At 44.6% G+C, this 117547-nt stretch overlaps 3 protein-coding genes and 1 long non-coding RNA gene across 11 annotated transcripts; 1 reads left to right on the plus strand and 3 right to left on the minus strand.

Moving 5' to 3' along the window:
* Positions 1-7179: 7179 nt before the first annotated feature.
* SETX (senataxin) lies at positions 7180-37731 on the minus strand. 3 transcript variants are annotated; one of them, XM_076355609.1, is made up of 27 exons: positions 37669-37731; positions 36667-36854; positions 35923-36021; positions 35660-35840; positions 34081-34291; positions 33773-33882; positions 31572-31791; positions 31153-31272; positions 29944-30115; positions 28289-28379; positions 22835-27415; positions 21846-21945; positions 21162-21338; positions 20255-20484; positions 19557-19724; positions 18839-18995; positions 17872-17973; positions 17262-17374; positions 16794-16865; positions 15769-15918; positions 15166-15273; positions 14083-14270; positions 13613-13705; positions 12834-12998; positions 12252-12350; positions 9720-9807; positions 7180-8678 (listed from the first exon to the last, which is right to left on the minus strand). In XM_076355609.1, exons 4-27 carry the CDS (start codon positions 35837-35839, stop codon positions 7914-7916), a joined length of 8460 nt encoding a protein of 2819 aa, XP_076211724.1. In that variant the 5' UTR covers position 35840; positions 35923-36021; positions 36667-36854; positions 37669-37731; the 3' UTR covers positions 7180-7913. The 3 variants fall into 3 exon arrangements, with proteins under 3 accessions (XP_076211724.1, XP_076211721.1, XP_076211722.1); XM_076355606.1 differs by having other exon boundaries at positions 12252-12353; XM_076355607.1 differs by lacking the exon at positions 37669-37731 and adding an exon at positions 37316-37351 and having other exon boundaries at positions 12252-12353.
* A 1812-nt stretch (positions 37732-39543) lies between these two features.
* On the minus strand, positions 39544-50331 carry TTF1 (transcription termination factor 1). Of its 5 annotated transcripts, none has more exons than XM_076355565.1 (12): positions 50277-50331; positions 49316-49415; positions 48249-49153; positions 47197-47447; positions 46626-46811; positions 43813-43891; positions 43393-43523; positions 42654-42882; positions 42282-42371; positions 42081-42146; positions 41272-41357; positions 39544-40822 (listed from the first exon to the last, which is right to left on the minus strand). In XM_076355565.1, the coding sequence occupies exons 3-12, from the start codon at positions 49139-49141 to the stop codon at positions 40662-40664; spliced, it is 2172 nt and encodes a 723-aa protein (XP_076211680.1). In that variant the 5' UTR covers positions 49142-49153; positions 49316-49415; positions 50277-50331; the 3' UTR covers positions 39544-40661. The 5 variants fall into 5 exon arrangements, with proteins under 5 accessions (XP_076211680.1, XP_076211681.1, XP_076211682.1 ...); XM_076355566.1 differs by lacking the exon at positions 50277-50331 and adding an exon at positions 50118-50179; XM_076355567.1 differs by lacking the exon at positions 50277-50331 and adding an exon at positions 49796-50102.
* Positions 50332-50623: 292 nt separating this feature from the next.
* On the plus strand, positions 50624-112164 carry CFAP77 (cilia and flagella associated protein 77). 2 transcript variants are annotated; one of them, XM_076355570.1, is made up of 7 exons: positions 50691-50749; positions 53200-53283; positions 86911-87010; positions 87578-87806; positions 100568-100670; positions 102270-102365; positions 111919-112164. In XM_076355570.1, exons 2-7 carry the CDS (start codon positions 53218-53220, stop codon positions 111985-111987), a joined length of 663 nt encoding a protein of 220 aa, XP_076211685.1. In that variant the 5' UTR covers positions 50691-50749; positions 53200-53217; the 3' UTR covers positions 111988-112164. The 2 variants fall into 2 exon arrangements, with proteins under 2 accessions (XP_076211684.1, XP_076211685.1); XM_076355569.1 differs by lacking the exon at positions 53200-53283 and having other exon boundaries at positions 50624-50749.
* On the minus strand, positions 52029-57749 carry LOC143168771 (uncharacterized). Its single transcript, XR_012996775.1, has 4 exons — positions 57663-57749; positions 55245-55385; positions 54481-54710; positions 52029-53501 (listed from the first exon to the last, which is right to left on the minus strand). It is a non-coding gene; the product is annotated as an uncharacterized LOC143168771 (long non-coding RNA).
* Positions 112165-117547: the final 5383 nt, after the last annotated feature.

Raw genomic sequence — 117547 nt, forward strand, 5'->3', positions numbered from 1 at the left:
AAAGCTATTTATTTTGAATACCTTCAAGCAGCCGGAGCCTGGGACTTCAGTATAGAGCTCACAGGGAGTAGATCAACTCATTTAAGGCTTATAAACATGCCGCTATCAGAGGAAGTGTTTGCAGTCAAGCACATAAACGAAGGCAGGAGAAACCAGAGACAAGCAATGATGTAACTCAATCAGAACAACGGGAATGTCACGAACACAAGAGCTTTAATTTTGTCATGTCCAAAGATTTGCCAAACCAGGAGCTGATTGAGTGGAGGATAAAAAGGCGGGAGAGACCCGCCACCTCCAGCACATTCAGTTCTGGGCTAGTTCTCTTGACAAGGGAGCAGCCCTCGGTCACCGCCCCAGCTCTACCCAGCCCGCTTGCTCCCTGAGCCAGCCCAGGAGCCCCACATAATCCCGCCTTGAGCCTCCACTGGCATTTCCAGGTCTGGTGTCCTTGCCAGAGTGCTACTCCAAGAGCTTCTCTATCAACGTCTGTTCTGTTTCAGCGCTCGGTCTCCATGCTCCTGTCCCTACAGCCCATCCTGCTCAGCTGGGGCCGGTGCTGGGAGCAGCCCAAGTTTCGAAAGTGCAAGAGCCTGCAGCGTCTTCCAGCCTGACACTGCAGATACTGTGCACGCAGCCAGCGCCCCCGAAATGCAGCCACCTCCACGGAGAGGGGGGACAGTGAACTCGTACTTTGAAAAAGGAGAAGAAAACGGGAGCGAAGGTGCGAGAACGGATATTGCCACATCAAAGAGCGACACAAATCTGGTGCACGTTTTGAGCAGCATTTAACATCACAGAGGCAGGTCACAGGACTTAGTTAATCCACCATAAAATAAATGAGGGTTAAACTCACCCTGCTGAGATCAGATCTTTGAGGGAGCGGGCTGGCACAAGCATTGCCTCCCTTTCCTTAATGCAGTCGGTTGCTGTCTGTTGGTATTGACGCTCGCTCTTTCTTTGTACTTTCTGACTGCAATAGATTTAAAATCCTCATGCGTTACTGTTCGTACAAGTAATAGCATAGAAAAGACTGTAACAAGATCAAGATCTCTAATGGCACTTCTGGAAGGTGAAGCAACATTCTCCTTTCCCTGCACTAGTGTTTTTCTCTAAAATATTAGATTAAGCAACAGAAAATTTACTACTTCATAAAGCCGTATCCCAGACGAACTCTGCACCCAGCAGATTCCCTGCAAACACACACTTTTATTGCGATGCAAGCAGGAGCGTGCCAAGCAGCAGCAATGAATTCCTGTAGAAAATAACCTCAGAAGGGCACAACAAAGCTCAGAACAGCCCAGGAATGAAGACTGCTGAAGGTGATAGACCACTGCACTAGACCTTTTTAGGTTTGGGAGATTTTCTCTTGGTTGATTGGGTGTTGGTTGGTTGGTTTGGGGGGTTTTGTTTGTTTTTAAGATAAAACATCATTGGCTTCCTAACTCAGCTCCAGAGATGGTACCACCTCCCTGTGAACCCAGAGTACCAGTCACGTTCAGTCCTGGACCTTCTTTAACCAAAGCCCAACGAATAGTTCTGTAACTTCAACCAGAAGCAGAAAGTTGTGGTGCTAACCCTCCTGCAGCCATGCCAAAGGACACCTGAAAAATGTTGGGGAACAAAACACAAGTCGGCCCTCCACACGAGGTATACCGTTCTTAGGCTCTTCCTAGTCGTGCAGAAGCAAAGCCCTCTGTGAAATGGTGACTGCGAAGGACAAACACGACATGCTTCATCTCGCAGAAGAAATCAGATGGCCTTTAGGCTGAGAGCAAGAGCAGAGCCAAAAGAGGGAGTTTCAGACTTCCCTCCTGCGGCTCTGCCTGCGGACGGGGCAGTACGGCTCATCTTCAGGCTCAGCCACAAAGCTAGCCCTGCGTGTTGGAGATCAGGATGGCACTTTACCTGTCCAATGGTGCTGGAGAACTTGCAATCACGTAACACAAACCACTGCAAGGCAGAAAAAAACCTCTCACACAAAACTTAAACCTGGTATTTAAGAAAATAATTTAAAGCTTCTGAAAGCTTCGGCACTGAAGATCCATTAACTGCAGACATCTGTCAGCACATAGGTGTCTACACAAAGAGAATAGAGCATTATTGAAATAATACAGAGAGAAACCATCGCAGCAAGTACCCACGGATCCAAAAGTTCATCTTCTTTAAGATAGAAACATTTGTACATCAGTTAATGCTTCCAAACGGGAGACGTTGTCCAATGAGCTTGATACTTTACTTGTGGAAAGGTTAACCAAAAGGTACTTCTCTTTCCGAGAAAGCCACTTGCGCTCTTTCAAGAGGTTTTCATGTGTAATCCTGTCACCGGTACGCAGCCAGCATTTGATTCATTTGAAAAAGTTTTTAAATTACACTTCTGCCTGCAAAAAAGTGACCTCTTCAAACAGTACAAGTAGAGCTTTTGATTTTTCTTGTTTACCTCCAGTTCTACTCTGATTTTAACTATTTAGAGTACTGATAAATCTAAATAACCAAAAGCCCCGAAGCAACAAAGATCTGCCTGATGGGACAGACTGCTGCAGCCAGGCTGAGTCCGCAGCCCCGGCTGCGGAGAAGTCAACAGCGGTCTGGCTTTATGCGTATTTGCTCACTCGCCAGATAAAATGTTAAGCCTACAGTCCCTGGGAGCTGGAGACAGAAGGAGGGGGGAAAAAATTCCATTGGCGCTTACCAGGTATGTTATTTGGTTTTATAAAGATGAGGAAGCAGACACCTCATCTACGAGGGCGATTCGTCAGGAGCCTTGCGGAGGCTGGAGTAGCGAGAGAACCAACGCTTCAGTGGTAATAAAATTAATAGTCTCACCAACCAACTCTGTTCTATAATTGGCTTTCATAAAAAGTCCCAAATGTAAATAAAGTATAAAGGAGCAGCCGAGCGTTCCTGCTCAGAAATAAGAGCACAGCTGGGTTTTGAAGAGCTTTGTATGACCATCTTCTCAGCCCTTCTGGCAGGGAGTTGGAGAGTTTGGCCGCTACCACGCAGAAACCAGCTAAAAATCACACGCTGATTTGAGATGCAGAGAAGAGCTTCAGACTGTCCTAAAGGCTCCTTTATCATTTTGATTCTCTAGGTGTCGTAACAAGTTTCACTGCAGGGTAAAACGTGTGAGGAAAGCCTAAAACCACCCATTTTTACCACGCAACTACTTTCTCTCCTGGCCAGCAGCAATACTGGGCTCCAAAAGCTCCATCCCAACCGCGCTCTGTGCTATTTCAGGGATTAAAATAAAGAGAGGGGAAACTGATGGGATTTCTCTGTACCAAAGGGAATTCTTGCTTGATACAACAGTGAAATCCGTGACAAAATTGGACAGCCACAGCAGTGTAGCCTGCCACGCTGTAAAACAAGGTTTTCTACGTTTTCACAATACCAAGTGTAACACGCGCCCAAACCGCCTTTGTTTTAATTTCTATCACTTTGCCAGGAAGTTGGTGGCAAATTAGAGGCCTTGGCAGACAGGTACATATGGCTGGAAGGTCTCATGTGTCAGCGATATTCGATGTAGACGGCTGCTTAGCTTACATTTATTTGCACTAGAGAATAAGGCATCGGGCTCCTTTCCAAGCATCTTAAAAAGACAAGAAAAGGGACCTTATATACGACTTGGGAATGGACCCGTTGTGGCAAGAGACTGTATCGTATCATTAACATTATAAATTCCATTTACAATACAGCAGTCATTTCATCCATCATTTATTCATGCAGACTAGAGAGAACGTCTTGCATTTTTAGGACCGTGGTTCTGCTTATCCTTGGTGTTGCCACGGTCGATGGGCTGTGAATGAGCAGCCCAGCTCCAGCTTTTGGCTACTCCGGTCTCTCCCTTCTATACGCAAAAGTAAACCCCAGCATCTCACCACTCTTCAGTAACTGGGGGGGTGGGGGAAGTCTCAACTCCAAAATCACTGGGGTTCCACGTTATTTTTTGGATCTCAGCTGGGACTGGGAATGTTGTTTACCCTCAATCAGTATGTTTGGTCACTACAAGTTCTTTCTTGCTCTGGAAGCACGTGCTGCTCAGCGCTTCCCTAGCGTCAGTACAGCAGGGGTGGGGGCTGCTTCCATTTTATGGACTAGCATGAGGAAGGGGCCAAGCGCCTCGTCAGTCTGCACGCCTTGCACAACTCATGTCTCCCAGCTCCTCTGCCTCCACCCATGGGACCCAGCTGCTAATTAGTTACTGCACCCAGCTTATCTAGGAGACAGTACTGTAAAAACTCATTGCCCCGCCAGTACTACCAGCACTGGACGGGTGAGCACAGGCGAGGGACCGGGAGGAGAGGCTGAGGTTTTCATCACCCCCCAGCAGCGTGGCACAGCTCTCGCGGCTACCACTCGCAACCCAGAGGCACCGCCAGCTCTCAGCTGTTCCTCAGGCCCGCCTGCTACCGCCACCACACCGAGGAGTGACAGCCCTCCCTGCTACGCTTCCCCGAGCGGGCTACCGCTCCTGCAAAGGGCTGGTTTTCCTCTGGCTGGTCAGCAGACATCCATAGGTACAACTGATAAAGGCACCATTAGTAAGCCAGCACTCCATAGCATAGCGCACGTACAATGAAACTTAGGTGAGAAAAACATTAGGCAAGTACCTGTTTGGATACCATCATTATACCTCTGGCTCCAGTTTGTTCTCACATCACCGTAATTTGGAGTAGTGACTTGGAAAACAATTACAGTAAACCGTAAAGAAAAAAGGAATAACCAGAATTATACTCCACCTTTACTGGAAAGCCTATTTCATGTACAAAGAATTAATTAAAACCCCCAAACTTTGAACAAAATATAGTCCAACACTTACAAGGCTTTCCCTTCTTAATGATGTCAAAGATTAATAGTGCCACAGAGAGACCTGGTTTTGCACTGAAAATTAAGCTGCCAAGCTTGGAAGCAGCATGGAAGCCTCTGTACAAAAACCTGAACGCTGCTTCTTCCAAAGGTTTTCGGCACAAACTCTGATTAAACTGTTTTACATTGTTGCATTGAAATGTTCTTTACCAATTTTTCTGACTTTAACACTCAGCGGAAGAGAACGATCGCTGAACAACCTCCTCCGACTGCCACTAGTGCTGAGATGATACTGAATGAATAAAGCAAGTCTACACTCAGCTTACCGACACCCACTGTCCATCGCTGCTCAGTATTTTATAACACACAATGGAAACAGCAGAGAAGTTATGAAAATTCTACTGTTTGTTGCCCCATGCAGATTTTATTTGAACCGGTGAGAAGTGTTCTCTGCATTGGAGTTTGCTTGGGCTTCCACGTTATGGGTATAAAAGAGGGGGGGAAGTTAAAACTACAAACCTACTCCGAGTGATATGTGAAGAGGGAAAAAGTATTTTAAGTGCAACAACCCAAACATTTTTTTATTCAAGAATACACCATTAATGATACAGACTGATATGGTAGCAGTAAGCTACCACTGAGAGATTGACAACTTAAGTCAGATAAATCTAGTCTTAAATAAGCAAAACAGTCTGAGCCACTGACCATGCCTCAAAGCTGATTTATGGAAAAATACAGGCGTTGTAGAGTACATGACCTACGTGCTGTGTACATAATACAAGAAAAATGAAATGTTAAAACAAACCTCCTTCCAGCATGCGGTTAAGTACAGCGCTCAGAAGAACACATTTGGAAATGCAGATTGTTTAAGGAGAAAGCGAGCCAGAAGAAAAGTTTCAGAGAAGCATTCTTTTGACAAAATTGTATTTAATGGCCAGAAAGGCATTTCCTCAGTCACACTGTTGCCAGCTTCACTTTATTTACATTGAGACAGTCTAAATGGCTTCCACAGCTATAGGAACATCCTACAGCTGTTTGCAGAATAGCAGCCTTTTTAATGTGCTAAGTAGAAACAGCAGGCAGGTCAGCACAGCCCTGCCAAGAGGTTTGAAAGATGACAGTATTTTTAAATATTCCTGTTAACATAAAGGGAGAGAACACACAGGGCACGGAGTATGTGATGCGGGAGCAACCGAAACGTCCAATTTGTGACAGCCACGGATTCATTCAAGCAGCCTTCCTTCTCACACAAGGTACACAACATCAAGGAAGAGTCACAGCCGTTTTATAAGTGCATATACTGCTGACAAGACGCGGTCAGGGTTCACTGAAGCGATTAAGATTGCAACATAACAAATAACTAAAGCTAAACAATGCACATATTCTGATTTCACTTCATAGGCATCTCAAAGATTCTCCCCTATTACCTTAAAATGTTCTGTACTATGCAGCACAGTGAGCTGGACAGTCACAGACGGCAACTAAAAGCCTCCCAGTGCAGCAAGTACCAGCAAAGCAAATTCGGGGCTTGGATGCATCAAGGATGTAAGTTTTACCAGCAATTACAGTTTGAACCACTACCTGATGTTTTGTACGGTAAGGCACCTGTATTTCCCTGCACTGGATCGCACATACCTCTTCGGCAGTGGGTTCAAAGGACAAAGCTAACACTACTCATTGCAATGAACGCGTCGGGACAGAAACAACTAAAGATTATGGCTAAATTCTGGCCAGAGAAGTCTGGCAGCTCATTTGCTTAGGGAAAGCCACCACCCTTATATTGGTTAAACATAAGTCAGTTAGCAAGGGACAGCAGGATACTGCCTGCTTCCTAGCAGGCAGTATTTTAACACCGATGCACGGAGATAGCAACCCGGCCCGCTCACAATACACCCCACTTGTATTAACGTAGCGAGGTGCTGCATTCTCAGGCAGAAGCGTGCTAGGCTATCTCCATGCAAAACTCTGCGCACCTGAACACGCGCCTCACCTCCTTGAGACAGACACGTACTCCAGAAAAAGAAAGCGATACTTCAGGGACCCAAAGGCATTCTTAGTACAAATAATTCCACTTTTATTGTGAAATGTTACGACGAGAGGAAGCTTTCTTAAAAATTGTTTGTTTTTTCACCCCATTTTACTGGTTATACATTCTTCAACGTAGTGGAAAGAATCCAGTAATAACACCGAGAATGAACTGTGGATCTCTGTGGATCTCCAAAAGCTCTATACAAAGAAACTCAAGTGTCATTACCAATAAGTGTTAACTAGATCTTTGACTAAGATTCCAGAGTGCTGTTGATTATTCGTCACATGGACTCACTGGGACCAAACAGACCTCCTAGGCTTTAATCTGCAGTTTCTGTTGCCACTGCAACAAGAAACGGATCCAACTGATGAAGCAGCAGCAAGAGCAAAACTCAAGGCACATTTGTATAAACGAAAGCTCTTCTGTTCCTATAAAAACAGGCAATAAAATATACAAAATAAGTAGAATTCTCTCCATTCAACCAACGTACGTCTGCCTTCAGTCTTTCCTGGGGCATGAGGAAGAATCCCTGCTACCACATTTTCAACATTCACTCTTTGCTATCAAATAAATTAGACTTACTAGTGCAAAGGGAAAGAGAAGTCTGGCTGGTTTTTGGATTGGGGGGGGTGGTTGTTTGGTTTTTTTCTTTGGGGGTTGTTTTTATTTTTCGCTTTGCTCTGGTTCTTCATAAAAAAATTACATCACTAAGAAATTAGCATTTGCACAAGGAAACAAGAAGCTATATATTTGCCAAATTAAATCTTAAAATAATCTTGTATACTGTACAAATATGCATTACATGTTAAACATTTACAACCTTAACTTTCTAGGTGACAAAATTCACTGCTCTTCCAAGCAATGCAGCTACCCAACTTTTCTTTTCAAGAGCTCAAAGCTATCAACTGTCAGGTATGAAGTCCCCTTCACAGTTAGGGACAGGATGAGAAAAAGATGGATCTACTGATAGTAGTGGTATCAATGTAAGGGAGTTGCAGGTGTACTAAATAATTTGAAATACAGTCCTTGCTAGACAGAAATCTGGGAATACATTTTCAGTAATGAGCCGATACTGCAGTCAGTGAGAGGTCTTTCTTCGCTTGGCACTGTTTGATTCTGTGTCCTCTGATGTTCTCCTCGTTGAAACACGATAGTCTTTGTTCCACTTACTGCTACTACTTTGACCTCCTTCACTGTGGGCTTTTGAACTGCTTTTCGATACAGAAGCTCTCCAGTCACCCTTGTGCCGAGCTGCGTAAGGCGACGTGGAAGGCATGTCGCATTGTCTTTGCTGGGGTTTCCTAAAAGTTTCTGTTCTGGAAATCTGATTCCTGGCAGCTGAGGACACATCGAGGCCTTGCTGCGACGTTGATCCTGGATTGCTCTGGGCTGACCGACTGCTGTCTTTTGAGGCCTGCTCCTTCCCTTTTGTTTCAGTTCTACTAGCCATACTTGCCAGCCTTGGATCGCGCGGTTTCTCTTGATCAGGAAGCGCTGCAGCCTCCATGGGTGCGGAGGCACTGCCTCTCCTGGAGTCTGCAGCCTGAGCCCTCTGTGGCTGCTGGGGCCCTCTGCTTCCTTGTGGCACTGCATGGCCAGCACCAGCAGCGAGTTCCCGTGGGCTGCTGGCCTCCCTTGGATTTGCAAGCTCACCCCTCTCGCTACTGGAGGAACAAGCCTGCAACAGAGGAGATGTCTTTGTCCCTGCTTTGGGTAGGAGCTGTAGTGTTGGCTTGAGCTTCAAAATCTTAACAGCATCTTCCCTGTAGCTTTTTTCTGATGTCTTGATAATGGCACCTCTTTTCTGAGCATCCTGAATCAACTCATTCCAGTCTTTATTTTCCTTTAAAAAAAGAAAAAAGACACCACCCCCCCCAAAAGGAAACAGTTTTCAGAAAGAAATCAACACAAATGGACAGAGGTGTCAGAGGATGCACAACCTCTTTAATCAAGGTACCTGACACAACTGTCATGGAAACCACTGTTATGTTCCTTCTGGAATGGAAGACTCTTATGTTTCACTTGCAAAACAGCAATAGGCACTCTGGCTGCTGTAACACAGGGAAGGTACTTTCAACTATCAGTGAGCTACTACTTAAAATGACAATTTCTGTATTTATGAAGGCCACAAGAGTTCTCTCATACAGAGAGTGAAACAGGAGCATGGCTTTAATGCCCTCTAGTGGTGTAGCTAACACCCCCACCCTTGGAAAAAGAATAAAAATCAAGTACTGTAAGACATTAAGTCTATTCAAGAGGACTCCCTACACTTTCAGCGGGCCTTTATAGTCCCCCAAATACGTAGGTCTGTTTCAGAAACACCTGTTTCAAAGAGTACAAGCGAAGGGTATCCTCAGAAACCGCATGACTACACAAAGTAGTGTCAAAAACAGCAACATGAAGATCAGGGGAATGTTTTGGGGTGGTTTGGGTTTGTGTTTTGGTTTTTTTTTATATCATTTTCCTTCCTCAAGTATCCCGTGACAACTCCAATAGCAGGACCAACAGTAAGGATCAAGCAGGAAAGTATCGCTGCCATCATCCTATCTTACCAGCAGAGACATTTTTTGCAACACCCACACCTGAATTGTAAAGGACTGTGTTACAATTTAGTTACTAAAAATACTGTGAGAGTCATTTCTAGCTTTCCTTCTTGGAAGCAAGGAAAACAGGTTTGTTTGGTTTTTTAAAGCTTGTATGACAGTTACAGCCCAAGCTTTCAAAGAGAACCCTTCAGGGCCTGGATTGTACTAATTTAACAATACACTAGAAAAGGGTCCCCTTTCGTAGACTGGAGCAGTCTGAGGATGGTTTTCACTTCCCCAACCCTAACTTGACCTGAAGGGTGGGTCACAGAAGATCGTTTGATTAACACTGTACTTACCATGAGCGTTTTCAGTCTTCCAAGGATGAAGAGGCTGAATCTGGCTCGGGTAATTGTAACGTTCAGACGCTGACGACTTGCCAGAAACCTAGGTGACAAGACAAAACTAAGGACCTAAACTACTTCTTCCATGAGGTTTAAGTGTTATGAGAAAAAGCGGTAATATTCAATTTCAGTGAAATGAAGGTAACAGAAGCAGTTACAAAGAAGGCGGCAGTTCATGACCCATTCCCAGATCCCACTGCAGCAGCCCTGCCTTACATGAAGGGCTTTGCACGAACTGTGTTTTCTTTCTTTCACCGCTCTGATTCCTTGCAGGGAATTCCAGTTCTTTCCAGCTCTTACCATTGACGTTTCCTTTCTTAGAGAAAATCCCCTCCTAATGCCAACCACTGCTTCCTTAAATGTTCCTCAAAGTACAGAAGACATCAACCTCACTTCACCTATCAAGACTTTAAGCTTCTTTTTGAGTTGAACTGAAATAGATTAATAATAGTTGGCATGATTAATGGGAAAGTTTTCTACTGAAATACTGAATGCTGGACATAAATATTTTATTTTAAAGGTGACCTGCACTGGAAGCACATGAAGGAAGACTTTTGCTTTGTCATGCTTCAAGAGTGAAAAGTATATTCTTGCAGAAGAAAATTTTCATAGTGCAAGTATCAGACTGCCTAGTCTGGTTTTGTGGGATCACAAACCAAGGTACTGAAACCTAAACAAACAAATGCTTAGTGTATTCTTAACAGTTGATTTCTGTTAGGGCTTATTTACCAAAACTCAAAAAAAGGTTTATGAAACTAGTATCAACTATTTTTTCTCTAATGAAAAAGCTCCCAAAATTCACAGCTTATTCTATACTAACAAAGTTTGCAAGACAACATCAGGCCTTTGTACAACTTCCTTTGAACAGGTCCAACATCAATGCCTGGTACTGCGGTCATGGCACCGAGACCTGCTCTTCAGCAAATTCACAACCCCTGCAGTAAAGACTGCAAAAGCCCCAGAGCCACCCCAGAAAATTTGAGCAGTGCAGGAAAAAAGATAAGAGAGGCAGGAAGCAGACCAGGGGAGCGGATCCAGCAGCACAGATATCATAGTTTGCTAGGTCTTGGGAGGGGGGGCAGGGAGGAGAGATATCTTGAAAGACTACTAAATATTCCTAACAGCTTTTAAAACTGAAAGACGACAAAACTATTTTCTCAGGAAAGGAAAGAAAAAAAAAATCCATTGTTATTTCTTGGCGAGTTTTCTCCTCCCTTTGCAAGTTACTTTCAGAGTAAATTTAATGCTGGACTAGCAACCTTGGAGACCAAAATACTTTGCTCAGCTACAAGATCATAGGTAAGGGTGATGCAAACTTTCCCATCACACCTTGCCAACGACACCTGACCCTGAAACAGAGATGTCCAAGTCATCAGTATGTACAGCTTCCAAGGCATTACACTGCCAAAGCTTTAATATATAAACCTTCAACACGGTAAGCTGGAAAGTTTTCTTCCAAAAGAACAGATAGAGGTTAAGTCCTGTGTCAGCCAAAAGAACTGGCAGGTTCTAGCTGCCTTCAGTTTCCAAACTCAAATCAACTAGGTGAAGAAATCTCCAAAAAGCATCATTGTTGTTTACTATAGGATTTGGATTGTTTCCCTTGCCAAAGTAGCATGGATCAGCACAATTAAAAGCCCTTCATCTAGCAATCAGAAAATTAGTATCAGAGAAACATAAGTAGCTTAGCGAAACCTGGTATGTGGAAACAAAAGATTTTTGTTTATGCGAACAGACTTCCCATAGTTTAACTTAAAAGCCAATGAACTTATAACAAGGCATATTTCCACTACCATTTTTTAAACTAAAATAATCAGTAAGTTACAGAAATAAATCAACAACTGCTGTAGTGGCCTGGGGGTAAACAGCACACCCAGTATCTAGTTCCTTCTGTTTCAGCTAGGAAAAACCCATATGAAATTATCAAATCTGCAATCTTCAATCAAGACTTCCTGCAAATCTCCTCCTAACTCAAAAGACAAGCACATTCATCTACAAATCAAAGATCCATCTCATCTGCATCACACTCCTAGCGACATACGTAACTCATTAACAATACTTTAACAGACAGAATGCTATGTTAATAGGATAGCGACAGTCACAGAAAATGGATTTCATTTTAAGAGAGCAGCATTCAGAAAGTTACAATATATTTCAAAAGCTACAAGAAAAACAACTGCTGCAGTACTAATGCAAAGAGCCAAGTTCCCAAGACCAATCCTGCCAAACTGAAACAGTGACAGGCTAAGGCAGCCATGCAAATTCATCAGCACGCAACGCAGAACGCAATACTTCGCATTTCCATGTCCCTTTTGTTCAGAGATCTCAAACCAGTAACATTAATTCATACATTAAGATACCCTTTAATTTGCTGGCTGTAGCGACTTGTTCTCTAACAACTTTCTTACTGGTCATATTAAAAATATGACGATTACAGCTAGAGTGTCATTGGAAATGGGATTTGCAAATCACTGGAGAGAAACATACCCAATTGACCCTTTAGTGCTGTTTGCCCGGACACACGTCACTATGATGCAGTCTTTCTCTCGTCCCTGGAATGCATCCACTGTGTCCACTTCACCTGGGCTGCTGAAGAAAGAATTAGCAAGCCGTTAAGTTACGTTAGTTGAATTTTTAAGCAACACACTGATGCAAATAGCCTGAACGCTATCCTTAACGATCAGCTGTCAAAATAACCCAGGGTAAATTTCTGCTTCAGTGTATGAAAAGGTTCAGCGTATGAACCTAAAGCTAAATTTGCTTTCCTGAGGCCAGCATCATTGTTGAAAAGCTGCTCAGGTCCGTCTAGCTTGGAATTTTAGGTTTTATTTTAAGTCAGCTTTATTCAGAACAGCAATATAATCAAAGCATGTATACAAGTAATACCTAAGAAATGGTACAAAGAGGCCATCCCTGTTTTAAGCAAAAGGCTTGCATGTCCCCCCTCAGGCATGACTGAGTACAGATTTTAGCAGTACAAAGTTTGAGGTTTTGCCCTTATTTTAAGAGGATAAACAAAGGACTAATGTGCAAGAGCCAAGTCCCATTTGAAACTCATGGTTTCTTTACCTGTTATTCTTAAACACTCTGTCCAGTTGTTCTTGAATTTTCTTTTTCTGTGCGCTGTAAGGGGTAATTATTCCAATGCGACGAAGACCCAGATCCTTCCTTTTTTCTTTAATTGTTCTAATTAATTCCATCACCAGCTTCACTTCCTGAGGATTACTAAAAGAGCTGAACAAGACAAAATGGAAACATTACAGAAATACATTTGACAGCTCTTTCAAATTCAACACTTCAGCCCAATTTGTAGGGGGATTGCGAGTCAAAGCCCCCCGTCTTGAACTTCTGCAGCCTCCTTCACAAAGAGGCTCAAAGAACTTTGCAAGCAGGCCCCGACGAGGGGCTAGCAACAATAAGAAGTGTTAGCAGTGAAAGGCTGCACTTCACGTTCCCTTAAACTACATAGCTTTGCTTTCTTTACAGAATAGGCAAAAGGGAGGACTGAGCCTGCCACCTTCTGGCATTACCTCAGCATGCAGCTGTGAAAGGAAAGTCCCTGATAAAAAAAATAAATTGGGAATCAGAAACTGTTACTAGAGCTAGCAGGGACTGTAGGCATTCACTGGCATCCAGCAGATAGTCAAACCAGGATTAAAACCAGTTTCAGATTAAAAAAAAACCACAAACAATTAACACCTGCTTTTTTGTACAATTAAATCAAGTTGAAAATGCAGTTCTGGCTACTTAATGCATATTGGGAACAACAGAGGAGAGAAGACAACTCTTCTGCAGGTAATTAATTCTCAGCAAATCTAAAATTTGGCAGAGTAGAATGCAGGACTTACTCCTTGTCTCGCTCCTCACGACCGTCTCCGACATCAAAAATAAGGTAGGGCTGGAATGGCCATTCTGAAGAACATCTGTTCTCTTCTGTTGCTCTGTAAATAACATTTTTATCACCAGGTAACCATATAGAAATTCTAAGAACTGGCACTTCATTTATTTACACCATGGTTATCAAATACAAGCAGCTTTCAGCTCCCCCCCACCCCCGAGTCCTCAATTTTCACTGGTACCTGCATATACTGAGGCCTGAAAATAAACTCTAAGCAGTAAGTACGCTCAACTGTAAGTGGTCTAGTTAACTTACATATCACAGTCAGCACTAGCAAGAGATGGAATGCAAGTTTTCTCCCATTAAGCATCTTCCCCTCCCCACAACCCCAAAAATTTTTAGACTCCAAAGAGTATCCTGATATGAAAAGGCTTCTTTGAAATAGCGCCTGCTCAGAAAGGAGAACAGAGAGCTACTCACTTGTCAGTCTTTAGAGTCCTGCCATAAACATAATTGGATGGGAAGAGGCAGATGTCAGGGTGCATCCTGTACTGCACAGTCAGCTGCACAACCGGCAAGCTTCGTAAAATGTTCATCTGCACTTGCTCCTCCAGGTGTCTCTGCAGGCGTGCCATCAAGGACTGATCGTAGCCACGTTGCTGAGCTTCCTGCCACAGGGAAAACATGAGACTGACTTCTGGAGAATTAGGTCCCAAATAAGCAGCAGGAATTTGCTTTTTGGACCTAGAACTATTTGGTATTTTCTTTTAAACTTGTAACTCGCTGACAAAATGACAACTACTTGCACTTCAATTTTCTATTTGTGTTAGTCTTACTATTTCAGTAAAGATCACCTCCATAAATGTGAATTTTTGTCAGCGTAGTCTTCAGCAAGACAACTTTCCTTTGTGAGTCACAACATAGTAAAATTTTAAAAACATCAACAATAACGAAAAGCAAGATCTTCCAGGTGGGAATCTTGTTAAACAAGCACACAGCCTTCAGACAATTCACCCTTCTAGAGAAGCCAGTCTGCTTTTCCGCCTTTCTTTATCAGATGTTTAAAACAGTCCTCCTTACTGCTGGATACAAGAAAGTCCTCCTATATGTTCATCCTTAGAACACATCTGTAGGGTGAGGAAGTCCCCTTACAATCAGGTAGTCTTCATCCTCCATTCCTTAAGGAATGTGACACTGACTGAAGCTGACATGATGAAATAACAGAGCCTGCCGCAACAAAACATCCATCATAAACCACGTGCTGAGTTGCACTGAAGTTTGAGTGGCCATAGCTAGTCTTAATGGTGCACGAAATCAGTTTCAGGCTACACCAGGAAAGCCTACAGAGGTTGTACTCACACATCTGTATTGGCTTTATTCACACATCTGAAGGCAGCATTGATATGGTCTCCACATAACAGAGACTTAACTTGGCAGGGCAGAAGTTATTATCCGATACACATCATGATCTGACATTGAAGCGTCTTTTTTCTTTTATACATATTTTCTATAGATACTGCTCTTATACTATATAGCATGAAAAAATACAGTTTGAACACTTACTACTGATTTTACAGTAGGAGGGAGCTGCTTGGGATCTCCAACAAGGACAAGTTTATTACAGCGATGGATCAGTGGAATCAGTGTTTCAACCTCACAGGACTGCCCTGCCTTTTGTATATGCAAACAGGAAAAAAAGCAGAAGTTGTAAGCAAAGGAGTGGAGGGAAGTATGTTAAATTTCCTGTAACAGAGCCAGAATAACTCAGAAATGCTTTTTAAGGCGCTGAAAGAGAGTTTTTCCCTAATAAAAAACTCCAAACAGATAGGATTGAATACACAGAGCTCTCTCCAAACAGATACAAATATAACCCAGCCATCTGGAAACCTCTATAGCAAGAACCATATTTTAGCCATGATTTTTTAAGCAAAAGCCGTCTGCCATTAAAGCACCAAACAAGTCAGAAAAAGAAGCAATTAGAAGTTATTCTTTCTTCTTACGGCTCTACATGGCAGGACAGGCTGGTTATCAGTTAAAAGGTGGGGATGGGGCAGTCAACCCACAATATATTACGTCAGCAGCCAAATAATCACAAGTAGCCTAAGCAGAGAACGAGGCAGACCTTTAGAGGTGGAACACGCTCTAGTTCTAAATAGCTTTACCAACCTCATCCACAATGACACAGCTGAAAGGATCAAGTCCTTGCCGACAAAAAGCGGATTCCAGCAGACTTCCTCCACTTGTGCTCAGTGTGCAGCAGATGATGTCGGACTCCAAGATGATACCTGCCTGTACGTTCTGAGAGTGCCTCCGAACCTTCAAGTACAACAGGACACCATGTCTCCTCTTTTAGCCTTCCTGAACCACCTTAGAGCAATTTCTAACTGCCTGGACAATTCTAACTGCCAAACAGATCTAGCATAATACATCATCCCAACGAAACTACCTCCATTGTTACAAACGAAAGTCACAAGTTCGCTTAACTGAAGTGTTACTCTCACTTTAAATTACAGCACCTTTGAGATGGCAAACTGGAAAGAAGTATTCCTTTATCTCTACAGCTATGCAATCTAGACACAGTAACTGTGAGCAAAGTTTAGTTTGCCATCACATTTGTGACTCCAAGCCTCCATGACCATTAAAAGTCAGCATATATTTGTTAAAGATGAACCTTCATCCATCTCATGGTTCGTGCTACTCAGCCTTAATTACTGGTTTTGCTATCAGTGCTATTTCCACTTTCAAACCTCTCCTTACACACACATAAAAAAATTCTTCCAGCTGTTGCTTTACTTAGAAACATTTAAAAGTATCTCAGTCCCAGCAGGATTGTAAGGGGCATGAAAGTGGTGATGAAGATACATCCTAGAACATGAGCATGTGCACGTTTCTATTACCTTCCTTGCAAAATACACATTTCGTTTAGAATTAACTGTATGAGTGAATATTCCCATCCGTTTTTGGTTGGGTTTTTTTTTTTTTCCCCTCCAATATGCAGCCAGAGTACACCTGGATTTCACACCAGGCTGTCCATAACTTACTCAGCTTATGATCTTTATCTATTTACCTACTACTTTATAAATACTCCCAGACACATCAAAACCAGATCTCCACCACAATTAAAGGATACCAAGTATATAAATAGATTAGCTGAGGTTTATTAAAGAGCTGCCCTAAAGATAAACTCCTACCTCCTTTAGTTGAGAAGCAAGCTGTTGTCTCTCCTTTGAAAGTCTGCCAATTTCATCATTTAACATTTGACTCTGCATGGCGAGGTGGGGGGCAGGGGGAAGAGAAACCACGTAAGTATCAGGAATAATTAACACACATTTCCCATACACCTTTTTTCCTCCCACACCCCAATTCATTTCCTAAACATTTAGACTTGTTCGGACTGTCTTTTAATATCAAACATGTCTGAAAAAGCTGATCAGTTTCTTAGAAAATGGTCAACATATTTAGACTTTTCATACAGAATACTACACGTTTCTGTGCAACTGAGAAAGCGGTTTACCATCAGAAATCTGTAATTTGAGCACAAATGCCAAATTTTTAGACTGCTCAGAGATAGCACTAAAAGGAAGAGTTCTTCACTCTTTGGATTCAGTTATGAATACAAAAAAACACAAACAGGATTAAAAATACTATTATCTTACTACCTCCCTCTTCTCACATCTGTGCATGGCACGCTGACGAGACAGCATGTCCAGCTGTTGATCCAGAGCTTCTTTTTTCTTCTGAATATCCTGGTCACAGTCAGCTGGCTTTCGTTCTATAATAAGACAAAGGAAAACATACAAGAGTAATAGAAAAACTATGTTACAATAACACTTGCTCTCAGTCATGCATCTTAAGTTATTAAGAACAAATGGACAAACTCATTTTTTGTTGCATTTTCCCTTTTTCTGCTGAGGTCTTATCTTTTAAAACGAAGATAATGAGACTTGGTTCCAACTGTAGCTTGCAAATGCTGCACAGCCGCATTGCCTAAAAATGATGGCTTTAACATGCATTTATTATAATTTCTTTGGGGGGAAAAAAAAAACCCAAGAAGTCATCTTGCTTATTTCTTTGGTTTTGCTCAGATTTTAGGCCATACGTAAGCTGACACTTTCCCACTAAGACTGAGAAAAACAATGCTTATGAAGCACCGTTGCAGAAAAATCTTTTACCAGATCTTCCTTCTTAAAGGACACATAGTCCCAAGTGTACAGCATCATCGAGCTCTTAAAGAAGACTGAAGAAAAGTCTGATTTACATGTTACTTACTCATTCTGTGTTCAACTTGCTTATCCAGGCTAAATCCCCGGACTTCACTGTTGATTGCTTTTTCAGCACCGAGTCGCACTAATTTGATATCACCACAGTTTCCTGTTTACAAAATCAGAGTCAAAATACTTTTAGTTGCTCCAATCATCTCTGCATTTTGGTATGAGAGAAAAAAAAATAAATTTAAACATCACTGATGTCAAACAAGGCTTTTCCTTTTCTGCTTTTCAGGGGTTTGTAACAATTTACTTGTACTTATCTAAATGCAGCTACAAAAAAATTCAGTAATTCCAAACTCAAAAAAAAAAAGTATGTTGCCTATGTTTTAGTGGTGGCTAACAGTTAAGAATGTTATTTTGCATTAACAGAACCACCTCTTATTCTCAGGCTTCTTTATCTAAAACTTACAGAATTCCTAAGTTAGAAAATTACTGAGTACCATCAGTAACACGGCTGGTAAGTCAATACCAAATTAACATTTAGTTACAATGCAGATTTTTTTTTTCCCCCCACCGCAGACTAGGTGCCTTGTTCAGAATTCATCTACTTTGTATTAGTCACAAACTAGGAGGAGAAAAGAAAAAGTGAGAGGCTCTGACACGCCATATTTTCATCAGTCTGTTAAGCATGATCAGCAAAGTCCAATTTTATTCAAAATCAAGGTAATAGTCTTGTGTTCAAATCTTTAAGGAGTACTTAAAAACTGGTGAACTGAAACTAACACTGTGAAGAAAGGGTCAATGTCTACATAAAGACAAAGTGCAATTTATTTATAAAAACCATAATACACCTTTTAGAAAAGCACATTAAAATTCATAACAGTATGAGGATGTACCAGTCATGTTCTGCAAGGGAAAAGAGCTGCTTAGAGTAGCATTTAAGTATTATATGTAATCAACCGTTCCAGTTTCTCTTTCAGGTTTTGTCTCTATTTAACATATAAACAGAATTTTAAAATAAACCATACCCAAAGGCTCCTGTCTGTTTTGGCATTTTCCCTTAAATGCAATGATGATCTTTTTCATGAGTTCATCAACAGCAGCATTTGATGGTGCACAAACTAGAACACGGTTTGGCTTCATCTTGGCATTTGATTTTTGAGTTGCTTTCTCATTCCTAGTGTTCTGCAGATTAATTAACATTAAACCAAAACAGGCTCTTTAGATTGTTTTCATTTGTGATTTAAAAGGCAGACTGTATGCTCATCTTAATCAGCATGCAGAGTATGGGAACTATTGCACTTGAATAGCTCTTAAGGTATGCCTTACATTTGACTCGTTGTTACTCAATGTATTAATACTATTCACGTAAATTCCCTTCAACAATGATGTACTTGATGAATCTACTGGATGCTAATACAAAAACCATTAAATGGGACAGGCCAAATAACATTCCTTAATACATCAAAATATTAAGGGTTTTTTTTATCTAACAAGTGTTTATACTGATTGTGCATGTTTTCTTGATTTTACTTTTTAAGTTCTGTAAAATAAGTGTTTTCCAAGATGCCCAAAATGTATTATTTCCACCTTTACACCCTATACAGTACAAATTTAATTAAGTCAGCTTAACGAATTACACCCCCAGTAATTACCAATACTACACTTCCATTTAGTTTAGGCTATCCTTGACTTCCATTGAGAAACCAAATACCAGCACATGACAATCACATCATGTTCACTTACTTCTCCCAAAACACGAGACAGAAATCCAACAATAGTTTTTGATTTCCCTGTTCCAGGTGGTCCGTGGATGAGGCAGATCTTGGGAAGCCCTGGATGTTGCTTTACCATGGCATAAGCTGTCTCAATAGCTCTCTTTTGATTTTCATTGTATTCGTTCATATCTGACACCTGAAGGAACAGACAGGGGAAAAAATAATGAATTAATTAACGTTGATGAACCCTTCCATGTTCATTTAGGTACTTTCAGAATGTCCCCCACCCCTCTAGCTACGGCTCAAAAACCTGAAAGGCATGGAAGCTTTTGATTCTATGTTTGCTCTAGATGCACATCCAATCCTGACTCGAAAGCTGTAATGTTTCGTTTACTCTACACACCTTTATTTTGCATTACCTTTTCCATACTACGCCTTATTTCCTGAACAGACACTTCTCCAGTAAGGAAGAAAACCTGAAAGCTGCTTAAAGTGCACTACTAGTATCTATGTCAACACAGCAGAAACACCTGAGCAAATTCAGACTCCCCTCTGTCCACCCAATCAACCAACTCTGAAGAGCACAGCGCCTCCGTGCTTTTGCAACTTGTCTGTTTGCACTTGGTCATCTCAAAAAACAGCATGCAAAACCAGTTTCGCAAAACTCATGAGATCCAAATGCCCACTTTGTCATCCGTAACTATCACTTCTAGATGCAGGACTTACAGCACTTTCTGAAGCTACGGGCAAATCTCTGGGACAGAAGTCATTGTAACTTGGATTAATGATGGGTTTAGCCAGGGGACTCCTGCTCAATAGTAGTAGGCCTTTGAATGTTCGGTGTGTGGTCACCAGGGAGCCAACCACCACACACTTCACTTGCTTATTTATGAAGAATGACAAATTGCCTCGAGTTTGCACAGAAAGATGACAGACTGTATGCTGCTCCTTTTGTCCTATTAAAAGGGGGGGGAGGAAAAAGAAAAAACAAAACCACAAGTTGTTAATTCAAAGAATATCCAAATTGTTAACTGGAAGATATTTAAACGGGTCACTCAAAGAACTCACCAGAACCAGGTGCTGCCTTCTATTAGGGAGCCAACAACTAATTCTTGCAAAAAACCCAAACACCGCCACCCCCTAAAAAAAATCAACCCAAAACCAAAAAAAAAAACCACCCCACTGCTCTGTAAAACAACTCAGACCACTGTTTTAATCAGACAGCATTAATTGTGATACTTGGTAATCCTGGTAATTCACAACTTCAGTTCCAGAAGATAGTGAAAATTTTAGTCAGTGAGACCACTGACGTTCACGGCATTTTGTATCTCACAGCAATGCACTCCTAAAGATGTATGCAGAGCACTTACTCATCATCAGTTTCTGTTCTTACACAAAGCATTAACATCTGTCTTGAAGGAAGTCCTTAGAAAAATGCATGGAAAGCAGGTCTGCAGCTTCAGTTCCTGGCTTTTTACGAAGCTTCTAGCATGGAACAGACATGCTACAGTGGAAAAAGAATCCCATTTCCTCTGAGGTAAGTGGTATATTACAACTATCAACAGCCAGCTATGAAGAAGCATTTCACGGTACCAAGAAGAATCCCATTTTTATTTCAACCCCATTTACTTACTAGTTAAACAGCCAGGCGCACGACAAAATTTTTTCACAAGACCAACGTGATTCACTGTATGGTTCTCCATCTCACTTTCTTCCCTAAAGGTGTCTTTTTTCTTTTGGACCACCAAAAAAATTAAGTCATCCTCCTTTGGATGACGCTGCGTTGCCAAGTCACTTTCTTGAAAATGAGCTACCCAAAATACATTTTAAAGTTAGAAAATTAAAAGGAAAATAGTTACAATTACTTTCTGACTATAGAAGTACTACAATTAACATATTGCATATACTTCAGTAATACCCATCCGTTAACTTTTAAAGCTATTAAAAGCTATAGCTAAAGACTATGAAGAGTTTTAACTCCATTCTGCATTCTTAAGACTGAACATAGCACTGTATAAAAATAGAGCAAGTCAAGGACTATTTTATTTACCAAAAGAAGCTGAAACAAAATCCCAAATGAGTGAGATGGTAAGTATTCCAACAGCAATCAAATAACTTTTTGTACTGAACACTTAAGGCACAAATTCCCTGCAAAATGTATTTCTGTAACGTGCATTCTGTAAAATAGCAAATTCAAGATCCTTTCTGTATTTAAAGCAAACAAAAAAATTTTCTACCTGTAAGTGCTACCTCCTTATAAGGCATTGTCTTCAAAATTAGATGATGTTTTTATAAAAAAAAACACCCAAACTCTTACCTGTAAAATCTGCTGTATTCAATTCAGCACAGAAATTCTGTAAGCAGAAGTAGTAACTCTTCTCCCTCGCTCCCTGGTTTTCTGTCCACTCTTGTGCCAGCTACATGTTGGAAAGTAAAAGCTAAATAGAAATACTTTGAAGGGTTTAGTGTATCAGAAAAATAGCTTATCGTGACTCCAAGGGCAAACATACTAAGCACAAATAAAAGAAAGCTAACAAGACTGTCAGGTACAAGACAAAGAGTCTTACCTGTTTCTTTTTTTAATATATGCATGCACATTACGTATAAACACACACACGGCAAACGAAAGCGCTTCCTCCCCACCCACCCCCCATTTAATGTACTTTCTTATAAAGCTCTTCAAAACAAACGTGGGTTCCCCCAATTGCATTTTCACCTTAAAATACCAGTATTATCCTGGTATTGACTTCATTTTCTACCTTATTTCTATGGGAGAAGCGATGCAACGACTGAACTTGAAAGCATACAGACTTTAATTGAAGGAACGCTGCATTTTCTCACTATTGAACTATAAACTATTAAAGTTAAGCTGTTTGGAAAAAAAAACTTCTCAGATTAACCTACATCTCACGTAAGTTCTCAACATAAATCAAAACACTACGTTCTTATCCTCTTTTTACAGACACTGTCATTGAAAGACCTCAGTTTCTTAAAGATTTCCGTTTTAAGCTTTATATGCTATAAAGAAAGAGGAACCACCTCCTTTTTCCCTCCTTTTGAATGCTGTTGTGGATGCAAGCCCCCCCCCAAAAAAGCTTCACTGAGGTGAATAACACTGACAGTCCCCAATCTTAAATATAACTGCCTAGATTATTTCCCCCAAATCATTCCTCTATTCAGATCTGTAGCTGAATGTTTTCAGAACATTTTTCAGAAGGTAAATAGAGGACATAAAACAGTTTTTAATCTCTTGGTAAAATTTACTAGGGTTGATGAATACAAACCAAGAGGCAGATAGCTACTTACTGTTTCAAAGGCATTTAGCATCATCAAGGGGAAAAATGTATTAAAATAGTCATTGTATTGCTGAAATTGGACAGGAACAGAAGCTACTACAGACTGCAGGAGATTACTTGGAGATCCAAACTGGCTGGAGTTCACAAACATTTCGTACGTCCACTTTAGGACTTCATTAACAAAAATACTATGATCATGCTGCCGAGCACCAAGAAAGGAAGGAAAATATGCTTCTCGGCCAGGCCTTCTGGAAATATTTGAAGCATTGTCGTTCTGTCTATTTTGTGACTGGAGAACGTTATTAGAAATACGGGGTTCAGGTACATTACTGAAACTTGGAGACCTGCACGTTTGATTTCCTATCGGTACAGCCTTTGCATTTGGTGGCCTGACCACCACCGGTTTCGCTGCATTCACTTTGCTTTTTGAAGCTGGCGGTAGCTTTTTAACATCTTCGAGATCCTTGCTGAAGGCTGCATTCCGTGAAGAACTTGCCGAGCTGAAAATTTTGGCAGTGGAAGGCTTTCTTGTTTTAGAAGGTGGTAGGAGAGAAGGTTTGGCAAACGAGTGATCCGCTTCTGAGCTGGTGGCTGAATGCTTACTACAGTACTCTCCTGGTTTTTCCACTTTTTCCATACAGTCTTTGTACTTACATTTCACAATAGTCGAGGATTCGTCCTGCTGAAGGCTTTCAGCAGTACCCATTTCCTCTGGTTTTTTACTGGCTGTAGTAGTATCTTGAACACTTTCCTCCTCAGAACATAATTTCATATCCACAGGATCTAACTGAGTTAAAAACAGATCATCATCATCTTCACTGTTTTCATTTGGTTTACACCCATTTTCTTTTGAAGTTGCCTTCTCACACTCAGGCTGGACAATGCAACCTTCTCCTGAAGGTTCATCTTTATCATGTCCAACAAGTGCAGCGGGAGAGAGACTTGAATCCATAGGTACAGGAGGAACCATCATACTGTTATCCTCCGATTTTCTGTTCGAGTCTGAAGAACTAGGCATTTTGGAGACGCATGTCACCTCCACAGAGAGGCTTTCAAATTTTCTCTCACTGGAAGAGGGACAAACAGTCTCCTCCCTTTTTTTCTCTCTTTGGTTTTCAACAGATCTTTCAACAGATGCCAGCTCAAAACTTTCAGGCTTTTGTTTCATAGGTTTTGCATCCACTTTGCTAACTTTTTCATTTCTACTCTCAGAACTTCCTGCAACTTTTTTCACTCTGACACTTTTTTTGGGCCTCGTCTGCCTTAAAAACTGAAGGTCTTGGCAGGCTAGCAATTTTTTATTATGTTTTACAGACATACTCTGAGGAGCAATTAGTTTAATCTTCTGTTTCTGTGTAACTCCAACTCTCCCTGCAGATTTACCATAGCTGCGCAATTGAGCTAGACTGTCTAAAGAGCGCTGGGATAATTCAAACGCTTTGCGGGGTGCCTTCTTCAGACCAAGTTTTTCTACGGTTGATGCTGGTGCAGGACACTGCCGAACTTTCCTTGGAGGAACCACAGCAGGCATTGACCTGCCAGGTTGAGAATTTTTTGATGTACTTTGAAGTAGTTTTTTATTTTGTGCTGTTTTAAGAACAGGAGGTTTTTTAGGACTTCTTTGAATAGTTCTTGCTACCTCAGATTTTGCTGTATTCTTCCGTGGGCTCACACTATTTTTCTTAAGAGCCAACTTTGAAGCTAATGAGATGTTAGATGTAGATGCTCTGGGTTCAGTCAATTTTGAGTCCAGGGTGAAGTCTTTAGCAACAGTACCTTTGTCTGCAAAATTCTCCAGTTGATCTTTTGCATTTCCCTTACTAATAGATTCTTGCAATGTTGAACTAGTTACTTCTTTTGTAGTATCAGCTTCTTTCTGATGAGAAATATTTTCTATCTGTTTTTCTGTCAAGTTTGCTTCTTCTTCCATGGTATCATCACTTATGTAATCCACATCATAACCCCATTCATTTGTGCGATCGTTCAGTAAGCCATCTGAATTACTATCAGCCGATACTGAAACATGATCTTGTTTATACTCTTGAGTTGCTTCCATACCATACGCTTGAGTATCTCGCCAAAACGAAAAGATATCCGCTTCTGTTTCAAATTCAAAGTACTGAGACCCACAGTCTTCCAGTGATGAGGGAGTGCTTGGCATCTTTGTTTCTATTTTGTTATTGCTATCAGAAATGCAGCTGGAAGCTGAAGGCTGCTTTTCAGGAGACATATTTTCATTCACTGTTTTTGTTTCCTCCTTGTCAGCCACATGTTCTTCTTCATCTGAAGAGTCTGAAATTATAATGACTTGATTGTCAAGGCAATCTGCATCACAGGGAGACTTGGTACTTTGGCCATCATCGGAAGCTCTTACAGCACCTTTCACTTTCCTTTTAATATCACATACGTTATGATGTACTGAGCTTTCTTGGCTTGATTCAAAGGGAAAATTGACACCTTTGGCATACGCAGCTAAAGATAATTTACTGAGTTCTCTATCAACCTGGGAGTCTGTTAAAGCATTACCTTCAGAAACCGTCTTCACACAATCCCCCCCTTTCTTCCCCACTGAATTGTTTTCTCTCTTGAAACATTCTGAAAATTGGAACAACCTGTCACTCGATTCACACTTCATTGACAGTGGCCTGATCTGAGAAGCAGGGTTGGATATATCCCTCTGGTTTTCAGAGCTAGATGGAACACGACCATTTGCTGAAGTTTTATCCATACCAAATGTCTCTGAAATTTGACCTTTACAGTCATATTTAACCAAGTCATTTAAATTAGGCTGTTCCCGGTCTGAATTTTGCATGTCAGCGTCTTTCTTAAAGGCAGACTTCAACAATGAACTTGATTTTTCTTCAGTGGATACTTTTCTCAGTAAGGTGTCACTAATCCCTGAAAACAAAATACTGCCATCATCATTTTCCTGCATACCAGGTTCATTTTTAGAGGAGCTAGTGCAATCTAGTGGTGTTTCTTTTGATACCTGTTCAGTGGGGACCAGTCTGGATTGAAAAGCACTGCTGACACTTTTCTCCTGTGTACTTTCACAGCTCCTTGAAGATGCAGCATCAACAGAGATTTCATTTTCACACACAGTATTCACTTCCTGATGTTTATGACAATCTTTGCTTGTACACAGATAGCCAGTGCAAAACCTAGGTTGCTCTACCTCTGCTTTTGAAGCGCTTGTTCCTAAACTGCAGTTTTTCACGTTGCGCAGCTTCACTGGCTGCGATACTTTTGAGGGCCATCCAATTTTCTGTATCTTGTTTTTCAAATCTGTGAGTCTACGAGCATCTACTTTAAGCTTTAAAGAGGAACTAGGAGACATATTGCTTTCCTTTACATCTGAGCTGTAAGCGTGTTCTGGAGAACCAGTACAAGTTTGAGCAGCCAGACACATTGGTGTTATGGGTCCTGCTTCACATTTGTTTTCCAACTCTCCACCTCTTCTGAAATCTGAATGCTGGGAATTTGGATTCAAGCACTGATTATCCATATCGCATTTACCTGCCACAAGATCATTGTTCCTGTTTTCCTGAACTTTCCCATATACTTTTGCTGCCAAAGAGTTCTGTGGCCAGACATATTCCTGAGTTGTCAAGTCATTAAGTTCCTTTTTAATATTCAAGAGGCCTTCTGCGGATGTCCAAGATCTTGAACTTTTAGATGCATCTCTACATTCCTCTTCCCAGGCACTTTTTCTTCTAGGGAAAGGGTTCTCTTGACAATCTTCATCTCCGCCTTCCTTCGATATGCCAGCAAATGGTGAACAAAGGTCATCTCTGCCATGTACACTCACGTTGCATCCATCACCATGTGCACTCTTCTCTTGCTTTATAGAAACGGTAGACAAAGTTGTAGAGTTTGCATTGTTTCCTACAGGCGCAGGGGTACTCAATGCTCTGGCCTTTATATTTCTTATAACTTGCCTTAAACACATTTGTAATTCCTGCGTTTCCTGGATGTTCAGCTGCCAACCTAAAGATAGACTTCCTCGCAGAAGAAGATTGAGTTTGTCTAGGTATTTCTTGCAAAGAGCATGCTGCCCAATTTGATAGCCTTCTCTAAGAAGGCTGCGTATCAACTGCACACAGGCGTGCTGCACGGAGTTAGAAGCTTGTAAAGATACTGCTAATGAACCTCTCACATTGTGTCCAGATGCTTTTTCAGTGCACCGTGTAAATGCTATAGCTGGAAGCTTAGCACATCTCACCACTGCTTCTACCCATTCTTGGGAGCTAATCCATAGCAAATGCAGGCACTTTTTATTTCTGTGTAGTTCAATAACGGACACCAAGATCAGGAGAAAAAATTCAGAGATTTTGTCACACTGCTGGATTCTTTCATTGAAAATGTCTTTGATTTCTGAGCAGAGGTAGTGAATGACCTCTACTATATATGCTACACCCAAGTCCTTGAGATCCATAAGTGACTGAACAAAAGGGATGAACCACAGAAACGTGCTGTGATGGACACGCATATCTCTGCCAATATCAGACTGAAGCACATTAGCCAGTGTTTGCATATCTTCATACATGTTGGGGCAGTAGTCTGGACAAATGGCAGTCTTCCATCCAGTATCCTGAAAAATAAATTCACCACACAACATCCTCATTATGCATGTCTGCACAGTTCAATCTGCCAGGTTTTTTTTCTAGCCGTAAAGGTTACTTTCTCTCAAATATATGTTGATTAAGTGATAGCATCTCTTATATCCTAATATAAGTCAAAATCTAAATTTAAAAAAATAAAGATCAAACTAACACATGTATAAGGAACTCATTTCCTAGAATGTAACCTATGAAATAAGTGTAAAGTAGTACTTCCTTTAAAAATCATTGGGAAACCCTCCAAACATGTTGTTATGCTGAGATAATTTAACCTCAGATAAGCAAATATACATTTCAAGCCTTTAAAAGATATTTTGTAAATACAATGCAACAACATCAAGAGAACATACACGTTTCTTCTGCTTTCTAACAAGAAAAAAATGGTGCCATTTTGGAGCACGGTCTAACATTTGAAAGTACAGCAATGCATACCTCATTACTCCCTACTCAATATATTAGTTTAGAATACTGAGAAACAAAAAGTAAAATACAAGAACTCAATCAGCAACTTTTCTTTTAAATTGAATTCAGAGTTTTCATTGAGGTACCAGTGTTTGTTTCAATCTTGATACGAATTCTTGGTCTTTAATACCATCTCTACCTAATTCACAAACACGTTCTTCTTTCCTCTTACAGCCTGAAGGTACCAGGTAAATAAGAAGTGACCAGACTGGCTGCTATTTAAGGCACACAACAGTGACATACGTTATTTAGTATTTTTTCTTTACAACATTACTAGCAGAAACAGAGTATCTTCCCCTCCATATTTCATAGATGGTTTAAACTGATGGTGTCATTCAGCGATCAGAGTTCGAAGAACAGGGAAATAAAATATCTTTTAATACCTTTTGAGGCTTTTCTGTGTTACAGGTATACACAATCTGACTGCAAGTAACCACGCCATCATCGTAGACTGACTCCGGTTCAGATTTTGTTCTAAAAAGAAATACAAATCATTATAGACTCCACACAACTAACTTAAACTATAAGAAAGCCAACTGGCCAAGACAGATTTCACTTTTCAGATACTGACCATATGACTATTAGAACTTGTCAGTGATAAAACATACCTATGAAAAGATATCATATTTAAAATTGTAGAGCTTGTTCTATCCTGCTCTAAGAGGCAGGGAAGCGACCGCCTCATGAAAAAGAGCTTTCTACTAAGTCATGGATTTGACTACCAACACCCAGAAGAATTCCATTTTATTTGAATTTTCTATGCATAAATGCAGCTCAATCATGGCTACATACTCCTAAACTTTGTATGCAACTGTTTGAACACAACACTCAAATAGCTTGTTTAACTGAAGAAAATCTCCTTTAATACGACTTCCTCGGCTATCTCTAACATTCCGTATATATGTATCTGTAGCTACCTATAACATTATAGACTGTGCATGTGTAAAAATACTGAACATTTAAGACACTGTCACTCAAAGTTGATTAAAAATATACCACAGGAAAACAGTAAACAACTGGTATGGTTATCCAGGTACTATTTTCCATCAACTTTTTTAAACTAGACAGAGTTTCAGCTTTCAAAAATAGGAGGTCTTCCTAAAGTCTTGGGACCTGGATTCTTATAAAAATCCTTAAAAGGGACAGCATGCCAAAAGATGGAGTTCAAGTTTACGTAACAAAATTCGGTTCCCATAGAAGCTGTTCCTAGACTTCCTAGCAGTGTACCAACCAACCACTTCTGCACTGAACAAGCACTTTACCTAATTAACTTTCTGTTCAATACTGACAACATTGTCACTCAGAAGTGATTCAAAAACTGCATTTTATCTTAGGATATAAGTATACGAAGACAAAACCTTTCAAAAGAGTATCTGATGCCTGCTATGTGTTTTCAAGCATTTCCTTTCAGTAGTTCACTATGTTATCCAAGCTATTAAAGGCCAGTTCCATGATTCTCACTTTATCACCTTCCCTGAAAGGAATACGTTCAGAAAAGGAATAAAACTTTTAAGACCATACGGTACCATTAAGTAAAACTGATATATATATATATGATATATATATAAAATATTTAAGACTTAACACGAGTTGAAAGTAAACTCAAACCAGTTGTCATCTGGAACCACAATAAAATCTAAAACTATGTCATCCACTGAAAATTCTGGAATTCCCACAATTTTACCAAGAGCCTCAGACATGGCAATCTTCACTAAACTTAAGTGCAAGTTGGTTATAGCACTAAGTAAGCACTAAACAGTTAGCAGCCTTCCCGATTCGGGATAAAATCTTGAAGAGTGTAACATACATCATAGCAGTCAAAAAGAAGCGAGCATATATTTTTTGAAAGAACCTCACAATTTCAGGGGACCTACTTCATCTTTTCATTGCCTGAAGTTGGCAACATCTGATTTTTTTACTTGCCATCTCCCTCCCCCAACACAAATTAAGGCAGCACTGACAAGAAAACCGAGACCAAGCTACTACACTACCTGGTATTAAAATCATTAAACTGTTCTTGTCTCTTAATAAAACTGACCTCTTAAAGCTACTGCGTATATTTTTTATTTCATTGTTGTAGCTCACACTGTTGATAATGGTTTGAAAGGCTTGGACAGGATCAATAAGCTGACCCCACACTTTAGATCCGAGCTGATCCAAAATAACCATGAAACAATTCAGCGCTGGCCAGAAGGGGTCAGTAGAATCATCTGAAACATAACAGTAATATTGGGGAGAGTTGAAATGCAAGAGTCCTGTACATTCGTAGACTAAGCTGAATTTGAAAGTAGCTGGTTTTCATTGATTTTTCTCAAATACTAATATAAAGATACGTATTCTAGTAAGTTGCAACTATACTTTTTAACCCGGAAAAAGAAAAAGCATGAAAAAAGTCAACCTCACTTATCTGTACAGACAGACACTGCTCCTTATGCAGTCTTAAATCAACAGGAACCTGGATAACTATTACTAACATTTCCCAACTCTATGAAACTGATTCTTCCACACTGATTTTTGCAGTGCTGTTCTAAGAAGTGGGTACAACTTACATGGCTATGACAATTTATACTTCAAATTTAAGCTAGAAGCAATTGGTTTTCTTTCAAGTGTGTTCTTCCTTCTTCATATGAGACAGTATCATATCCTCAATAAACGTACTAAGCTTATAAAGATCTAGTCATTTAAGAGACAGCCCTGGTCTTGAGCTCATGTGCCATTCCCAGGCTACGCCATGGCGTGTCCTACAAGAACGGCCCAAGGGCTACTACTCTGAATTCTGAAGTCTAAATTCTCGGCTGCAAAAGGAGTTCCTTCAAACAGATGGACGGAAGAGTCAAATTTTAAGCAAGTTGCGGCAATTCAGAAGAAGGTGTTTCTTTATTTTAGGACACAAAATTCAAACTTCATGCCACAGTGAAACGCGCATTCCCACACAACCTGTACATTAAATGAAAACAATATGGAAGAAATTATAGACTTGTCCTCTGAAAACCTCTAAGCCAGCCTTATGCAAAGCACTGCCATCCCTTCTCCACTTAAAGAGTTTGTTTGAATGTCATTTTTCAGTATTTGTCAGTATTGCCCAAATATTGTGCAATGTTCGCCATCTTCCAGAAGATAAATAAGCCTCAGTTAAAAATCACCTCAGCATTACACTACTAAGAATTTACTCAATTTAACAAGGAAGTTTGATAAAGATGAAAAATAGGCTATGAGCTGTCTTAATCTCAGTATCAAAATTAGTTACCAGCTGCTTCTTTCTCCATGGTGTGAAATATAGACTGCATGAAAACATTTTGATTGTCTGGGCCCAGTAACAAGGACTCCATAGCTTGTTCTTCCAGCACTGTTAGCAACATACAAATCCCTACAAAAAAAAAAGCAACCTGTCAGTATATTTGCAAAAATCTGTTGTAATTTTCACCAAATCAAGGATCATTTTCCAAATGCCATTACCAGTGTAACACTTGACCAAAGAGATCAGCAGCAACATGAAACGAATTAAACACTACCTCACTACTGCAGTTGTGCAACGTTCAATTTTCCCATTTGACATGCCCCAAAATAAACAGCACCTATGAAATAGTAGAGCTCTGACTTGAAAGAAGTGCTTACAAGATGAGAGAGACTACACGTACAGATTCATTTCCGATCATGAATACTCACCTAGCCAATAGTTCTTGTAGTTAGCAGTATCATATAAATGAGATGGCAGAAGGATGAGTTTACCCTCTTCAATCATTGAAGAGCTGTAAATATCCGGATTCTCAAAAAGCCCCAACTCGATAACTTTGAACAAGCAAGTCAGCACTTCCTGTAAGTCATAGTAATCATCCCTGTCAACCTTCCCTAAATTCCTTGCTGTTAGGATGGCCCATCGACGAATCTAAGGATTAAAACAAAAAAACCTATATATCAATAAAAAGAATTAATAAAATCACAACGCTGTAAGATTAGGAATCACTGCTACTACAAATGGGACAAAAGTATATTTTTACTAAAGTAAGGTCTCATAATTGCAAGTAGGAGTTAGTCTTTCTCCAGAATAACCTTAGCAACAGGCTTACTATACCTATGAGAAGATGTTGGTAACAAAGAAGTTAAAATTCAGGGTAATATATACAAATAAAACTCCTTGGAATTCACATGACAAAGGGATAGCATTTGGTTTTGTACTTGCTTTATACTGTTTAAACATTACTGATACTATAACAACAGATGCTAAGTTGTGCTGTCAGCACAGGACACTCGTCATTTCTTGCCTTGGTGGAATCATTCTCTGACCTACTGAGAAAACTTCTGAGTTTCAGTAAGTATGAAGTACAGTACTATTAAATCTTTTACTGTTTCTTAAGAAAACTTGAAATTTTGTACTCCGCATTGGTGTTTAAGTAAGCTGGTCTTGGAAACGGTACAGCCACGACCTGCCCACCAGCCACAGCAAACGTAACCTGACTCTCCAAAGCTGCATCAAATGAGGTGGGAAATCGATGGTATGAACTCACACTCACCCGGTGTAACTCAAGTGGGCTATTTGTTTATAATTCAATACTCCTTTGAGAGTTACACATCCAAATTCACTTTACACAGATAAACACGCCACACAGGGACTTTTCTAAGATCGTGCAAAGAAAGCGCTCAATCTCTTGAATTAACTGAAGTTAATACTTCAGTATTAACATGGTGCATGAAATCAGGATTCACTGTTCCAGCAGGCCCTCCCAGTTGTGGCAGGGTGTACGTTCCTAATTCTCTGTATTATCACTGTTTTTCAGTACTCTTCCCCATTATTGATACCAGTTTCACTTCTAGGATGTGTACACATAGTTTGAAGGAACAGCCTTCTCACAGGATAATACATCATCTTCAAAACAATGTAGAAAAGTAAGCACTCAGACAACATCTGTACTGCTTTCGGAACCTCAGGTCTTTTTTGTAATCTCTCAAATCCTTTTAACCAGCAAAAAAAAAATAGAAGCGTTGGTAACAACCGCAATTGCAAAGCCTCTCAACCCTTTCAACCTAGACGCTTCCAGTATTCCAAAATTTCTCTTGTTGTTACCTTCTTAAGAGATTGGATTCAAAAAGAGAGCAAGTCTCTGCTATGTACACTAGCATGAATGTTACTAAGATCAGCTGACACTTCTAAATATCATAAAGAATGGAGCTCTCCTGTTTACACTTTCAAATGAACTTTTGATCTCTGACTGTTCAATATTAAAATATCCCGTATGGACTCAGACACAGGCAAAAAAAAAAGTTTGCAGAGTTTTGAGTTGTCCCAGCACAGAATACACAAATCCCTTAACACACAGTGTTACCTCCTTGCAATGACAAAATTCAGTGACAATTAAAGGGCATTTCAGAGGAAGTATGCTGCTGAGCATCTCTTCTTGCAAGTAACTACACTATGCTCACTTTTTCAAATTTTAAGGTTCTGAATATTACTAAAACGTGAAAGCTTCTAGGGATGGAGAAAGAACAGGGAAGGAGAAGGGGATTAATACACTAAATTACAAACCCTGGCCCACTTGAGAAGAATTCCACCTGGGACTATAGGGCGTAAATTTACAGTTTGGTTGAACGTCTAACTTCTGCTGACTAAATGCAAGCAGTAAAGTGATTCTAGAAGTTACTGCAAAAGAAGAGTCTTCTCTCCTTCAGCAAGAGTAACTATATTCCTACTGAAATCTCATTTATATACTGTTAAAGAAAAATACAGAAAATCAAACGCTTAAAATTCTGAAAGCTACTATTTTCATATTCTTGTCATTAAAAATAAGAATCTGTTCTGATGCTATTTAAAACTAAATTTCAGTGGAAAATTAGTAACTTACCACTACTTATCAGTAGAAAAAGTAACTTACCACTTCATTCGGGTGTGCCAAAAAGAGATAAATTCCTGGATATTTCTCAAAGACCTGAAAGGAGTTGTGACTTTGTTCCATTCTACAGAGCACTTCTACACACAGCTCACCTAGAAGGACAAACGCAGTTATACTAAGGATTAATTTATATGCTCACAAAACAAAAAAAAAGCGCTACTTAGTGTCAAAATAAATATAATATATATACACACACACTGGTACTTCGGTTTAACTACTATTTGTTATTTGCGGCTCCTTCAGTAGAAACAATACTATTCCCTTCCAACTGTATACTATAAGATACATACTGACTTTCTCGTGCAGCAGCAGATATGGATATTTCAGTATTTCTAGAAGGGGCACTCGCAGGTTATTCTCAAAATCCGGGCCCACATAACCAGACAGCTGTGTCTCTCCGTTCTCATCCACTATTAACAACTCATCATCATCTCCAGCTTCTTCTCGCATGGATTTCTCAATGTGGGCAACAAGACGGGAGGTTTCCAACTCCCACAAGACCTATTCGGTGGGGAAAAACAACTAATCAAAGTGCATTTGTGAAGAAAGTGATTAAGAACATGTATTATCATATGCAGAAACCTTAACTAGACTTTCACTTTGAGACTAGACAATTTCACTTTGAGAAGTTTCTTTCCAAGCGTGGTGTGAAACAATAAAATTTTGACATGGCATTCAGATTGTGCACATCACAAAACTCTCACTTCAGAGTTAAGATTATAAAGTAGTTTTTTAAAAAGTGGCATTCAAACCAGAAGCATTGTTATAATTCCGTTAAATATTCATAAACCGTTTCAATAATTATTTCAGGCCATAGGTTAGTCACAAAACTTTGTTCCACTGGCCAATACAAAGAAGCACACAATACAGAAAACGATCATATTTAGGAAGGTGGGAAAAGCAATTTTAAAATCTTGCCTTCTCACATATTTCACAATGTATTAGTGGAAGGGAGCGAATGTAAACAATGCAAACAGACTGATCGACTTGCTGAATATTTGTAGGGGATTCAGCTCACATAACATTACTCATCTAAAGTAACTGCTCCAAACCTCAATTAGAAACCAAGGTTATTTCCTTCAGTTAATAAACACAGAAAGGAACTTTCAGCAGTCCAGTCACTCCACTTATTTCCAACCTATACTCAGACGGGATTGCCCTCCAGAGAAATCTAGCTGACTAATTTAAAGAGCAACCTTTTAGACATCTGTATTACAATCAATTAGCTACAAATATTCATTTTACATACATATACACGTAAGGGAAAATAAGCTTTCCAAAATACAAAATTGGATACTAACAAGGGAGAATTAGAAAAGGCTCATAATAAAATAGTTTTTAAACTTTTTTGATTGTTTTTAATCGCAGTCTCACAGGCTTGCAAGATCAGATCTCTGCAATTCAAGCATAGTAGAAAGCTACGAATGAGAAATGAGAGCAAACACAAAGAGGAACAAACTGAAAGTTGAACAGAAGCCAGAGGAAGGAAGAAAATACGTTAAAGAAATAGAGCTCTTAGTCTGTTTCGCAGGTGTTCTTTTTTTTCAGATGTCAAACCATCACAGCATGAATAAAGTTCAAGCTATAATGTCTAGTCAGCAACTTCCACTACTATTTTAGTTTTCTCTAATTTGAATATATGCCAAACAAGAGGGTCCTCCTGCTTTACCATCGGCTCTTTGCAACTCAATGTAATAAAAGCAGACAGTTAAAAAGCAACATACCCTATTCCAAAAACCAATAAAACACAACCCCTGCACAAAACTCCCCCCTGCACTGAGGCTGGACCACTGAAGCCTCTTCTGAAGTTTTCCTTCAGTTCTGAGTCCTCCCGCTCAGTAACGGGCAGGAACTAAATCTCTTAATTACCTCATGCAACCTTGGCAATTTTTCCCTTGCTTTGTGGTATTCAACCACACACTCCAGGCAGTAACAGAGATCATCGTTGGATCCTTCAAGATCTTCCAGGGACAACCGTTTAGAAGCATAGCTCTTCAGGAACTCAGTGGTATCAGAACCACTAGGTGTACACCATCGACATGTGCTCATTCTTTGAATGGAAAGAAGAAGGAATTAACAGAAATCCAAAGACTGAAAGTGGCAAAATACTTCCTTTCAGCCAAAATAGTTACCTAATTTTCAAGTGTGATGAGTTTCAGGATTTATGTAACTCATTAGCAGCGTACATGCATGTGTTCTTGGATGTTCTTATATCATACAGGCACATGCAACTAAACAAAGAAATACAGATTAAAGCATTAAATGAACATTACAGAAAGATGCCTGCTGAATGGCAAACATTAAAAGTAAAGCACTGAAAAGAAGTCAAATTATATAATCTGCAAACTATGAACCAACATGTGAAAATTCACTTTACATACAAAACAAACGCTCGTCCACACTTAATGCACGCTTTCCAGAACTACAATGCTAAAGTTCATTATATCGTTTTACTGGCATCTGTGGAATCTAGGTTTAATGAGTACAAAGTTTAATTAGCTTTTTTTCTTAATCTCCTGCTGAAATTTATAGGTCAACAAATCCCTGTTATCAAAAGCAAAGGATATTTATGCAGAAGTTCCGTGTCTTCATTATTATTATAGTTAGAAAGCATCATAAAATTCTCACCACAGTTTGCTTCCTCTAAAAACAGAAGTTCTTCACTAAGCAGCAATAGAGTCATCTCAGATCCTACTAGTCTGAAAAACTCAACAGAATACTAGAAAAGCATGAACACTTGAACTAACCACGTAAAAGGAATGACAGTAATTGCTTGCTATCTGGCATAACAAGGAACGTTAAAGGGTAATCTAGATAAAGCAAAACCATATGTTTCCTGATGCATACTGGGGAAAAAACACAATTGTGGTATTTACCTTTAGAAAAGGAAGCTATTCGCTGCGTGGGTGTGCCAAGTCACATAGTGGAAAAGAGAACAGCGCTGCCCTGAACCTAGGGAGGGGACTGACACCTCCAGCCATACGTGACCTCCAGTACAGCACAGCAAAGCGGTACCTTCAGTAATCCATCCGCGGCAACCGAGTCCTGACGGTATTTCAAAGGTCTAGAGCAGAACAGTAATCATCAGAAATCAGTTCACACGTTACCGACTAAGAATTGCTTTGGTATTTAGATTAACATACTTTATATTAAACACACATTTACATAAGCGGTAAGTATGATTTGCAGCTGAATCCCTTCTGTCATTCAAACGCGGGCAACGCAGCATCTACCTCACCTTTTTCTCCAAAGGGTGTAAACGTGCACCCGCGCACACCAGGCGAGGGAACTGCTCCAACAGCCGCAGGCGGACACCCAAGCCTCAGCTGCGAGCAGACCCCTTTACCTGCCCCGCTCCGCCACCGACACGCTCCAACGGCTGCCCGCTGATGAGCATCGACACCTGCTCCCTGAAACGCCTAAGCCCAGACAGAGGCCGAAGGCAGCTTCTGTTTCCCGGTTTAAGCCGCCGCAGCCGCCCCCAGCTACCCGTTCCCCCCCCCCCGGAGACACCCCGGCACCTACCAACAGCTCCTCCGCGAGAGCCCCGGGCGTACCCCGCGCGGCTGCCCGAAACGCCGCCTCCTCAGAGCAACCCTGCCCGGTCCCACCGCCCAGGGAGGCCGCCCGAGCCGGGGAACGCGCCGCTCTCCTCCCGCCAAGCGGCCCCGGCCCAACCCGGCGGCGCCTCCCCTGAGGCGGCGTGAGGGAGCGGGACCGAGACAAAAGGAAACCCGAGAGGAACCCGGCCTCCTCCGCGGAGGCGGCAGGAAAGGCCAGCGCAGTCACAGGAATGAAGGAAGGAGGGAGGGAGGGAAGGAGGGAGGGAGGGAGGGAGCCGAGCCGAGCCGAGCCCCGTCCCGTCCCGCCCCTCGTACCTCGCCCCGCCACCGGCCTCCCGCCCCGGCGACGTCGCCGGCCCAGCCTCAGGCCGCGGCGCTCCCCGCACTTCCAGTCCGCCAGCGGAAGTGGGCCCCTCTCTTTGAGCGACCAAACCCCGCCCCTTCGGGGAGAGCGGCGGCGCCTTAAAGGGCCAGTAACGAGGGAAGAGTAGGGGGAAACTGGGGGACGCAGGGATGTGGGGGAAGGGGGAGTTGCGCAGTATGACAAACGTAAGCGGTGTCAGAGGCCCAAGGAGCACCGCTAAGTGCACTGCCTCAAGGATAGAATTACTTCAGCACTGAAATAATAAAAATCCCACCCCAAATCCAGGATCCAGCCACCCGCGGGGCGTTCCCCGGCAGCCTGAAGTGATAACCCCCCGGGGGGGAAGCTTCCTCACGGCCTCCGACGCACTGGGGACCGCTCCCACACACAGCTCGGCAGCCCCTGCGCCTCTTCCTGCACAGGTGGAAGGTTTTGTCACGGCTGAGGCCTGGCCCCTGCCCGCCGGCCTTGGAGACGAAGCCGCTGCGCTGGAGGCTTCTGTCCCAGCCCCATCATCCACCGACCCTCCAGGTCACAGGGACGACGCCGTCCCCCAGCCCGGGGGGGCTCCGAGGAATCAAACAGCGATTACTTGCCTTTCTTCAACTCCTTGTTTAAGACTTTACGGGAGAAGGGGGTAAAAAAGGCAGGTCCCCGTTTGATCTTCAGCTGCTGCCACCGTAACGCTCCTCAACTTTGAAGTGCTTCTCTGCTGCAAACACAACTCCTGTAACCCAGCTGTCTCCCTCTTTGATAATGCCACACAGCCGAGAATTATTGTTTTTACAACACCATTCAGGCCATTAACGCGCCAGGAAAAATGCTTGAAGCGACACATCTGCTTGAATCACCGAAGTTTTTAGGGGACTCGCAGTGCTTTTTCGACGTGAAGGATCTGTCATGCTCTTATTTATAATGCAGCCCCATACACAAAGCTTTGTCAATGTTATTTCCCTCATCATTCTGTGGAGCCTGTTTGTTTGGCTTTTTTTTTAAACCTCTGCATGGAGTTTGCTCTGTTTTCAATAATATTCAAACACCCACATGAAACAACTGCCTCCCCCACCTGCGCTCCCACGCGCCTTTATAAGATGATGGCAAAGGGAAAAGCTGCTTTCTTATGCCCTCTTAAGTGCCACTGTTCAGCGGATGGGAAATGATCAACAAGTACTCTCCTTCTCCAAGCAACCATTTGTCCGTGTGCAAAGAGATTACAAACACCAAATTACCAAAGGAGATGCAGGTAAGGAATTGTTTCCCTACTCCCTTCCCAGGGCAGGCGGCGGGAAGATGGACAGCGTCTCCCTTTTTTCCTGTGTGGCAGAGGTCAGGTTTATAGTTCCAGCCCTGGCTTACTCACTTATTAAAAGCAGTTTCTCTGCAAAATAACGTATTAGCAAAAAAGTCTTCCTTCAGAAGTTTCCCTTTAACGCAAAGGATAAAATAAACCTTGTTACGGAGGCGGAAGTTTATTTCTGTGAGATCTACTCTACAAAACTCTACAGCCATGCAATCGTTTGTGCTCTAGCCTGCAGAAAATTCAGAGGATCTCCATCTTCCAGGAAAAAAAAAAAAAAACTTGAAAAACACAAACCGCTTAGATTTAAAAATTCAAGTTCTTCAGCTTTTAACCTTCAAACCCGTAAGGCAACAGAAGCAAGTCAAAGACCTAAGTGCAAGGCAGCTGGCACATGTTTCCCCCACCCTGTTTCACCTCTTGGCTGGAAAAACTTAGGGGTGGCTGATCTCATGGGGTATCCTGCCTGTCCCACAAAATCACATTTGTTTTCTATCTTCAGAGAGACTAAAGCCAGACTACAGTTAAATATGGAAAATTCTCATTTAACATCCTTTGCTATAAGTCACAATCCAGAAGAACCTCCAACAAGGCCTTGATTTCAAGCCGTTGAAAGTTCTGCATTTTCAATAACAATTATTAAAATTAAAGAAGGAAATTCTCACTTATGAAAATGACCAAAAAGCAGCATGTCAGAGACCAAGTCGTCTTGCATTACTTTCTAATACAGCAGATAGGAAATATAAACAAGCCATACAAATACTTTACACACACAGTAAGATTTTTTTTTTCCCCAAAAACATTCATTCGGTCAGTTTACAAATAATCACTCTAGGCAGATAGTTAAAAATATCATACAATGACATGAGTACAACCTCCATCTTATCCCTCAACTTTCTTATTAAAATGTAGAAATTCTCCTTGGCACAGTAAAAATACATATATATGTATGTATATATATACACTGTCCATTTTCTCTCTGTATTCCAAATATTAACAAAAACATTTTAAATGCATTGTTCTGGTTAGCATGAAATGACATTACAATTTATGAAGTGAATAGTAATGGACAAATATCCCTTTTCTCTAGAGGGGCTGATAAAAGTATAAATCTACATCAAAAATAAAAATCAGTTGCTTTTAAGAACAAGATATCTGTTAAAAAAAAAACCAAACTCAAAGTTGTGCTGTTTCCATCAACACAGATGTCTTAAGATTTGTTTATTATAGAGATTTAAAAGCAAATTGAAAGCCTTTTCTCAGTTCCATGAATTTATTTTTTTAAAAATGATGTAAAATTCATTAAAGTTCTGAAAATCAAGTTCATGCACAAAGGGTAAACAGCAGCTTTCAACGCCATAGAAAACAAAGCAGTGGAAAAAATACTGTTTTTGAGACATTCAGAAAGCAACTTGGATGCTTAAAAAGACTTCTAAAACCAGAGCTAAATTAAGGTAACAAAAGGTGGCACAAAAACTGTATTTATCTCAGTCTTCAATATGAAACAAGAAAATCAGACATGCGTATCTCTACTTTTTCCATTATTAGATAGCCTGTGTACCTGCAGTTGTTGATCTGCACCCACTTGCAACCAGATCCATTTTGCAGTTAAATATGCAGACTAGGAATTGGTTTTAAGGCAGTCAGTTAATCACTCTCTTCATTGGAGTCAAAAATGTCACTGAGTCGGAAAGCCTTCTTCTGTTGCCTGGCTGTTGAATTGTCAGAACTAAGGTGCTTCCCTTTCCTTTTTTCTAACTTTTCTTCAAGTTCTGGAAGTTTCTCTTCAAAAAGATAATCAATAATTTCTTTGAAAAAAGAAAAAAAAAGTAGTCTTAATTGGATCTGTAGGGGAGCTGGATGCCTAGGGGAAACAGGATCTCACAGACAGAAATTATTTTGTCAGTGTCAAATGTAAGAAAAAAATCTCACTATTCCATAGCAATCGCAGTGGCTGCAGGGTAGATCAGACACATACATACATGCAAAGATAAACTAAAAAGGCACAGTCATTAAACTTTTAAAGCCAAGGTACTAAAGAGAAGAGGTTGACAAGCACTGCATGAAGATGCCATTGAAAGTAAACTGTTATTAAATAAGTAAAAAAAAGGCATTTAGTAAAAGAAGTATAAAGCCTGAGATTTTAGCCGATTTACTTAGGGGAAAGCTAATTAAGGAAGAATTGAACTATAATACATATTGTCTTAGATTCAAGCAAAAACCTTAAGGAGTATATACAAACACCTGGGATACTGACCAGAAAAGGTCTTTTTTTGCCAAAAAGGGACACAGGAGACTTTTAGCTTATAAAATTTTGCTTGAACATAGGCTTTAGGGACATCTCTGAAAAGAGAAGAGTTCAAACAATTAGTGGTGCAAGGAACTATTACAAAGTTTAGCTGTTACTGAGTTATCCGTTCATGAGAGTGACGCCAGTCAAACAGTATCTTAGCTTTAGGTAGAAAGGATGGATTTCAAACCCTAATCAAAACAGTTTTTCAAGACAGAAGTTCCCCTTGAAGGTAAGAACCTAAACCATGCCATTATGCATATGTATTATATGTTTAGTGAAAAGTAGAAAATGAAAGTAAATGAAAAAATGGTAAATGAAACTGAAAGTATGTGGAAAAGGAAAAAAAAGCACTGTAGAGAAAGTATAGCATTCACAGTATTGGTAATTTCATATTCAACACCTAGTTTGTTTGGAAGAAGACTATGATGTTGTATTACACATTCCTATAAATATCCCTTTTTCCTGTGTTAGTTAATACCTGGAAAAGTCTTTTATCAAAGACTTTAGCACAGACTACATAACACAGTTTTAGTACACAGAGTGTGCTGGGAATACAATAAGGTTTGCCTGAGGCAGTTAAAATTAAGTTTCAGAGCTTATAGGCATGGTTTATTGCTCAGTACTACGCAAAGATATACAACTGTACGTTACCAAACTAAATGACATTTTCTATAGTTGCAGAGGCCTAAGAACTTTGATTCTTTTGTGGAATTTTTAAGACTGCCTGCTTCAACTATCCTTTGTATCCATACAAAAAGGGGAAAAAAGTTTACCCAATAGTGTTACTGAGTTCTTCCCAGTTCACTTCATTAGCATCCTCCACTTTCATCTCATACAATCTGTGAACGTAATACAGAAAAGCGGTTGCGAAACCTGTATGAAACTGCAGGCGTGCTGTTCTCACCCTGCAAGCTTTTATAAACACAACTCAGAACAGTAAGAGATACAAAAACATTCCAGTAACTGAACTATACCTTTTAATAAGATTGATCTTGGCCTGTAATCCTTTGGTCCCCCTATATAACTGCTGCCCTTTGGTCATCTTGTTTGTTAAAATTGTAGTCCTTTGAAAACACAAAAAAAGGTTTCTATCATTTCAATAAATTCTAAGCATCAAAAAGAAGTGTCTTCAGGATGCTACTGCTGCCACAGAGAAGCAGAAATCAGGCTTCACTATGACAGCAAGAAGAAAACTTACCACAGCTAGCAGAGTTATTTGCAACACCCCTTCTGTAGCCTACAACCTATTTATTACCTATCAATCATCGTGGTACAAAGTTTTGCAGAATGGAGTTAAATACTCCCCAGAACACATTTTACTATCTCAGTTTAGTATAAAACCTTACCATTTCTGTTTACATTGTCTCCAATATCGAGTTCCCACTTTAGCTTCAATCTCAGTCCATGGTAATTTCTGGTACAGTTTCTCAGAGTCAATCAAGATCTCTCTATGTGACTTTTCCGATGATGAAAGAGAATTTGCATCTTCCGTTTCCATTCTTTTCCTAATCACCTCCTCCACTGCACGCCTTAACTTCTGGGTCTCCTCCTTTGACCAAGGGCCATAATTAATAGCTAAAATAGAAAAATAAGGTTAAGGCATAATTTATCATAAATGATTAGGGAAAAAAAGGCAAAAGAGCAATGCTTCACTTTGCATTATTCTTATTTACAGGACCAGCTTCTTAACACACTTCCCAGAAACTCTTCTGTGTACCAGGTTTGAGAGAAGTTCAGCCTAGTCACTAAAGAATAGCACTGATCCCTAGTTTCTATCTTTTAAAACCCGGTTGCCAAATTCCTCCCGCCCTCCCCCTGAAAGCATCTATTTACATGCCAGTTCCTTTTAATAAAGAGTGGCATTTGTTCCACTTCTTTTCCCTTTTCTATCAGAGGCTGTTCTTATCCCTTCTGTATGAAAATGCAATCAGTGGTCTGGAAAAAAGAACCACCAGCACAAATTAATTTTAAAAAAATCCACTCTAGGGATTTTTTCCTAAAGTTTAGGGCACATACAACATACAGTTAAAATAACTTCTCAAATTGAAATACGCAGAATGAATTGTTTTCCTTAAAATTACATACCCGATTTGATTTCAGAGTATTTCATAGCAACTGAGAGGTTAGAACGGGACATCATCTCAGAAATCTTCTTCCAATCATTGCCATGCAGAGCATGATACTTCTTTAATTTTTCTTTTTCTTCCTTAGTATACCTAGTTGAGGAAACGGGCACAGCTTCAGCTGCAAATTCAAACCATTCCAGTATCTTAAAAGAGCTGTAACCTTTACAGGCGTTTCAATGTTACTCATCGCTACCATTTCAAGTCACATGTTAGAACAGAGGACCTGATAAGGGCTAGTCAGAAAAATGAACCGTCAATTAAATCATAGTAACTGGCACAAATGGGAGAGATTATCTTCATTTATATCCATTTTTAATGTACAAATAAACACCAGAAACTGGTATTAGCATTCAGAAACTCTTTCAAATTACTCGCTTACCTCCCTTTGTAATTATTTGGGTCAAACATCTTCCTTGCTCGATAATAGATCAGCCTCCAGGGTCGTGGTATGCCCTCAGCTAGAAGGTAAATGGTTCATTTTTAAGAAACATTTCTCACGCTGGTGAGGCCACTTTAAAAAAAGCCAAAACAAAACCAAAAACAAGCAACATACATTTTCATGACTGTGTTGAAGATTATCTTAAGTTTTACTGAATCTTTCTATGTTTGGTTGTGAAATAAACAACGATAAGAACATCTTGATTTCAAGAAGTTAGCCTCTACGTTAGCATTATGGATGGGCTGCTGTGCTATTTGTTATCCGAGGCTGTGTTGCTTGAAGTCCCTATTCTCTGGACCATGTTAGCCTCAGTCCTTATTCTCTGGACCGTAACCAGAGCCCCGAGGTTCTATTGTATATAGGATGAGTTATTTGACAACCTGACAAGGTAGATGTACATTTGTCTAACTTGGCAACAAAACTTACTTTTAAGGTATCCTGAAGTGAACTGTCCTCATTATACTACTAAAAAACACACCCACAGCTCAAGACCACCCTTGCCCAGGTGAAGACCCTTCCCCTGCGCAAGCGTAGTAACAGAAGAGAATGACACAACCGATACTACAATTATATGTAAATCACTAACCAATCATTGTAACTGGGAGCGTACTACCCTGTAATTCTTGTGTATAAATGTAACGGTGATCTCGGCATAGGTGTGCTTGATTTGTGGAAATTCCACCTTGCACCCAGCGCCACACTAAAGAATGCCTGCTTTCCAAAACTCCAAATTGAGTCTTAGAGAGTTTTTCATCTGCCGACTTACGGTAACAACTGTGCTGCCAGTGATGGATTCTCTCCATTCAGGAGAACGTACTCTACAACACTTCAGTAACTGCAGAGGAAATGGTCTGAACAGAATCTCCCGAGGAGTTTCAAAGATATCAGTTATGACTGTGGTAAGATTGTGAATGCCGACAGCTGGTAAATAATTGTGTATGTCTGCATTAGGTGTGGGTGAATACCAAAAACTGAACGTTTGAACTCTCAAGCACAAACCTGTTACTACCTACCTACAAATTGTATGGACTGGCTGTAAATTTTGATAACATCTGGATCAAATCTAAGTGACATACTGAATACTCCCATCAACAGAGAGACGAGACAGCCACCAATCAGGAGGCTGATGAGATATTGTGCTTCTGCTTATACACTAGTTCAGTGGGGAAAACCAGGGACTGGGGACGTCCAGCAAAACACAAAGTGAAGATTTTGGCTGAAGGAAAGATCCTTGAGGTGGGGGAAGATCCACAGAGACCAACACCTGGGAACACATAACGGTCTTGGTCAGCAATGCCCAGGACAGGTAACTGCAAGCAACTCACATAACACTGACGTGACTTTCTGCCCAATTTTCCCACACCAGGAGCAATCTCCCAGATGGGAAGGGAAGTCAACACCAAGCAAATGTGACGATGCAGAGGGAATGATCGTGTGTGTGAAATAATCAAGGAGGAACAAATCTGTAGGCTCATTGATCCTTAAATAAATGCTAGTATCCAAATCCATTACAGGTTGTCATTTACTCTGTCTTGCCTATGCTAACGATACAGAACAAACACAGAACGGAAAGCCACTGAGAAAGTGCACTGTGTAGATTCATCAGAGATGTTACAAAATGAGCATGTTTCCCATATAAAGTGTGAATGTTTTCTAACCAAAGGAAGCCTAACAAAATGAGGAAAGAGAAAGAGAAGAGATGCTCCTCCTGCAAACAGAATCTTAGCCATAAGAATTTCATTTGTTTTCCTCGCATCTTGGAAAACTACTATCCTGGTTTTGGCTGGGATAGAGTTGATTTTCTTCCTAGTAGCTGGTATAGTGCTGTGGTTTGGATTTAGGATGAGAATAAAGTTGATAACACACCGATGTTTTAGTTGTTGCTGAGCAGTGCTTACGCTAGTCAAGGACTTTCCAGCTTCCCATGCTCTACTGACTGGGAGGGGGCACAGCCAGGACAGCTGACCCCAACTGGCCAAAGGGACATTCCATACCATGGGACGTCATGCTCCGTACATAAACTGGGGGAGAGCTGGCCGGGGGGGCCGCTGCTCGGGGACTGGCTGGGCATCGGTCGGCAGGTGGTGAGCAACTGCACTGTGCATCACTTGCTTTGTATATTCTTTTATTATTATTGTTACTATTATTACTATTTTTATTTCAATTATTAAACTGTTCTTATCTCAACCCACGAGTTTTCTCACTTTTACTCTTCTGATTCTCTCCCCCATCCCACTGGGGCGGGGGGGAGTGAGCGAGTGGCTGGGTGGTGCTCAGTTGCCAACTGAGGTTAAACCACGACAACTACCTACTTTGGCTAATGACCTAATTTCTTTCAGTTTCTGCCATCACTCAGCCCTAAACCTGCCACCTATTTATGTGCTCTAAGAACAGTTGACAATTTCAGACAGGACTTAATCACACCTCCCATTAATAAATCACTATGCTTAATTAAAGCCTAACAAATAACGCACCTTAAGCCATAAAGCCCAAATGCAAGTTTGAAAGTCTGTAAGTGCTGCTGGTCACGATGATATTTTAATCTCTAAACTCTTCATACCCAAGAAAAGATAATAAGAATAGTATACTGTACAGATTATCAACTACATACTCTCAGCAGCATACTCCTTTTCGGCCAAATTTAGCAACATTAGTGCTTTTCAATAAAAAAATTGTTTTAGAAAATACATCATGATATCACCAGGTTGTGGAACGTAACATTCAGCTATTTGAAAAAGAACTTAAATACTTACAAAGTTTTTCACAAAAAAGATGTTCTGCTTTTAGGCGATTGATAGTGTCCTTATCTTCTGGATACCTCGAGGTAAACAGGAGTTTTTCAGCACTGTCTATTCCAGTAATCAGTAAGAACTCTTCAACATTCTTCCGGATTTGATTATTTTCCTTCTGGGAAAATCTGCCAAACTTGACAGCAATACCTAAAATACACAGAAAGTTTTATTTTAAAAAAAAAAAAAAAAAAAAAGCAGACCTCAAATACCATCTCTTGTGCATTACATTTCAGGTTTTAGCAAAGGTATAATGAAAGATCAACAAATTCAAAAGGTGAAAAGAGAAAACTGAAAAGAGACAAAACAAGAGCTGGGATCAGGTAATTTACACGTATGCTTTGGACTGTAATTTGACAATGAGGAAGTAGATGCTACGAAGCACAGAAACAGAAGATATGTCCATTGGAACGAAGGGAACCAGACTCCATGGATGCGACAGACACGATTACAAAACCAAACTATTTTCTCTCTGTCAAAACATTAGCACAGCTGCACAGTCCTTCCTCTCTGCAACAATATTTTGAGAGCTCACCTTGTTTTTTAAACTGTTTAAACCTCGCTAAGTCTCTTCCAGCCATCTTCCTGATTGAACTGTCCGATATATTCCTCACATGAGGAATAAACTCTTCCAATTCTTGTTTTGCAGTATCCAGATCCACGATTAAACACATGGTAGAGTCCAGGCAGTCTTCATCATCCAGACTAAGCTCATCAGAGGCTGCCATTTCAGTAAAGGAACTATTCTGGTCCTTCTTTCTATTTGATGCCGAGGGTTCCGGTGTCCTGATATAAAAAAAAGGAGTAAAATAAAATACACCACTAGAGCTCCAAAACAGAGATTTTGTTAGTATCTCTACCATTAAAAGAATTAACATGTTCATTAATTAAAGAACAAGTAATACTTCACGCATCCACCCCCTTGTATTTCCAACCTTTTAACACAGACATGATTTATTATCAAATTTCTATACTTACAATATTCAAAGAGCTTGCTGAAGGTTTGAAAATCTGCACCTTTCCCACAAAACTCTCACACGTGGACATACAGAAGAAATAGTGTCTCTTGCTACCACTGACAACACAGAACTTTTCCATCTGTCTCTTACTAGTGCTCTTGTTGTGGGTTCTAGACACTGTAAAAGCACCAAGAGCTACTTACATGAGCATTGTTTGCACAGAACATTAAATTCTGTAGTTGACCTTACTAGTTGCTTGGTAGAAATGCTTATGCTCACTACAAAAACCAAATTTAACAAATGAAATCCCTTTCTTCCCCCTTTTTTTCTTCTTACTAAATATGAATCGCTTACACATAAATCATTTCTATACCTACAGTTTTTAAATAGAAGAAAATAATCTATGTTGAAGGCAATAGTAGTGGCTTCCTACAAATTTTCATTGTATCTTCACAAGATAACTAAGCTCTTAAAGTAGATCTCCAGAACATCTTAACATACTGTAAAGGTTTTTGAAGTTGCTTTTAAAAACACATACAAACAGACCGAAGAAAAATCTGGGACCCAAGTAATGTGATAGAAACATGATGGGGGGAAGAGGAGAAAAACCCACAAAACCTAAACTTACATTACATCAGATTCTGAAGAGCTTTCTTCCATGACAAAAGCGCTGCTTTTTTTTGCCTTTCTAGCACGCACCGGAGTTTTTCGAGGAGATGGATCAGCTGCTTTAGTCGGCTTAGAAAAATTAGCAGGTACCTCCATAGAATCTTCACTCACGGCAGGAGAAGCATCACGGCCACCATCTTCGTGCCATTGCTGGGGCGTTGCCACACCACCCTCTTCTGTAGGTAACGGCAAGACTGTGTCTTCCCTTTGCCTGTTTTGCTTGGGAGATGACAACAGTGACTGGCCAACGGCTACATCTGTGTCTTCCAGCATATCTTGGGTACTACTGCCTCTTTTCTTCTTCCTCTTCTTTTTTGATCTTTTATTGTCATTTTTATCGTATGTTTCTGAGGTAGGCAGCTCGTGTACCTCACCCTCTTCAGGCAATTTATCTTTCCTTTTCTTCTTAACAGATTGTTTTAAATAAACGTAATCAGCATTGATCTCCTGACAACTAGCAGTGCTATGCGGATTTACTGTGACACAAGTTACCTCACTGTGCTCATCTGCACTGTCGTTATGCTTCCGCTTCTTTTTTTTCTTTTTCTTTTGGGAAGCATCCACTCCAGCTTCATTACTAGTTTCATGTTCCAGTCCTACACAAGAATTATCTAACGAAGACTGTTGCTTCTCCCGCTTGTTCTTGTGTTTTTTCTTCTTCTTACAGCCTTCACCACTCTGTGCTGCTCGATCTTCAAACAGCAGTGAAGAGGCACGGCTAAGCTCTGCGTTTTGTATACTTTCTCGTTCATCATTTTCATGTTTCTTATTGCGTTCTTTGTGTTTTTTCTTATTCTTCTTCTTGAAAAAATCCTGAACTTGAAAATCATCTGCACTTGCTTTTTCTGTCATATTTTTTCTTACCTTAAATAAAAAGCATAGATTATAGCACTCGAGTAAAACTTATGTACCATTACACACTGTAACACAGTAAAAAAAAAATTAAAATTTAAAAAAACCCCAAGACATAAAAATACTATGGAACTACTCAATATTTTCTTAGAAACACAGAATAAAGATACTTACTTTTCAATCCAGCTAATCTTGGAAAGTGACTATGAGAAAGGAACACCTTCTTCATCAGATGTGCATCACACAGGCTGTATTCAGCCTTACAACTGCCTTCCTATAACAAAGATACACTTTAATAACTATTAGCTTTAAGTTGATTTTGAATAACTAAGCAATGACAGACTGCTGTATTCAACTCTGCTTTCAGCACTGAAACAGCAACAAGCTAAAAGTAATAAAGAAATATTAAACCAGTCAGCGCTAAAACCGAGTTCTCCGATTAGAAGCTTCTGACTGGCTTTGCCCACGTTCAAACAGGCCCAAGCCCAGCCAAGACCCACCAGCTCCACCGGACTCTGTAACCAGAAAAAATCTATTCCTGAAAACCACAGGTACACAGAGCAGGCAGGAAGTGTTTTTTAAGCACCTTTTCTACGGCCAGCACATAAAAAAACCCCCACAGAACAACATCCCATCACCTCTGAAACACAAGACCTCGAATTTCACATCCCCAACAGAGTTTCCAGCGCTGAGCGGTACCAGACACGACCTCCGAGCCGCCGGGAAGCGGCCGCCCTGCAGCCTCGGGGGACGGTCACCGGACCACGCACCGCCAGGCAGCTCGCCCCAGCACCCTGCTAAGAAAGCTAGGCCGCGGGCCACAAGCCGAGGCCGCCAGCGCGCCTGAGGGTGGGCCGTGGGACAGGGCCCCGTGGCACCCCCTGCGCGAAGCCACGTTCCGCCCACCGGCCGGCCCGCCCTTACCCTCCGCCTCCCTCCGGGATTACCGAGGGAGGCACCCAGAGGAGCCACGGACCTCTACGGTGGCACCGGGGTGGGCCGAGGCGGGGAAACCACAGTCCCCTCAAGGACCCCCGACGCCTTCCCCGCCGGCCTCCCCCCCCTCCCTGGCCGGGACAGCGCGTCCCGCCGCCCCCGCCGGGGTAACGGTCCCGCCCGCGGCCTCCCGCCGCACCTCCGCGCCGCGCGCGCTCCCCCGGCGCCGCTCGCAACACCGCCCCCCTCCCGCACCCTGCTACCGGACTCTCCGTTCCCCCCTCCCCGCCGCCTCCCGGCGGAAGCGGCCCCAGCCGGACCCATCAAAGCGACGGACCGACGGCTTGGGACGGCGGTTGCTAGGAGACGGGGCGCCGCCGCCCGCCCGCCCGCCCGCCCGCCCCTCCGCTGACGGGCGGGAGCTGCAGCTCCACGGCGAGATCCTCCCGGCCCCGTCGGCGGGGCTGCTCGCCCACGGGCGGGGCGACGCCGCCCGCCTCGGCCCCGGCTCCCCTCACCGCGGCGTGCTGCGGCCCGGGTGGCGACATGGCGGGCGGCGGCGCTGCGTCCCCGCGGCGGCCGCTGTCCCTGGCCGAGGTGGAGCCGGGCAGCGAGAACGAGCGGCTGGGGGTGGCCCGGGACAGCATGTTCCGCAACCCGCTCATCCTCAAGGTGAGCCCCGGCGGCCCCCGGTCCCTCCCCTCCATCCCCGCTCCCTGCCCGGGCACGGCCACCCCCCCATCCTAGCGCCGGTAGCGGCGAACGGGACCCCGGGGAGGGACGGGACGGGACGGGACGGGGCGGGGGGGGGGGGGGCACGGTCCCCGCGGGCAGCCCCGGGCCACCGCAGCCGCACAGCGGAAAAGTTTCCCGTTAAAGCACCTGGAGGGTGACAACAGTTGAAAACAGGATTTTTTTCCCCTCACTCATTTATATGACGAGGAAGGAAAAACGCGTTTTCTCGCTGCTCCTTCGCGTGTTATCACCGTTCAACACCCGGTAGCCCCGGGATGGTGACCGGCAGCAGCGTGGGGCGGGTTTTCCCTCTGAGGCTCAGGCGTTTTTTCGAGCGATAGCCCCACGGTTTGAGGAGCCCGAGAGGCCACCGGGGCTGCTCTCTGCCACCCCCCCACCCCCACCGCCCCGCAGCGGAGGGGCCCTGAGGGGGGGGACACAAACTCTAACGGCCTAAATTCGGATCTTAGACCGGCTGCGGAGGTTACGGGCACCTCACAAACTCCTGACCCTTCTCACCTTACCAGTTCCACTTGTATCCCCGTCCTGTGGATAGGCTGAGCTCTGGGTGGGCTTTAGAAAGCTTCGGGCCCCTCGCTTCGGTTGCCTCCTCCTAATCAACATCCACAACGGCAGAAAGTCACGCTTTAACCCCCCCGGCCTTCCCCGAGGTCCCCCCCCCGCCCCGGGCCCCGAGCAGCGGCTGAAGTACAGCTCTCGTCCCCTGGATGGCACTCGCAGAATACCTTCGCGCCCTAACCCGCTCTTTCCGATCCCAGTCCCCATCAGGGACACGCCGCCGGCCCGGTACTGAGTGTGTTGTGTCCCGTCGTCCCCCCCCCCCCAGCGCTCGGGGACCGGGGTCGTTGCTCCGAGGGCGCAGAAGGAGAGGGAGGGCGGCTGCAGCCCCCGCCAGCCCCCCGCGGCGGGCACCGAGCCGTTTGACCAGCTGCACTTCTCCTCTTCTCCTGCTGAGGGCAGCCAGTTCTGCTCAAAAGCGTGATTTTTCCACGGCAGGCAGCGGTGACATTTAAACCGCGGCTGTTCAGCCTCTGCGGCGGTAGTTAAGGTCTTGACTTCCCCTGGTAATCGTACCCCGGCACCGGCAGGCTTGGAAGTCGGCCATAAAATTTTGGAATTTTGAATGTCACAGAAAATTTCAGCCTTGCATCATTGAACATCTTCCCCCCCCCCCCCCCCCATGAAACTCTAAAAATCGATTTGGAAATTATATTAGGAAGGCAAAGAAAAAAAAGTAGGTTTTGCATCATAACTCAAAAGCAGCTTCACTTTTTCAAATCCTAACCCTCTACTTTCTTTCTTTTCTCTGGATCCTGTAAGTTTGATAGGAAGTGGCGGTATCTTTGCTTAGCAGTGGAACTGGGGCGAGATTTCCTCACCTTGCTGCCCCCCAGAAAGAGCCGGTGAGGACAGACGTAGGCAGGGCGTCCGGATCTGTTCTGTGAGTGCAGCGAACCTCCTCGGGATGGAGGCCGCTGCACTGCTGGGGGGGAGAGGAGGCAGCCCCACATATTCCCCATCCCTCCAAACTGCTTCTGCCTTTCTTAGAAAAGTGTGCTAGTAAGTACATTTTTAGGTGATGCATGAATATGAACCAGAAGAATATGTAATTATATGGCATTTAAGGTGTGCTAAGGCATACTTGCAGGGGTTGGGTTGTTGCTACTTATTTTCACGATGCATTTACATTCCTTAAATTGAAATAGGTATAAACCACCCGTCAGCGCCATAAATCCCAGGTCTACGAATATAACACTGGGGTAATCCTACGAATGGCGGCTCCTCTCCTGTAGTGTATATGTTGCGGGTAGATTATATGCAGTCATTAAGATTATGTTGATTTATGTGGGAGTTTTGCCTGTCTGGACGGGAGCATTCGGCCGAACGCCGTCTGTCCTTAGAGCTCAGTTGATGTCTTCTCCCCTTGGGTCCAGCAGCTTGCTCAGCCCCAGCTTTAGGGCTTGAGCTTTTTCTCAGCATAACTGTTGCAGAGCATCCTGGCAGCGGGATTTCTGAGCAGTTATAAACCATGGGATGTTTTAATAAGATTTGATCTGGATTTCTGCTATCTGGCCAGGTGAAACTAAAATTTGAGCAAGTTTTGAGAAAAAGTAGTGTTAAATTTTAGCATTACGGACACCTCTTCTCTCAGGGCTTCCTTGCAGGAGGATTTCCTTCACAGTAAGCCAGCTGGTAGGGATGTAAAGAGATCTGCATCCACCTGGTGCAATTCTTTAGCATGAAGTAACTGGGCTATTAACAAGGATGCTTTTAGTCTTGGAGTCAGTGGTGATTACACCTCAGTAAATTACATCGTAAAGTTTGTGCAGCAAACCGCTGACCCCCTGCCAACTACCTTCCCACAGTGCGTCGTGCCCCACTGAATGCTGCATCTACCAGAGTGTCCTCCGCTGCCAGGAGGTGACAGTGACGGGATGGCAGTTTACTGGGTAAGCATTGGCACTCAGCCAGTCCCCGCTTGCTGGCGCACGCACCCGTAGTGGCATACTCAAAACGTCAGCCCTCTGCCACGTCTCCTCTTTGTGCTTCCAACAGCAGCCTGGGATCTCTTCCCCTCCTGGGGAGAGCCCTGGGTACCAGGCATTTTGGAGAGATCTGCCGAAGGGGATGGCCAGCAGGTCCCAACCCTCATGCTGTGCGGTGCCACCTGAAAACCAAGGACACAAAGATGGTTTAGAAGAAAGGGACAAAAGGTTTTGAGACAACTGCTGCTTGGACAAGTGCTTCTGGCAGCCGTGGGAGGGCACTGAGGAACGCACAGCTCCAAGAGCTGTCATTAAGGTTCACAGGACAGCAAATACAGAAGGACCTCAAGCCCAGTTGTGATGGATGGGACGCTTACTGCCCAATCTTCCTCCAGCTAGCACTCGGTCTCCAAAACCTTAGTGCAACTGTGACCGACCTCCTACTTTGCAGCAGCTAACAACAGGATCTTTCTCTCCCATTTCTGTCGCGTATTTTCCAAATGAGGCATCACGTATTCAAATGGAGACCACTGCACAGATGACTGCCTGTGTTTCTGGCTGACCCTCCTGCCTCAGCTCTGCCCAGCCCCATCCTCCCACCAGGATGTGTCCACACACGCTGGCTATCACAGATTAAAAACATCATCTTTTCACATAAAGATTTCTAGGGATGAATGCTCTATTCTTCTCTGGTAGAATGTATGATGCGTTTTAATTAATCAAGGAATCAATTTAGTTTATCAATATATATTTGCTTGCAGCATGAAACTGAGGAAAGTATTTCATCTACTGATGCCAGTAAAAATTTGAGCAAAGCATTTTAGGTTTGTTTGTTTTTACCAGTAAAAGCCCTAGCCAAGCACTTTTCTCAGTACAAACTTACTGAAAACTACTGTGTTACAAAAATAAGCCAGCTCTGGGCAGGAAACAAGACTTCAGCACACAACCCCCAGCACGCCTGACACGCACTCCAGAAAGAGTGGTCCACACCAGTTTAGTTACATTTATATTAACATCTTTTGGATAATATGCCATAATTAAGTTCAACGTACCGCTGCCAAAGTCATTGTGTCACCAGCCTGGCATTGGACATATCCCTGATGTGCAAAGGTAAATGGGAAATCCCAGCTGCCAGACCCACGTGCCAGAGCATCCTCTTACCCGTTAAAAGCGTGGCCAGGGGACATGCAGAAAGCAGGGAACTGCTCTCCATGAAACACCTTCAGAGCTGGGAGGAATCCAACTCGCCTTCAGAGCCCGAACTGCGTCTCTCAACATTAAAAAGTTGTTTCAGAACCGGCAGTTCTGAGGAAGAGGATGGTGATGGTGCTTTGCAGGCCGGGAAAGGCTGGCGTCAAGCCTCAATCCCAGTCATCCGGGCTGCAGGAGAACTGGATTTAACAAACAGAAGTTTTCAGCGCTACTGGAATGTGAAATATTTGTTTTAAAAGCTTGTTATTTACATGACAAATGATGCCAGGCTCTTTTTATTGGTCTGAATGCCAGGCCATTTAGGGTTCATTTTCCTAAGCTTTTCTTTCCAGCCCTGAGGGCTGGAATTTTTTCTTTTTTCCAAATAGGATTGAACAAAAGCTAGAGGACTCGGGTAATAAAATTTCAGCAGCCACAGTCTCCAGAGGAACGATATATGATCAAAAAAACTTGCAAAACCACAGGATTTGGCACACTGATAGCCTTGGTTTTGGCAATCTCAGCAGAGGAAGGATTAACTAGGCCAGGGAGGCTGAACTGCCCTTTTTAGTGGAGGAAGGGGACACGCGGGAGAGCTAGCCCCACGCTCACCCAGCAGCCTGCTCCATGCCCAGGGAGAAGCAGCTCAGTGCAGGTGATGGCAGGGCACCAGCCGGGTGGCCGTGGGACTCCATTCACTATGTGGGTATCAAGTAAAGGCAGAAATCACTCACCACATTTTTCTTTTTCCTTTCATGCCTATTGAGCCTTATCATGAAGTATTTCTGAGCCGTCTGACTCGTCACAGAGCAAGGCACTGCTGAGAGTTGTGGCAAACTCGTTTTGATTTCTGGAGCGACCCACAGAAAGGACAGCTAAGAAAAGGAAGTAGCAGCATTTTATCAAACTAAGATTGTGTCACCCTGTGAAAAAAAGCTCTAATTATATGAGAGACAAACACAGACAAGTGCATGGTGTGAAAAAGGATATTTGCTTTGAGTTGTAACCTGCATGCATCACAACATCTCTTGCAACAGTAATTACTGAAAGGGCAGGTTTTCCATCAAAAGCTGAAACTTTTATTAATAGACCTGCATTGTGGCTGTAACAGGGCTTTTACACACCTGAATGTTGTGCTCAATCTTTGAGCCTTTAACCCTCACCTTCCTTATTTTTTTAAACCTTCTCTCCAAATCCACTCATCTTCTTTAGCTCTCCCGGCACCGGTATAGCAAGGGGCCAAGGTGAACCTGAAACGATGCTCCCACCTCGCCAAGCCCTTTTCCAGGGCAGAGCCAGGAGGCACCACTCACCTTTGTAATCCTCATCCACCTTTGTGCAAGGACTGCTAACCTGCGCAGGAAGGGAGGGTGATAAATTAAAGCTTCCTTAAAAATACACCTATCGCTGGATGCTCAGGGAGCGGCTGTATGAGCTATCAGAAACCTTGCAGGTGTAGCGTCTGCGTGACGGCTGGGACTGACAGAGCAAAATCACTCCCTCTCCGCAGAGCGCCTATGCGCCAAGTGTGCCGAGGCAGCACAGGTCTCCACAGCACGCCTCTGCTCCCCCCGAATGATCTGGGGGTTCAGCCGCAGCTGAGATCTCACAGCTGCTTCTGTGTTGACTGAGAGCCCCAGGTGTGGCAAACTCTGCTGACAGCATCGCCACCCTGCAAAGCACCTTCCACCAGCATTTGGATAACTTCCCTCAGGTGTTAGCTTTGTTGATTTAAATAACTCTGTTCCCTCTCCTAATACCTGCTCTCAACTGTTTGGGATCAACGCATCTGTTGAAAACTTGGTCAGGGACCAGATTTTAGTTTGTCTGTCTCAGGTGAATAACCCCTGTAACACAGAGCAGAGTAGCCACAAGTACTGTGGGCTGTATTTGGAATAAGGTCATCTTTTACTCGGTGTAATTATACTGTTTACCTCAAATCACTACATGTGCTGAGCATCCTGCCTTCTGTGCTTGCTGCTTGGGGACGCTGAGGATTAATTAGTGTTTATGCAGCATTTTGTGTGCTTATTACTATTATTATTATGTTACTACTACTATTATATTTTTGCAATCTAAGGCCAGTGTTGTGCTTTTCAAAATGTATTCTGAAATGTCTACACAGTACAACTCAACAATTCATTAGAGAAATAAACTAATGAAGGGCTGGTTAGTCAAATAATCATTAGGTTTGGTTCTGAGCTTTGTCTTGCCAATGCTCTGACTTCTAAGGGTTTTCTTCTCAGCATGAACTCGTTTAAGATTTTAAATGGATTATTTGGTACACTAAAAATTAAGCTCCTTCTGAGCTTTAGTGCCCTCCCATATTTTGCACAGACACCACTGAAATAAATAAGGCATTTCCAAGAGGCAAGTAAACATTCTGCATGAATGAAAGTAGTGGGTTTTTCTTCTGGTTATTTGAAGACAGAAGTTAGGCTGCAAACTGCCAGCTGTGATTCAGCAGGCAGAGGGACGGCACCAGCAGCACCGGGCATTCGTAGCTGCTCACCCCCAAGATCGGCACGCAGTATGTAAAAGCAAGCAAAAGGGCATTCTGATCCTTTATGTGAACAAAACAACGCAAATTGGTGAGACTAACAAGCCCAGAAACATTACAAGGTGAATGCCTTTTATGTTCGTGAAAATCTTCTATGTTTATTTGTCTAATACAATGGAAATAAAGCTTCAAAGGCCCTTTGATTTAAAAGTGCATTATTGAAGTCAGCCAGCACAATAATAACCATTAGACCGAATTGTTGCATTATGACCCTAATAGCAGCGTTGTCGTAGCAGAGAACATCTGTACAGCTTCTTGCCTGAGTTGTTGGTGCTGTAAAAGCAGAAATTAAGCCAAAGGAAGAGAGAATGTAGGCAGAAGAGAAAAAAAAATAGAATTAAAAAAGGTCACAAATGGGTCTGTGCACTCACAGTGTATCCAGAGCTGCGGCAGGCTATAAATTTTTATGATGAATCTAAAACTCGGGCTTTATTGTCTGAAAGATTTAAGAAACTTTGGGGGAGAGCCAACACCAGTTTATGGCATTGGCCCCAAACCACGTTAAGCCAAGAGATGACTTTCAGACTAACTCAAACCGAAGACACGGTGCAGAAAGTCAGGGATATTCCAAATCCCGATAACGTGCCCTTACCCGCAAACCCTTCTCCAGAGACGCTGAACCCAACAGGCTGAGAGCAGCACCGGAGACCCAGCTGAAACTTGTAAGACCACAGGAACATCTCTGCCCTATTTCCTCTCCGTCCTCAGCTTCCCGCTCCTCCAACAATAAATATCCCTCCTTCTCTGGAAGCGGCACAAGAAAATGTCCCGAGCATAGAGGAAAAGCTGGCGGAGGCTCAGTAAGGACTGTCCTGGACAGGAGGGCATTGGGCAGACAACCAGTGGGCAGCCGCCCAAAGAAAAGGCACAAAGCTCTTCATTTTTAAACCTTGGCCGCAATCATGTCCCCTCTTTTTGAGTGCTGTCTAGCAGAATATAGAGCAAACGAAGCATGTTCCTGGCGATCACAGGGACCAACGTTTTCAGTTCCACATTTTTGCAAGTTTTTAGTCGCACTTTCCCCAAGGGCAGATTGCTTTCCATGCAAATTCTTAGAGATGCTTTTATGCTTAATTATTGAATTTGAGAAGCCTTTGTCATCTTGCAGGGATTGTTTTGTTCTTGCTTGGCTGCTCACATTGTACGGATTAGACAGAACCTGCATTTCTGAGGATATTTTCTTTTTTAACCATTTGGACTTTATAAAACAAATTACACTGACTTTTCTACTCACATTTATTTGAAGTAGCATAGATAAATGAAAGTGGGACCCTATTACTAGATTTCCTACGACAGCCTTTAAGAAAATTTCGGTATCAGGAAAAATATCTCTAGTTTGATTTTTTAGGCAAACCAATGTGGGGTTTGTGCCTAAAAATCTTACAAGTGAAACCTGATTAAAAATAATAGTGTAATTCCCACGCTGAGGCGGGGGAAATAAATCAGAAAAGCCAACACAGCGAACCTTGTATTGTTTAGTGAAGAGCAAACTAGCCTGAAAAATAAAGATGGTTTTAATCGCGAGCTTCAGGCTGCTCGCCCAGGTAGGAGAGCCCCTTTGCAGCATGCTTTTCAACTTCCCAACGTCCTTTTACATTTGTTCTCTCTGATCACCCTCCTGCTCGCTGCCCGGCCCCTTCGGTGGTTCCCAGGAGATACCAATCAGCTGGTCAGGGGGCGACTGTAACTACACTAATTACCACGTATTACGGTGTGTTAAAGCTCTAATACACGCCGAAACGCAAGTTTCCCCGCACGGACGCGGCTGCATCCATCGCCACGCTCTGCCCCTCTTCTCCCTCTCCACAGTGCCACGGCGAGGGGCTGCCGTGCTGCCTCTGCAGCCGTAATCAGGGAGCTAAAATTGTTATCAGATTAGCCCCAGCAATGAAAAGCACAGTCCCAGATCACACTCGCAGTTAGTTAGCATTTAGATAGGCTGGGACGGGGATCTGTACAATAGGCATCAAAGCTGAACTCTTGGTGCAGCGAGAGGGATTAATTTCTTTAACCAACATGCCTGATCTGGCCTATCTCATTACCCTGCCTTGTCAGTGTCGATATTAGATTTGATTGAAGATTATACCATTTAGGCCTTTCCCCTGTTTTCCACAGGAATCAGGCCTATTGAATTGCACATTCTTCCATGGGCCCCTGTCAATACTCAGTGGCCTGAGCCTCTAATTCTGCTTCATTTAAACTTCATCAACTTTTCCAATCAAGTGGAAGGATCTGAAATAGGCTCCGTAAGCAGAAAGGCCCTTTTTCCTTTTGTCAGATAATTTATTCTGTTTTCTCTTTCTCGCCCCCTCGCTTCCCCACCTCTTTCTCTTTTTCTTCTTTTCGCTCCCTTTCCCTGATGCTGAAAATGAGATTACAGTATTTAAATGACTATGATAATCAATCGGGGGACCTTGAGCCGAGATTGAGGTTAATTTTTCTTAGCAGAACAAAGAAGCGTGATGCCATCGGGGATTTGAAGGTGCAATCTGTGTTTCATGCTTGTATTCCTCCCCCCCCAACCCGAAACTGCAGTTTTAGGAGTCTTTTCTTGTTACTAACTAGGCAGTTGTTGTGATTTTTAACAGAGGCAACCCCTAGGAGAGAAGAAATGTAATTTTGGGCTGATAAATAGCTAACAGCCTTCAATCGACAATTTTAATAGGAAAAAAAATATTCGTTTACATGGTGTGACTGCAGATCTAATGGAAGTGCTATCATTACCTTATTTATTTTTAAATATACTTGGAATAATTTTCAGCAGTGCTATAAGTAGTCCTTCCAGCCTGCACAGCAGAGTTGTGAACTTTTAACTGGATACCCCTTTCATCCAGCCACTTTTTCTGCTTAGCATCTTTCTTGGTTGCCTGGAAAAAAGTCGAGACTTTTGTCATGATTTTGCTAATCAGAAATGGAATCGCTTATGTTTGTCTCAAAACCCGCATTGAAATGGCTTGTTAAGTCTTTAGATGATGTATTTTTGGTTGTAACATGCCAGCATTCGCTCACCTGGATCTTCCCCCTACCCTTCTCAGGAAGAGAGAAAGAGAAAAATATGCATTTCTTTGCTTCCATCCTAGCTGTCTTGTCAGTGCTGTTTTACATGCTGCCACCCAATGTTATCTTTTATTTGTGTCAGGAGAGAGGATTTGACAAGTTCAGTATACAATGTTCATTTGGCAAGGCAAATTTTTCATACCAATTTTGAGTAGAAAATGAAACCATCTTTCAACACAACGAGCAACATCATTTTTGGACAGACTTATTACAAGAAGAAGAATTGCAAAACTTTATTTCCCTGCACGATCCAAAAAAACCCTGGAAATGAGACATTTAAACAAAAAAATAAATACCTGTATGAATGTTTGAGGCCATCAGTTTGTTTTAGAAATAAAAAATAACCACCGGCTGCTGTCAGGTAGCTGTGGCCTCCTTTTTGTTAATCAGATGCTGCTGAAATTGGTTGCATCATAATGTAGCTTTGTTTCAAATCTTTTAAGCTGTCAGAAGATTGGGAAGGGCAGACCGACTTCAGAAGTTTGTCAGCGTTCGCCAAGCAAAACAGTCATTAGTCCACAGCGTAGGCTGGGGTTTGCAAAGATGCCCAGGGCCTGAGCGAGGGAGGGCCCGGGGGCATTTCAAAGGGCTCTGGGTGCTTCACCTCACTCCAGAATCCCAAATGTAACTTCTGGCAGTACTAAATACTCTGAACAATCCAATTAATGGAAAAAATCTCATTATAAGTTCTGCTATCCCATGTGTGTCACGAGTTACATGGGTACAGCAGGCTCCTTGGGGATGAGACTTTTGTTTTTGACAACCCCCCACCGTAATGGGCTTCTGGTTCATGACAAGGACTTGCTGGTGCAACTGCATAGCGAGGACCCAGGACAGTTAAATAAATATTTTCTAAGGAAGACCACGCACTGGAAAAGGGCTGTCAAACCTTCACTGGGCGACAAGTTCATTTTAGCACCCAGGACCCCTGCAAGGTTGGGAGGTGCAGCCTGAGAGCCGTGGAGGGCTGTAGGTCCCCCATGTTCTGCAAGTCCACGGGAAACCTCAGCCTGTGGTGGGAACTGGGATGCCCTTTGATGCCCCAGCTACGACCCTCTCTGAATTTTACCCCCAACAAAAGAAGCAGCAGCCCCAAGATGCCTGTTCAGCCCCACAGACTCAGAAGCAGCTGTGCATGTCTCAGGCAGTGGTTTGCTCTGACAGTCTTCTCTCTTTAAGCAAATGTTGACTCACCATGGGAAAATTAAAACTCCATTAGACATTGCCACATTGTAGAGCAGACCCCATTACAGCGGTCGAGTTGCAATTAATTGGTTTCCTCAGATATTGCTTAATTCTGGGAAGGCACAGATAGATGGGAAGGACAAGGCTGATATAAACAATAATTTCCTAAAATAACATAATCTAAATAAACTAATGAAGTGATTACAAAGTTATTAATCTAAATATAAAGAAGAGTCAAAAGAAAATATTGGGTATATAACAATTTAGAAAAAAGGGTAGAGTTAATGCCATTCTGGTTACGCTCATCATGAGGCAATCGGCATTTGTGCTTAGGGATGGGTGCTGGTTTAGCAGATTAATTATATTTCATGCAAATACCTGCCATTTCAAAGTGTCCCATCTTCTGCTTTTGTTTGGTCTGTTGTTCATGCTACTTAACTTTTCAACTCAGATGGAAGGGGCCACTGCCTACGTGACACTGCAGGTTTGGGGGTTGTTTTTTAACTAAGGTGAATGTTGGATTAGGAAATATAGAGCAAAGTAAGCATAAAAAGAGACTCCCTTGCGTGCAGAGGGAATAATTAGTAATTTGGAAAATTTCTGGCCCAGGGAGGGCCCTCCACAGGCAGTCCCTCTGCAGAGAGGCAGTGGGGAGCTGCACGCTTGGGGCACCTGCTGCATCGTCTCCCCAGCCTGCTACCAGTGCAAGGAGCAGATCCAGCCACCTCCCATGTAGCTCTTCTGTGCAAAGCTCATTCGCTTGCATTATCAGGGTGAGAAAGTGTTTGGCTTCAGGAGAATAAATAACTAGGCCTTATAAGTCATTAAAAATGTATTACAAGAAAAATGCAGCGCGGCTATAAATAGAAAACAAAGCAACTCCTATATAAACTTTTACAATGACTGTTGCTCAGAGTATTCGTCACTGTCTGTTTTTAAGTGAGCTTAGTATCTGTGATCTCCGGAGACTGATATCCCTTGAAGCTGCAGTTCTGCTCAGGCACTGGCAGTGCACTGGCCTCTGCAAGCCTCCCCCAGTTTTGATGATGAGCATTTGGTGACAGTAGCTCAGGACTGTGCCCTGCTCAGTCTGTCTGAGCGGAGATGACCTGAGGTGGGGGCAGAGGGGCTGGTCAGTCCCAGACTGGAACTTTGGTGTTTTGCCCTTCCCCTCTTCTTTTTTTTTTTTTAAGTAAAAATATTTTACTTATTTCTAATTCACTTACAGTCTGACACGTAGCAGTTACTTCCATAAAAGATATCACCTCTCCCCGCAAACCTCCACAGATACAGATCTTGACTTAATATGGAATGAACTCTATGTAGCAATACATTAATCATTCAGTGATACATCATTACTGTCTTCCTTTTTGTTATTACTTAAACAGTAGTTCACGTAGGTAAAGTCAAGTATACCTAGTCATCATTTTTAAACCTTTCTTGAGGAATACGCACATTTTTTGAAGCAGCATATATTATCTCCACATTCTGCTTAGTGCTCCTACTGAAGTCAGGGCGAGCTTGCTTTCAGGGGGAGAGGGAGATCAATTGCACTTTGTGTTTTCAGACTTCAACGTTAAGAATTTGTCCCCTTTGGTCCGATTTTCCTTTTGCCATATCAAGCAATGAAGTGGAAGAATTAGGTGGCTAATATACCTTAATGCAACTTGGCACCCAGCAGCAAAGAAGATACCTCAAACTTTCAGCTAGCTTCAGCTGTGTGATGTTATCACTTTGAAAAATCAAATCTTGACTGTGGTCCCAACATGAAAACTCCGTGGTAGAGTACTCACAGTGCTTAAGGTCCTGCATGTAGCTAATAGGTTGCTCCAAGGGAAAGGCTGGGTTGCCTTAGCTGGATAGTGATGAACAATTAGAGATCACAGCAGCCAGGTGTACTGAAGAGTCCGTAGTTACATGTTCAGGTCAGGAAAAGCAGGCCACGGATCTAAAGGGTGAATCCTAATAGTCTGAGTTACGGTTTCTTGGTAAGGAGGACATTTTGTGCAGCTTGCATCTCAAGAAATGTGATGTTTTCATCACTATTCTCCTGGACGCAAGACAGAAGCTGCTGCAGGATGGTCCAGAAGGAAAATGTTCTGTTTGTTTGCAGGACTACGAAATAGCCAGGGGCTGGAAGGCAATGTTCAGATCTTCCCAAGTGTTGGGGAATTTAAGATTTGGGGTCACGCTGTCCTGTTCGTTTCCATTAACGTGTCCCCGACTCATGACCCTGCAAGAGGGTGCGAGGTCTTGGTTTGTATCTAATTCCTGATCGAAACGTGGCGACTCAAACTACTTTCAAAAGAAGCCTGCGCGCTGCAGTGGGGGTCAGTCACACATTGCATGGGTGCGACGGAGAGCAAATTTGCTCTTCTGCACAGACGTGCGCTCTGGACTGCACTCCCAGGTATGGAAACCGATGGCTGGAAACACTGGCTGAGGGTTTCTTAACAGAACAGACCCATTGGGCTCATTTCTGCAAAAAATGTGAAATTCAGCAAGTGATGACTGGAAAAAGCAATTTCCTTTTCATGAAATGCGGGTGCTCGTTTTGTTTTCATCCTAAACTCACAAGGACCTCTTTCTAAAATGCTCCACAAGCCTCCCCCGGTTGGGGTCTCATTGCTCACCTCCCTCCTGCAAGGCTGTTAGCGTGCAGCAGTCCCTTTAATTTGGGAATTTAACAAGTAATTCTAAATCGGGACATTGGAAAACCTGTGATCCTATCTACCATGTCTATCCTGTCAGATGTGGTTCTGTGCTTTCACTGCCTTGAAAACAAAGGGGAAGAAAGTTGAACACATGGTATCCTCAACTAGAAAGGGCTTTGCTGTAAGAGGATATTGAGTTGTTTTATAAAGCCCAATATTACGCTTGAATTATGCCTGAATGAGGAGAAAGGACATTGTTAAAGAGCCCTAAACATTGACCACAGTGGATCTTCTTTTTTTCTAAACCCTTCAGTGGTGTTGTTTTTGGCTGTTAATGATTTGGTATTGTATTTATAAGCCGGCAGGGTAATCCAGAGAGCAGCAGGAGGGGCAGTTGCCTTAAATAAAGCTTTACAATGCTGCTAATTAAAATGATCCTTCCTCTCCCTGTGATGACTAATGAGACAGAAAGAAGAACCGGGGAGGGTTAATGAAAATGTTGCCATGAGATTCACTATTTTTAATTGGTCTTTTTAATGTTTTAATCTCCTTTACGGTGTGGGGGTGGAGATGGAGAAATTTTCTTTCAACCTTTCTTGTACCGTGCCCAATAGGTTTGTAACACATGGCATTTGAAACATGCATTTCTAGCTATACATTAAGAGTCTGTAACCAAAAGTCTGAGACGGTGTGTAGCCTTGAGATGGAAGAAACAATTTTGGACTTAACTGAGAACAGAAACAAGAAACGTGAAACATGTTTTTAAGCTCAAGCTTCCAAAACTCCAAGGGAGCATTCGTACCCCGAGGACTGAGGCTAAGATCTATTGTGAAGGATTGGCACTGATGCTCAATAGTATTTAGAGCTTTAGGTCATGATGCTCTGTTAAATGCAATATTTATCCCATGAGCGTGTCACAGTTCACCTCAGATGTCAAGAATTCAATTAATATTCTATTTAATAGAACACACCATGGCCTAACCTTTTAATACTCTTAGTGTGTCTGAGCCCTCCTTATTAGTGTCACCCTCTAACTTTCCTTCTCAGCTGATGCATCTGACAACAACTGGGATGGGGAAATTGGGAGCAAGGAGAGAGGGGAAGAAATTTAAATTACTTTTGGACCTCACTGTGAGGATTCAGCAGCTTTATCCCTTGTAAAAAATGGTTCGCAGGGGGTTAGCATACCCCGCTTTTCCCATTTTTATGGGGTTGACATCTTGCAAGTTTCAACTTTCTATTGATTCAAACCCACAAAAGGTACCGCCAAATTTTTCATGGTTTGAGCCGGTCCAGTTTTTCATTGAAACATCATTGCCCCTGCCTCACACTGCATTATCAAACTTAGGGTCAGGGCAAACCATTCATGCGAGTAACACCTGCAGGATGAAGTCTTTGGCTTGAAATTTTGTCTGTGTACTGTGATGGTGGGTTACAAGTGCTCAGAGATTTTGGAATCAGCATTGCAGAAGTTTCCCTGCGTTGCATCTGAAAATTGTCTCTGAAAGTGAGATCCCTTGAATGCATCATGAATTTTCAGATCAGACTAGAAAATCACAGGACTCCTTCTGGCCTGAAGTCTATGAGTAAACAGGGCTGCCTTCTTTCCCCTGTCACTAGCAGCAGTGCCACAGCCGCCCAGCTCCACCAGTTTGTTGCTGAAATCAGAGGTGCAGAACCATGTTTTGCCGTCCTTGTGTCACCTGTAGTGGGCTACTAGGAGAAAGCCATAAACACAGTAAATTGTGTGTTTCAGATCATGTGAAATGGAAGACAGACTTAGTAATCTGGTGGGGTTTATATCTAGCTTTTTTAAAGAATAGAATTAATTTTAAAAACTCCTAATTGGGATCTGCTTCAGCCCAATACCTTTTCTGTGCAAGACCTGCATAACGCATTAGAAATGGAAAGAGACTGAAAGCGAGTAAGTGTTTTAAATTATTCTGTATCATGTAGCCTTTACATTTTGAGAAGTACTAAACAGCAAAGGCTTTTTTTAAGGCAGCATTTCCCTGACTTCAGCCAGGCGGGTAGGATGGGGTTAGCACAGCGGAGAACACCTGCCTGCAGCTGGGAGGGGGCCACACTATTACCACACCTGTGATTTCAGCAAGATTTGTTGGGAAGATCAACCAATAAATACAGAGTCTGTACTGCAGCTCCTTAGAGTGGGAGGAAGAACAGACATTGTGCCAGATATTTTCATGCAACTATATTCATTATTTATGCAGAAGAAGAGATATTTCAGGAAAACAGAGCTGAACCATGAGTGACAAGGTATCTTTCCAGAGCGTAGGGTGCAGGAAAATCACACTGAGGTTGACAGCTTTTTAATGTAGAGTCTCTATTTCACTGAATTACTGCATGTTGGCATTTTGAAAGTACAAGATGACCTATTTATTAGCTGTGAACCAAGCAGAAATTACATGCTAGAAAATAAAAAAAGTTGTATGTTTCTTCCAGCTGGTAAGATGCTTACCCTACAGAAATAATATATACATAAAAGAAAACCTGCAAACAAAGGATCATCAATCACAAGGCACTAAATTTAATGTCGTAGGACCTATATTCATCTTGTAATAGTGCAATCATATGTGCTTGTTCCCTTACATGTGATGTAATATTAAATGTATGTTTATCATAATACTTTAAAATTTCACTACCCTTGCTCTGCTTAGGCTCCTATCATCCTCTTCCCTTTTGAAGAGGAAATACTGGCTTGGAAACTTGGCTTCAACAGTAACGTGTATCCCAGAGCAACACAAAATGGCTCACTGAGATCAAGCTTTCCGTATTCCTAGCCGCCCTCTCCAGGCATGTCCCCTCTCTGTGTACAGACTGGGGTGAGAGGTGTCCCCCATTTGGGGATGCCAGGCTGTCTAGTTCTGCCTCTCAGTACATGCAGCACTTCTTTTAGCTCTCAAAAATCCTAGCCAAGCTTGAACAAGAGCTGCCCGACATCACCTGTAGTGCAGAAAGCAGCATATTAGGAAGTGAGAATATAATTCTGTGACCAGCAGCAACGGACTATTTTATACAGCATGAAGTATCCATCTTGCTATGCTACTGGATCTTCCAAATCCAGTCATCTTGAAAACCCAGCCACAATTCATTTATATAGAGGGGTGCCTACAGCACGTGGAAAAGGCAGGTGAACATCACCCATCTAATGTCTCTCAATCACACATGGGATACGCTTCTATTGTCCATCTAATCGATGCAAAAACCCCTGCAATACTACCGTTCTTATTTTTCATTTGCTAATGATGCTGTATGTCATTAGAGATGGCATCATCCCATGGCTTTCAGGCAATACTTGTGGGTCAGCAATAGCTGGTGAATCTCAGAGCCTCAGTTCTGCAGCAATCTTTCACGGCCCACCATTAGAAAGGCAGCTGTTGCTTAGAGAAAAGCGTGCTGTTTACTGCTGCTTTAAAAATGTTAACAGAGGCACAGCCAGCCCTGGGGCTTCTCTATGATGTTGTAAAAGAGTAGGGATTTACCCACAGTTTCCGATACAGGGAAACCACAGGTTTCTTTTATGACAAAGCTGAACATCAATATACGGTAGAAACTAAGCACTGCATATTAGGCACGTGTCTGAGCCTGGAAGGAGGTGTCCTCTCCTGGTCCCTCTTTGCCTTCCTGCTTGTAAATGGGTAGTGCCAGAACCTCAGGAGGATGGTAACCAGCTACCAAACTAAATGCTAGAAACTGCCGGACCATGCAGACGGAGCATTTCCCTGGAGGAAAGGCAAAAGCAGGAGGAAAAGCTGCCAAAAGAGCCCGAGTAGTAGCTCTGCACTTTGCCAGAGAAGCGAATGCCACATCTGAAGGAAATACCCTTACAAAGCACAGCTTGTCATTTGGAGAGTGGAAATTCAGCTTTCCCTGGGAACTTTGATATTTAGGATCTGAACAAAGGCCCAGAAAGAAAAAGCTAAAATTGTTGGATTCGGCAACTGACATTCAAATGAAGGTGGAACAAGTTCCTGCCTTCTCTTCCTTCATGTTCTTACATAAACTAGTTAAGAGAGAAGTTGCAGGAGCAAATATCCAAGCCCAAACCTGGATCAATGTTAAATATAGCTTTATGAATGTATTTCACATACCTTTTAGCTCAAAGTAAATATTTTTATTTACTTTCCATTTTTCACTCCTAAGTACCACAACCATCAATATGAAAAGTAATCCCCACACAAAAAAAGGCCAACGCGTGGAATATGAAAGGATGCAGGGACTCATTCAAGAGAGGCGTAGAAACACACGCAGTTGCTACAAGTATGCAAGAGTGTAGAAGTAATTATCTGATGTACAGATTGATGCCGGCCACCAGCAGTCTGTAAATACAAAAATCTGCAGTATCACAGCGAGTAGGCGGCCTCATTTCCTTCCTTCGTCAATCCCTCCTGTCTCCCCACCCTCTGTAGCAAGAGCACAAAGTCTTGGTGTCTTACTGCGTGGCCTGGATGTTGGTTTCCCGATCAGAGCAGCAGGCTTTGTAGGGAAGATGAAATGATTGCTGACTCTTTTCTTCTCATTAAGTTTGTTTACACTGTGGACCGTTGAGGTTTCACTGGCTTTGTGTCTCATGTACTCTGCTTTGCGAATCCCCAGCATTCATAAAAGTGAAGCCAGCTAAACCTGCATGACTCTTAGATTACTTCAAAAAGTCCGGTATGAACTTTTATCGCGCATGCATCGTTTTTCTTTTCTTTTTTTTTAAAAACAAAACTGCAAACCACAAATTGGCTGTGTAGAAAGAGGATTGCTGCAAGGTTTATCCTTAGACCTGGCAGTTATCGTGCCCAAACCCATTCTGGATGAGCAGCCTCCAGAATCAGGGCTCCATTATACCCCAGTGACTATGGCCAAGAGCACCAAGCTCATCCTAACTTTGCAGTAACCTAACAGGCATTTGACCCGTGTCCTGAAGAGGGCAATGAGCAATAACCTCCCAATACAATTAACATTTCTGCTAATCCATCCATGTGGCAGGGAAGGGGAGGACAGCATTAAAAACTGCTGGGTCCAGCTGACTACCCCAGAAGGAAATGAAGAGAAGGAAAAATATTATAAAATTCCTGTTGACTTATCCGAAACCCATTAGCAGAGGCATGTGGTGAACTTTATAACTGCACCTTTGGCTCTGCCACTTTGCCCTTCTGGGACTGCAAAGCAATGTCTTTCACCAACCTTAAATTCAAATCAGCTTTGCAGTTAATCAGCACCACTTGGATATATATGGATATACCTATTCTATCAATATAATTTTCAGACTTATAAGTATAGTGTCTACTTCCTCACAATAGCTGGATAAAGTGTATTTTTAAAAACGTGCTGATCCAACTACATTTGCAATAGAAGCAGGGCAGTAATTTCAGCGTTGCACATTCATTCCAAGATAACACATAGGATCTTCGGGAACAAAAAATCTCTACATTAGAAATATTTAATTGACCACTTGATATTATTCCAACCCCTCTGTGTTGAATCCTGAATGGTAAAACTTAACATGACTCTTTTTTGCTTGAATTATCCTCTTGCTCTTGCATATATACAAGCTACGTGCTGTAATGCAAGACTCATACATTCGTCTTAGTAATTTATCTCATTTCCTTTGGAATGGTGTCCCTCAGTGGCTCAGAGAAAGTGGAGCGGTTGTTTTAATAGATTTGAGTTTTATCTGCCTCTCTATTTGCAGCAGGGCATAATAATAATAAATTATGATACTAATAAGTAGGTTGTGCAGAATGGACTACAGTAGTACCACCTCCCTCCCCCTCCAAAAAAGTAATTTATGGGTACATTCTTGTGACTTTAGGGGTGTAATAAATTATCAGGGTTCGTTTTTCCATCCAATTTGAGGCAGTGCAGCTGTGTTTTGCAAGCAATAAACTCTCTTGTTGTATTTCTTAGCTAAGCACTGAAAAACACAGTGTGATTTTTTTTTTCTTTCCCCTCCCTTCCCAATTATTGTTGCAACGCCTGGTAGCTTCTCTGTAGTTAAGGGTTTGCCAGTGCTTCTATTATAAACCTCAATTTTCAGGGGCCTATAACTTTGGTCTTTTAAATCATAGAGGGCTAGAACTTGGTGTACATCTCTGTCAATCTGTATGCTTTTTTAACTGAGAAAAAAGCAAATTTTTTAAGGAGTCCAGAACTCCCAAATTGGACCCGTGTGTGGAAGTCAGAGACACATGGATGTGAGTAGCTGGTAATGCTTGGATACCTCTTCAGCTCCTGAAAAGCCTATGAGTGCCTCTTATTTTGGACACATCTTGGGGCAGTATTTGGACCTTAATTATATTTTTGACATAGTGGACAGGAAAGGAAGCACCATGTGCCACTTCGCTGCTGGAGGTTTGGGGATCAAGTACAAGTCAGCCGTTTGCAGAAGCTCCCTCCTTAAAGGTGATGCCCTGCTGTTGAGTGCTGGCCCAGTGGTTCAGCGTGCTGAAAATACAGAAGGTGTAAAGGCAACTGCGGCAATTCACCCTTCCCAAGCACCAGCTTGCAGTCTTAGCCAACCATATCGACCAAAATACTGTCACAGAGTCTCTGAATTCAAGGAGAGGTTTAGAACCTTTGTGGACCTGCTTCCCATTCCTGATATCTGCCCTCTTTGCATTCAGCCTGACACGAGTAAGGGTCAAAGAAGTAAGGAAGAAAATGAGAAGATACAATAACACCACCAGAATTGCACAATCTCTCTACAGCAACCTTGGAGACCCAGGGCTGGGAAGTACAGTACATGTTCAGCTCTGCCAGGAAACGGTGCATTCCTTCCCCTCTGCAAAAGCTTACCGAATGGGGAAAAAAAACCCACCTGATTTTCTAATACCACTTTGTACAGTTATGTCCTGCTTGTATTGCACAGGCACTGCTCTGCAATAGGGCACCAAAAACCTTTCAGCGCAAGGGAGTGAACCAAGAGTGGAGTAAAAATGGCTCTGGGTTTCCAGGGTGCTCTTAGAGGGAGCATCGCGGCAGGGAAGGAGCAGCTCGCAGCCCCTTTGTGCAGGCTGCTATTCCAGCCGCTCTCATATCAGGCCGTACAGCACTGCCAGACTAATGCTTCTGCTAAAGCAGCCTTCTACGTGATCAGCAATTAAGCTGTGAAGTCAGCCCCTTAATATTATGTTAACATAGTTCAGTATATTAAATGTAAAACAAGTCATAATTTTTAAAGGTACCTCGGCTTACTGAGTTTAAATGAAGGCAGCAGTAGGACTATCACAGCCGTATGCAAATCACCTGCATTTTAAAGCTAACAATAGATTTTGCTTTATTGTTTTGGCATTTAACGAGTGGGAAAATAATAAATTAAGCCACATGGGGAATCCCTGGTGCTTTTACAAACTGAAGCAGTGCCCATTTGGAGAGAGAACATTCCCCATTTTTCTCCCTAGCTGCATTTCTCTTAACCCACCACCTTATTAAAGCTTATAGGGCAAAATTCTCCTCTCATATTCCTCTGGCAGCTCTTAGTCCATGTTCAGCTCTCCCTACCTTCCTAGCTGTCTTTCATCCTACGAGCTCTCTCTGCAGACAGGGAACAGAAGAAGAGTAAAGACTGGCTGGGCCATAGGGAGTCAGAAGAAAGATGTTGTCATAGTTTTAGGAGGGTTACAATAGCTATTAGAGCACGGACAGCTTTTTCTGCCTGTTGTAATAGGGGATGCAGTCGGCAGCTACCAGTGCAAGGTCTACGTAAGAGGCAGCTGCATTAGGCTCTGGTCAGCAGTAAGCGGGATCGATGCAGTGAAAATAATAGGACCTCTGCAGCTGCCTGGTGTGCCACCGTGCCAGGTACCAGCTATGACACCAGCACCAGATTCACAGCTCAGTGGAGCAGTGTTTGCTTGGGGCTGCATAACCAAAAGGAGGAGGGGATGAACATCTTAGCAAGATGACTTCTCTGGTTTAAAGCGTTTTTGAGTAGGGTGTTAGACTGCATCACACAGGGCATGAGCAAAAGAAAAAAAAACCCCACAGTATTTTTGTTTTAACTCACTCAGCTCTTACTGATCAGAGCCATGAGCCAAAAGTCAGGCTCAGCTGTGAGGATGTTGGTCATCTCGGGCTGTTTGAACAGGCAGGTGTTGATCTTGCAAATGGCAATGTTTAGCTCACTTATCAGTAGTCATGAAATGTAGCTGAAAGCAGATCACATCACGGATGTTCACTCCTGAATGCCATCCTAGATGTGTCTTCTCCAGGCCATGTTTTTACAAGTCACCAAAAGGAAAATACATTGCTTCATTGCCCACGCTGCTCCTCTGTGTGAACAAGTGCAGAAATTCCTTGTGCAGAGCAGGCACACGAGCACGTTCAACACGTGCTTGCTTCCTGCGTTACCTGCGAGAAGTATCAATTATACATATCCATGAACATATCCCTGCACCTGCGTTCCCCCAGGAACAGTTTTACCAACAGCAAAGGATGCAACAGAAGTCAGGAACCAAGGTAAACCAGCCAGCCTAAAGTTAACACGATGCTGCAGCATTAACTGGCAACAGAAAATTGCCAGGGAGAGTGAAAATTTAAACAAGACAAACAACAGGAATGTAGACAAAATACTTTGAACGGAAACCTGCAAACCTCAGACAAGTTTGGAACATGCCTAGGGATAATTCATCAGCTTCCATCTCGTGGCTCTGTACAATCTCTTCAAAAAGCCCCTGCAGTCTTGCCACATATGTCTGTTTTCCACCAAATCTGCTGTTTGTCCTATTCGATGCATTTCATCTGTTGTGTGTAACGTTTGCACTTACGTACGCGCCATGTGGGGAAACTGTCGATAGGTTTGTGCAGCCCTCTGAATATATGAAGTGCTGCGCAAGGATTATGGCTATTTTCATAATAATTCTCCACCACTGCCTATGTTTGAAGTCAGGGATGTCTGGTGGCTGAACCAGACAAGCAGAACACAGGCAAAAGCCCAATTAGTTTCTTAACTCCAAAGCTCTTACAAACACTAATGCATTAATCATTGTAAAACTAAGAGATGAGCATCGGTCTGTACTCCTGGCTCAGTTCAGTCGGGATGTAACTTGACTGATGCTGAGAATTCCATGACAAATCTTGTCCATTCATCCCCACTGTGCAGGAGAGGAAACAAACAGAGACAGAGCACCTCACTGGCCACCCCGGTCTCAGCCCACGATGTCCCTTTGTAAAACCTGACCAAGTCTCAGCTCAGGAACAAGCACATCCTAGGTTCAGGTCCAGCTGAGCATCAATCCTCCATGCGATGCTTTCTGTTACCCTGTTAGAAAATCCAGATGCTGCTTAAAACATGGAAAGTCTAAAAAGGACACAGGAATAGACAGGGAAGGGCTAAACAGCAAAATAAGTGTTTGGTTCTGTAAGAGATGCACAAACACACAAAAGCAAGCTGGCTCTAGGAAGAGCTTTTCAGATTACTTGAGTGTCTCTTAAAAAAATGGATTAAAATACAGATTCCCCCTATTATTTTTCAGTAATAGAAATGCAGCACAGAACAACTCACTAGTGCCACAAACTACTTTTTCATTTCTGTTTTTGTTTCATGCTTCAATATCTTCTTCCAGCTGCTCATGTCTCCTTTTCCTTCTCCTCACTTTGATCTATTAGTTTTCCCCAGAAATGGGGTTTATAAATCATTGTAATGCAGCCCTGGGAAAGACGGTGCTTAGTGCAGGGAGAAATACATTGCAGCTAACAGCCACGGCAGGGAGGAAAACTCTCACCTCGTAGTGGGGCTTTGGCGACAGGTTACTGATGGCACTGGGTTATTTTATGTCTGCATTCGTGCCATCAGGGGCAAGGCCGCAGGGAGCGCTGCCTGTACCCCCTTTGCAATATTTCAAGCTTCCTTCTGCAGGCAAAAACAAACTGCTCGGGGGCTCGCAAGGGAAAGGGGGGAGGAAAAATTGCCAGAAGAAGGGGAGGGCAGGCAGGACAGGTGGGAATGGATCACTTAGTTCCTGCTTTTGCACAACCGCATCTTTTTAAAAAGAGATGTTTGTCTCTAACGCACCCTGAAAAGATGCAAATTTAATGCAAGTCCCATCTATTGGCAGCAGTGGCAGGATCCAGCTTGCCCATGAACATTTCCATTCCTTTGTGCCAAAGCTTTTGTGTTCCCATTTTGCATTCGGGAAACTTTGTTGCTGGAGGCCCATGGGCACAGCTGACCCCAGCGTCGCTGCACATTGAAGTCGGGGTGTACCGTAGGAGGAGCCCCCTCCGGCACTGCCCCAGTTTGATCCCCATGAGAGCGGACGCAGACACACCGCTTATGGTGTTCAAAAATCTTTTTGTATTTAAAACCTAAGGGTTGGGCTTCATTTGCTAGTCAAGCTTTTGAAAGTTGACTACAGCTATTAAAAAAATAATCTAAAATATGAAGATAGGAGCAGTGCACGGCTGGGCACCAGGTCACTGAGCAATCTCAAAACAGCCTTTCCAGGTCAAGTTGGTGGAAGGGCTGCTGTAGCATTTGTGGCACGACACTGTGGCCAGCCTGGAGTGAAAGTCTGAGTGTCCCCCCAGCAAAAGGAGGTCCCCTGAGTCCCCTCCTGGGAACAAGTGTTAGTCCTAAATGCAGAAAACCCAACATCAGCTACAGCCAGAGACAAACCTCTGTCAGCAGCGGTTTAGGTACTTAATCTCCTGCCCTGGAGTATGGGATGGATTAGGGGAACCTATTGCCAGCCCTATTTAATTAGGAAGGAAATCTTCATAACATCCTAAGAGCAGCACAATCACACACAAGCTACAGGCTCTTTTAAGCACTTGCTGTGTTTTTAGGATCACCAGCTCCTAATAAGACCACCCCAGGCAGACACACCATCCTTTAGTTTCGAAAGCACACAAAAGAGACACCATGCTGGAATCTTACCTCTATCTTTAACAAAGCATTACCCCCTCCTCACCCTCTTCCCCATAATTGCCTTGTTATTGTCATTGGTGCCATTGTTCATTGGCTCGGCCATAGAGAGGCCCGAGGGAGCAGTTCTGCCTTAGCTAAACCAATATCTTCTGCAATAACCCCCTGCAGTTTCCCCTTTGCTATCCCATGTTGAATAAATCCTCCATCTCTGTTTGCTGAATGATCATAAAGATATGATTGAAGTTTCAGATTTATGGTTTCCTTCAAATTGAGGAGCAACTCCAATAATGCCAGAGCCTGTTTGCTGACTGCTTTTGACAGAATATACGTAAAGGGAGATTTGTAAGAGCAGAAACAGGAATACAAAGATTAAAGCGACATTTTTCTAGACACGCAGCGCACACATATGCAGTCACGTGTAGGGGTTGAATTCACACACGCGCTTCCAGAGCATCCTCCGTACAAGGACCTCACTGCGGTTCCCAAGCACCCTGCAAGGCAGGGTGTGCGCACAATATTTTACTCTAACAGCGAATCTGTCTCGAGTAACCACACAAGGGACCCACAAGAATTGGTTGCCTAGTAAAGGAGGATCCTAACTAAAGATCTCACACAACTGTACTAAAAACTACTCTAAAGTGGTTGCTGAAGGCTGGGAGAGGGCTGTATATTAAGGTGGTCCTTACTGTCAGCTTCACTCTCCATATCCCATGAGTTCCCCCTGAACTGTGTTAATGCAATCCTCTAGGTGCCCAGGATGCACTTTGGGGAGCGCAAAGAAACCCTCTTGCTCCTACGGGAGAACACCCCGGCCGTTTCCTCTGATCAGAGCACCAACATCCAAAAAACCAACCAAAGGGGCGTTACGCTTACAGGCAAAAGCAGCTGCCTCTCCCAAGGACACCCAGCGTTGCACCTTCCCTGTTGAGGCAACAGCCTCCAAGAGCAGACCCAGAGGATCTGGTGCATGATTGTGAACTTCAAGCCGGGGATGGTTACCACCTTCCCCAGTGCTGTTGTCTTGGCCCGGGTGTCAAAACCCTCCTCCCCCCATCAGCCCATCCTAGCAGCGTTTAGTGAGCCATCTCTGTCGTACCGCTGTATCCCAGGAACCGCACATCGCGGGGCACATCGCTATTCAGATTCAGGTCAACATTAGTCTTTATGAAAAAACCACCACAAAGCTGCAGTGAAATCAAAGTTTGTGACTTTGGTGCCAAAATCTGAACAGAGCATCTGAAATGCATTCCCTCCAGCCCTGTGGCCGCAGCACATTTGCTTTTCCCTGATTCACAGCCATTTATGCTCATTCTCATTTCAACAAAAACCTATAAAACTCTTACAGCATGATGCAGTCCTAAATTAAATGCACTTTAACATCCCTATATAACAAGGGAGTCTTTGCTCTTTTAAATTAATGTGTGTAGCTGAAAAGGGGACCTTTCCTGGAAAATTTATTCCACTTTATTTGGAGACAGAAAACCCCACCTCGTTCCACCTTCTCTGAGAGGAAAGATTATTTTGTGTGTTATAATGAGGAATTTGTAATAACGAGAGCATTGTGTGTTAGACTAACTATGAAGCGAACAACAGAAAAGAAGACTTCTGTGAACAGCAGTGTTTGTGTGATGTATGGTAATATTTTTCCTCAGTGCATTACAGAAGAAAAAAGCAAGATAAAAATATCTTCCATTTTCTCCCTAATTTGTAGTTTTCTGGTGTTAGCAAGGCTTATAAGACACATGCTCCCAATTAGCTGCTCCTCTTAATTTAAATGCTTCATAAATTATCTCCTGCGCTTGTGGATTATCACTTCATAATGCGAGTTAGCATTTAAATAAATAGCTGCGATGTAGGAAATTAGAGAGGTTTACAGTCTGAGGCAGCAGCATAATGAAGGAAAATACCACAGCAGCTGAACAGGGGTTGGGAGAGATGTGATGAGACAGATTTTTTTTTTCACCTTTACCTTTTAGCAACCAAATTTGGACTGCAGCAGGGAAAATATGGGTCAGAACTCCAGCAGAGCAGGAGCCTTTTGTAACGGCTGAGCACGAAGGGAACACAGAGAATTCTTAAGTGCGTAAAATATCTGATTTAGCAAATATGACGCAATTATGAAGTGACTTTTTCGAGCCAACTCTTGGTTGCCTCACAAGGTAGCCTCTTTGAAAGCAATTGGGCTACTCGTGTACGTCACCTGAGCAGTATCTGACCCATTATGTTCTACCCTTTCAAAAAAATATAGGACTGGAGAGAAATACAACAGAACAAAGCAGAGCTGAAATTGTATTGACAAAATTTGGTGGGGAAAGCAATGAGGGAGTCAGATGTAGTATTATGGGGAATTTTAGAAATGTATATATATAATCTCTTTCAGAGATAACGAGCATTAATTTGTAAGCCAGATAATAGTGCTAAAAACATGGCAAAAGTTAATAAGATCAACCCATAGGCAATGGTCATTTTTAACCACTGGCAGCAACTTCCCAGTGCTATTTCAGCCCAGTTTCACAATTATTGTCATAAGTGTAGAAAATTAGGAAGACAGGGCAGGGAAAAACCTCACGACAACTCCTTGGGGGACTAAGGTTCTCTCCAGTGCTTGCTGGTCTTGCCTTCGGTGTCACTGCTTCTTTTTCTGCCACAGGAGAAAACTCTGGGCAAGATCCTGCCAGCAATCAATCACACTTGACTGCCACTGACTTCTTCAGGAGCTGAAGACGTAGAGGCACTAGTGGGCTCAGGACTCTGCTGTTTGTCTTGCAGAGCACCCAAGGGTGAGCACAGGAGCTCTCAGGGAAGTTCAGCTATTACAGCTCGCTGCTTGCTCACATGCAGAAGTCCCAGTGTGTCAAAATCATGGATATTCTTTCAAAAACACGTGAAAATCATAGAAGCCTTGACAGCCTTGACCAAAGTCCAGCCTTAGGCAGGAGTAAAGTTATTAGTTACCTTATTTCCTAGAGAAAGTCTGACACATTAGGATTTCACAGTAACTGACTGTAAGTGTAATGGGCAGGGTGTGATTTTGCTCACTAGGTTTTGCAGTTAAATTTCAGCATGTTGAATACATTTTGCTGTAGGACAGAGCAAATGATTCGGGCAGATTCTCGCATTAGCACTAGACCCTCTGTGCTTAATGGGAGTTCTGTCTGACAGCACAATTTGGGTCTTCATTGTATTTACTACACTTCAAGAGCGAGGGTCAAATTGTCTCATCATTTACATCCATACAACCCTGCTAATCCCAGGAGAACCGCAGAGCGGAAGCTCAGGACAACCTGTAACTGACTCAGTTTTATCCGCTTAGCAGCTTCCAGTTAATTTTTCTAGCAGTGTGCCCCAAAATGTTCTTGGTTACAATCCCAGTTTTTCCCAAGTCGATAGGACTGAACATGGGCAACTGGACTGACATCTGTTTGAAGGATATTTTTCTGCCTGGACCCCTCGGCGTGCGCTGGTGGAGTCTGTAGCCGTTGCTTGGGTAAGACGCAGTTCACCCTGCGGAGAGTTCAAGTCAGCACAGCAGGATCCCTGTTTCATCCTATAATTTTCTATTCCGCACGTAGTGTTTAGAAAGTGAAAAAGGGACTCATCCCACTCCAACCAACATCTGAGAGGTTGCAGGAGCTCTTCATCCCTCAAAGTTTCCAGGCGGTAAAAGAAAGGCTCTGTGGGCCAAACTGTACCTGTGGTCACAGCTCTGCAATGGCTCTGCCCTCTGTGGCATATTTGCATCTCTATTACCATCACTTTGTCTTCTGCACCGAGTAATGAATGGCCACAAGTGCTACTGGCTGCTTCTGTGCTTAGAGCCTGATAAGCCTCTGTTTTGCTGGAGTATGAGGACACAGAAACCAACTTTTCTGTCCCAGCTGCAAGGGCTCTTCAGGTCTAAGAAAAACCTGGCAGATGTTTTGGGTGCTGAATGCAGGAGACAGGACTGGAAACCCCAGGGGTCTGGATTCCTTCAGGGAGATGGTGCCACTTTTTACAGAATCACCTTTTCTTCTAAAAGGGCATTTTAAATAATAAAATTGGAAGCTGCCGCATATATCTTTCCAACTGATCTACTAATCATATTTCTTCAAATTTTATATCCCTGACCCTTGTAAAGGGATTGCAAGGAAGGCGTTTTTTAAGCTGCATTTTAATAAGTCAATATGAAAGCTCAAAATTATTTAAAGCTTCTTAGATAGGATTATATTTGATTTCTTGTGGGAATAGTGAGGGATAGTCTAGTAAAGATGTTCTGTCCTGCTGAGGTTTTATTACATTAAAGAAACAGCATCCTTTTTTAACAGCAAAAACTTTATCTATTCTCTAATGAAAATGGAGATTATTCTGTACATGAGGTGACTGAAGTTGATAAGTTCCTGCATCTGTGATCAGAGATTAGAGTTTCTCCTTGAGTGAAGCCGAGAGACTCCTGAACCAGAGGTTTGCCCGAATTTAACAAGTTGTCTGTTAGTCTGAAATATTTGAATATTTTGTTCTAGGAGGTACCACAAGTGTATTGACTTCACGCAAATTCTGCTGTGAAATAAACAGATAGCTCTCAAGGCAGCCAGTGTCTCATCTGCAGCCAGGGATTGACTTTGGCCCTAAGAATCAGAGGTCTGTGCCACTGGGGAACTATTTTGCTATATGGGGAATGTGGCCATACTCAGTCTGCTCGAGAAGACCCACAGTTAAATTCTCACTTGCATTCAACTCCTTTAATATCATTGTGGCTTATATGGATGCTACGCCAGCAGCATTTAGCCTAATATGTTCTATAGCGCCCAAAGAAATTCAGGAGGAGGAAATTAAAACTACCTGTATGGAGTTGAAGGAGCCAGCAGCAAGTTACAGAGTGTAAACAGCAGCTTCACTAAGTTGAGTTGTGCTGGACGTAATCTGGGACAACATCTGGCCTTGAGAACATAAGGGGATTTTTCTTGGAGTAGCAGATGGGTAAGTTTATAGAACAGATATTACTAAGGATGAAGCACAGAGAAAAGGTCATAACTTCTGGAGGGGGAAGGAAACTTTTTAAAAAAAACTTTGTCCCATCTCTAACATTTAGGGAACGTTCTCTCCCAGTCATCAAATAACCCACATCCTGCTCTCACAGCTAAACCTCAGCGCTCCCACAGAACCCAACAGACACTGAACAAAAGCATTTCCTGGCAGGTGTCCTCAAATCTTTCCCAGGCTCATTCTGCCTCTTAGAGGCGAATGGTGTCTGTAGCTCAAGAAAGATCAGGTACAGGTAAGACCTCAGTCTAGCAGTAGCTGTAAACTGCACCTGTCTTCACTTAGCCCGAATAACCCGTCCTTCCTGCCAGCGGCTTTGTCTTATGACTACAGACCACGCTGCTGCTTCAGGGCCTGAAAGGAAGCGGAGGCTGATGTGAACTTCACAAGCTGTGACACCCACTACAGAAGCGCATACGCTTCTTTGACCTTCAACGCTGGCATGAAACCTTACACAGACATAAATTTATCTTAAAGTCAGGAGTAGATTTAATAGAGCAGGAGAAGATCGTTTTCAATATTTCCATCTCAATTATAGTCAAACACCTCGGTGAGTCTCAGCCTTTGGGGCTGTACCTGGGCTGCCTGCTCCCAGCGTTGAGACTGTCGGCAGAATCAGCAGAAATAGCACAACTGGGCAAGGTGGTGGTGATTTATCAATGCTGAAGTAATTCATACTGACACAGAGGCACTGAGGAGCTCAGGGTCCAGCAGGTACCCCCAAAGACCCAAGAGTTATATGGTGCCACACACCAACAGCGGCAGACTCGGGATCTGACTCCCTAGCAAAGAGCATCCTTTTTTTTTTTTCCAAAACCATTTTCAAACAGCAGAAAGAAGCAGCCCCGTTATGGAGAAAGGCAATTTTAATAGTTGTGATACCCTACTGCTAAAATTGTCCCTCTAACAGCACATTATCTTCTAACTCAAAGAGTGACTAGTATTCAGAGTCCCAGAATTTTGGGGCAAATAGGATTTTTCAATGGAAAACTAGAAGGTGAATACACCCATGAAGACAAATGGAAGTATTGTGTACGCAAATACTTTCATATCTGTCTGGCTCTTTAAAACCAAAATGATAGAGTTCATTTGCATTTAGATCTCTTTGGCTCCCTCTTTTCATCTAAAGACAAATCCTCACAAAGGCTGCTTAATTAGACCAAATTAGATTTCCACCTAGCAGCTTGTCATTCATTAGAAAATGCTGTTCTTTTTTTCTGTTTTGGTAATTATAGGCCAGTCTCGCAGTGTTCACTTCAGGCTCAAAGTATGACTTGCATTCATGATTTTGTGCAGATGAGAGGGAAAATTATTCAGTCACATCAAGTCTGTCCATTTTACAAGTTGGATAAAGATCATCGCTGGAATCTTTTATGTAATGGGGTATACTCTTTCTTAAGTCTTTAATGATTAATTGTAATAGCATATCTCACAGCAATTTTCAAGACTAAAAGCTAAGTACAAACAGTTCGCACGCGAAGCTACTGTACCAGATAGCGGGTGTGTTTCCTTAGATATGGGTTTCTGTGTCGGGAACCCACGTGCATGGCCCTCAGTTGTCAGGGTCAGGGCCCCCGCTGTGAGCAGAGAAAATGGGAAGGGGCAGGCTGGTGCCTGGGGTTGGGTAGGTAGGACCCTGGGCTGGAATGGCCATCTGCAGCCCAGTTGTGCTGCCGGTGTCTAACCCAGCGAGGGGGACGCCTGTGTCCCACCCATCCTCGCAGTCCTCTGGTGCCAGCGTTATGCAAAACGTAGCTACTAGAGGGGAAAATCTTTCAAATTTAGACCTGACATTCAAAGGTTTCTAGCTAATAAGGCTACAGCTCCCAGTGCAGGTCAGTCAGGAGCACAGGTTAGTGCAGACCACGTGTGTGGACATATTCTGGGTCAGCAGTGTCTCTACCCTATCTGGGGTAGGAGTTAAACTCACAGTAAGATCCCTGAGATTTACCATTCCTGACTCCGAGGGCAGCAGTTTGCCCAGCCCATCAGCCTTTTCTCGGAAGGCTCACACCGCTGTGGGACACCATACTAGTTTGGTCTCCTGCTCTGAACACAGCAGAGCACCGGAACAGCCCGCTTCTCTCCTGAATCCAAACTCCATTCCCTTTGCTGTCCTGCATGGGCACATTAATTCCCTGCCTCGGTTTCCCCACTATTACAGCAGGATTAATGCTCAGTGGCATGTTTTGCAGCTTAATAAATCAGGGCCAGATTTTGTCATCCTTCATCAAGAAAAACTTCCTTTGACTTTGATCATTAACATTTACGAAAAGCTTCGAAGATAAGTGCCAACTTGTTATTAATAATCTTCTTGGGAGTGGAAGTTACAAGCAGTTAGGGGCAGGCAGCCCAGCAGCCACCAGCCCCTGCTAGGATTTCTTCTGCACTAACAAATCCAGATTTTCAGGTGTGTTTTTCTAACAACATTCTTGTTTTCCCAACCATTTTTTGTGAGAGAGGGAAAGTTTTTCCCTCTACCTTTAAAAAAAAATCTGATCAAATTTGCCTTTCTCAAAACACTGAACATTCCCTTTCTCATCTACCTAAACCTGATGTTGAGTTACTGTCCCCCAGAGGCTTTCAGTAGCTCAGTTCTGATGTATCCCTGCACTTTGTAGCTCACTGCCTTCTTAGAGTGTAATCAAACATCAAGCTAAGTAGCAAATAAATCTCCCGATCTCATAAGCTGCACAGCAAGATCATGTAAATGCAAATGAAGGGCTTGATTTCAAGCTGTCGCGGGGGGAAGGAGGGAAAAATGCTGGGCCTTGTCACTGCAATCACTTCACTCTGCAAGTGCAGTAAATCTGCAATAATAATAGTAATGGCAGCGTGACGGGAGGCTTTACTGTACAAGGGGGTGTAATGAAAAGGGGAACAGAAGGTAGGGAAGGAAGCAGGGCCTGGCGGGCTGAAAATGCACCGGCGCGGGGTTTGCAGGCATCCGCAGGGCAGAGCCATCAAGGAGGAGACAGGGCAGCCCTGGCTGAGTCGGAGCAGAGAGGATTCATGGATTTGCCCAGCATCCCCTCCCAGTGAAGGGCTGCCTTAGATGCAGGGATTAAAAATCCACACCTCCATCTCCCACTGTACCTCTCCGCACAGACACATCTCCTACCCCTCTCGCAGTCTCAGTCATCTTTACAAAATTGATGCAATGTGTGCCGACGGGCCATAAATACCAGGGGATGAAACACAAATAAGTCTTGCAACAAAACCTGGAATCCTTAAATGTCTTGTATTTCCTTACACCTTTGCAATGCACCCACCTCTTACGAACAGACCCATTTCCGAGCCTTCCTCTTCCTTTGCACCACCTGGCAAAGGCCAAGGAGCTCGATACACCCAACACTGCTCGCTCTTCAGCTGAGCAGGGTATGCCAATTGGTCAAACACCCCCACCACTGCTGTGCGGCCAGTCTGAGCATGGCACCCTCCAAACCCAGGACAGACACACCTGGTTCGACAACGAAAATTATCGTGTCCAAGGGAAAAGGATGCATTAGATGAGTCCTTAAAGACAGTTTGAGAGAGCAAACAAAGCCTCGGAACACGTCTCTTACAGCCCTGGGAGGAGGTGATGATCTCCACAGGATGCTCTGGGAATGCTTCAGGAAAAAGTCTAGAGTTGTCTTTTCTGAACGGGCTGGATAAACAGTATTTAAGATGCCAGATTTTCCTCACTGAGGTCGTAAAGGGAGAAAACTTGCAGAAGGTACCCAGAGAAAATTAGGACCGCCTGGGATGCAGAGAGAGATGGTTTTAATTAGAGCCAAGAGGTGGGAAATAAGGTAGAGAAATGACATCTTAATGAGGTTTAATGAAGTTGTCTGCTGATGGGCACAGCTGTCAGACAGATCTGTATTCCAGCCAAGCAGCTTTGTGACAGGCTAAACCCGAACACGGGAAATGGTGCTGGAGCTGGGGAAGAAAAAAGGACCTTCTGCATCAACTTTGGCTTGCTCTCCCCACTGCTTCACAACACAGCACACCTACAACACCCCAGGACAAACAAATTAAACCAGCCCATGAGGTTGCAACAGCATTTTGCTAATTTATGAATGAGAAAGGCTATAATCTTGGATTACACTGAGCAAGATTCCTTCCTGCTACCTCCTTCCCATTCTTTGCTTTTATGGGTAAAAGATGTTGACAGGCAGCCAGAGTCCTATGAGTCCATTGATTTTCTTCAGGCACAGGTTGTCTCCATGTTCAACATATTGGACCAGATTTTTTTTTTAATTAATTATCCAGCACCTTCAGCTTTATTTATTCAGTGCAAAGTGACTGTAAAATGCCACCTGATCATAAAAGGAAACAGCGTGCACTCATTTTGCAATGGAGTAAACACCCAACTGTGTTAACTTCAGGTGCTCTGCAAAAGGGAATCTTTAAATCCCATAATTTCTTCCATTCTACAGAGTTCTGCATTCAAAGGTCTGGAAGCAGCTTTGCCACAGGTTACAAACCTCTCTCCTTTCCTGCAGTTTCTCAGCAATTTTCTCCCATCTGCCACACCTTCACCAACATAGCAGATTTCTGACCTCACTCAGCTGATCCAGTATCAGAACATGATCCCTGGAAAAAGCATTTTCTCAGGCACCTGAAGAACGCCACACCATTTCCCCGGTATATCAGTGACAACTAATCTAAAAATAGCTAGTGTACAAATGCCTGTAAATACAGGAGAAATAGATCAGCAATGAAAGCTACTTTATCATCCCTGGCACCAGTTTATAAGTTTTGTACGATCTCCCCTAACTCACACACAGCATGCACATATGGTTTAGCACTGCCATGTAATATTTCAGTTGCGGTAGCACTAAAAGCCCCCTCACTCCCATCATGCTCGGTGCTGGACACATCTGGAAGGACAGTCCCTTCCTCTGCTAGAAGTTCACAGGAGGCAGCTGGAGGAAAGCAGCCACATTATGCAAAGGTTGTATCAGGTAGCTGAGTCAATTGCTTTCAAAAAGCTGATTACTAAGGTCTGTTTGCAACAAAGGATGCATAGCCTCGCACAGGGCAAGGAGCCTGATGGGGTTTTCAAGTCTGTCAAAGGATCTTAGCAAGCTCAGAAAATTCATTTTCTGGTGAACTTGTGCTCCCGAGAATCACGAGGATACCACACCTGCTTTATAGCATCACACTGCATGGATTTAATGGGACCAAGATGAAGCACCTCCCTCCCAGACCCAGGAAGCAAGACCCTGGATTCACCTGAAAGCATCACTGTGCAGGCTTGCAGGCGTAGAGGATTTCATCCCAATGATCACAAACTGGCAAAGCTGACAGCCAGTTTGCCAGGATCTGCAAAGGAGCAGACCTGTTGTCACAACACGGACAAGTCACTCAAGCAAGCGGGCACGATCTCACCCCTGGACATGCTGGTGAGGAGCCCAGTGCCGCAGCCACTGCATGCTTTTAAGTTTCTGTGTAGCTGCACAGAGACAGGAGCTAAGAAACTCCAAACTGAATGCCCAAAATAATAGCTCCAGGTGAAAAAGCTTGCAAAATTACAAGCAAATTCTAGAGACCTCAACACAGAGCCCTCTGGAAAGGTGCCTATTTTGGGCAGGGGTTATTAACCCTTGCTCTCCAGGCAAAACTGGCTCAGCAAGAGCTTTGCCTGACCTGAGGGTGATGCAGAACAGCTCAAGCTGCCCCACAGCATCTTGGTGAGTACCCTTTAACAGCACATTGGAAAGGGGCCACCAGGCTGGCAGTGTACAGGAGGAGCCATGGCTGCTCCGAGGCCCTGGCCAGGGTTCACACAGTGCTGGCTGGGGGCAAAATGTAAATTTGGGTTTGAATGATGTTCCTATACAAGCAGTATCCCTTATCGACCGCTGTACAGCCTCAACCTGCCATAGTGGCAAGTTGGAGGTGATTCATTTTCAGTCTCACTCTTTTCACTCAGTCCCTGCAGAAAGGGCTGCATTTGATTCAGCATCTCCTGATCCAGAGAGTGTTCACTCTGGAGTGTAATAATGGTTATCTCAATGTTAATGTTCAATGATTCACCTGTGACAAGCACTCGAGTAGGATTTCAACATGTTCATTCTCCCATCAAGACCTGCCAACATCTACAACCCCCCAGCTCCTCCAACACCCTTCCCCATGGGAAATAACCTGTCCCAAAGCACCCACACCATGTCTCAGGGCTCCAGGGGACTTGTTTCCTGACCCTGCTCCAGCTACCCCTAGCAGGAACGCACAGACCCAGGCTGCCAGGCTCTCGCCCCTTCCCTCCACCACCACCTCCCTTTCAAGCAGCAATAAGGTTTCAAGACACACACATCCTGCAGTGACTTCACCATGGAGATGGGAGGGTAGAGACAAAGGGGTGAAGGGAGGTCAGTTAATCCCACAGACACCACCAGGCTGGGACACACATGGGCCGGGGAAGAGTTCATTTTAAAACTAAATAGAAATGAGGTTATTGAGCTCAAGTTCTCTTCTTTTCTGTGCTATAAACCCCAGGCTCTGCCTCCCCTTCTTCATCCCCCTTATCCTCCCCCTGCAACATGCCTTGCGTCTTGATTATTCCCAGGCAGGAGTGGTGGTGTGATTGTGCTTGGGGAAGTTTGTGCCAGTTTTCTAGGAGGGTGCACAACTTGGGAGTGAAATAACTCAAAGGAAAGTTAAGGCTAGCTGCAGAGTCTCCCCAGCAGACACCACAGCTGGGCATCCCAGCCAAAGGAGAAGTTAACCAAACAAGGAGGCTTCAAGTCCATATATATTGAGTCAGGATCCCCATTTCCAGCAAGGCTAGGTCATTTTATAACTGAGGTAGAAACTTGCGGTGAAATTCAGCATCCCTTAGGCTTCAGCTCTTATGAAGCCTCATGGCTGTGAGTTCTCCTTTTGCACTGTCACACTTGCTTGTGTCCAAACAGTGGGATTCAAACCCGTGCCAAGTGGAGCCAGAGCCACTCCTGCTACTCGTGGCTGTGTTCTGTTACAAATTTTTATTTTCAGGGGCTTTAACTTATCAGGAAAGGTCTTTACGCTTCTCCTTTAACTTCACTCTTCTGCAGGCAGAACTGGGGAAGCCCCAGAGAAACTGCTACACCCTGCCAGGCTTTGATTTTTCATATGGGCTGTACACCCACAGGACAGATGGAGGAGTCCCCGAAGGTATGACAACACCACTAAAATGTAGATCTGCAACAAAATCCTAATGCTATAGTAGGGACTCTCCTCTCCTTCCCAGTGCTCTTCAATACTTCTCATCAAGCTGGAGGTGAAGAACTCCAACATTCACCCACTTGCATTAATATCACCCAAATTGCTTGCTGACTAGTAAAGTTTCTTTATCATATGGGAAAATTTTACAGGATCGCACAGAGCCCAAGCAGAGAGGGGTACAGCACCTGCAAAGGGTGATACATGTGGCCACTTTCATAACTTGAGAGAGCTCCTAGTTTGTGCTCTCGGGGACAATTCCCCTGTGAAATCAGACTTGCTGAGCAAGCCAGGGTGGAGGGTGAGAAGACATCCAATTCAGATGGGAGATGTCCCCATATGAAATGCTGTGAGATAGGATACAAAGTTCACTCCACAGTGAAACCATGGCAAAATGCATGCAAGCCATGCAAGGCCCTTGTGCATGGTACACAGACATCAGCCTGCTTTCCCAAATAGGAGTTACCTGAAATGCTTAATCTTTTTCTCTTTGCCTCTCGTGTTTCCTTCCATCTCCAGCCATAGGCCACTGGAACACCGTAAAGCCCAGGACTGCTTTAGTTCAGAAGATGCCCCGAGACTTCATCACCATGAACCGTGGTGCTCTGAAGGCCGGTTATACCACAGCCCATGAATTTAATTTGTACTACAAGGCCAAGGACATTCGGCGCAAAGATGATGAATACAGTCGCTTCAAGAGATGTCCTCCTAAAGTACCTGCAGACTTCACTTACGGCATCACAGCACGGTAAGGGGGAAGGCTTGGGCCCCTTCTCAGAATGAGATTATCCCTTCCTACCCTCACATCTGCATCTCCCCCACATCTCAGCTAGCAGAGTCCCCAAAAGAGAAGTCTCCTGAACCTGGACATGCTGCAACTGAGTCACAGCATCACTTCCATGTCTGATTGCACCTGTGTGTCAGATAATCAACTACCTAAACCTAATCTACATGCCACAACACATTTCACCTCTGGCACTAAGGGCTTGGAGCCTCTTAAAAATATGCTCAATGCCAATCCTTTAACTTAAAGGAACGTGAAGAGTTATAAGCCAGAAAAATGGCTTCCTAGGGTCAGAAAATCAGAGCCAGAGCATTTCTACCTGTTTGCACTGGTTGAAATTCTCTGGTGCGGTTAAGGATCAGTTCAAGTTCTTTATCCCACTCTCTCCCACTTGTTAGTTCACTCCCTGCATTGGGCAGAAACTGGTAGTACAGCAGGATAGAGGCAAAGAAGCTTTTCACTGCTCTCTTCTGCTTTCTTGGGCTCCCTCCCAAGGGCTGGAGGGGAGCTGGTACCTGCTGCTCCCCCAGCAACCCCTCTAGAAGGGCATAAGCCTACCTGTTCATCCCTTGCAATGCAGCAGGATGTTTAAGGCTTCAAACTGAGCTAGGTCTTTTGCATCGCAGTGTCTTCCAAAAGATTTCTATAAAGCATCCAGCATACGTGAGCCCTGCCCTGAGGTTCAAACAGGTACAGCATTTAGCAGTGACCCACTTAACGTCCCCCACGCGTACCAGCTCCCAACTGCCTGCTGTGCTGATTTCTCACAGGGAATTGTGCAACAGGGAGTCTGCAGGGGAGAACCTTGCTTAGACTGACTTCTAATTCCTTCTGCTGCCTGTCCTCCACTGGAGCACGAGCGAGGCTGGAGGGAATAGCGGTCCGGAAGAGCCAGTGCGAGTCCGACACAAACAAGCGCTCAAAGCCTCCGAAAGGGGCTCCAAAGCAGCCCTGCTGCTGCTGGAGCATGGAGGGTTTTCTTGCTCTGTGCAGGTCTGGACCAGACATTAGGTTTCATTTTAAGAGCTGGATAATAATCACTACCAGAAAAATAACAGCTACAAATTCTGAAGAAAAGACATGATGAACAGCACTGTGTATTTTACATGATAGTAAATGGGCTTTGCATATGCAAATTGAATGGATTTTAAAATGGTATTTAATGACAATTTTCGTAGCAGACATTAACATTAATTGCATCAAAATGAAAATGTAGCATTAGCTTGCTGTTAGCTGCAAATGCCCCAGCTATAAAGCTTTATCTTTATCAGTATCAGCCCTCACCGATGTGACAGGGCTGCTCTGCAAATTGCAGGCAAAAGGGCTTTTATGTTGCAAAAGTATCCCCCAATGTAGACAAAAATCAACATCAATTTTGCTTTATTTCTTCATAAACGGAGGTTAAATGGCTGCCTGCAAGAAGTCTAGGCACGTTTCAAAAGTTTTAAGGAAAATCTGCAGACCCCCCAACAGCAGAAGTAGTGGGAAAGGGCTTTTAATTTAAAGTTATTATTGTACAACTTGCCTGCTCCTTAATAGCTACCTTTTATGCAGACTGATTGTGTTTATCCCTTTACTTTAAAAGCACATTATAGACAAAATCAAATTACTGGGATTACCAAGGAGTTGTTACAGCCATTTCGGTAAAAGTGGGAATTTAACACACTTTTCCATGACTGGCAAGTTAAAGATACCAGCTTTGGTGAGCACTCCCCAGCCCAAGCCTGTCCCTAGTCACAGCTGACCAGGTTCAGCAAGACCTGCCCTGTTAAAAATGACTTGGTTGTGAATGGATTTAAGTTGCTTCTGCTTTTGGACTCTAAGCCCTGTACGACTGCATTCTTAGTGCTGCTAATTGGGAAGGCACTCACAACTAAGACACATGCTTGTCTGGGGGCAGAAGAGAACAGTGGCATACAGTCTTTTTCCATGACTCCAAGCACTTGCTTGCCTTTAGAAATGTCCACTTTGATAAACATCTTGGGTGCAGCGAAGTTTTTCAACAAGAACAGAGCCTGCATGTCATTCCCTAGCCCAAGGCACAGCACAGACAGTATGGCTGAGACGGCCAGAGAGCAAAGGTGCCTTCCCATCGCACTGGAAGTTGCTGCAGCCACCCTATCTGATGATGGCAATGCTCCGGGACAATCCCTAGAGTGCCAGTGCAAACCCTCCCACAGTCTGCACCCCCAGCCTCGTTGCAGCTCTTCTGCGCAGCTGGAATTGCAGCTAGTGCCAGCACACAGCCTCAGGGCTGGGCTGCCTCCCTGGGAACAGCAGCACAGGGGGCTATAAGCCCAAACTACTCAGCAGCTGTCACAGGAACATGTTTGTGGTCTTGCAGCTGTCAGTGGGTAATATGCAGGGGGCTTCTCAAGCCCTAGCAACATATCTCCAGCTCCTTCTCAGGTCTTGGGCTGAGCTGCTAAAGGCTTCTGTCTCCTAAAGACACCAAGGTCAGTTCTCCTCAGGCTCACCAGTATGAGCTCTCCTGGATCATCCCAAATAGAAATGAACACAAACACTGTGGCTGCTATTAGTGCCTTATTAATCACACCCTGGCCCTGCTGCTCCCTCTAGCACAGCAGATCACTTATGCTTCCACTTTCCGTTCATGGTGGACGTGTGCTGCACAGAGCATTTCACAAGGCAGCACCAGCCACTAGAGTGAACTTTCTGAAGCTTTGAGGCCTCTTTCCTTTCCTGGGATATTTACCTTCAAAGGTCACCCATACCCCTGTAGTAATTCCCCATGGGCATCTTCCAAGGGAGAGAAGCAGCTCTGCTTTTTTGCTGATTCCCCCCCGCTAACTCCCTCCCTTTTCCCAGAGAAACGTTTGCTACGAATCATGTGGCCAGCTTTGTTGTGAGAGTCATAAAAAGGACATTTTTCATCTCTCCTTTTTCCTGCTCTCGCTCCCTTCTCTCTCTCGGTATCAGACAGAGATTTATTCCCTCCCTGATGCCTGTGGCATTCAGAGCTGGGAGGGGTCAGGGGAGGCACTGATGGGACAATAATAGATAATACAGTGGTTCCCCGGGGTCTTGTCCAGCTCCATAGCCGATCCATCAGCAGGCAGTGCTCGTGCCAAGGTCAGCGGTAACGAGGATGTGGTGGGGTCCCAGCCTCCCCCATGGGGCATCCTCCAGTCTGGCTCCCCCAATTCACGCTCCGGCTTCTGATCTCCACAAGAGTTGCCTTGTGCAAACCACAATTTGCAAGAAAGCACATGTCCACTGAGCGCAGGCGCTGGGGTAACAACCACGTTACGGTGCACGCACGCTCACCTTAACCATGTCCCAGCCCTCAGCCCCACCACAAACGGGTCTACAGGTTTTCTTTCAAGGAAAATGCCCATCACTGGCAATACCTCCCCCTCCAGGAGCTAAACCCGTCCCATCCACGTGCTCTGTGCATGACACATTGCATAGCTGTAAGATGTGTGTGGATTAGGTTTGCTGTCCTCCTGGACCCAAGTCCTGGGTCCTTTCATTTAAAATAATCCCACAATACAGTGCTACTAGCAGGTGTATTCAGCCCCGATAGCCTTTGTGTAATGACCTTGTTTTACAAGAGGGAGGATGCAGGGCACTGAGTGGGCTGGGTTTTGATCATACTGGAGATCTAAAGACACAGAGTCTGTGAAGACCGCCAGGATCTTCACTGGTGTCAATACAGCTTGGTATTCAAGGTGCATTTGGAAATCCCAATAGATGTGCAGACCCACATTTATCCTCCTAACGACCTTTTCTGATTGAAGTTTGCTGTGCACTGAAATTAGCAAACATTAAACAGTCATTTTTGGAACTTGAAGTATGCACAAAGATATGGATGCTGTCTACAGCTAGATTTTAGATTATATTGATTTGCATATGGTCACACAAGGAGTTTGAAGCCAAAACACACCAGCACACAGTTGGTACCCCAAGCACAAGTTTTCTCCCAAGGAACTAGCAGTGCAGAATGCATCCTCAGCATGCACACACTGACCAGCATTTCCAGGGCTGCTTTTAGAGAAAAGCTTTCATTTGCCTCTTAGTAGCGCAAGTTTCCTAATTCTGCATACTATGTCCCAGAACATATCCCTGGCCACAAGGACCGCACAGACATGCCAGTCCCTGCCATCCTACACCTGTACCTCCTTCAAACCCTGCATGGCCATAACCCTGCCTCCAACATGCTGCCATCCACTTGGCAGTTGGCCTGTAGGTTGGGCTGACCTTGGGTGTGCTGGCAGGATTTCCCTGGCACTCTGTCATCCCCACGTCTCCTGCCAGGTCCCCCCTACTGTCTACCTTCACTTCAACTGTCCCTGCCCTGAATTTTACATCCCATTTTCCTTCTAACTTCATCTCCTCCTAACATTCCACCTCCCATTCTCTAAAACTGGTCTTAATCCTTTGGCAGCTGCTTTCAACCATGTTCCTGCAGCAAACTTGCCACTCCAAAGCATTTGGTCACTGCAACCTCTCTTCTCCAACTGGCCAAGGGCATCAGTTATCCAGTACCTCCTCTTGTCTTTGTATCATTTGCAATTGTCCTAATGCTCTGTTGACAATTGTCTCACAGGCCTTCAGCAGCTCAGCTGTTACCTTGGCTATCCCTGCAGCTTCCTGGCTTAACTGACTGCTCTGTCCTTAGCTTTCACCTTCCCCGAGAAGGGATGTTTCAATGCTCATGCTTCTGTTTCGCAAGTGGCCTTTCCACCCAAAGTGTCCATGATGTTTGCACACAGCCAGAACAAAGTTTAGAAAGCTGCCCAAAAGGTGCTTAGATATTTCCAGCATCTCTTTGGCACAGAGTGTGCACTGGTAGGTTCATTTCTGAGACACTTAAAGAACATTTCAGGTCATTAATATATGGTCCTGGTGAAAAAAAAGCTAATCTAACTATAGACCAGCTGCAAAGATATATCAAAGAAACAATACTGAAGAGCAGAGGGTGTTCCTGGAAAGAACCCACCAGCAAAAGCTGGACAGGCAAGTCCACATCTGATCCATGATCACTGGATCAAGCCAAACAGAGTGTAAAGCCACAAAAATCCAAAAAATTGGGGCAAACAAAAGTTTTAGAAAAAAATCTGAGCCCTGACAAAACAAATTATAAAGATGTAACACAGTGACTGGAACTACTGTCAGGCTGAAGGCACCAGAGAAATGCAACCAAGTTAAAAAATATAGGACTCTCATCAGTTCAGATAATTGCATATCCTATCGAGTTCCACAGCGAAAGGCACTTTGTGTCTCTGCCACCATTCTCACATTGCTAAGATAAGAATTTCTATTTCGAGAATCATTTTCTTCTACTGGAGACATTCCAGGCTGAGTATGTGCTCACACTGCTGTGTGTACATTAGCTACTGCAGAGCTCCCAGCCGCATCCACCTGGATCGTGCTGCCTTGTGCCCGGGTGGCTGCAGCATCTGGTTGGGCAGAAAGACCTGTTACCCCTTCAGAAAAAATCCTGAGTGCACCGTGAAGATACTGGTTCTCCTTCAGTGCAGTTATTTACTGCAGTTGCAACAGTTTCTGACTACTTCAGGCTCCCAGATTAAGAGAAAATAAACAGCCAAGTCATGGTTTGGCATAAGGTTCAGGTCCTGCACATCAGCCACAGAGCTGGGAAAAAAAAGGTCTAAAGAATAGAGATTTAGATCCTTTATTACCAACACTGAATAGGAAAGTAATTTACTCTCTCACACAGACTGGCTGTTGTCCATGGGTTTATCTCCATTGATTACAGCTGGCTGAAAAATTTCTACCAAAACTCTTACCATCTAAAACTACTTCTTGCCACAAGTGGACTTTTTCCCTTGCAAACTTCTGCTTTTGCAGTCTGTGCAATGAAAACCTGGGTCAGGGGGAAATAACCACAGAATCCTTTTTGTGAAAGCAAAGCTTTTCAGCCCTCATTGACATCTTTTCCTTTCAAACGAAGTAATGTTCCCACCCAGCCAGAGAGATTCAAGCATGGGATGGAGGTCAAGGGGAAGACCTCGCTCTTTGATTTGTTTTGCTCAGCGTTGTGGGGGTTTTTTCCCCCCGCATCGGGATGTTTTGCATTTGTTGATGGCTGCAGACTGAGCACTGTTCACTCTCAGTCATGGATTGAGACCTCCAGGCAGAATAGCTCTGTCCCATAATCACATCCCACCTGAGTTTCCCAGAGGATAACAGCAGATTTCCAGTCAGTAGACAAATGTGTTGAAGACAAATCTAAATAATCTTCAATTAAGTCAGCCAAAGGGTATCTCCAACCCAAAAATCCATGCTAATGCACAAATTCCAGCTTATGAAGCTAGGTATTTAATGGGCAAGAGCTGGCCTGGTACCTTCACTGCAAGACACTGTTTCCATGTGTGCATTTAGGACCATTACAAGTATACATCTCACTCTGGGCCTGGGAGGGAATAGTAAAGCAAATAGGTGCTCTTGTAACCATGTGTACTCCTAAGTACAGCTACGAGCACCTGATAAATCTTTTAAAGTGCATGTTTACAATGGATTTTATTCTTTTTACTGTTCTATACATACGAGCCCTCTGAGCAAAATAACAGATCCTCTGACACTTGGAAGAAGCCACTGCCTCATTGGCTGCCCACAGTGAAATAATTTATATTGTTATTTCCTCATCCAAATTACAAGGATTGTAAAGAAGCTTCAGAAATTCAGAGTAATCAGTGCTTTGATGGCACAGATCCTGCAGCTGCCACGCGGGTGAAAGACCCACTATTTCAACTGAGAGTTTTGCCAGCCCAAAGACTGCAAAAAAAAAATTGGTCCCTGAGTGTTTTCTACCAATTTTTCTCTTGTTATTTTCTTCAGTGGTTAATGGAAAGTGAGGACAAGTGGAGATCATTTAAAAATGATCTTTCAGGCCTCTCCATGGGTTTATTGCCAGGACCTATTTAGAGGACCATAAAGCTGTAAGGGGCCTATAACTTTACCGTATAGTCCACAAGCTTCTTAGGAAAATGAAGAGCCTTTACATTCACGCCCTGCTTGTTTTGCCATCTCTCCCTCTCCTTACAAACACACCCGCACACGTGTGCGGGGACTGCCGGAGCCGCTAATTGAATTCACTCTTGTGAAAGCGTTAACAAATTGTAAGTGACCTTTTATACAAATTTCAAAGTCAAGAATTCACCACTAACCGCACAGCCCTCCTCTACCATTCACTGTTATGCAAAATCCACAAACAATTAAAAGAAATAACGAAGAGCCCAGCGGCCCTCTTTCCTAATTAGCTGCAGGAGGCAATGCTTGGGAGTGTGGCTAAGTGCTTCAATTACCTCGGCCCTCCTCACTGCCCTTGTTAGAAGAGACAGGTCCACTGGCCAAAGGGGAACAATTAAGCAAGGCAGAGCCAGGCAGTTTGCAGGGGGATGCCGGGGCCATGCCGGCTCTCGCACAAGGGCCAGAGCTGTAATCATGCCCCAGATTCCTGCTGGGCTACACAGAGACAAATTAATGGTAGATAGATTGCTAGCTCCAGCCCATCAGTAACGAGGGAGGAAGGGAGACAATATAACAGTACAAGGGAGCTGTAATCAGAGTTTTCCTGTGCTATCAGCCCCCTTTCAGGGCAGAGGGACCTGAGCATTAATGCCTTACTGCTGCCTACATTGGCAGTACCCCAAGGCCCCAAGCAGAATTACAGACCCCAGCTTGTGCTTTATTTGCTGAAGATAATCTGCGCTGGCTGCACCGAGGAGCCCCACACTCCAGAGATGCTGGAGACCAAACTGGTTCCCAATAAGAAACCAACCTGAGGTGGTGGGAGCTGGTTTGGCTGTCCCAGCCACAAGCCAGGGGAAGATCTCTATACGGACACTACTACCACAGGACAAATCCTTCCCATCATGAAGTACACAAGAAAGGAATACAAAGGTGGTGCCCCCTGTGGTTGTCTCCCCCGTGGACTGAAGACCCCAAAGACAGATCCTGGCTGTGCAGCAAAAGCAGATCATCTTAGATGGAAGGACACCAGCAAGGACTTGGTTGGACTCGATGGTTAAAGGTCTTTTCCAGCGTAAATGATTCTATGCCTAAACCCCCCTGAAACCTCATTAACCTTTCATGAAAGGGTTAAAGTTTCAGGATAGGCAGTGGTGTTGCAATACAGTTTTAACATCACAACTGTAAAAAAAAAATTCAATTATATGGTTTATCTGTTGCATAAGCACCCAATGCAGGGCCAGATCCTGCTGCCACTACTCTGCCATTGAAATTAGAGCAGTGTTTTCGGTGCAGCCCAAGCAGCTGCACAGCCACCGGGGAGTCGATGCCCATGCACGTGTCCTCTGCTCCCTCTCTCCACTCCCCACCGGAGCCCGTCCTGACCAGCAGCGGAAGAGTGCTGCAGGAGCCGCCTGCGCTGGCTGGAGAGCTACCCAGAAAATCCAAGAGCTGACATTTGCACTGAAATATTTACAAGCCCCTATGCTTTTGAATAATACAAGAAAAAGGCAATCACAAGTCAAGTTTTTACCCTTTTACAACACAACTTACCAACAAAATTGATTTTACCTTTTAAGCTGGTATAAACCCCCTTCCTGAGCAAAGTCCTTTGTATCCACTTTTGCCAAATACCTTTTTTTCAGTTGATATATAAACCTTTGAAAATAAGTTTGAGGGGACACTGACAACCTTGAAACCTCAAGAGCAGCATGGCATTGACGGGTGCCGCTCCCTGAGCCGAGTATTATAGACAGATTTTAATTTCGTTTTAACAAAATAGCTGTCTCCAGTGGAAGAAGCATCAAGAGCTAAATGAGGACCCGTCTTGAGCTGAATCACGTTGAACAGATCTCAGCACTGTCATTGATTTTCTGGGAAGAAAAAAAAACGCCTCTGGCTACTAAACCAAATTAGTAGTCACTGATGACCAATTATTTTGCCCCACTGTGAACGGAGAGGCGTACTAAAATTCCAGTTTGTCAGACCCAAGGCTCTCTTCTCAAACACCTTTCAACAAGCGTGTACCAAAAGTCCCTCAGATGGTTCTGATGCCTTCCTGTTTTCGGTAACTTCTCCTTCTCCAAAGTTTTAATGAGCTGCTGCTCTGAGGACGGCCTGCCAGAAAAGGAGCCCTTCCCAGCTCTTTGGAGCACTATTTGGCATGGCACAAATCACAGCTGTCAGAATTTATACACACATACACAAAAAGTGTCAGCCTAATGTTTGCAAATTATAATTACCATTTCTCTTGCATGTCCCTGCTGCCTTCATTTTAGATAAACCCCAGCTCTGAGGTACCAGCTGCAAAGCACTAAAGGCTCATCTTGAATAGAGTAGATTTAACTAGTTTGTAGCTCATTTAAGGCCTACGCTGTTTTATTTTAATATTGTTAATACTTTATTATACTTCTTAACATTGTTTTCACAGTAAAATAACCTATTAGGAGGCTGCAGCTTCTTTTCCAGGAGATTTCTGGCAGACTAGCATACCACATTGTATAACCAAGCTAGCAGGCGCTTGTCATTTCAGTTGAAAATAGGTCTGTACCCTGACTCTTGAAAGTAAATTAGAGAGAGTCTACTAAAGAGACAGGAACTGTTTCAGGGATAATAGTTTTGAAAATGTGCACAGATAAATTTTAAAATATTTAGGAAATGTCAACATTAGAAGTGGCTCCAACTATTTGACTATAAAAGGAAGCAGCTAATTATTTTTTTCCACAATTATAAATAATTTGTTACATCCTATCAGAACTTCTTTGCCTTTCCTTTCTGTGGCAGGGTGCTTGTGCCAAAACAAGGAGATCTGAGTTACTCTGAACGAGGTGGTGTTTAATCCGCAGTGTTTTCAGCAGATGCTTCCTCCACTCTCCCCACAGCATCTGCAGATAACAGCAAAATCCTCCCAGTTCAGAGGAGTGACATCTGGGCAGGGTGACAAAAGGAAACAGAACACACAAGCCGTTCATTCCTGTCCTTAAGTAACACTAAGGCGAGAGGACGTTTTCCCAAAGGCTAGCTGCAAATGAGAAATACTGTCACACTGCCAAGCGGCACCGATATCGGGGCCAAAATTCTCCATCCACTCCAATGAGATCAGCATTTGACCTACAAAGAAAAAGCCGCCTTGCTGAAATTTCTCCAGTAACCTTAGTCAAAGAAGCATGTTACCTGATATCCCCTGCTCTTCCCCACTTTCTCAGTATTTCTCTTAAAAGAGGCAGGAAAAGCCAGACGAAGCCTCACGTCCTACAGCCCCACCAGAGCTTACGTGTATAACTAAGCACACGAGTCATTCCCACCGATTTCAAAGAGGCAGTTCATGCGTGTATTATTCCAGGCATGACTCTATACTTTGCTGGATCAGGACTTAAATGCGATTAATCACACAGCAGGGAAGGATCTCTGAAGAGCATCAACCCAAATGTGTCCTTTCAAGCATTTACTTACAAGCCAGCTGTGGACTAATCAGTCATCAACTGGCTGGTCCACTGGAGATGGTAAAAGTCACCTCCATAGAGATGTGAAAACACATTCAGCTACCACAAAAAATCAATAATCAAACACTACGCACAAAGGCTCAATGTTTTCCTGAGTCCCTCCCTGCTATTCCTGCACACCAGGAAAGCTCCTGCCTTGGAGAGCAAAGGGACAGGCCAAAGAAACAAACCCATGTGCAAAGCTCACCATGTGCTTGTGCCAGGACTACCAAAATTTACACCGCGCAACAAGACTGGAGACCCACCCGGACAACAGACACTCGACCACGGGTTTGCCACATCTTTTCTCCTTTGTAAATATTTTGCCCAGCTCTGATCAGTGTGAAAAGCCAAACTGGAAGGGAAAGAACAGGGAGAAGAGGGGAAGACAAAGGGTAAATGTCAGTGTCCCCTTTGGCACCGGGTGTCTCCAGATAACAGTCTGGAGCAGCACAGCTGATTTGTAAGCAAAGCCTTGAAAAGCCCTGCAGCATGTGATCTATGAAACAGGAGGTCTGCAGAAGGATATCTCCTCTGATATGAAAGCCCCCTTGGGATGTATATTGCTGGATCGCACATCTAGTATCATTAGAAAACACGACCATAGATTAGGCTGTTTTGAAGCATGTGGTGTGCAATAATTAAGTAATAAAAGTCACCACAGGGGTGAAGGAACAAGAAACAGAAGAGTTACTATTTGCATATGCGCTGCTGGCGCCCTCCGTGATCATCAAAGATTCTCCAGACTGCTAAAAGCTGGCTGCTACCGATTTTGGACCCACTCCTGCCAAAAGTCACGAAGCACCAGCTCACTCTGTGGTGCATAGGCTCTTTCTGCAGAAAACCACCTTCTGGTGGAGCTGGTGGCCCAGAAGCAGCCCGGCAGTTAGCCCAAGTCCCCAGTGTCTTGTGGCTGGTTCAGACAGGCAGGGAAAGCCCTGCCTTTCTGTTATGGGAGCTGCAGCTGAAGGCACTGCGGGCTACAGGTGGGAGCAGAGCTAGGGCTGATGGCTCCACACTGTCATCATAGGTTGCTGCTGAGATGGGAAAAGTCCCTCCCCAGCAAGGTATGCAAGGACAAGGACCAATAAAACTTAAGCTCGAGGTCCTCCATCACCTTCAAGTGTTTGCTTCTGGGGGAAAAGAATAGCAGCACAACCACAGCAATAAGTGATACGCTGTCCTCAAGGCAAGAACCCTGCTGCTGCCGCTGCCAGTTCTGCCTCCCATGGTGGCTGATGAAGTTAAAGTATCCTTACTTGCAAGGAGCAAGGCTCAACGATTTCAGGCTGCAGCTCTGCCACAAGCTGGTCAGGTTAATGCCGGCTCAGAGCAGCTGAACAGGACACTGGCCAACAAGAAACTGCCTTTTATTTTTAATATTTTTCTAGAATCATGGTCATCTGCAGCTCCTCTCTGCTGCTGTCCCCTCCTGGCCAGGATGCTCCCTGGTACCTGTTTCAAGGGGCAAATACATCTAGTCTGTGCAGCTGAGGCACTAGACCAAGGCTCAGCAGTTCAGCTCCCCTTTCTGCTGCAGACACCTGACCATCTGCATTGAGTCCATTTTTATCCCTATTCAGGTTGCTTAGGACAGCACTTACTCCTCTCACCCAATCCATCATTGCATCTGTTTGCAGCTTTTTTGGTATACCACGGTAGTGATATTTTAATAGCAAAAGCAATGTTCTTTTACCAAAACACACTTTGCACCCAGTGGTTCTTCCCAGGCAGCTGCCATGGCTGTGTCAGTCTGGAGGGGACCCAGCTGGTCTATCTTCAGCTGGTGAGAGCCAGAGCTGCTCCTCTGAGCTCCAGAGTGGCAAAGCAAAGGCCCAGCTCTCTGCTTCTGGACATTGCCCCGCTCAGTGCTTTCATTACCCCCCATTGGGGACCAGCTGGGAAACACTCTTCTGGAGCCATAGCAGGGCCCAAGGTTGAGCTGCAGTCTGTGATGCTCCACAGTCCTTCCAGCACACCGGGGCTTGGACAGAGGTGGTGGTATGGGCCCTACGTATAAGGTATAAGTTGTGCCCATTCTGAGGAATGCCCTAGCACAATCCTGCTGCAGGTTATCTGAAGCACGTGCAGGCTGTGGTGTATTAACTGCAAATGAATGTGGGTTTGAGTCTCTCTGGAGGAAGGAAAAACCTCTCCTAGTGCAAGGGTTTATTCATGTTCTCACCAGTCACGCTTTCCAGGAGCGGAGATGGGCATTCAGCATGGGGAGGTAAAGAGAGTCATTAACCCTGGAGATTATATTCTTGTCTTTTCAATGTTTTCCAGGCCTTGCACTCCCCTTTTTGACCTCCTCCAACACAAATACAAGGATCTGTGGATGGAGCAGCAGAGAGCACTGACAGCAGCCCAGCGAATAGAAAAGAAAAAGGTCATAATACTCCAGCAGTGCTTTCCCTGGCAGTGCACAGCACTGCTACCGGGCATAACCCCCCACTGTCCTACCCCACAATGGATAGACTTCTCCCAGCCATGGGGAGGGCTCTCAGCTGGGAAACCATCCTCCCTGACTACTGGAAGGCTGGTGAAGCCTAACAAAGATCAGCTGCTTCCCAGCCAAGATGAGCCTGGCTCCAGCCAGAGCATGTCCTGTGGGGTGATGCTGTGGGAGCGAACACCAGATGTGCAAATCACAATGTGTGTGCCTGAAAATGCTCTGAGACAAAAGGGAAGGTTGGGGGGCAGGGGGGTTAAGTATTTTTGCATCTGAACATATATGCAGGAGCCGAGCAAACTCTTCAGGGTGCTTTGGCCAAGGCCTTTCAAAAGGCTTGGGTGCCTGTCCCACAGAGATACCTTTCTAGCCATCATTAAGCATCTGTCTGCATCAATATGCCTCTAGTCACAGGTCGCCCAGCTAAACTCCTGTTATCAATTAAAATGGAGGCTCTGGTTCTCTTTGCATCACCGTGATACTAAAAGGCCCTGCTGTAACAATTAGGTTTCAAATTATCTTTGGTATTTATGCCACCCTCATGCCAGGAGCCCTGCAGACCGTCCTTTGGACGGCATCAGCTCTGCTCAGGTTACCTGTGACAGTGGACAAAACAATGGAGCAGCCAACAAGTGTTCAAAAGACCATCACCAGCCCTGATCCTGGCACAGTGTGGTCGATGCCAGCACCCGCAGCAGTTGTTAGAGTGCAACGCTGCGCTGTTAAACATACCAGTGTTGTAATAACATTTAAAAGCAGCCAATGACTGTTTTATTAGTTAATGGCTCAAAGAAGAGTCAAGCTAATATGGTAATGACCAATTTCAATGGGCTTACTGCCATCACAAACTATGCTTTATAGTTGAAGTGCAAGAATACAGTGTTCTTAATTAGCAGCTACTTTATGAATACACAAGCCTAGGATGTTGGAAAGTGCATCCCTACCTTATCTATTAATGACTGATGTTTTTAATCACTAAGTTCCCTCCATCAAGTTTCCGAAGCCTGCAGCCACCAATTACTGAGATAAGCAACACAAACCTACATCCTAGACCACAGAGCAGACAGAGTCCCCTGGGTTTCACACAGCGGCCAAAACATTCACCAGGTACCTGCACTGGCTTGTGCTGGGACTATCAAGCACTGCAAGCTGCAATTAATCAGGAGAGCAACACACACCAGACAGCCAGGAAACCCCCCCATGGTGGGGGTGGTGGAAGTGACTTTCCCAGCTAGTGATGAGCCATTGCTCTAGCTCAGAGCACAGGGCTTCCTGCAGGCAGCGGTCATCTCACTGGGATGCCGTATAAAGCAGACACAGAGCTGGCAGCTGCTCATGTTTTCCTCATCAGTATGTTTTAGATATCAGTATTAGCTACACAGACATGAAAAACTACCCAGATCAGGCACTTCTGATCATCAGTCCAAAGTGACTTTTAGTCTAGTTCATCCCAGTGTCATTACATTGCGTGACACCAACCTGATGTATATAGCTATGCAGTCATTTCAGCCCTTTCTTGTTTACCTTTGGTTACAGAAAGACAAAGTGTGTGAAACTCGCACCACGTTTCTGCGAAAGCAGCCAGTACCCGCAAAGGAGGAGTCCTTCTGGCACCTGCCCCGCTTGGAGAAGGTACGGAGCACTTGACTGAACTCAGGGACACCTTCTAACCTTGCCCACATGCCCTGATAACACCCTTAGCACACAATGAAGGTAGGCACAAGGCTCTTACCTCAGAGGTCCCTGAGACCCAGACCCTAAAATGCTCCCATGCTGGATGTGTTCCATCATCAGCCCCTTTTGGACTTCAGGGTGAGATGCTTTTTGCAGCCGTAAGCCCTGGAAGAAAGGCAGCAGCTGCCCAGATAAGGGCTTAATGACTTACTTTCTAACTTGTGTGCACTTTCATGAGCTTCATCAAATGAGAAGCATCTTTTTGTACCTCCCTGTTAGTACTGGGGTGGCCTTTGCTCTCTGCTGGTATTCCCACAACTGCCCTACACGAGCAAGGCCGTCAGACTTGCATTTTGGTAGCCTGCTGTTTCATCAAGTCTCACCGTAACTAATTCAAACCACACCAGATGTTTCAAGAAGTATTTTTACCCCAAGAACTAGAGATTTCCAGAAAGCCTGCTCTCTTGATACCTCTCTAAACTACCTGATTGACAATATTCACCTTGAGACTGAGCAAAGGGTCTAGCCAGGTTACAGATGTGCGTGACACTTCCTTTAATTGATCCAAATAAGAGCCAAGGTGAAGATTTCTTGTTCTAGCAATGGGATCTAAACATCTCCCTGAATTCATCTGCTCATCCTGCTGTGCTCTGGGGTATTTGTTTGAATTCCGTTAGCTTTGTTTGTGGTGTAAATTACAGGGAAACTTCAAGTGAAGAGCTAGGGGGCATTTTAGGAATGAAGGGAAAAAGAGCTGGGCAAGGGGAATGGAAAGGAGACACCAGAAAGTCTGAAAGCACTGAAACCCTGCAGGGAGTTTACATGGCCAAAATCATATCCAGCATTGATGGATACCACTGCAAAGAGCCTCTCAGCCCTCTGCCCCAGCCCTTGTTCTGATGGAGGGGGTTTTTTTTGCCATGCTGTTGATTTTTAACCGCAGTTTAAAACAACGAAGAAGCCTTGTGGCTTCCTGAAGCTAATTTACTTGTACAAGTTGGAGAGTTTCGACCAAGAAATGTGTTTTGCACCACCTTGATGTATTCCTCTTACATCCTGTCTAAGACTGTCCGATTAGCATATGTCAGTAATCATTTATCCTCGCTGCCTGTCAGCACAGAGCTGCTGCTGCGGCTAGTGTCAGGGAAAGAACATGACCGATCGCTGTTAAACAGATTGTGTAAGTCACACGAGATACTGGGGCAAGCCTCCTCTTTAGAGCTCCTCTCACCCCAGACCTTTCCATCACTATTCATTTTTCAGCCTGTGTTTTTCTTCATGCTTTCCCTTTTGTTTCATCCATGACCGTGGTTGTGTTCCTTCCCCCCAGCCACAGCTCTCAAACCTCCGAGTCTTTTCTTCTCTCTGCCTTTCTCCTTCTCCTCTTCCCTTCCTTCCCAGGAGCAGCATCCAGGGGAGGAGGGACAGCTCATTTTGCAGAGCCTCTGCAGATTTTCTATACTCCTCCTTCGTCATTACATTAACCTGGAAGGTTTGCCTGGCCCCAGCTGCAGATCTAACAGGCACAGCCCATGTTAGAACTTGGATCAGGAAAGTCATTGCTCAGTTGAGTTTTAGTGCATGGTTTCTTCCACAAAAAAATAAGTTCTCTTGAACATCCATAAACATTTACCCAGTTAAAAGCAGTACAACCCAGAGAAAGTTGATGGTTCCCAAAGACTTGGGAACCTCCAAACTGCGCTTTAACCGTCTCTGTAAAGTTAGGTTCTACATAGGTGGTGGTGGAATGGCCTTGAAAGGCAAACTGCCCTAACCCTTCAATCAAACCCAGGGACTCTAGGAATCACTCTTATCAAGCCCTCCAAAGGTGACAACAGAGCAGTGCTCCAAAGAGGTGAGGGAGCTTGTTCTTGCAGTGTTTCTGTCCTCATGAAATCTCTTTCTCAGACTCTTCCATGGTGATGGATAATCTTACAGCTTTTTTAAGACTTGATCACCTGGGGAAGACAGCCATTAGCACTGACCACTGTAGGCAGTTTACCAAAACACTGTCTTTAATCCATATAACACCCCCATCCTACTGTGCGAGCTGGAAAAGCAACCACAAAAATATCATTTTACAGAAGGCTTGTTAGCAGACTCCCATCTGCATATTATTTCCTACCAGCCTTCAGTGACATTGTGCTGCTCTGGCCATTACAGAAGATGCTCGTGACCTGGGAACAACTTCAAACTCTGGGCAAGAACATACGGAGACTCCATTGCCCTGACCACAGCCGTGCTTTGGACTATCTTTCCATGTGACCTGAGGCTAGTGCAAGGGTGGCAACATGTCCTCAAGCCACTCATCCTTCTCGTTGCTCAGTTGCTGCCTGTCACCTGCATGATGCCTTTCAGTCTGGCCTGCTCTGGGCCTGGGGGGAGCAATGCAGAGCACCCTGCTACTGAGATGGTTGTAACCCAAAGCAGGGGGCAGCAGGAAGATGAGATTTTTGTTCCTTTAGACCCATAAAAAAATCAACAAGGAGGATTTTTCTATTTCCATCCTGACCCCTTACAGAGAGCCGCAGAAACTGGTTGTGGATGTCACTACTGGCTCTTAAACTGGACTTTCTGTTCAGTCCCTGCAAGACTATCCCCTGGCACCATGCTTAGAGCTTGCGGAGGAAGTGGAAGAGAAGAAAACAAAGGAGCTTTGCCCTCCCCACTAATTGCCTCTGCTTGCTCCCTACATTGCCAAGGCTGCATGACATTACATAGTCATCCAGTCAGTAAAGTATAGACAAATTGACTGTATTTTCATTTGGATTTAGGTTTCAGCCCCACTGCTTTAGAATAATGGCCCACGCTATTAAGCTAACCGGGTGATTTACAGGCTCTCCCACACCGGGTCATTGCTCCTGCTCCACGTCTCGCTCTGGAGGACCGACCTGGCATGTGGTCTCCTGGGCCCTCCAGCTCGCTGAGACAAACAGGTCGCAGGGAGCAGGCAGTTCATTAGGGAAAGTTGCTGAATTGGAGGGGGGTTTTTTTGGTTTTTTGTTTACAAAACCAAACAGAAGTTAACTCCTTACTCACCTCAGCAAGATGCTTCTACTGCCCTCCTCTTCCTCAGTTACCCCCCAAGGCAAAGAGCCTCTGCCTTGCTCTGCCTACAGTGACATGATTCCTGGGCTCAGGTTTTGCCAACGTGGCTGGGACTATACACCAAGACTTCATTTCTTCGTAGATGTAGACATTCCCTGGGGACTGTACCTCAGACACCCAGCATGGACATAAGTAAATACTCCTGCCCCCATGCTCATGAGATGTGTCCTGTCCCTGTGTCACTCATCGTTAGCATCATGCTGGCCCAGGCAGAATGACATCCCTGGTGTCAACCAAACTCTGGAAAGGATGTTGCTGCTGAAATACAGCATCCCCACAGCCCTGCCTGTGCCAGCCCTGGGTGAGGCTCCAGCTACCTCCATCTGAATATTTGGTAGTCACAATACAAACCAATAAAGTCAACGCTGGCCACTCCACAATAGATTTCCAGGGCTCTGTCAAGTCAATCCAGAAGGACTCTGGTAGCGACACCTCATGCAGCAGAATTCACCCGTGTGTCAAAATAGCTCCGTGCACCGCGTGTCACTGACACACACCAGGGTTTTTCCTTTGCTCATTAGAGAATTCCAACTTGCACAGACATTCAAGGTGGCTTTGCAGGAAGAATAGTCTTGTTTACTTGACCAAACAGGGGGAGGAAAGAAAATGCAGCAACTTTGGACAACACTTTTGTCAACATGCACTGCCTTCCCGAGCAGATGAAACGAGCTGTGCTCAATGCGCGATATGAATAAGCGATAAGCAATTGACGAGCAAGTGTTCGGGTACCTTGGCAAAAGACTTAATTTGCAACCTGGCACAAAATCAAAGGCTCTGTCAACGGCTGAGCGGCTCTCCTGCGTATGCCTTGCATTACCTGGGAAAGCTCTGTCAGGTAAATTTCCACTGAAAGTAATTAGAGGAATCCCCACTGTATAAACTTTGCAGCAAAATTCTGGGCTCCAGAATTTGATTCTCACCAGGGATCCGATATCTGCTCACAGCCTGATCCTTCATCAGAATTAACAGTTGAGGTTTAACACATACACACAAAAATGTTCCACATTTTTTTTTAATGCCTTACCTCTATTTTTGTCTAAAGAGCTGAACTGACAAGCACAGCTCATGTAATCTTGCAACTGTTGTTTCCTCAGAAAAGCCATAGATTCTGCTTAAATAACCTAGGTTTGATACATGCAGCACATGGTGGGCTGGCTTTTCAGATACAGCATTTATCCTCCCAGGTTTGAGGGCAGCAAAACTTCATGGAGCTGGAGTGTTATAAAACTTGTCTCCTGGGGCCTAAATAGTGCTTAAAGAATAAAGCAATGAGTTCAAGAGCTTTCTGTCACCGTGGTACCAGATCAAACCTCCTTTCAGCTGGGATTTTTGGCTGACCAAAAAAAAAAATCAGTGTCACCTGATGGCTGTTCAATGGCCACCACAACTTGGTAGGTCCCAGCCCAGCAGTGACAATCAGTGGCCATCGGTACTGACCAGCCTACAACAGGCACAATGCAAAAAGAAAATACAACGCCCTGCAGGGTTCCAAGTGGGCAGCAGAGACCCAGCTACCCTGAGCACGATCCCTGCACATCTCCACTGGGACCACAGCAGAGATGTCACCTCCCGCACCGCAGCCATTCTGCGATTAAATGCAGGCTCTGGGCCCCAGTCACCATCACTACATTTTCTTGCAGATTCTGCAGGTTTTCTTGTTTTGCCTAACAGCTGAAGCTTCCAGCAATGCAATTGCTCAAATCACAGCAAAGCATTTTCATGGTCCAGCCTTTCCCAGTATCCCTTTGCACATGCCCTGGACATGCAACCTCTCCGTCACACCTTAACGCTGCCCTCCGCCATGCTCAGCCCTTCCTCATGTCTCCCTCAGAGAGGTGGTAACCCATCATTCCTCTGCCATTTTCATTGCTCTCCTAATTGACACAAGAAAACACCACCCCTCCCTGTGCAGCCTTACAGCCTGGACCATCTCCAGGGCAGGCTCCACCTGCATCCAAGCCCTGGTGTCCAAAGGCAGCACAAGCAACTGTTGGCAACCAATGCCCATTGCTGTTATGGAGATATTCACCCATGAAGGAACAAATTTGGGATGCTTGCAGCCTCACGGCTTGCAGTAGAGTAAAACCACACACGCTGTGTTGGGTTACAGGTGAGCACCTACCACTGCTTTCGGTGCTACCTACCATTTCGTACACAAATCCACAGACCTGCTTTTTAAACGGACTTGGGTTTTCATTCACGGACCCATTCTGCCTTCTGCAGAGATGCTATTTGCCAACAGACAACTTAGTTTGAAGTAAAACTCTTGCCTGGCATGAAAAGGGTCAGGATTCAAATCTCAGAAACACTTGAGGTCAGTGCAAAAGCTGCCAGTTCTGGTCTGACCCCAGGACATCTGCCAAGGGCGACACAGGCTGGGTTACAGCTCCAACGGGTTAATTCTCCTTTACTCACACTATTGCCCAGACCAAGTGACCAGTGAACTCCAGCAAACATCTGCGGCCCTTATTTTCAGGAAGCAAAAAAAAAATCCCAAATCTCCATGGGGCATTAAATACAGCAGCCAAAAATTGCTGAGCACTTTTTGAAACCTTCCTGGGTCTGAAGCAAATAAGGATCATTTAGCCCAGACTCCCTCACCCTGCATTTCCCTACGTTCTTGGAATTAGAAAGGTGGGGAGAGAAAATCAACCCCATTCATTAAACCGGTTAAGTGCGCTACTGCCAGGAAAAGCCACAGTATTTGTAACCCTAATAATCCAACGCGCACCTCTGAGCGCAGCTCATCTTGGACAGAATAACGTCTGTTTTAAAAATACCTGCCTCTCCCTAACTTGTCATGGCATTTGTTGACAACCCTATTGAAAGCCACTCTCAATGCAGCTGTGAAGGATCTTTCAGCACCTCTTTCTCTTTCCTAGACAGTTTTTGAAAGGGAGGGGAGGAAAAAAAAAGCCATCAATACAGGGGGAAAAAGGCATCAGCAGCCAACATCGGCTGATGAAGCACCTCACCTGGGCCCCCAGCGCACCGCCTCCAATTAAATCAAAATGGTTTGTTTTTAATGGTCTTTTACACTGACAAGTGGGCTATCATTCCAGGCCTAGAGAGCTGTCAGGGAGCCGAGGCAAATCCTCCGTTGATAATGCCCAATGCTTCCAATTAGGAGCCGAGGCCGCTCCTGGCGCACTAACGATTCCCCAGCCTCCCCCAAGGCCCCTTCGGCGCTGGCTGTTTCGTCTTCCCTCTTCCTCCGCCGCAAATTACTGACACAAAACGGAGGCGCCCCGGTGCCTCCTCACCACGCCGGGCCCCGGCCCTGTTGGATTTAATGAGGCAATGGAAGTTTTTGCGGATCTTTCGCTAAATTCTTTTCTTGTTTGACAGCTGCTTGAGTGTTGACCTTATAAAAGATTTAGTGTTTCTCATTATTTTCTGTCAAGCTTTACAAGTGATAGCTTCACGGATATCATTTGCATCTCGATGTGCGCGCGCACGCGTGTTTTTTTGTCTGTACGGGGATGCTCGGCGTGGCGTGCGTCAGTGTGTACACCCTACCCCTCTCCGTATTGTCTATTTTATTCCCTCCTCTGCCCTGAAAAAAAATCTACAAACATGGCACTGTTGTTTTGGGGGAAAAAACAAAACAGGAGAGGACTTAAAAGGCCCAGGATTTGTTAGAGTCCTGTAAATGAGGGAGGTTTTGAAAAAGGAATAGAGATTGGTTTCCTGTAAAGAGAGCTCAAGAAAGTGTTTTGTCACCCGCTAAAAGGATTCGATCAAATGGATGATGGAGAAACTAGGCTGAGTCTAGAGGCAGCTTTGTTGTTAAAGTGAAAAATCATACAAGGCTGGGAAGCTGCCTTTGAGAGGCGGGCAGAGCCAGGCAGGTGCTGGGAGAGGAGCAGGTACAGCCACATCTCCCTGCAGCCGGGCATGGGTCCTTCCAGGGCAGGAGGAGAGCCTGGTGCTGCTTAATACTTGCTTCGGCCCTTTTCATGAGTTCATTCTCAACACCTCCCACAAGTCAGCACAAACCATTTAATCCAACTACGTCAATTAAAACTTCCCCCCCTCCCAGTGCGACTCTTATTTACCTCTCCCCCCCAGAAGCTAATTTTAACTGACCACCCAAGGGTGCTCACAGTGCCCAGCAGCTATGGCACACACACCCCAGCACCCACCTCAGTGTCAACAAGCCCAACACCAACAGGACCCACGAAATCCCAGTCTCTGGGGTATGTGCTCTGCTGTCATGAGGGGAGCTCTGCCTTCCCTGTACCAGCTTAGCCTTTCCGCATCTCACATGTGATTTATTAGTCCTCCATTAACAGACCTGCTTCTGCTTGCAACATGCATGTGGTTGTACTAATGCTTGACAAGCCATCATTTACAGTCCTTCGATTTCAAACATTATCATAACTGAGAAACCCAAATGAAAATAACCCCCAAATACATATTTAAGTTTTAGGAGTGATAAGGGTTTTTTTTATTGCCCCTCATTCTTTAAAGCAAGCACTGACATTACAACGTCCCGGCTGCAAGTGTCCTGCAGGTTTTAATTTGTCAATAACAAATGCAGCGAACAACAGCAAAACACTGCTTCTAATCAGCAGCTGACAACCGTTGCAGCTCCATCATCCTGCAAGGAAAACCACCAAGCTTGTGCCTACAAACTGTATTCCTGTCCTGCTACAGCCGATGCTCCAAATCCACGACTCAGACAAAATCCTGGCATAACAGCCCGTAACCACATCAGAGTAATGGTAAAGATCATCAGCTGTCTCTAGAGGAAGTACCTTTGGGTTCATCATTTAAAATATGAATTAGAAGAATCAGAGATGAGGATTCATCACTGGCACTGACTTCTCAACACCAGTCTCTGTCATAATAAGACCTTTGACCCAAGGACACCCTTATCTTGACTCTAATTACTGGCCTGGGACTAATCCATACTTCTCAACTGTCCCTCATTATGAGGGGGTTTCTCATTTTTTAAAATAGCACTTGTCCCCTGTCCTACACCTGGTGCTTCCCACTTACTCATGCTGAGGGCAGAAGCTGGCATCCCTCACAACTTTGTCAAGGGCTCTGCTAATTTTAATTACTGCCAGTTGTGGCTCAGTGTGACATTTCTCACCTGGGAGCTTTGTACCAAGACTGGAGTGAATAAACTGCTGTTTCCTCCCCTGCAGCTTCAACCCAATCCCAGGCAGAAATTTCCCCCTGCCCGGTTCCCAGCGCTGGTGGGCAGGGAGCGCGAGGGGGAAGGCAGAGGCACATTCAAGAGAAGCAGCTCAGCTGTCCTTGTCTGCAGGCACTGGATTTTTCTAACAGTCCCAGCTCTGAGGGAAAAACTCCTGCACCATTAATGGGAGGTTGGAGTTGGCCCGGCTGGCGATTGTTCCTGCCAGCTCCCAGGGGCTGCCCACCTACTTTAGCAGCCCTCGGTTCTGCCTCCCCCACCTTTCCCTCCCGGAGGGGGGTTATGTCACCACTGCTACTTGTGAGAAAGCAAAAACATTCAGAAACAACCGTCTGAAGTTAGGCACTCAAATGCATATTCAAGTACCTGAACGCCTTCCTCCAGAGAGGGAATAGCTAAATAAGCTTTGTTTGTCTTGATTAATGAGATCACTAGCAAGCTTTTCAGGGAAAAGTCTGCTGTGTTTTTTTACATATGCAAAACCTGACATCCAGCCAGCCAGAGCAGGGTGGGGGAAGCGGGAGGCAGCTCAGCACATCTACACAAGGCAGATATATGGCACAAGGAATTGTGTCGGGGCAGGTAAAGCCCGTGGCCCCCCATGGTAAACCCATTCCGTACATGAAGACATTCGCACACCTCAGTAACTCTGCGTCTACTGTATGGGTTTGCCACGTGCAGCTGTGTGTAAACCCCACCGCTCACCCCAAAGGGCCCTGGGACCTTTCTCCCCTGGGTGACTTCCCCTTTGTTTATTTGTCATGGGCATCTGTTCACCCCCTCAAAGGTGATTCCTTGGGAAAGGATGCTCTTGTGTTTGTCAGGCAGGGCATGCACGAGTCCCTGACCCCGACCGGGGCTTCCCTGGGAGCTCCGAGCCCATCCTGGCCCCCTCAGTGAAGCACACAAGCAAGTCCTGTGTTGTAGAAAACAAGGCATATTTATTTCAGGATCCATCTTAAGGCATGCCCGCATTTGAAAGTGTCAGACAACCAACACACCATAGTGAGGTTACAGGATCTTGTTACTAGAGCAGAATAAGAATCTCCTGAAGTCAATCAGAAAACTAGTCCTCATTTTAGACAGGTTAAGTTAACTTCAGCTGGAGCAACGTCTCCCAAACAAGCAAAGAACCCTTGCGCTAATCTGCAGGGTCTGCCCTCTTTGTACTACAACCTATTTTCTTTGGCCAGCTGCTCGCTGTAACCAATCGTCTGTCTGCTTCTTTCTTCATAGGTTGGGCCTCATCTCAGTACTTTTCCAGACCGCGACACTCGTAAAAAGGCATTCAGTGCCTCCCATTGAGAAGTGCCTGTGAGACGTGGTCCCCTTCCCCAGAGCATCCACGCAGTGAGGACCGCAGCACCGTGCTGGGCACCACAGCCCTTAGACCCTGCAACAGCCATAGGCGATAGGCTTTCTCTCTGGTTTTAAAGTTATGCTAATGCAGTTACAGCCAAATAAATCATAAATATGAGAGGAATGATTCTATCTCAGCCTGCTCATTGCTTCGTGTCAGATGCACAGCACCTTACTCAGCCTGATCACCACAACTCTCATCGTGCTCAAGGTAACAACACTCACAACGGGAACAGGGCAGTGTTCGCACCAGTACAGCCCCAGAGGGAAAGCAGGACAGTCTCCTTCACTGCCTGTTCTGAACAAATATACTAAATGCAACCATATCCCAGGCAATATCAAGTCTATAATATCTCATGATCTATCAGTCCTTCTCATTTCATTGCCAAGCAAGCTCCCCATCACTGCCTGCTTCAGCAAAGCCCTTACCTGTGTGAAGGCATCCAAACACCTGCTTTAAGCGCTCCGCTAAATTGAGGCCTCACCACAGAGCGATGCCTTCGCTTGAAGATGGCCCCACACTCACCCTCAAACAGCTGCTGGTGCCTGCTGTCCCTCAGGGCTGAGTGTCTCCAAGCAGTTGCTGAACAAACTCAAACTCCACCAACACCAACTCAACATCACAGCACCCAAACCCCAGCCCGGTCACCAACAGGTGACAGCAGAGGCTCAGACAGGTACCAACACATTTAAAACCCATCTCCTCCCAACAGGGCATTTCACCTTAAGAAAACACCACTTGGTAATAACTGTGATTGCTTTAACTGTGCAGCTCCAAGGTTGCTAGCAGAATAATTAATTACACCTAAGTAGTCTGCCTCTCACATCTACCATTATATCTCAGATTGTACCAGATAATATTTAAGTCCAATGTTAGCTTTCAGCCTTTGCATTCATCATCCCATTGGCACTCAGAGAGCTCAGGTGTGTTCACCCCAGGATGGCCTGGGCTCCTCAGGGCCATGGTCCAAGGGGCTGAGATCTGCTGTCCTGGGCAGCCCCAACTGCATCCCCAGCTCAGGAAGGGGCCGGTAACAAGCACTGCAGAGGGGGTGGACGTGCCCAGCATGGCTTTGCCGCACACACCTCAGTGCTGGGGCTAGCCCAGCCCTCCTACACAGCCCCACCAGCAGCCAAGGGGCACAAAGAAGCCATGCTGAGCCCAGGGCTTGTCCCCCACCAGATCTTCAGTCAAACTCTTAAAAGAGCAAAGTCCTTCACAACATTAAACTGTGCTGTTTGAGACACAAAAAAAAAAAAATGAAGTAAACTGCAGAGGCAGCTTTTCTTACCTCTCCCAGGACAAGGAAGGCTCCACACCAGCTGCTCTAGCATTCCCCACATCCCCTCCTTAGGGGCAGTTTGTGCCTCAACCTGCCCTTTATATAAGGAAGCAGCTGTAGCAAACTCCACCCTGCCCACACCTGAGCCGAGGGAGGAAAGAAATCACCTGCTCCACACAGGGGAAACCCTGGTATGCCGTTCCCTCTTTTTAGTACAGGCCTCTAAATAAAACCCATCTAAAATAACTAGGAGGATAACAGTAGGGATTGCCATGCTGGCAGGGGTGGATTATAACCGGAGACCTTTCCCACCTCCCCAGGGAGGGACAAAGCTGGGCCTTAAATGGCTTGTCTTGCTAAAAACGATGCTGTTTACAAGTGTGTGGGAAACCCAGGCACGAGGTTTGCCCTGCTGCCTGGCAGGAGCCACGTTCAGCTCTTGGTCCAGCCACAGCATCTGTGCCCGCCTGCAGCAACCGCTCAGGTCCTGGGGGCGTGCGCAGGGAAGGAAGCATCTCCAGCGAGTCCTGCACGGCTGGAAAAGGGCTGGCAAACAAACGCAGTGTGAACCAAGCCCACGCAGACCTGCCGATTTGGGACAGGTCCAAGAAGCCACCAAAGAGACCAGAAACCCGAAAACCAACGGCCGAGTCAAACGAAGTGTGTTCAGGAGGAGGCACTGCTTCGTGGGGCTTGTAGCCGACAAACCTGCCTCGCTGCACCCCGAAATCCTGGGCAGAGTCGTGCCTACAATGGCCCAAGTCTTACAGTTCAGACGGGCTGTCTGGCGGGAGCGCGGGCGCCCACCCCCCGCTGCATCGGCACCCACCCCCCGCTGCATCGGCACCCACCTGCACCCCGTGTGGGGAAGGCCCACCCTGCCTGGCCCTGCCGAGGGGTGAGGGCTGGAGCCGGCCGGGCAGCCTCGTCCCCCACCCGAGGTGCCACCTCGGACTCGTCCCCGCCGCGGCCCCCGCTCCCCTCCGCCCCCAGCCCGTGGCCAAGCTCACTGGGGGACACATCCAAGCCGCAAGCCGGGCGTCCCCCTCGGCTCCCCCCTGCCCCGGCGGTGCCGGCGGAGCCCGGTGCCGGGGTCCCGACCCCCCGCGCAGCCCCGGCCGCCCTCCGGCGCCGGACGCTCCTTGTCCTGCAGTGACACCCACTGGTAAAGGGGATTTTAACGCTGCTGCAGCTTCCCCACCGCCGGGCCCCGCTCCTCCCCGTCACTGCGGCCCCCCGGCTGACTGTGCCCCCCTTTGTGCCGTTTCCCCCCACCCCGAGCCGCCCTGGCCTTCTCTCTCTCTGTTGAAGGTAGATTCATTTCGTTACCGGAGCATCCCACCGAAGCCTGTCGGTGCTGAGCATCCCTCTCTGCGCCTGCCTGGGCATGGCCTTTCCGAGCACCCAGGTTGGGTTCAAAGAGGAATTCAGCACAACAGCCTCCGGGGATTTTCCTCCCTAAGCCAGACCCTTTCGGGATACCGGTCTGTGCACCACCGGCAGATATTTCTAGACTAACTCTTGCTACAGCCGTCGCCGCAGCCCAGCAGCCCATGCTCTCCGACCCCCGGCCCAGCTGTGGAGGTAACGTCCCCCAGCCCCAGCCCCATCAGGGCTCTCCCCACACCTCAAGCCTCCGGGAACGCCTGGGGTCAGCCCTGCCCCGTGGCCCCAGGGCCAAACTCGCACTGGCGACTGGTGCCAGGAGAGCCTGACCCTGTCCGTCGGCAGCGCCCGGCGAGGTGGGGCGCGCGGCAGCTCCCAAAGCTGTCAGAGTCCTAGAGCCAACCCTGGGGTGCGACTGGGGCTTGTGAGGAGGTGACTGGAAACGCAGCTGGCATCAGGGATCTCCTCTTGTCTGGTGCATTCCTGTGTATTTGTGAACAGGAACAGTCTAGAAAATGGTGTTTCAGGGCAGACAGACACAGAGGGAAGGCAGTGTACGCTGCTCGGTGGTCTGTACACAGGATTTCCTACCTGTGCTGGGAGCCACGGACAAAACATTTGGACCCCACTTGTCCAGTGTCCAGTGGTGTAGGGGGGACACCACATGTGGACAGAATGAGGCATGTTTCTGCCTTGGGGAGTCTAGTTCTGAAACAACTTAATAATAATAATTCATATTAATTAATGTCATTCACACTGACATTAGACTAGCAAGTGCATCTGTAGCTGCTGGGAGCTCCAAGTGTGGCCTAGGGGTGACAGTCTCTGTCCCCAGGGCCTTGGCTGGGGATGGCAACATGTAGCGTCTGCTCAGGGATGAAGATTGGAACCTCCCAACCCCCAGAAAAACCTTGCACAGCATCAGAGAGTGGGTCTGATCTGGAAACTTCCTTGTGGTTGTTTGAAGGCAGGCGCTTTATTCAAGAGAAGGAAATACAGCAGCAGACCCACCAGCCCAAACCTGTCCCTGCATGGCAGATCCAAATCCTGATTCCAAATCCAATCCCAGCCCTGCTCCCTCTTCTGGTCCCATTCCTGGTCCCAAACACAACCTCGGCGCTGGTCCTGATCCCAGTGTCTATCTCCATCCCAAATGGGGTCTACTGGTTGGTCAGGGAGGCTGCCGGAGCCCAGGAGCCAACACAGTCACGCTGCAAAGAGCTGGGAAACCCCATCGGGGTCTCTGCCCCCTTTCTCACTGGGACGGGTTCCTGCACATCTCTTGCTCTGGTCCAGCCTAAAGCGACGTTTGGCCCAGCCCCGCCTGGGGAGACGGATGCTGCAAAACCGACCCCCCCAGCGGATCAAGACCCTTCAGCCTGGCCCCCGGTCCCTGGCACCGGGGCAGCATCTCCGTGCTGGGAGGGAGACAGGGCAGAGCGGCAGCAGGGATCTTTCGCCCAGGGACAGGGAGGACAAGCAGCCCCCAGCGCCGGCCGCGTTGCACCCCCAGGGTGGGGGCAGGCTGGGACCGGGGCTGATGCTGATTTTTGTCCCTGGACTTACCCTCCTATGAGGTTCTTTTGTTCCGCTGCCCCCATCCCAGCCGGCCCCGAGCGTGCAGGGCCGAGGGCAGGAGGTGCTGGGGGCCCTGCCTGCGCCGCTGCCCGACAGCTGGCAGCCGGGCTTCCCGGGGGGGGGGCTCGCCCCTCGTTGATCGCCTCCAAGCTGCCGGCCAAGGGCGGCTTTGGAAGAGGGACAAGATGCAGCTGCCTGGCCGGGAAGAGGGGGAATAGAGGAAATCGAGTATTTGAGAAATAACCAGCGACGTCGCTTTAAAGTGGCGCGGCTTCACGCACCCGGGTGTGGACGTTTTCCTCATCTCCGCGGCGAAGGGTCCAACCCCAGGAAAAGCCCCTAAATAAACCCTCGAGGAGGCAGGAGCCAGGCTGCCCGGGAGGAAGGTGGGAGTCCTGCGTGAGCCGGTCCCGCTCCAGCCTGGGAGATCAACAGCAGCAAAACCCCCCGACGGGGCGGGAGGGAGGAATCTTGGTGTCTCCGGGAGAAACGGGCAGGGAGCGGGCAGGGCGGGCAGCCCGGGCTGGGGCCATATCGAGGTTTTATTTAAAACGGGATTGACGGCAGGAAAAATCCGCCCTGAGCGCTTCCCCTTCCCAGTGGCACCAGCAGGTACCGCCGCTGGGAGCTGGGAGAGCGGGAAGAGCGGCCCCGGCTCCGCCGCGCCGGGCGGGGGGCGATGCCCGGTCCCCGCCGCTCCGGCAGCGCTGCGCTGGGGAGGCGGCTGCCCGGTGGCCCCGCGTCCGCTTGCGCTGAAGGACCCCTCTGCTCGTTCGCAACCGATTTCGAGGGGATTCAACGAAATTCGCAGCTCCGGGGCTCGCCTCGGGCTCAGAGCAGCCGCCTCTGCGCTGGGGCTTTGGGAAGGGTTTCGGTGCTTTGCCTTTTCTTTTTATCTTTTTTTTATTATTATTTTTAACGCCCAGCAAAACTTTCCCTGCTTGGGAGGGACCGGCAGATCGGCTAATTGCGGGGGGAGGCGAGCAGAAAGCAGCAGCAACCCCTCGACATCCCCCCCCTCCCCCCCCCCCCCGCGGCTAATCACCCCATTACGAGCCCCATCAGCGGGATAACGACAGCAAAAGAGGGCGGAAACCGCCCGGAAAGCGCGGGGATCCGGGCGGCAATTAATTCCCGTTAATCAAGCTGCAAGGTGCCGCCGCCGGGGAGTGACATCCCCCCAAACGCCTCGCGGCCAATGGGCGCGTTCACACGGGGGGTTGGGGGTGGGGGGGTGCTGGGGTCCCCGAGCCGGAGCG

This window comes from Aptenodytes patagonicus, chromosome 18, assembly GCF_965638725.1.
Source record: "Aptenodytes patagonicus chromosome 18, bAptPat1.pri.cur, whole genome shotgun sequence".
In the NCBI taxonomy this organism is placed as follows: domain Eukaryota; kingdom Metazoa; phylum Chordata; class Aves; order Sphenisciformes; family Spheniscidae; genus Aptenodytes; species Aptenodytes patagonicus.

Coding starts and splice junctions, on each gene's coding strand:
- SETX (XM_076355606.1), bottom strand. CDS start 35,839: ATGAGCACATGTCGATGGTGTACACCTAGTGGTTCTGATACCACTGAG. Junction 16,866..17,261: donor ACAGATGTGAGAAGAGGGAG/GTAGTAAGATAA, acceptor CTCGCCATGCAG/AGTCAAATGTTAAATGATGA. Junction 15,274..15,768: donor GCTGTGTCATTGTGGATGAG/GTTGGTAAAGCT, acceptor CATATACAAAAG/GCAGGGCAGTCCTGTGAGGT.
- TTF1 (XM_076355565.1), bottom strand. CDS start 49,141: ATGACAGAAAAAGCAAGTGCAGATGATTTTCAAGTTCAGGATTTTTTC. Junction 47,448..48,248: donor TCTTCAGAATCTGATGTAAT/GTAAGTTTAGGT, acceptor TTTTTATATCAG/GACACCGGAACCCTCGGCAT. Junction 42,883..43,392: donor ATACTCTGAAATCAAATCGG/GTATGTAATTTT, acceptor TTTCTATTTTAG/CTATTAATTATGGCCCTTGG.
- CFAP77 (XM_076355569.1), top strand. CDS start 50,624: ATGGCGGGCGGCGGCGCTGCGTCCCCGCGGCGGCCGCTGTCCCTGGCC. Junction 50,750..86,910: donor GCAACCCGCTCATCCTCAAG/GTGAGCCCCGGC, acceptor ACTCTTCTGCAG/GCAGAACTGGGGAAGCCCCA. Junction 87,011..87,577: donor AGATGGAGGAGTCCCCGAAG/GTATGACAACAC, acceptor TTCCATCTCCAG/CCATAGGCCACTGGAACACC.